The following is a 144,179-nucleotide window of genomic DNA, read 5'->3' as shown; positions in this document are numbered from 1 at the left end:
AAGCAATGCAACTGAGTGTTTCACCCTTGCTCCAGCCTATCACCATTGAGGAGTAGTTCTGACTCTTTGTTCAGCCGATACGATCGTATCAGATATCTCGCTGCTTAGTGGGTGTATGGGCGCCATTGAGCCCGGAACCGTGCCCCCTCACAGCAGGAAATCAGGGGATCCCCCATCTTCACCATGACGATAATGAGACTATTAAGGAGAAACGAGCCCCACCAGGGTGACCATATTGTGAACACTTGTTCTCGAGTCGTCGAGGATTGGAGTGTGAGAAATTGATCCGCTGTGCCGTGCTCAGACGGCCAAGCGCGGGCACAGAACCAAGATTCTTACAGACGCAGAACAGTCTTCTGATGGCATTGAAGGAATTTCATCAAATCTTTCATGCGCATTGAAAAATGTACATTGCACCACGGACTTTGAACTGCTGGTTATTCCATTAGATACGACCGGCCTGTGCTCGAACCTGGCTGCGCCTCTGCGTCCGCCCGCTGGTTTATCTTATCTGGCGCCGCCCGTTCTTGGGGGCCGGGTGCTGTGGCGACACTTCCTCTCCTCTGCCCCGCGTCTGGCGTCTTCCTCTCGCTCCCACCCCTCACCTCTTCCCTCTACCCGCCGTTGGAACGGGGGAGAGAGCGCGGGGAGAGGGTATACCGCCCGTCAGTGTGCGCGGGCATGGCGCTCGGGCTCACCGTCTTATCATTGTACCGGGGCGGCTATCGTCGTATGGCCCACTTGTCACCGTTCGCAAATAGCCACCTCACGCTGTGACGCGTGGCGCGTGTATTTGCCCACCACCGACTCATACACGTGTGTTTGGTGTGTGCGTTTGATACGGCAACGGGTGACGGAGTTTGTGGGTCCTGTGTGGTGGGAGGACACAGGAGGTGACGGTTCGTCAGCCTTGAGCCTCGCCTGCCCCGCCCGTGTCCGCGCCCGTGTCCGTCCGAGCCCGCCCGGCCCCGTCCGCTCGTTCGCCTGGTGTGACCGAGTTGATTCATTGTTGACATTTGTGCAGTGACGTCGACTTTGGGGGCCTGCCGAGCGCACAGCTGACGTCCCGTGCAGTTGGCGGTGCTCCCTGCCCGGACCGAATCAGCCCCCTCCCCCTCCCCGCTCGCCGAGCGCGCGAGTGACCCTCGCCCGCTCCCCACTCGCCGCCGAGCCAGCGACCCCTCCCCTGCTCCCCGCTTCAGCCACGCTGCCCCTCTGTGAGTCAGAGTAACTCGAATGGGGCATGAGGCAATATCCTAGAAAGGACTAGGGATGTCACGGGATATTCAATAATTAGTAACAGGTTATCACCAAAGGAATAGAAGAAAATAGGCAAATGTAGGGGACTGAAGCATTTATTTTTGGTCGCATGTTGTCGGACCAGTCCTGGAAAGGTCGCTTCCTGATTTCTATTCCATCGAATTGAAATTTGAAATCCAATTTGAATTATGCCTCTTCGCTGTCCATTCGTAGCTTCGTCGCGACGACTGGATCCCGAGGCCGAGGGACGGACCTGTCGTATAACGTCGAACACCTGCGTGCCATAAACTTCAGTCCCTTCCCTTCCCTCGGGCAGCTCGGACCAACGTGGGACCTCTGGGGCCCTTCTGGGTCCTTTCTGAGGCCCAGGGAAACGAGCGAGCCTGCCGAGCCCGAATGGGAATCCCGACACCTCGCCGCGCTGCGTGCCGCGCCGGTGCGGTCGGGTCGTCCTCGTGCTATCGCTAGCCGCCCATCCGTCACTATCGTGGCTGTATTTGCAGTCACGGCTGCCTTCCGTCCCCCGCAGTGAATGTGTCAGTGGGTCACCGATGAAATATACCCACTCGGGTACCGCTGTGAAACCCCGGCGGGCTCTTGTTTGGTTTAACAGGACTGTTAAGCGATAACGTTTTTGCGATTGGCGCAGGCGTGTGCCGGTGCCCGCTGACTTTTGCTGAATTGCTCCGCAGTTGGATGCTAGATTGCTGTTTTGCGTTACACCACTTATGTCAGCGGGCTGTGTTACACGAGGTCAGCGTGAATTCGCGTCTCTCGAGACAAACTCAACAGCTATCGCTAATGAAATTGGACCAGATACCAATAACAGTCGTGGTCTGTCATGTAACCAATCAATAGACCGGGCACGGACCGTGCTTGACACGCGCAAATCGATACAATCTCTGAGCCTACTGCTACTCTATTATATCGTGGGGACAGTGAGGAACGACTCACCCGACCTTTGACCCCACGTTTTGTCCCTTCCCTCTCTGGCCCACCGCGCCGTTCCCTCGACTGTGACCTGTGGACGCGCCGGTCCGCCCCCAATTTTCGACCGTCGGGCGGCCCGCCCCGTGCGGCTGGACAGTCGCGCAGGGCGGGGGCGGCTCACTTCCCATCCGGTCGTTGAGATCACCGGAAGTGACTGCCGGGCCGGGCCGGGCGGGGTGGGGCGGGGAGGGGCGGGGAGGGACGGCGTGCGGTCACCGTAAGCCGGCCCCGCCCCGTGACGGCCCGTAGCGCCGTGACTCGTGACGCTCGCTGGTGGCGGCAGCGCCCACTTCCGGCCCGATTTCGGAACCGAGAGGACCGGCCGGGTCGGCGGCGCAGGACCGGAATAGTTTCAGCAGGAGAGTGGTGAAACAGCGGCAGGCAGGCCCTGCCCGGGCCGCACCCCAGGGAGGCTAGTTCGTTGAGCCCACTGCCGTGAAACTCGGTTACCAAACGAGCGGGGATTCAGAGCAGCGGACGGGTGCAAATTACATTAGGGATTCTCAGAACATTGGAAGCTCGCGTGCGAGCCTGAGGCTGTATCTACCTATCGACGTGTTTCAATTTGAGACGGTGTAGCATTTGAGACCGTGGCTTTGTTGATCATTTTATAATTAAGGTATACGAGAAGATTGAACCATCGGTGCCTTGGGTTGGATCGACAACCTTTAAACAGCGCACCATTAACTCGACTCACCCAAGGCTATAGCTAGGACTCACCGCTGTGAACTGAACCGACAAATCACCTGATTGATGCGCTTCTGCTGAGGTGAGGCCCGGAGCGCTGGAGCCCCCCCCCCCTCCTCAGCTCCCAGGAAATGTCTGCTCACCCCAGCCGGCCGGGCGCTCGCGGCTGTGCCCAGCCAGCTCGTATGCTCCCTGCGGCTTGCCAAACCGTAAATGACGCCATGGGCGGATCTAGAAGGGGCAATAGGTCGTATGCTGACTCAAGATTTCTCAAGCTGGTTTAGAAATGCTAGAGATGCGGTGGAACTCTGTGGACTCGCAATTTTCTCAGGAGATCGTCAATATTCGGCTGGTTTAAAAAAAAAATCTTCCCTTATAGGAACCATCTCCAGCAAGGCCCGAATAGCTCGTCGGACAACCTTTATTATTTCTGAACGCTTTGATGTTTACTCCATGCCCCACCTCAATGTTTTCCTGACTCCGCCTCTGCGTGTTATCCCGATCAAGTTTCGTCGCCACGTCGGTCGGTCATATCGGCGGTCGGATCATCGCGCCGGAATTTGGAGCTCCGCCGGCGTCAATATTCATGTGGCTGTAACGTGGCCCGACTCTGACGTGGCATTGTGACGCTGTGACGTCGAGTATGACGCAGTGACGCATTGATGTCTGGTTGTGACTTTGGACCGGACATAGAAGTTGAAATGCGCCGAGAGCACGTCCCGCTTCGGCTGTGTGGTTGGCGGTGTCTGGTCACGTACGACCGTTTACGTACCAGTTATTCAGTCGTTCTCTTTCATCTCAATCAGTCCTATCCACAGCCCTTAAATGTTTCTTTGTTAACTCCGGTCAATTGTTACTCAAAACTTGATCACTCCCTAATTATCATTTATTCCTGAGACACGTCTCGGACGGTAACTCGGTTCGCAACTCAGTCTATCGATTCGGACCACAATGCAATCAGCAGTCAGTCTATTACGGTCAGTCCTTTTCAATTATCAGTCAGTCCCATCAGTCTGCTCTCAGTCCCACAGTCGTCCCTCCGGCAGTTCTCCCCACCCAGAAACGATCAATGTTCTGCAGAGTGCGGAGCCTGAGCTGGAGAGGGAGAGAGGGAGGGAGGTGGCGGCGACTCTATTCGCGGTGCCCCTTCCCCTCTCCCCCTGTGACTGTCACACCCGACTGCGGTCGGTCTGACAGATGACAGCTGACAGCTGACAGCTGACAGCTGACAGATGAATCAGCGGTGGCCAGGGGTGCAGCCAGAACTCTGGCGACAGGGGTGAGAGACGTTTGCGATGCCCCCCCCCACCCAGCAAAGTGGGCCCCCTCAAGCCAAGTGGGTCCCTTACCAACAGTGAAAACAGTTGCTGTTTTGCCGAATATTCTCGGAAAATCCCAAAGCCATTTGAATAATAAATTAATATAGAATTATCATTTTAAACGTTGTTAACACTGTGACCTGTGGTCAGGTCATATTTGTTACCTTACCATCATGAGACAAATAGGGGAAAGTACAAATACCTCCTGCTTTGAACAAACGCGTCAAAACCACTTTGCAGAAACACGACCTTTCTGCCCATATGTGATGAACAGGGTGCAGTTGCTGGTGAGTGGTCACTCAAAAGGTCATGCTAGGTCAAAAAGGTCACCATCCGTTTTTCGGTCGTAACCTTTGAGGGAAACATGGTAGAGCGTTGAAATGTGTTCAGATCATCAATGCCGATTGAATGATATGCAGCATGACCTTTTCCATTCAGGGTATGACCCAGACCTGAGGTCAAATTTTGAAGCTGAGCTTTTCTGGTGAAATCATAGCTTATCCGATGCATCTCGACGAGAGAAACGATGGTGGCAAAATAAATGTCATATAAATAGTTTTGACACTAGTATGGTGTGCAGAAGCGCTAGCGTCGTAGTTTTGGTAAAGGCCCGGACGGCTCGCGACGTAGTGCTCGTTAAATGACGCAGCTCCACCCGCGTGACTGCCGAGGGCTCGGAGGGGCGGTGACCGAGTCTGGTAGACGCCGAGCCAGCTCACAGGAGTGGAGTCCGTAAATTTAACGTTGCCTATTCTGTTTGTGCTTCTTTTAAAATTTTACATCATGGTGGTGGCTTTACAGTAAGTTTGAATAACGTGGGACAAAGAAGGAATCACACGGGAGGACTCGATATCACAGATACCAAATTTGTTGCTTTTTTGGCACAATTATTTCGACAAAATCCGTCTATTTGGTGGTGCTGCCCTCGTGGCCAAACAGTTAACATGACGTCAAATCTAATGGCATGAAGGGCCCAGGGCCCTTCATGGGACCTTCAGAGGCATTGGGATACGGCTACACTACTGCCAGGAGCCTCTGACTGTGGGTACTGTTGCACTTTTATCATGCCTCACCAAAGGTTTATCGAACTCGATGTACTACGCGAATGCATTGCCGCAATTAGTGACCTCTCCTTTGTTTTACCGACAGGCCCGAGCGCCTCACCATGGGGCGCAAGAAGCCGGCGGCGGCGCCGGCCTCCTCTCCCAAGGCGGCGACCAGCTCGAAAATTAAAGCGTCATCACCTCGAGCCGCTCTGAAACGCTCCCCAGTCAACAAACTGCTCTCCTCGTGGTCGACCGAGACGAGTCCTCGCTCCAGAAAGAGCGCTGCCTCGTCCTCCCCATCACCCACAAAAGTTGGCGGCGCTCGCGCGTCGGGCTCTGCGGCGGCCGGTCCGTCCAGAGTCGTCCCGTCGGCGCCTCTCATCTCTCCACCGGTGAACCGCTGCGAGGGAACCATGGACACAGCGCGGCTGCTGCTCTCTATGAAGGAGAACGCGTCGGCGGCGCTGTGGCCTCCGGAACCAGTCAGCACTGCCGTTGGGGATGGGGCCCACCTGTCCAGCGACAACTACCGACCGGGTTTGAGTGAGCTGGTGCCGCAGCGGAGGGGTATCTCACCCCCGCGTGGTGGCGGTCTCCTGCTCGACCTGGACCGCCAGTCGGTGGACAGTAGTGCGGCCGATAGTGTTGTGGACACCGAGCTGAGCATGACAGACCTGCTGCGAGCGCCGGCCGCGCCGCGTGCCAACAAACCGCCCACCAAACGACACGCGTGCACCATCTGTGATAAGGTGATGGGCTCTCGCAGTGACCTGGTGAAACACGTGCGTATTCACACTGGAGAGAAGCCGTACAGCTGTAGCTACTGCCCGGCGCGGTTCACTCAGCTAGGCAGTCTGAGGGCACACGAGACACGACACACGGGCGTCAAACCGTTCAAATGTGACATCTGCTCGCGTGCGTTCAGCATCAAGGAGCGTCTCAAGGTACACATGCGTATCCACACTGGCGAAAAACCGTTCCACTGCGACCTCTGCGACAAGTCGTTTGCGAGAGGAAGTCAGCTCATCCAGCACAAGCGCACTCACACAGGGGTGAAGCCCTACAGTTGCTCCTACTGCAACATGAAGTTCGCTTTTGCCACCAACCTCAAGCTGCATGAGAAGAAACACTCTGGCATCAAAGACTTTGAGTGTCCCCGCTGCTACAAGGGCTTCGTGCGTCAGGATGCCTTACGCAAACACATCCAGTCCTACCACGAGAACGAGAGACCGATGCGCTGTCCCATCTGCGACAAAAGCTTCAAGGGCCACCTGGGCACGCACCTGCGGGTACACACACAGGAGAAACCCTACTCGTGCACCGTGTGTGAGGCGGCGTTTGCACAAAACTCGCAGCTGACAGTGCACATGCGTGTGCACACCGGGATCAAGCCGTATGCGTGTCAGGTGAGTAAGCTGTTAGGACAAGGGAAGGGAAAGGCTTGACCGTTAGGCTCTTATGGTACAGAATGTATATATCGTGTGGCTGATAACGTCGTCGGTCGTATTCCTGGGTTCAGTAACGTTTCGAGTTATGTATGCGCTTTAGCTATTTTGCCTCGCTTAAATGTTTGGGGCGTGACCAAATGCTAACACGGTTCCACTTCCATTAATATTTTGTGCTGCTCTGGCGAATTCCTGGACTGGCCACCTTAACTTACTTAGCATCATTCCACGCTGTAACCATGTATAAACACGTATCGACAACTTATCGACTCATACCGTCTACATATTCCTACCCCGCCCGTTCACAGGTGTGCCCCCAGAAGTTCGCTCACTCCACGGCGCTGAAGGTCCACCTGCGGCAGCACACGGGCGAAAAGCCCTACCGGTGTCCGCTGTGTAACCACTTCTTCAACCAGCTACCCCACCTGAAGAAACACCTGCGCAGCATCCACAAACGCGAGGACCCCTACATGTGCGGCGCGTGTCGACAGTTCTTCAAGGTCAGTGGGGCTGGGAGAGCGGGGCTGAGGGGACAAAAGAATGTGGAAAGGGAGCCGTTAGCTGGGGAATGTGTTTTTCATGTGAGAAAAGAGAGATTAGCTGTGTGGCGTCTGATTTCTTGACTCGCACGTTTATTGCCTACGACATATGTTTTCTTGTCGATATTTCTTAGTTGCGTACAACCACCGTAACGAGACTCATATGCTCGCTCATTCTTAGCTGAACTTTAAATATTGTCACATTCGATCCACTGGGACCTTATCATTTCTAGGAACAAGACCACCGACGTGGCCCATCTTGGTGCACCCTTTCGTCTCTCCCCTAACCGAGCTGACTACCTCACGCCAGCGTTCCCTCGGGCCTCACCCATTCCACCGACCACACTATGACCCGACCTGACCGCCATCCTGGCTCCGCTCCAAGCACGTAACAATCTGACCTTTTCTACCAACTTGATCATGATTCGACCTAGCCCGACCTCACCCTGTCCCGTCCATGGACTCGACATGATCTAGCCACTAAACCCACTCGATATCACTCGGCCCGACCCCACCAAACCTAGCCGGTCTTGAACGGACTCAATCTCGACTTGACCTAACCAGACCTGACCTACCCACTCGTGACCTGACCATGCCTGACCGTGACCTGACCATGCCTGACCGTGACCTTTTCCCGTCTTTCCCCAGACCAAAGCCGAGCGGGAGCGGCACGTGGAGTCGGACCACCCTCAGTACCCGGCTCACGGCGGCGGCGGACCCGAGTTCGGCAAGGTGGACACCTACCGCACCGAGATCCTGGAGCCGGAGACCATGCCCGAGATCATCACGCGCGGCGGCATGGCCGTCTCTAAGCTGCGCGGCTACCTGGCGATCCTGATGAAGAAGATCAGCACTAGCGCCAGGCTGCTCAAGTTTGGGTTCGGCCGGCGGCTCATAGATGACGTGAGTGTCGTAAGGTGGTGGTGGTTTCCTGAGAGGGCTTTATGTGTGATTTAGCTTGATTATGGTTTGATGAAATAAATAGTATGTAAGGTGTTCAGTGATGATGAAGTGGAATCCACACATTTTTATCACTATTAGAAGGTGTTTTTTTATAGCGTGCCTGTCTATTCATTCGCTCGGGATGCCTTCTAGCCTTAGCCACAATTTTAAAATCTCGCTCATTATAACGACGACTTGAGGTCACATCTGTGATTTCAAGCCATTTTAAATATTTCCGTCGTTGTTCTTTTGATTATGGTTCCCCTCTCGCTCTCTTTTTGCTTTCCTCTTACAATTCCGAGGCACAGAACCACCAATTTTACACCGCCGTCCGTGTTCCACACAGGTTCTCAAGGACTCACTTGAGACTGGCGGGAAAACGCCGTTCAGAGAAGGCGGGAACGAGGTGGAGATTTTGCGCGCCAACGTTCAGCTGCTGCTCGACTGGACGATTCCTCGCGACTACATGGAACAGTACCGCAAGGAGCGCAAAACCGTGGAGGAGATCCTGGAGGAGCTAGCATCGTAGGTGGCGCTGGAGAAGCATCACAGGGGCTCTGGGGGGTTCGGGCTCTGAATGGGTCGAGGGAGGAAAAGGAGGGCCATGATTCATGGGGAGCTTCTGGGAGGGTTATACTTGGTCACTACGATAAGGTGGGGATGAGTAGTACGTCTCATGGGAGTAGGCGTGGGTCTCGGGGGAGGGGGTTTGGGGGTTGGCCGAAGGGGGTTGGCGGACATTTGACACCCGGGACCGTGGGGACCACCCGCCGCGGCTGGTCTGGTCTGTGGGACCTGGTCCCACGGGGACCGGACCGGCCCGTGGTGCGTCTGGTTATCCTCAAACCGTTAAGCAGGGGGTATGGAGCTGAAATACACACGATGGGGGGACAGGCACCAGTACACGGGGCACCGCTCCTGGCAGAACAATCAGTACCAATCTGTGCACGAGCTTCTGCGGCCGGCTACCAAGGGGGGGGGGGAGGGGAGTAGCCGGCCGCTGTCACCTTGTAGTCACCGTCTAGTCGAGAACGACAGGCATTAGTGCGAGATCTCGTTGTCTTTGTATAGCTGCTGCCCGACCGCGGGTCAGGAAGGAGTAGGTACCTACCGCGACCCAGGACGGGTTTCAGTGTTAATGTCGAGCTGTTGTGGCCATGACAGTACGTTTGTCGTACGCTCAGGACGATATCCCACCGATTGTGTGCTTGTATATTGCGCTGATAACAGCGTGCATGTGTGATCGTTTTTGTGTGACGGTAACTACAGACATCGCTCGGTTTATCATTGGGCATTTCAAAGACCGCATTTGTAGGGCATTTTTTAGGCTGATACTGTAAGCCAACCAGTGTAGACACCATGGCCTGATCAGTGACACATTTTTCAAGGTTTTAAGGTATTTTCTTGTCGCCCCTAAAGACAGGTCAGTCACATTTTGAGCTTGTACACATTCTGGTCAGTTCAGTTGGTCGTTTTTAGCATGCTCGATATAGACTGTGACTAGCGCCGGTAAGTTGTATATACGCGTGCATGTGGCCGGGTGCGTGTGTGTATGCGTGGTTGGTGTGGAGTGCAGATCTAGTCCCGACTTGTGCCGCCGGCACGGCCGCCGCTAGCCCAGCCGCGGCCAACAAAGTCCAAGGGCGACTGAGTTCTGCGCTAGTCACTCGTGTACAGAAGCTGCCCTCTGGCGGATAATAGGTGCTGCCACCTACCGAAAGTTGGATGACAGCGTGGCAGGGACGCGCACGGCGATGGTCCCGACTTCTCGCAACACAAACATATCAATGCTCGTTTTCGTGAAACTTTTCAGCGAATAAGTGCACTTTGTCATTGAAGCTATTCCTTATGGCCTTTGTAGTATAATGTGACTTTGATCAAGTACGTCACATTTGACCTGTTCAGTCTTTTATTGCCTTCTCCTTCTTCACCAAAATGTTTGCCCGGGACCATTGCACCGTCGCGTTTCATAGCCTCCCAGTGTAATTGTATGCGTTGTGTCATGAGGTGTTACCGTGCCCAAACGGCCATGTTTGGATGAGTGCCCAGGATCCAGTCAATAGCGTAAGGATAGCCCAGCCTCGGGCCATCGGTTGATGAAAACCGGTGGTTTCGTTCGCTAATTTAGAAGTGTGCGTTTAACTTGGGTAGCCCAGCTCATCTTTGTACTTTTGTTTGCGCATTACAATCAATGTAGTGTTCTTGGGGTATTTTAGAAGCACTGTTTTTGCTTGTCTACGCGGAAATCAACGTTGTAGCTGTATCAAGGGATAATTTTGTCGTGCCATTGTTGATGCCATGTGTGTGTACTGTGTATATAGGTGCATGGACGGGATTGGGGACATTGGCCAGTAGGATGCGTGTGCTAATCCAGTCAGGTGATCACAGTTACCGGTCACGTGACCCAAGGCTGAGCGTCAGCTGGTGGCAGGCCGACTGTCGACCACCGGTCACGTGACCTTTTATGCACTCGTGAAGCTTCATAGCTTCGCGAGCTTGTGTTTACTTGCCGATTGAATCGTGTTTCCCGTGAGTTTAATCTAGCCGTGCCAGTACTGATGGTGTGAAATTGCCGCTGCAGCGCGCATCTCCACCAACTTTGTTACCTAGATCAGGGGATCTTGTGGTGAAGTTTGATTTTAGCTATGAGATGCGAGTGTGTTCCGTGCGCTGGTTTCTTGTAGCTTGTGACATATATGATGCATATGCTGTATTCTGCTCCATGCTGCATGTACGTGTTGATATTCTGTGTGTATTGGATTGTCCAGCACAGCAGCTAGTAGGTAGTGCCGTCCCTCGCCAAGGCGTTCGCGTCTGGACGGCTCCGCCGCTGCCTAATGCCTATCTCACGTCATTGTGCCTATACCGTAGCCGGTGACTATCGCTGTGTGACTCGTGGCGCCCCGCGTGGTCAGCCGTTCCACAATACGTGCCGTATTTACGTGGCACGAGCTGGTCCGATCACTAACAAGGGTGCCACTTCAGTCACAGCTCAAACTATGCCAGGCTATGTAGGGTGTATTGTCTGAATATGTGTTGTCCAGTGTCGGCACACTCACTGCACTGCAAAGCATCGAACGTACTGCCTCTAAATAGCTGCATGTCGCTCAGCACAGGCACCAATGCACCGTTCTTTCAATACAGAGTTGAGACGTTTGTGTGTGTTTGTGTTGTTGTGTTGTTTGATGCCGTTGTTGCAGGCTGCTGGAAACACGGTGCAGTGGAAGTGCTCGTTAGGAGAGAAGTTTTCTTTATCCTAGAAACTCTCACTGACTGTAACTGACATGTTTTTACCAGTCACGACTCATGTTATTATACAGCGTGGCAGAGTGGCCTCACCTGAAGCGAACCACCTAGCTCTGCAGCGACAATACCTTACATTCGAAGTGCGCCATATTTGCTGCCGATTGCTGTGAGAGGAGGGACAAGCTGACCTCCCTGTTTATTTTCATTATGCAGTGGCAGTTAAACTACCCCAATACTCAATAACTAGTGTGCTTGGCATTGGTAAAGACACCCGACGCCGACGCTGACATTCCAGAGCTCCAAAGACCTGAACCGTTTTCAATAAGAGGGAGCGACTATGGGCGACCTCTCAGGTCACGTCCTTTCTGTACACAGGGCAGCTGGGCGACCGTCAGCGTTGGACCGCCGCCGCCGGCTGAGATGAGGCCTGCGCGTACACAAAGCTGCGTGTGCAGTGTGTACGCTGTGGAGCTCGTAGCCGCCCTATCTGTGTGGACAGTGATGACTAGCAGCACCACGGCACTGATAGTTACCACTAATTTGGCGCCCATATGGGGCCGTAGCTGCGCCGCCGGAGGGCATAGGTCACCGCACACGAGACAGGGGCCAAATCCGGGCCCGCGAAAAAACAGCGGCCCCGCCCCTATTGTGTCCTGTAAAAGGTCACAGCCAGAGCTTTATTAATTAGTGGTTAGGTGGAGTATTTTCAGTACAACGGAGATAAGGACAGCGAAGTGTATGCTGCGTGCAATGGCCTCGCCTCTGATTAATGTGCATAAGCAATGCATTGATGCATCGGAACACTGCAGAAAATGTCCCAAGATCGTCACTTTTGGTTTATCTTTAAAATCAACCACTCTAGCACTCGACCTCTTTCTTGCTAGTTTGTATTACTCTTATGTGAAAATGCGGGTACCTACCTACCCAATTTTTTCCCTGTCCAAGAACCATATGCTCCTTCAGCTATTTCGGCTAGTTTTCATTTTCTGATTATCCGTATCGTAGAACTAAATCAATCGGAAGGTGCACACATTACTTCTAGAATCTTACCTCCTTATTCAGCTCTACTTAGGAAGTCATAATTTTATCGCCGTCTGTCGGCGTTGACGTTCTGCCTTTCTGTCTGCGTGGGAGGCTTCCACTGCGTCTGTTGCTCCTCAGACCCTGACCCAGATGGATCTGTGCCTGAGGGAGCGTGCGGCCTTGGCCCCGTGGCGACGGATGGCGTGTCAATAGCAGATGGCTCCGAGATGCTACCCTTTCCGGCGTCTTGTGTGGATGGTGTGTGTACACAAGACACCACCTGGGATAGCAGGGCGCAGCGCGGCGGCCAGTGATGTTCGATGGACACCGGGGCGAGTGGCTTGGACCAGATTCCCAAGAATAAGGAATAATGGAGTAATTGCTGATGTGGATGGGGAAGTGATACCTATTCGCCAAATAAACGAACACTTATTGAAACTAATGCGGTAGGCTCACCATAGTGAAAAACTGTCGTGATATAGTGCGTTTCTGTATAATTTCTAAAGATATTTTCTTCAAGAGTAAGATATTTGGGGGATTAATCATATTTGCTTAAAAGAATTCCGTTCGGAAGCTGTCTAAAGAAGTATCTAAATGGTGAGGCAAACCGTTCATGTAAGGTAGCGAAACACTGGCCACGGAACAAATTAGGCAAGACCAGGCGCGTAACCACCACTGGGGACACTGGGGACCGGTCCCCAGTAGCTTTTGGGTTACTGGGGACCGTCCCCAGTAAAACTGACGACCTCAATTTGCTTAAATAGCGACATATTGTCTCTAAATCGACGTGAAAAGATGTAGTCAACGTAAGACAAAACTATGGATGTTTTGTTTAACCAGCACCCGGGTGGGCCTCTCAGCCAACTTCGCCATGGTGGGGGGGGGGGGGGGCTTTTTGGCCACACCAGGTTATATCGGAAAGTAAGCAAGCTAGAAAGACGAAGTGAAAAGCAACAGATAGCTCGCTACAGTATCTTCCAGAATTACCTACATCATTTTTTTATCAGGTCATAGCTGAGGTCACTACAGGTCACCAACTGTAAAATTTTCACGAAATTTTGTTCCAAATTTTGACAACTTTTCACAAATCGGCGCATAAGTAAGGAACCAATAGAGTTGCAATGCTGCGGGAAAGCGCATTCGATAGCGCTTTCAAAAGCATTTCTGAGTAATGCTCGCAGACTTGACCTAAGGTCAACGTTTTAGCTTCCAGGCTGGCGTTTTTGCGGAAAAGGTTTTTGCATCATAGCTTTGGACTTAAAACTTGTATGACGCTGATTTTACCGGCATCGCGTTTGTCTCGTCGAGACGTGTCGAATGAACTGTAAGTTGACCTGAATTTTTTTTTGAAAAAAAAATTGACCCCTGGTCAGGGAAAAGGTCATGTTGCATGCCATTTGATTGGTATTGTTAAGCTGAACACATTCATGCTGTTTTCAGCGCTCTAGCATGTTTCTACCTAAAGTTGTGGTAAAAAACTGTTGGAGATGTTTCATGACCTAAGATGAGCTGAGGGGCATAGAGGGGTCACAGGTGCAATTTTCCGGTTCAGTGTGTCATGTTTACCTGTGTCACGGTTTTTGAATGTGTTTTCGGCCAAAAGAAAAGTATTTCAATTTCCTCCCAATGACCTATAATGAAGGGGTCGTAAAATTGACCTGACATTAGGTCACCGATGTGAAAACTTTGAGATAGGTATACGAATTTTTCATACTGATCCTCACGTAAAAGCTCGAGTTTCAAACTTCTGGGATGTAAACTATAGGAATGACAAAGTCACAAAGTTTTTAGAGGCATGGTTACTTTACTTGCCCTGCCCTGGTGACCTGACCTTAGGTGACTTGGGGTCAAAATTTTCACACACGATGCGAAATTGATATATCATAAGCTATACCAAGTTTCACGGCGGTGTGCGCCGCGGTTTTCCTTACATGCGCAAAAAAAGTTGGCAGGTGTGGCCAAAAACGCCCCCACCCTCTTCCCCCTTCACACACACACACACGCATTCCGGCGAAGGCTGATCCTGAAATATCATATTTGGTATTCGCGGCCCTCCATGTGGTCCCCAGTAACTTCAGATTCGTGGTTACGCGCCTGGGCAAGACTTTGTTTTAGTTGCGGTGGTAGGTAAACATTTGAAATCGACACTTAATTAATGTACTTTACTTTTTAAATTGCTGCTTTTGTCACTTTCAAATACATGGATAAGACTTGGCATTTCTGTATTTCTTTGACTCCTCGAGCGAAACAGTATTGGTAGGCACTGCCAGTGCGCGCTTGAAACGATATGAGAACTGTTTTAGCCAGACCTGGGGGAACTGCGCGGGTCACACAGTGTCCAATAAGCAGACAGACTTAGCGGCCTCATTTTGGATTATACACGAAATAATCTTTATACTAGAACCGTCTGCAGCGTCTAACCCGCCAGCTTTTGACAGCCGGCGCGGCGCGCGGCCGGGCGGCGAAGCCTGCTTCCCGACTCGTCCATAGATGTCGCTGGTGGTAAACGCCTGAAGTTATGCTGTGCCGCAGTACAGCGCGCAGCTTACGGCGATGGGGCGTTCAATGGCAGTTGGTAAAAATTGCAGCGGTGGCCCTTATGGTGATAAACAATGAGCAGAGGTGACGTTTAGTTGACATTCCTTTGCACTGTCTGTCTTTTTCTTTCTTTGCAACATGCGCTGCCAGCTGTCTGGCCATTAGATCACTGAAACTCCAAATCAATCACCTATCCGTGCTTCTATCCTCAGGATACTGAAATCCTTCTCCTCCACACCGCCACCCCCTTCCGGGCTGGACAGGCAACTTTATCTCATGCGGGCTGTTCCCTTGGAGCGGCACCGCTGCTCCTGAGGGAGCGCACCCCGTAGCCGGGTGCAGTGAGTGCCTTGGGGCTGGGTGGCCTGTCTTCGGACGGGCTCAGCCCCGGCGACTCACTAGGATGCCTGCCCAGACCAATGTCTCCCCCTAATTCCTATCATCCTTCCGGCTCTGCAATGGTCTTGTCGACCGAAAGGGCCTAACCCAACAAAACAAAAACAAACAAAAACAAATCCAAATCAATTATGAAACCTTATTTGGACGATGACCTGGAGAGCTTCGGCGGATGCGATATGCTTCAGCGTCTAGCAACCAGTATTGGAGCTAGCCTTACCTCATTGTTTGATATGAAATGGAGCGAAGGAGCATGTAGTCACACCTTACATCATAACATGATGCGTAATATTTTAGCTCTATAGATGTAATCGAATTTCAATCAAAATTGTATTGGTATTGACTAACGGTGATCTCCCAGCATGCTGATTTAGGCATTTTGACTGCATTTTGATAACCACGCAACAATTAAGGGTTTCAAATGTTCAATAATGGCTGTGAAGATCTATAGATTCACTGTGAACTGGAATGCAGAAGCGTCAGATAATTTTCAAACATCAGTATGCAACAATGCGGTAGCATAACCATTTCCTTTAATGATGCATTGTATGACGCAATATACAGTTCATGATTTGCAATATCATTTTTATTTTAAGCCAAAATAACTTGCTTCTCGCAAACATGCTATCTTTGAGCTATTACATGCTATGTAAATGTTACGGGTCATATGCTAACTTGGGCAGTATGCAAACTGCCCGGGCAGTATGCATACTACCCAACAGCCCGGGCAGTATGCATACCACCCACCTTTCTTCTCACGGGCAAGATGTTTACTCGGGCAGTATGTTGACTACACTTCGTGAGGCTTGTTAATGCAATAACTCGCGTATATATGTGAATGACAAACGTTTTAACCTTCCGGGTGGTGGGGGGGGGGGGGCATTTTTTGTCCCCCCTTAGTTTTTTTTTTTATATATTTCCAGAATTCCGCTGCGCCGATTGCCACCAAACTTTCAGTACCCTCCCGGGATCGTAGCTATTACACATTGTGACCAAAAATTTTCCAAAGGCTATGATAGGTTGGCCACTAATGACGTCGGAGTGACGTCATTTCTGCCATTCTCGACCCAAAAAAGGTTTCGCGGGAAGAGCTGTCAGGCCTACAGCTTTATAGATACAGAAAATGTTTAATAATAGGTATAAAAGGTGTCCAATTAGAGGGCTACAAAACTGCTATTTCGGACTTTTTAAATTTTTAGATTTTGACCCCCCCCCCCATCAAAAAAGTAATTCTTTGAATATAATAGGCAAAACAATCCAAAAAGTTTTTTTTTGAATTTCGAAGAAAACGAAACATATGTGATAGTCCCTACTGCCTTCTATCCACATACCAAATTTGAGATTGATTCCTCTTTTTTGGCAAAGTTATAGCGAAAAAAGAACTGTTCAAAATTGATGACGTCAAATTTTGTCGTCGTCGCTTCATTTTACTCAGTTCACGCTTCACAATGACAATGACTTGTTGGCCACTGGTTATTCAATAATGGATTTGGGAACAAGTAATTTCAACACTTTATTCCAATCCTCATTCCATCCTACGATCGAGCAATCACGTTTGAAGACAAAAATTCTTCTCGGTCGATCTATTGTCATCTATGTAGAGAGCCATTTATATTCTTAATGTGGACATGGATTACACAACTTTAAGTCGGAAAGCGGGCAGTATGCAAACTGCCCAAGCTTTTGGGCGGTATGCATACTGCCCAAGGGGTCGGGTAGTATGCATACTACCCGGGCGGTATGCATACTGCCCGGGCTGTTGGGTAGTATACATACTGCCCGGGTAGTTTGCATACTGCCCAAGTTAGCATATGACCCGTAACATAAATATATTTATATGTCCCGCCCCTCACTTATACTGTCTAGACTAGACGCCTTATAGGTACTGTCGCTGACAGCAAACTGCCACTATCGTCGTTTCGTTTACATCTACAACACATATCCCACCGATAGCGTGACAGCATGTCGGAGAAGCATTGCGAGCATCGTGACGAATCGTGACGAGGTATACCTCAGCCATTGTGGAGTAGGGACATTTTTGGGTCAATTTTCCAAATTTTAGGTGGGGGTGGATTTCCCCATTATTTGGTCCATTCTGATTTCATCTGTGACAAAAATAACGAAATCAAACAATTTTTAGGGGTCGCGAATTCAAAATGAAAAGTTCAATTTTAGCGGAAAATCGACTAACTTAACCCTAGAACGCCTAGGGGGGGGGGGGTTGTATCAACCCCCCCCCTGAGATTTTTTCGAAGTGCACGCTAAACGGCTTGTCGTAGCGGGCTGAAATTTTCAATACCCTCTGGGGCAACCTTTGCGCATCTTTTGCCGAAAAAAATTGATCGGGTCATGTCAGGTCACGGAGTTATGACGTCATAAGAGGTACAGCCTCCGGCCGACAGTTACCAAACGTGTGCGCCGAATCCCTAGGTTTTCTGCCGGTGATACCCACATTGTTTGATGGATCATGATGAAACTTCCCATGCATGTTGGGGCAAGCATTGGCTATCGTGTGGTGCAAGAAAATTGACCGGGTCAGGTCAGATCACGGAGTTATGACGTCATAAGAGGTACAGCCTCCGGCCGGATTTTCACGAAGTGTGTACCGAGTCCCGAGGTTTTCTGCTGATGCTATCCACATTCCACATTGCAGTGGATATCCACATATCTTTTCTGAGTCGTTACCTACAGTATTTATAGCGGAGCAGTGGTCAACAGCCGACGAATCGGGACAAACACCGGAGGGTGATGTGACACCATATCACTCATCAGCAATAGGCCTCTTACTTTTATAGGGTAAATACACCAAAAACACCATATATGATGCAGAATTGAGTGGGGAATACGTTGTTGAAGGTTTGAAGTTAATATCTCTCACCGTTTTGCCGCAATCGTTGCGCAAAGTTGAAAAAGTTTGATTTTTTCGGAAAATTTGACCTTTGACCGGTCATAAGTAGGTCAAATGTTGACCTAGGACCAAAAAATATACCACCAATCGCGAGATCTCGTTGAGAGCAATCCGTTGTTTTTTTCCGCTAAGCTCTACGACCTTCCGTTTCGAAACGCCAGGGGGGGTCGTAACAACCCCCCCGGGGCCCGATTTCACCAAGTGAATATATTCCATTACGGCGGCGTACATATTCACTTTTGGCATATTATGACATATTCAGTTTCACCAAACTCCGTACAGGGATACTTATTCAAGACAAAGACAAAGTATGACTGCATAAGTCCGTCGTTTTTTGGCATACTATTACATTTGAGGTACCTCTGGTACGCCGATCTGCTTTTTCAACAGCTGTTTGCCGAGTTTGCTGGCATTGAAAGTATGCTACTTTTTGTGGCATACTTTGAGAAACAGCTTGGCATATATCAATTTTTTTGCATGATAATGTTACAAATTTAATGACTTCGTCGATACAACGTATGATAAAAACATGCCACTGGCTACGCAAAAAGTTTTAGAGGTCATAATGGTTATTTCTTGCTGGATATATAGGGTATCATGTGTCAGGGCTCATATTGAAATTAAACCCCAGAACAGCTATTTTTATAAGGCTTATCTCATCGTGGGATCACTGCGATTAAAATCACCCCATCATGCAGAAACACAACAGGGAATTCCTTTTTTCATTCGCATTCCCGATTACATTGAGTTTTCCACTTAAAAAAGAACGACAGTTCACAATGTATTTTGATAACACAAAAGTCCAAAAGCGTTTCAAATCTTTCTCACCGTGATTATTACACCGTGCTCTTTATACAGCGTTTTACCGAAGAGGAAGTAAATAGCTGGTGAGGGCGAGAGGAAGAACTGAAGTCCAGTCCAGCCAGCAACGCCTTGATTGACATGCCCAGCATGTTGCATCACAAGTCACAACGCATTCGTTTACATTCGTTTTCATCGCCCACTTTTACTATTTCTTTGCAGTACCCATATGCTGTCCAATGTCCATATTTCTCTTGTGTTGTGGCCAAATGATTCAATTTATCACCGGCTTCCCGCTTCCGTTCAGGTTCAGTCTGCCGAATGATTCCGAAATATTCTCCATATTTGAAGTCGTCGGTAGCCCCTTCGATTATTTAAAACTTAATTCAATTAATATTTCAGATAACTTGTCGGCTAGTCTGCCGTGCTCCTTGCTATCATCAGTGATCGGTAGTTAGATAGGTGCCTCAGGTAATGCCATTTCTTGTTCGGCTTTATTTATATTTGCTCTGAACCACCCCAGAATTGCGTAGAAGATGTGAACAAATATTTAATGTGAGCAATATTTAATGAGAAGTAACTTGGAAGAAAAAATAATATAAATTCAAAATCCAATAAAACCCACACACGCCAGTAACTTGAACTGTGCTGCGCGGCTTGCTGCCGATTGTTTACATTTTTGGCTTTGGAATGTCATCCTCCAAGCAAAAATCAAGAGCATTATTAGCGATATTTGTGTAGGTACTTCCTCTTGTATGATCAGCAAATTTAATTCTTATTAGCGTAGCTAGAATTTTTTTTTCATAATATTGCATATCTAAGCATTTAAGCTCGTCGACTTTAAATGCGGGAAAATATAGTGACTGCATGTCCCCGACAAGATGTATGCATGCGTGCCGATGGCTCTCAAAGTACGTAAAGCGGGCGTAGTGAATATATTCCTGTGGTGAAACAGAATAGTATTATCGTCGTACTTTGTGGGTGTACTTTTCCAAAGTACACCAAGAATATATTCACTTGGTGAAATCGGGCCCTGGTCGTGCGAGGGTTAACCACTGAACTCTAATATATACTGGAAGGAGCATTGGTGACTTGTTTTTGTCTATCGATTTCCGCCATGTTGTGTATACCAGAAATATAAATTGCATGTACGGTAGCAGAGGTGCAGTTTAGTGAGAGCTGATTATTTGAATTGGACAAATTAATTCGTATATAATGTAAGATAAAAACACCAAAACCACCCAACGTTTCGTGTTATTCACTTTTTCAAGGGTGATATGACACATTTTACCTACAGAGTCAAGTACGTTTTTTCGGTTTCGTTCGAATATAGCGCGGGCACTTTTTCACAAATTTCCTCTGCCTTGCATGACATATTGATACATACGTACACACTAGAGTTCTGCACGGCTGCAATTTTCCACAGCCTAGCCGTCCCGCAGCCGTGGCTCCACAGCCACAGCCGCCCACAGCCGTGGCAAACTGTGGGCAGCCAGCCGTCAGCCGGCCGTTGATACTTTCAATAAAATGCAACCAAATAGTATATAATATTAAGTTGTTTTTAGTTGAAACATATAGCAAAAAGCACATTGCAATGGGCTATAGATTCTCAAGCTCATGAAGCATCATAGGTTAAGTGGTTGTGTATCTGGCTTTAGGCCGAAGGCCTGAAGCCTGATGCGCAACGCATGCCTACACAAGCCCTTGCAAGGGGTTAAGAAAGATGGGTAGGTAGATACCTACATCAACAGAAAACATAAACAACGAACCAGAATAGAAGCACTAGCAGTGTAGAAATCAAATGCCAAATCCTGAAGCATGGTTGTGGGACAGAACAGACCCTGGTGCTTTTCATTATCAATGTTAGGTATGGAAAATGAAACTGAAGTTGATGGACTGTCAAACAGTGATTGTCTAGTCAAAACTCTTGCTTCTTTCTTACCTTGCATATTTTCTGGGGTGTGATATGCCAGGCTTAGCGCAGCCTTCTGAGCAAGTCTAAAACTAATTTGATATGCAAGGCATCAAAACACTAGTGAGCATCCAAGAAAGAAAAACATTCATCTATTTTGATTTTTCCAAATAATGATCTTCGCTCAAATCCCCAAGGACGTGCGAGCCACAATTGCCTTTCAATCAAAAATTTTACTTGAGTTTTTAATGACGTCAATAGCAAAGAAGTGGCAATAAATTGTTTTTTGTCACTATAAACAGCCATAAAAATTACAATTATTAAATACTAATGCTATATAGTTAAAAATTGCTCTCAAACAACGGTTAGGTATCAAATTTTAACATTTTCAGAAGAAGACGTCATTTTATTAGTAAAGTCAACAGCTCGCGTAAGAAATATTGTGTTCAGGGTTTTCACCGTCATGTGAATTACGTGTTCAAGGTTTTCACCATCATGTGAATTAGCCGTAAGTAAGGTTCATGCTCACTTATAATCTAATTCCATTGGCTCCGTTGATCAGCATTTTCTGTTAGCGGTCACTAACACACCAGTTAGAACATAAAGCGCCAGTTTTATATTATGTAATTGGACTTGCCGAAAATCCAGAAATGCTTATAAGAGTTATTTTAGATAATATTTTATGAAGCCTTTACCTGCCTTTACCGAGGCGTGATTTCTTTTTCTATTACCTGAAAGAATTATTGAACGCTCGTCTTCAATAGCTGTAAGGTGCTTTCCTAATGACCAGGTGAGATTGATTTGAGAGGGATGTGACAATGCAGCATGTTGCATTTTCTGAAACTGTCAAGCTCTTGATGATGAAGGAACAATTGGTACCTATAATTAGTATTCTGTACCAGAGTGCAAACTCCCCCACAGCAAATGGTAAAACCATTACAGGTTTTCAAAGGCTTCACCACTTTCAATGTTGCTGGGCATCCTTTGCATGATTTTTACAGGCTAGACTGCTTATTAGAATGTAAGATTAAGGATTTAAAATTTTATATTTTAGCACTTAAGATTGAGCTGGAAATATCACAGCCGTGGCCACAGCCGTAGCCGTGTTCTTGGAGATATTTGCAGCCGCCCCGGCCCACAGCCGTGGGGCTGCAGCCAGCCGCGGCTGCAGCCGGCCGGTGCAGACCTCTAGTACACACATACTACAAATTAACGTCTTTCCTAGCCAACAGAGCAGACACCGAAGCTAGTCTAAAGAATCCACTCGAGGTGTTCAAAACATCACCTTTCGCAATAAACGCCGCTTCTATAATTCTCCGTTGGGTTTTAGAAAAGTTTTGATCCACATGTGTAGCCCGCGTCCAATCAGGTAAATGCCCTTCTTTCTCAGCGTGAATAACAAATGCATTAGAAAGTCTGTGATTGCGTAAATCCCCCCTGTGTTCACGGACCCGTGTTTTGAGACCCCTACCAGTTTCCCCATAGTACACCCGCGGGCACCCACCACATGGAATTTTGTAAACTACGCTGTCTCTGTTGCGAGACTGTTTCCTTTTTTTACGCGCCATTAACCCACCTATCTTCTGCCCCCCTACAGAGACTATGCGCAGCGCAGGACCTATCAGTTTCTGAACCGTTTCATTCAGGGGAGAATGCGGAGCTATTACCATTGGTTTGGTTTCTGCCACAGGCTGATCAGCTACGGCTGAGGGCTGGTTATCTGAGGTGACAGATCGGGACCATATCTTCTTTGCCTTGTCTCTCAGAGATAAAAGCATGATTAACCCGCGCCGGGCCGGTGCTCTGAGATTCCGCGCCGGGCCGCGGGGGGGTGTTTGAACACCCCCCCCCCATCTAGCTCGGCTCCTGGGCCACGTAGCGACACGCGGTAAGCGGCAATCGAAAGAACGTCAAAAATAAGGACGAAAACACTTCGGTCATTTTTTGGGTCAGGTCAAAGGTCAGGTCACCAGAGATCACCAAAGGTAAAATGTTGACTATTTCAACATTTTGGAAACTGCCAACGGCTATCTCGGGAACCGATAGAGCTACAGCGCCGCAAAAAAGCGCATTCGATAGCCCTTTTACAGAACTTTATGAATAATGTTCTCAGATTTGACCTTAGGTCAACGGTTTAGCCTCCAGAGGGCAAAAACTCCAAAAAATAGCCGTTTTTTACGAAAAACGTTTTTTCGGCAATAACTTTTGACTCAAAAGAGCTATGACATTACTTTTGCCAGCATCGTGTTCTTCTCGTCGAGACGCGTCGAATGAACTATAATTTGACCTTGAAAGGTCAACTTGAAAATTTGACCTCAGGTCAAGGTCATGACCTGACCGGAAAAGGTCATGTTGCATATCAGTCGATCCGCAACGTCGAGCCGAACACATCTAAGGCGTTTTCAGCGCTCTAGCACGCCTCTATCAGAAGTTATCATCGAAAAACTGTTAGATTCTGTTCGTGACCTGAGATGACCTCGGGGACATAACGAGGGGTCACAATTGCCATTTTCTGGTTCAGTGTGTCTATTTTACCAACATCTCGATGTTTGAGAGTGTCTAGAATAGCGTTCGTGCAAAACAGACGCTTTTCAATTTTCTCCCATTGACTTATAATGGGGAGGCCGCAAAATTGACCTGACCTTAGGTCACCGATATCAAAATTCCGAGATATACATTTTATAGATAGTGTTACTCTAATCAATCGCTGAAAGTTTTAAGGCAATCGTTCAGTCGGTGTAGCTATGACGAGCATTCTTATTTTTTCTGAGGTGAGGTCACTTGGCGTGACCTGGTGACCTGACCTAAGGTGACCTGGGTCTGAAATTTTCACAACATGTGCGGAAAAGATGCACAAACAGGTGTGCCAAAAACGGCGGCGCTCCGCGCCGCCGTTTTTGAGATAGCTGCGAAAAACCGCAAGGGGGGGTGTTCAAACACCCCCCCCCCGGCCCGGCGCGGGTTAAAGGAAATTTAAGTTTCATGAACGTTTGAACCACATAATCGATCTCGTCACGTAAAAATAGTGATAGGATAGGTATTACGTCACGTAATAGGTTTTGGTGTTTTTATCTTACATTATATAGTTATATACGAATTAGTGAGAGGTACACTACTCAAAAGTGCTGCTGCTTCATGCTTGCAGTTTGATTGCAGTGATCAACTTTTCAAGACTTTAGTATACACAACATGGCGGAAATCGTTAGACATTCTGGCCCATATACGGCCAAGGCGAGTGCCTCCCCCTGGGGTTAACACTATATTGTTTTAGGACAACGTTACCATGGCAACAAGTTGGGGTCGATTTCCCCATTATTATGTGCTCTGTTCTGATTCTATAGCAGTGACAGAAATAACGATGTCTGACCACTTTAAGGGGTCGCGAGCTTGCACTGAAAGCTTCAATTTTAGTGGAAAAATGACTTCGTTTGAACGACTATGAATATACAAAGCAAATGTGTTGCATTAATATTGACGAGTGCTGGACAATGTGCAACATTGTTTGAGTTGTATATTCGACGTCTGAAGTAAAAGGGAGCGCCAAAAATTATCATTTTGGTCGATAAACAGCATCTGCTCATTTATATTCGCTGTGGCTTAGATCGTAATTATAACACAGGACCGGAACTCTTTAACCCGCGCACCGACGGGGGGGGGCGGATATCCGCCCCCCCCTGAGGTTTTTCGCGAATAGCGGGAAAACCGCGGCGCGTAGCGCCGCGAAATTTGGTATGACTATTCCCTTATCAATTTTACACATGGTGTGCAAATTTGAACCTCCTACCTTTCAAGGTCAGGTCACCAGGTCACTTTGAATGACCCAACCTCAAGTTACTTTTTTGCAACTTTGTCACCGTGCCAGAGCTACAGTAGATGTCGGAGGCCTTTGAAAGTCGCAGGATGTTATTAGGTCATTAGTAGCTACAATTTGTATATCTCGGAATTTTGATATCGGTGACCTAAGGTCAGGTCAATTTCGCGACCTCCCCATTATAAGTCAATGGGGGAAAAATCAACTCCCTGTTTTTACCACTAAAACGGGTCGGAATGGCCCCATATACCATACATGACTTCATATACGATCAACCTTCACTACCTTGAGGTCTGTTTTGCTGTTGGGCAGCTGTGAGGTCACGTGACGTCATCAAAGGTCACCAAAGGTTTTTGGCCAATAACTCCGTACAGGAACAAGATACAGACGCGTGGATGGTCTCATTGTGTTCAGCTCGTCAAGACGCATCGAATGATATACATGATGACCTCGAGGTCACGTGACCTGAGGTCAACCTTTGACCTTGACCTTTCGAGGTCAACATATATATCATTCGATGCGGATTGACGAGAGGATCACGATGATGCCCTTAGTTTGTTCCTATCTTGACTAATTCGAAAGTTATTCGAGAAAAACTCTCTCCATATTTAGCGCCGCCATTTTGACTTTTTCGACCCCTGTGACGTCATCTTTGACCTGACCTGAAAATGACCTTAGTAAAAATTGTAGATCTTGACCGTGCGTATCCGATGCCGTTTACCGCTTGTCGCTATCTTGCTTCGTTCTCGAGATCTCAGGGGGGGGCGGTCATCCGCCCCCCCCCGTCGGTACTAAGTTGGCGCAGACCCCCGTCGGTGCGCGGGTTAAAAGACTGGCAATGTGACCCGAGGGCTGAAATCGGTGATCAAAGCTATCTCATTGGGTATGCCTAGTTTTCAATGAGTCGTCTCATTTTTCAAAGGAAGTGACTGATCCCTAGGACATGAGCAATGACCTATCGATCCACCCTAGGGGCATTAAAAACCGTTACGGTACTTGACGATGCAACTCACATGCCATATTCTTACGGTAATAGGGGATGAAGTAGATAAAGAAGTAGCTAATCACCTTCGTATATTCAATCATAACCAAATAAGACAGCACTACACTATGCCGGTATGCATGGCCTTTGTCAATTCGCCAGCCCATCTCCCCGAGTCCCGGAGTTGGAGACCGCCGAGGGAGGGGCGCAAGCTTTACCTACACCACTGTCAGGTTTATACTGTCTGAACGTTACTTTGCCTCCCCCCTCCCACACACACACACATACACACAGCATGCGATTGTGTATGCTAATGGATAGGAAGGTGGCCAAGAACATGACAGGAGAGGAACAGCGGAACTTTATCCTCACCCCATAATGGAAGAAATATGTTCGCAATCCTGCTGATGACAGACAGCACTGGCAGCTGACAAACGCGTGCGCAACTGCCCGTGACACAAGTTACTGGGGATGTGCCACTCCAATCAGCTGGTGACTTGAGATGGGTGCAGATATCATGTCATGGAACTACAGCGCCTGGAGGTGGCCGCTGCGAGCAGTATCTTTGCAAGATAACGGACCTTACATTCTCAGGCCCATTCTTAAAGAGACCCTCCAACCTTAACATTAGATTTGAGTTGAGATAGCCAAAATTGGGTCCCTGGCTCACAATTACCGGTTTCGGCACTCACAACATCGAGAAATGCCTTAAATCGGAAATATTGAATTTCAAAATTGCAGCATTTTGATTCAAAGGGGCTAATGCATAGGAATACCCCTCTGAATGTGTGACGTCAGCGCAGATATCTAACGATTTTTAAATGTTTGACTAAAACGTTTTGTAGCACGCGGTGGTATATGCTGCTTTGCGCGCAACAAGTGCCGCACTTTCAGCTACCAAACTATTGCTTCCAAATAAAGTCGCTAGGAACAGCGGAGATCCCAAAAAGTAAACAAAAGTAAAAGTCTAATATCTTGAAAAGCGGTGAATATTTTTCGGTGAAATTTGGTAGATATTCGTTTTCGCTCTTTCTGAACCGAGCGACATCACTTTCATGCCAATTCATAAACTTTTTTGAAGTTGGGAGGGTCCCTTTAACCCTCAGATGGTGATTAAATTAACTCGGCAAATGTCAGTGCCTAAATCTGAACATTAAGTAGCTGCCAAAGTGCAAAAAACTCAGCCAACTCCGAGACAGAATCGTTTACTGACATTGTCCGGGGCCCCAGGCAGGACACGGTGGGCCAGGAATAATTACCTTAGGTGTCGGGCCTGGTTCTTCTTGTTCTCAGCCTCTGCACTGCACACTCCTTTATATGATGCGTCCTGGTGCCACTATACGTCCCTGCATGCTGGAAATCTTCAGCTAGTTCTTAGATTCAGACGCCAATTACATGCGATCACAAGTGATCTGTGCGAAAAGCTATGAAAGATATTCGTCTGTCTGCTGCACATATCAGCGCATGGCTAGTCACTCGTTGTCGTAAATGAACTCATAAATTATCTACAGTTGTATCGGAAACTCCTACCATATAGCATATTTTTATATATTTTTCTGTAACATTTTATAAGCATTAGAATATTTTTTTTTTCGCAAGATATCGTTTGACATGTGGGCTCAGCTAGTTCAGCAGCCAGACCACTTCTCACAGGCGCCCACCAAACGGTCGCTCACGTCTATTTAACCTCGTCAGAGCAGAGCGTGGGAATGCGGTCACGGTCACAACTCAAGACGTCGATGGTGTCCACGGAAGGCACACCGTGTGTGTAGGACGTCGAGAGAAGAGGAAACCCTGCGAGAAACACCAACAACTAAATCAAGCCATTGTAAAGACACGCCCACAATATATGTTCTTTAGCCCTCGCCCTGGCAGGGGGGGTCGATGCGACCCCCCCTTAGGTTTTTCGAAGTTAGCGTAAAAACGGCGGCGCGCAGCGCCGCCAAATTTGGCACAGCTTATGGGGCAACCTTTTTACATATGACCTGAAAATTTCAGGTCCGGGTGACCTTGGGTCAGGTCACCAGGTCAGAAAAACCGGTACAAGGTCATGGTCAAATTTCAATTTTCTTTTTGCACCTGTCCAGCTCACAGTTTTGGACTGATTTCCTTCAAACTTTCAGGATGTGCTAAGTTCACCGAGTTGTATAACATATATTTCGTTTTTTTGAGGTCACTGACCTGAGGTCAGTTAGAGGTCATTACGTCGTAATGTTAAGCCTATGGGAAAATACTAAATTCGGAAAATACTGGAGATATCCGCTTCGTTCTATCACTTTTGTGCTTTGAAACCACAGTGCTTAACAGCAGGTCACTTGGTGCTTCTTTGTTTGGTGTACTTATCCATGGGTCAGGTCAAATGAGGTCAACTGAGGTCAAATGACGTTTTTGCCAATAACTTGGCAAATAATGACGCTAGAGCTTAAAAAATGGTATCATTGTGTTCCTGGTGATCAGCCGAATCGAATGATATGCAACATGATGCAATTTGGGTAACTTGAACTTAATTCATTAATTTAAGTTTACTTAAAATTTAAGAAAAACTTTAAGTACACTTAAGCAAGCTGAAAAGTATATCATTCGACGCGCCTTGACGTGCTAAGTTCACTGGTGCTTTTCTTTTTCTCTATCTTAATTAGATCAATAGTTATAAGCGAAAAACTTTTAACCTGTTTTTAGCGAAATTTTTACATTTATAGGTACCTACCCCCAAAACCCCCCTAAATATTGACCTAGAGCAACCAAATTTGCACAGGGGTGAGAACTCCAGGGGGCCCACCTACCTACCAAATTTGGTGTTTCTAGGTGCCATAGGAGCCAATCGCGAGGGGGGGTCGCATCGACCCCCCTGTATATATTTTTTTTATAAATTTAGTCCGAACCTTTTGAATGGAAGGATTCAAAAGGACAGAGCTCCCGCTAAGCGAAGCTTGTTGCGTTGGCATGTTCTACCCTCCGATCGCGCACTTCCGGTTATATGGCAGAATTTAGAGTCCAAAGTTTAACCCTCGCACGACCAGGCCATTTCTCATAACGCGAACGACCAGGGGGGGGGGTTGTTACGACCCCCCCCTGACGTTTCGAAACGGAAGGTCGTAGAGCTTAGCGAAAAAAAACAACGGATTGCTCTCAACGAGATCTCGCGATTGGTGGTATATTTTTTGGTCCTAGGTCAACATTTGACCTACTTATGACCGGTCAAATGTCAAATTTTCCGAAAAAATCAAACTTTTTCAACTTTCCGCGGCGATTGCGGCAAAACGGTGGGAGATATCGACTTGAAACCTTCACTATCGTGTTCTTTGATCAATTCTCTATCGTTTGGTATGTATTTCGTTTCCCTAGCTCTAAAAATGGCGCGTTGGGAGCGCCGGAAGTCGGCAAGGTCACAGTCGGCGGCAGAAATTCGAAAAATCAAAATTTAAATTTTTGAAATCTGATTGTATTTTTGGATTTGGGAGGTCCATTTGCTCCCTATAGAAGCTAATATTGCTGCATATTCCCATTGAGGTGACAAGAATTAGCAAAATAGTGGTTCGGGCGCTTTTCAAAAATAGTACCGGACGCTGTTCCTCTTGTGACGTCATAGCTCCGTGACCTGACCTGACCCGGTCAAGTTTCTTGCACCACACGATAGCCAATGCTTGCCCCAACATGCATGGGAAGTTTCATCATGATCCATCAAACAATGTGGGTATCACCGGCAGAAAACCTAGGGATTCGGCGCACACGTTTGGTAACTGTCGGCCGGAGGCTGTACCTCTTATGACGTCATAACTCCGTGACCTGACATGACCCGATCAATTTTTTTTGGCAAAAGATGCGCAAAGGTTGCCCCAGAGGGTATTGAAAATTTCAGCCCGCTACGACAAGCTGATTAGCGTGCATTTCGAAAAAACATCAGGGGGGGTGATACAACCCCCCCCCCCCTAGGTGTTCTAGGGTTAACGTGCGCACGTAGCCGCGCACGGCCGCACTGTAGGCCGGCAGCCCGAAAAAGCGCTAGAAATTCCCCCAAACTGACTGTCCGCAATATGAACAAAATAGGTATCATTTAATCCCAAATTGATCGAAGAATACGATTCCGATGCCATTTTTGCCCTAAGGTCGAAATTGAGGTGGTCAGTTGTCACCAAACACAAGACTATTTAGACTCGCTAGTGGCCACCACATTTGCCGATTTTAATGCTAATCTTTAGTTGATATTTATTAGTTGACCAGTTGTCGTTTTGAACGTAATTTTCTGTCAGACTGGTTCAGGGCACTGTTGTTCACTGTACCAACAACATTCTTACATATTGCATCGCTTTTCTGCAACATAAGCTAGCTTTTTGCAAGCAGCTGCAAGACCTAAATAAAAATCATATCTAAATTTTTAAATAGACTTTTAAAAAAACGTTATTTCGAGCAGCTAAAAATAAACATCTTACACTAGCCGCTGATTACTCATCTTTCGTTCCATATAGGTACTTTGCTGCTTTTCCCTGCTACTTTTCGAGATATGCGCCAGTAAACCACATGATGTAGGGGCAATTGTCACCTCGCCGCTCTACTGAATGCCCGGCGCTCTTTATAGCGCTGGAAGTTGTGAAAAACTAAGGCTTATAATCTTAATAAAATATATGTCCCTGAGCTCAGAATTGATCAACGCACACAATGCTGTCAAAATTTTTGGGCCAAACTAAAAAATTCAGTCATTATTAACCCCCAAACACAAGTTAGTGATAATCAACAACAACTTGCTCTTAAGTTAGACTTTTTGAGAAATGTTATTTCGAGCCGCTAAAAATGACCGTGCCATACAAACCACTAATCATCTTTCTGTCATGCCCTACTCGCAATTTTTGCTAATGCCTGCTACTCTTCGAGGTCACGTGACATCACCATTAAAAGTAAATGGGGAGATAAGGAAACTGTTGTTTTTGCGCATGGAATGATCTCAAACTATCTCAAGCACACGGAATCGTGATTTCATGCACTCCTTGAAAGATCCGATGCTTTACTTTTGCATTTTTGACCTTCCGTGACGTCATTTATGACGTCACTACGGTCATAGGAGTTTCTTGTCAATAACTCATGATCAAATTGAGCCAGCGACTCGGGAAAGCCACCAATGGACTCGGGAAGACCTCCCAAATCGAATGATATGCAACATGACCTCTTTCGACCAACTTCGTGACCTGGGGATGCTGACCTGACCTTGACCTGAGGTCAACACCTTAAGTTGACCTGACCCGAACAAAAAGTATACCATTCGACGCGCCTGAGCCAGGCAAACACGATGGTGCCAAAATCGCTGCTCTGCGACCATTTTATGCGAAATTATTTACCAAAAACCAAACCCTACCTTGGGCTTTTTGACCTCACCTCAGAGGTTACCGGTTGACATGGGACCTTGAAATCGGGTATCAATCGTTCCGTCTTGAAACGGCGCACACGCTTGTTTTTTCCGCGAGGCTCTAGCTCCATTAGTGGTGAAACGGCGAAAAGGGGTCGTACCAACCCTCCCCCCTCGGCCGGCCGAGGGGGTGGGGGGGGGGGGGGTCCGACAACAGGTCCGGCGAGGGTTAAGCAGCCCCACTTCGTTTTTAGCATGTTTGCTTGTCGCTGAGATCAACAACTCAATCACAAATAATTTCTAGCACTTTTCCGGGCCCCCGGCCCAGTGTGGGCCGGTCCCCTCACTGACTTCGACTGGCTACGGCCTGCCACCAACCGCAACCATAGGTCTGCCTGGAGGCTCATAAACGTCAAGCGCCCGTCGCGCTTCGAACCCGGACTGTTGTAATCGGAAACGCATGCTCTCACCACGCGGAGTCCAACGCTCTACCGACTGAGCTACGGGACTGGCATACAGTTCACATATAGGTACAGGGTGATTTTTTTTTGCTTGTTAAAAGTAATGAGGTCTAGTGGCATTAATATACAAATATGTATATATTGCTAAATTATATACTAGGATGACGAGCATTCTGAGACATTTTAGTTCACGCAGACAGGATGTGGAGGAACGTCCATCGTGTATTTTACTTGTGCTTGAACTTACCCCCTCTCTCACCGACACGAATCAGCCCATCTGAACACGTGTTAACCAGAGCCAAGGACTCCTAGACTCATAAGGCGGACTGAAAAGGCTCCTATCGCCCATTTTCAGCTCTGCCAGAGATTTCCATTGTTTCCTTGTTATATCAGTGGCGTCCCAAAACCAGTTGTCTATGGAGGGCAGGTCGGAGATTTCGATACTGGCGGTCCTGTTGGTGTCTGATTCGCTGCTTTTCTTTATCCCTGGAGACGGCTTCTTCAGAGGACTGCCTATATAGTAGGTACGCTTGATGGACCGTTTGAAGGTCATCTATGATTATAAGCTTCTTCGTGCAACATTTAACGTCTTTCTGAGGTATCTACTCGGCGATCATCATGTTTCGAACTGCCTCAATACTCTAAAACCACCCATCTGTGTTGTTCCTCACTGAACGACGGTGGACAGTGCTTGGTGGAGCATTTTCAGGCTCCCATGGGGTCAAGGCCGTCGGTTAAAGTGACCATCCCACCCTAACATTAGTTTTGAGTTGAGATAGCCCAATTGGTGGTCATGGCCTGAAAATACCGGTTTGGGCACTCACAACATCGAAAAATGCTTTAAAGGGACTATCCCACCTTTAACATGGGGTTTGAGTTGAGATAGCCAAGTTTGCGGCGAGGTTCAGAAACCACTATCTATCTAGGTTGCAACCCCCGCGGCCTCTTGGTGTTGAAGAAATTCGTTACCTTCATTTGAAAATGGGCCTTGTACAAGGCCCTATCTTCAACATGGAGCGACCGTTAGTGTGACGTCACCTCGTTTAGTCATTCTGATTTAAATGGGTTTGTTCGTTGAAAAATCGCTTAAAACTTGGTCTGAACTTTGTTGTGGTGCCTACAGAGTAAAAAGAATCAGCTTTATGACAGTAATGTGGCCTGGGGAAGGAGGTAATTTTGGGCTGTGACGTCACATATTTGAAAGTTTGTGTTTGGAATATGGGAAGCCTAAGATGTTACCCTCGCATGTGTAGGGGGGGGGGTCGGATGGACCCCCCATGGTTTTTCGCGAATAACTCGCGTAAAAAGCGGCCGATCGCGACGAAACTTTCAGTACCCTCGCATTGATCAATTTTACACCTACCCTGAAAATTTCATGACCCTGACCCAAATGACCTTTGACCTGTGACCTCTTTTCCGAGACCATGTTTGGCCGGAATCGCGATTTCGCGTATGTCGACTCGCACTAGCCGCGTGTTTGCAAGCTTTTCGTGGTTTCAAACGTTCCAACATGTGATTTGATGTTACTGCCGTGTGTGTCAAGGTCACCTGAAGGTCAGGTCAGGTCATTGACCTTTGGTGACCTCGGGTGACCTCGGGTCACTTTTTCGAGTTGTACATGTTTCTAGGCTAGTTTTTGGAGCTGAATTCGAATTTAGCAACCATTTGAACATTTACGAAGTAGTTTTGGTGACTTCGTAACATGTTACGAAGCTGTCAGAGGCGGTTGACACGTACTACGAATACCCGTCACGACGCCTACTGGTTGACCTGACCTGACCTGACCCGACCTGGTCTAAATGCTTCAAGACATCATCTGTGATCAAAACTAACACGATATTCGTGATCAGCACCCCGAAAAACCCCTTAGCAGCCACACTTTACGACTTTCTAACAGGTCCCGATTTTCCCGACTTTGGGTCATTGACCTGACCTGGAAGGTCAATCAATGACCTAGGACCTTAAAATTGGGTATCATCGGCTTCCTCTCGTCACGGGCAACACGCTCGTTTTTTCCGCTAAGCTCTAGCTCGATCAGGGACCAAACGGCAAGGGGGGGGGGTCCAACCGACCCCCCCCCCCACACACACATTAGAAGCTGGCAAACGCCGCACACATGCGAGGGTTAATGAAAAATAAATGCCAGAACCGTGTTCCTGGTCATCCAATCTATAAAGTCGGGCACAATTTAACTGGTTTTAACAACATTTTAGAAGGTGGGATAGTCCCTTTAATTCGGAGATATGGAATTTCATTGCAGTTTTCGGATTCAGGGGCTAATGCATTGGAATGCCCCCTTAGAATTTGTGACGTCAGCGGAGATCTAATGATTTTTTAATCTTAGACTAAAACCATCGTTAACAGTTAACACGTGGTGGTATACCACAGGGGAGCAATGCCGCTTCAACCCTATTGGCCGTAGTGTCTAACGGTGGCGGCCATATTGCGCAGACCAAGAACCGGCCGCCGCCTGTGTTGAGGAATAGGGAATTCGGGACCTTGATTTACGTTTGCGGCCGCCATATCCGTTACGTTCAAGGTACGTAGATACGAAAACCGGCATCTTACGCAGAATTGAGTGGGGAACACGATCGTATCTTCAGAATTCCTCAAATTCACTCGCCGGACCTACATTTGCCCCGGCCGAGGGGGTTGATTGAACCCACCTCGCTAATGCGCCGCTAATTAAACTAGAATTAAGCGGTTAAGTGGTCATATGCGGCAAAGTAAAATGCAGAGTGACTGGTAGGAACCCGCTGTAAGGGTCTCAGGTCAACCGGTGACCTCTGAGGTCAGGTCAAGTGATCAAAGGCATGGGTTCAGTTTTTGGTAAATAACGTCGCCAAAAATAGCCGTAGAGCCGTGATTTTGGCATCATCGTGTTCAGCTAGCTCAGGCGCATCGAGTGATATACTTTTTGTTCGGGTCAGGTCAACTTAGGGTGTTGACCTCAGGTCAAGATCAGGTCAGCACCCCCAGGTCACGAAGCTGGTCGAAAGAGGTCATGTCGCATATCATTCGATTCGGCAGGTCTTCCTGAGTCCATTGGTGGCTTTCCCGACTCGCTAGCTCAATTTGATCGGGAGTTATTAAAGAAAAGGCTATGACCCTTGTGACGTCACAGATGACGTCACGCAAGGGCAACAATGCAAATGTGAGGCATTGGACCTTGCAAGGAGTGCATGAAATCACGATTCTATATGCTTGAGATAGTTTCAGATCATTCCCGGCGCCAAAATAGCAATTTCCATATTTCCCCATTGACTTATAAGGGTTTAACGTATAAGTTCCCTGTAGTCGAGGATTTTTTAAGATGTCATCTTGTTCTCCACTCAATTCTGCGTAGGATGCTGGGTTCCGTGTCTACATATCTTGAACGTAACGGATGCAGCGGCCGCAAACGTAAATCGAAGTCCCGAATTTCCTATTCCCCAACACAGGCGGCGGCCGCTTTCTGGTCTGCGCAACATGGCGGCACCGTTGGACACCATCTGGCGGCCGATGCGCATTCCACATTATAGAGTTCAGTGTGGTATACCTACACTGCTTTGCACGCAACGTCTGCCGCACTTCGAGGCTGCCAAATTTTGCTTCGAAATAAGTCGCTAGGAACAGCGGGGATCCCAAAAGTAAACAAAAGCAAAAGCCTAATATTTTGAAAACCAGTGAATATTTTTTTCGGTGAAATTAGGTAGACATTCATTTTTGATCGTTCCGAGCAAAGGGACATCACTTGCATGCCAATTCATTAACTTTTTTGAAGGTGGGAGCAAGACTATAGAACTCCAGGTAAGGACACCAGCCGTTTGACCTTGAACGCCGCCGGCCGGCCGATGACGACATTGGAGGCAAGCCGGCTCGGCGGACACATAAGGCGAATGCATAACGGAGGGGCGTTGGAACGCTGCGGGAGCGGGGGAGATATTTTAATGTGGTTGCATACCACCATTGTAATGTTGATTGATTTACAGACTGCATTCTTTCAAACCTCGATGCATCCTAGGCCTGGATGGTGCGTACTGCGTACATTCGTAGAACGATCACCCCGTCCGACGTCCGTGGTCGAAGCTGTCTATGTATCTAAAGGCACTAAAACGGGTGCAATAACGGCGACCTGATCCCGTCTCTGGCGAATCTAGAGGGGTCGTAAGGACCCAGGCCGAATGTGACCGTCTATTTTTAACCCTATTAGTGGCAGGGGGGGGGGGGTTGTTTTCATCCACCCCTCAGGTTTTTCGGAAATATCTCCGAAACCGCTGAAGCTACGATGCTGAAATTTTCTGACTTTTCCTAAAACTAAATTGGGCACATTCCCTGAAAATTTCAAGTTCATAACTTTACCAGGGGTGGCGCCAGAGCACTGGAAATTGGGGGGTTCTATTCGTGAAGCGAGTCATTTGGGCGAAGATCACGATGCTGATGTATTATAACTGTATGCACCAGTTTTACGAACAGTGAATGAAAGGTATCATGTGATAACATATACAAAGTTATTGTGCATCCTCTTTTGACACGTTTTTGCTATAATAGGTGGATCCAGGCGTCCAAAAAGGGGGGTTATGTTTTACCTCCCAACATAGGTGCCCTGACACCACCTATGCATGACCAATACAATTGTAGTCGTTCTCTCATAAGAAAATTGTAACATAACAAGACCATTACCACCCTTTTTAGAAACAGTACCAACAAAAACCTTATTTACTATACATTTTGTGTACCCCCAATCTCAATGATCTGTATCCGCCTATGATTTTTGAAAATGCATATTTTTAGGATCCATGTGAATTCCTGGTTCATTCTCTATCGATCGGCAAAAGTTGCGTTAAGATTGGTTCAGAAACCTGGCCGTGATAAACAGTCTAAAATGTATCTGCAATTTGCCCGTTTCTACCCCCCTCTACCCCCCTATTGACATTTTTTTTTAGAAATGTAGATCACGTTGAGCGAAATCGAATGCCGTTTGAATTTTGAAAATCGGCCCGTTAGATCTCGAGATATCGGGGGGGGGGGGGGTCGTAAACAGCCCCCCTGCCACTAATAGGGGTAGCCAGGAGCCTGCCACTAATAGGGTTAAGGAAAAGGGGTGGGTGAATTGACAACCGATGGTTTAAGAGACGATGAGAAGGGATCCCGTCGTCGATTGTTGTTTGACAGACAACACATGTTGTACTGGGCGTATAACCATCAGAGGTAATGCCTGAACGTAGGCAAGCATAATTGTTCTGTCATATTGTTTAGGAATATAAAGTCGTAATAGAGATCATGGAGGATATGATCTCTACATTTCGGGAATTCACTAATTACTGCGGCTCATAGGGGCACCGCCGGAGCTGTTGTTTTACCATCGGTCCCAGGCAACTCCACGGAGCTGCAGTACCCGGCGGCTAAAGCGGCCACCTCGTCGACTCGCAGGTCCTGTGGGATTCCGTGATGCTTCAGTGCTTCACCCACAGAAGCACGGGTATAGCAGTAGGATGTGGGGTATGGTGTCTGTCCACCTCTTCATTGTAGGTGCAACGTATATACAGCGCCTGGTCCCGCCGAAGCTCGGTATCGACCGTGACTTATTCACAACTGGCGGATCCAGGAAGCGGTCTTAGACACTGCGGGGGCTTACCCCAAAAAGGTTTCTTCGAATTAATCTAAAAAAAACTGGGATTTCGATTTCTTGCGCACTGCTGTGCAGTGTGATTAACCAACATTTCCTCAGAAAAGTTGTTCAGTTTTCTTTTATTCTCGAAAAGCGATTTCGGGCGCTGCCCCGGTTGTGGGGGAAGACATTTGCCCAAAATGCCTTCCGCTGGATCTGCCAGTGGGGTGCCCCACCCCGAGCTTGACTAAAAACGTCTTCAAACCCCACCAGAAACCGATGGTAAGGTGAATTTAATCTCTGTCTGCCCGCCTAAATATAGGTACTACGCATGGTACGGCACCCGGCCCTGTCGGAGCTCTGTGCCGATCGTGACATTTTCGGCTTTCCCCATCCCAAGCTCGATTAGAAACGCTGTCCTTCCCCACCCGATTGCTGATGTCCATTCAAATTCAATACCTCATCTCTGTCTGCCCGCCCATAACCCATTCATTGCACACCGTTCAGCGCCCGGCCCCGCCAGAAGTATCCTAGCGCGCTGAGCAGTTGTCTCCATGCCGCGTCATCGCGAGGCCCCGCGCGGCCCATAACTGAATACATTGCGCGAATAGCCGTGTCGCCCCCCTGGGTGGGAGGGTCCTTTTAAAAGGGACAAATCATGACACCATACAAAATGTCCCAGGACCCAGATTTATTTATCACGTGCATTGTTTTTTGCACGCGATTATTCGATTTAACCCTCGCCCATGTAGGGGGGGGGGGGTTGGTGCAACCCCCCCTGAGGCTTTTCGGAAATGTTGCAAAAACGGCGGCGCGCAGCGCCGCCAAATTTTGAGTACCTTATGGGGCAAACCTTGCGCATCTTTTGATAAAAAAAATTTGACCGGGTCATGTCAGGTCACGGAGTTATGACGTCACAAAGGGAACAGCCTCCGGCCGGATTTTCACAAACTGAGTGCCAACGCCCGAGGTTTCCTGCCGGTGGTACGGACATCGGTTGATGGATCGTGATGAAACTTCCCATGCATGTTGGGGCAAGCATTGGCTATCATATGGTATAAGAAACTTGACCGGGTCAGGTCAGGTCACGGAGCTATGACGTCACAAGAGGAACAGCGTCCGGTACTATTTTTGAAAAGCGCCCGAACCACTATTTTGCTAATTCTTGTCACCTCAATGGGAATATGCAGCAATATTAGCTTCTATAGGGAGCAAATGGACCTCCCAAATCCAAAAATACAATCAGATTTCAAAAATTTAAATTTTGATTTTTCGAATTTCTGCCGCCGACTGTGACCTTGCCGACTTCCGGCGCTCCCAACACGCCATTTTTAGAGCTAGGGAAACGAAATACATACCAAACGATAGAGAATTGATCAAGGAACACGATAGTGAAGGTTTCAAGTCGATATCTTCCACCGTTTTGCCGCAATCGCCGCGGAAAGTCGAAAAAGTCTATTTTTCCGAAAATTTGACCTTTGACCGGTCAAAAGTAGGTCAAATGTTGACCTAGGACCAAAAAATATACCACCAATCGCGAGATCTCGGCGAGAGCAATCCGTTGGTCTTTTCCGCTAAGCTCTACGACGCTCCGTTTTCAAACGCCAAGGGGGAGGGTCGCACCAACCCCCCCCCCCCCTGCATGGGCGAAGGTGGCAGATCGCCGTTTACGGGCGAGGGTTAAGAACCACCATTGACGTTTACTTTTCAACAGTTAAAAAAATCACCCTGTAGTTCACATTTTACCAATTCTGCCTTTCAGAGTACAGAGGCCGTTGTTCGGTACACATAGTTGTCTATTTCCGTCTTCGACTGGCCGGTGTCATACTTTTCATTGACATTGTCATTTCATTGTCATTGTTCATAGATGTCATAGTTTTCCGTCTTCGACCATTCAATAGTCGGTTGTGCTGCGACAGTCACGTGCACCATAGTCGTTACCTCCGCTATGTGGCTCAGGACGATGCATAAAATTCATGCGTCGTTATGGTACCAAAAAGTCGTGCTCGTTGACCCCGTAGTGGTTTGCCAGGTAGTCGCTGTCTCCGTGGTTTGCCAGGTAGTCGTTGGCTCCGTAGTGGTTTGCCAGGTAGTCGCTGGCTCCGTAGTGGTTTGCCAGGTAGTCGCTGGCTCCGTAGTGGTTTGCCAGGTAGTCGCTGTCTCCGTGGTTTGCCAGGTAGTCGTTGGCTCCGTAGTGGTTTGCACCGTAGTCGCTGGCTCCGTAGTGGTTTGCACCGTAGTCGTTGGCTCCGTAGTGGTTTGCCAGGTAGTCGCTGTCTCCGTGGTTTGCCAGGTAGTCGCTGTCTCCGTGGTTTGCCAGGTAGTCGCTGTCTCCGTGGTTTGCCAGGTAGTCGCTGTCTCCGTGGTTTGCCAGGTAGTCGCTGTCTCCGTGGTTTGCCAGGTAGTCGTTGGCTCCGTAGTGGTTTGCCAGGTAGTCGCTGGCTCCGTAGTAGTTGGCTCCGTGGGCGTTGGCTCCGTAGTCGGCAGCTCTGTAGTCGAAGGCTCCACAGTCGTCACGGGATGCTCGTCCTTCTGACAAATGAAGCGATAGTAGCCGAGGCTGCAGTCGGCCGTCCGCCAGCCACCAGTGCCGCCTTCGTGGATGAGCGCGCACCTCTCACCGTCGCCGTGCGGCTGCAGCGGCTCCCAGTTGTGCCAGTCGTAGACGGATCCGTCCGACCAAACCCACGGCCGACCGGTGTCACTGCGGCGCAGGCCCAGCCAGCCGCTCTGATACTGCAGCACCTGCTCCGTCAGAAACGCGTTCACCTGTACATCGTGCACGGAGACGGGCCTCGAGCCGGGCGCCTGCAGCTCGCACACACTGGCTACAGAGCGCCACTCGAGAGGGAACGACGAGAACCAGTAGCACTGGCCGCGGTACAGCTGCCACTCGGGAGAGGGACAGGCGGCGCCGGCGGCGGCCAGCGCAGCGCACAGAGCCGTCAGACGGGCCAGCAGCGCCATGGTGATGAGGACGGAGCACTGTGGAGAGAGACGTCCACTCGACAGAGTGAGAGAGGGGGCGCTGGATGTAGAAATGTCCGCCCGACTGGCTGTGGTGACAGTGGCCAGTCGCCCTCACAGCGACAGGACGGTCGGCAGCCGTGGGTACAGCCAGCTGGTGGTCTTGTAACGTGGCACTGCAGTTTCTTATCCGCCTGCCGCCATTGGCAGCTGCTGGTGGCGAGTGTCTTGCCCTGGGAACGGGACAGGTGTGGACACAGCGTGTGCGTGAGATGAAGACGTCTTCTTTTGCAGACGGTTCAAATCATGGGCTGGAGCAGGGGCTCTACATTGAAACTGATGAATCATCAGTAGTCATTTCTACGCACCAGCATTGTCCCTCGACGTAGCGGGTCCATGAAAAAGACTCGATAAGACTTTGCCTACAAGCCTAGCCTACAAGCCTACCAGTAATACCAGTAATAAAAGTAATACCAGTAATATAATAGTTTAACCTAATTTGACTTATTTTCTTATCTCTTTTTTCTCTCTTTCCTCTCCCTCTCTCTCTCTCTCTCTCTCTCTCTCTCTCTCTCTCTCTCTCTCTCTCTCTCTCTCTCTCTCTCTCTCTTTCTGTCTCTCTACCTCTTATAGGTACAGTCCACAGCATAAGTAATGTGCGGTTTCAGTCCTGGGTATGTTCTGCTTCTGAAGCTTAGGGATGATTATGCAGACCACAATGAAACTTTGAATGGCTCTAACCTGTATCGTTACCCTTGCAGCTGCATCTTTATCGACGTCTTCTTTTCGATCGCTCCACATTAAAAAATCGGCAGTCAAAGCCATCCGTTCAGATTGGTAAAACCGCACATTACTTTAGCGGTGGGCTGTACATACCTACCTACCAGCAGAATCGAACATTCAAATGTCATTCTGTGATGCCAGGAGCGATCCCCTTGTCTATATGAACAGGTAAGTATACCAGTTCAATAATAGCCAAATACTAATCGACACTCACTTTATCGCACGCAAATTTATCAGCCGTCTGGCGTCTGTGATCGCTTGTCTAATCATGCCCTTTGAGCGCAAATTCTAATACCTACATATATTATCACTTTCGACACTTCATTATTACTTTCAGTACGAGAAAAGTCCCATGTATCGCACAAACATACTTGAACGATGTTCCTCCTGAGAGCACTCAATGTAGGTACCGAAAGTAAAAGGCTCAAAGCATTATCAATCGACCCGCCAACCACAGAGGACATTTTAACCCGCGCACCGACGGGGGGGGGGGCGGAATATCCGCCACCCTGAGGTTTTTCGTAGAATAGCGGGAAAACCGCGGCGCATAGCGCCGAGAAATTTAGTACGACTATTCTCTCATCAATTTTACACATGGTGTGCAAGTTTGAACCTCCTAACTTTTAAGGTCAGGTCACCAGGTCACTTTGAATGACCCAACCTCAAGTCACTTTTTTGCAAATTTGTCACCGTGCCAGAGCTACGGTAGGTGTCAGAGGCCTTTGAAAGTCGCAGGATGTTATATAAGGTCATTAGTAGCTACAATTTGTATATCTCGGAATTTTGACATCGATGACCTAACTTCAGGTCAATTTCTCGACCTCCCCATTAGGTACGAGAGTCAATGGGGGAAAATCAACTCCCTGTTTTTACCAGTAAACGGGTCGGAATGGCCCCATAAACCATACATGACTTCATATACGATCAACCTTACCTACCTTGAGGTCTGTTTTGCTGTTGGACAGCTGTAAGGTCATGTGACGTCATCAAAGGTCACCAAAGTTTTTTTTTTTTCCAATAACTCTGTATAGGAACAAGATACAGCCTCGCGGATGGTCTCATTGTGTTCAGCTCGTCAAGGGACGCATTGAATGATATACATGATGACCTCGAGGTCACGTGACCTGAGGTCAACCTTTGACCTTGACCTTTCGAGGTCAACATATATATCATTCGATGCGGATTGACGAGAGGATCACGATGATGCCCTTAGTTTGTTCCTAGTTTGACTAGTTCGAAAGTTATTTGAGAAAAACTCTCTCCATATCTAGCGCCGCCATTTTGACTTTTTTGACCCCTGTGACGTCATCTTTGACCTGACCTGAAAATGACCTTGTAGAAATTGTAAATCTTGTCCGTGCGTATCCCATGCCGTTTACCGCTTGTCGCTATCTTCTTGCTTCGTTCTCGAGATCTCAGGGGGGGGGGGCGGTCATCCGCCCCCCCCGTCGCGTCGGTTCTATAATAAGTTGGCGCAGACCCCCGTCGGTGCGCGGGCTAACAAATATTTCGAGGAGATGAGCTTGTGGTACATCGATGACCTTCAGAAAAAATAAACCTTTTTTACCTTTAGTTGCCATCTTCGAAACAACTGCTGATATTGTGTACGGTGCCATGTAAGACTCCAATACACCATGTGCCGACCACACCAAGGCCCTGACCACACTGGGCCTCCCGGTGTCTGCTGGAAACTAGCTGCGTTCAGAGAGTCGCGCGCCGATTCGCGCACAGAAGTATGTTATACGCATCACACAAGTACCCACGTGGGATAAAAGTACGAACGCAAACGCTCGTAGGCAAAAGTACATACGTTTAGGCGATAAGTACGCAAGAACAAAAGAACGCACGCGACGCGAGTGTTCGCACGCAAAAGAACGTATAGGCGATTAAAGGTAGTGTGCCACCTTTGAAAGATTTCCCATTTTATTTTTCCTAGGATAAGAAGCTTCTGTTTTTACCTAATATCGCAAAAAAAAAATCAAAAATGGGCCTGGAATAGTGCCTTTTTTGCCTAAAAGTTTTTCGGTTTTTAGATATGTATAACAACTGTAGTGGGCTCACCTGCAAACAGGCGTCGGGCAACAATCGCGAATGCGGCGCACTTGTGACAATAAGCAAAGGTCATTATAGTGTTACGACCATACGACGTACGGGAATGAGTTATCAGCTGTCTAATCGTAGACAACACAATGTCGAGCCTTAAACTGTAAGCCCGTATTGGTATTGTTTCTTTTATTTAACTGTCGAACATTATTTATGGTTTGAAATATGATTTTATGTAAAATAATTGATATGAAAAAGCCGTCTTATAAGTTATGACCCCATTTCACCACACGCAAGTGGCAGAAATGACAATGATCAGCTGACGCATTTTTCTTGGCCGAAGTCAGAGCGCGCGGCCCGACGCACCACGTGTATTTGGAAATTCCGACCTCGACGAGCATCAGAAGCCACCTAACAGGCGTGTTCGAAACCGCAGGAGATGATGATGAACGGGTTTATCGAAACTTGATTGGATGAGCATATCGGTAATAGCGATTTCAGTGTGTGCATTTATTGTTCATAGTGGTGTGAAATGTGGTTGGGGTACGACCGACAACCCGTCGGGGCGAATTTCGCACTGGGGTACTCAAAATTTGAAGAATTTAAGACGTTTCCATGAGTTTTGAAGGTATGGATAAGTTCTAAAAATCCGGTTCTCCTTATCTGGGCCATTAACTCCATACGGTCCAAGAAAGCTGGCACACTACCTTTAAAGTATTTAAGGACAAAATTACCTGTCACTGAAAACAACAGCCTAGGGATAGGCCGACTTGACCTAACCAAACGTAACCAAACCTAACATAACCCAACCTAACCTAACCCAACCAACCATAAACCAACCTAACCCAGCCTAACCTAACGAACCATACTTTTGTCCATACGTGCTTTATAGTTTGATACCTTATGCGTACGGTAGCGTACATAGGCGGCGGAACGGGGAGGGCACCGGGGCACCGTGCCCCCCCTTTGATTTTGGCATTTTAACATTAGCCCTATGGGCGTTGCGTGGAAAGAATGGGACCAAAAGTCGGCAGTGCCCTTCCCCCCCTCTAACCCGCGCCCCGTAGGGGGCCGAAACGGCCCCCCTTGTCCTTTTCCGTCGATATCTCCTAAACGGCTGGAGATATCGCCACCAAACTTTCAGGACCCCTCCGGGCATCAATTGTACACATTGTTACTAAAAAATTTCCAGAGGCTATGATAGGTTGGCCACAAATGACGTCAGAATGACGTCATGTTCTGTCAATTTCGACCGAAAAAAGACCTTCGCGAGAAGACCTGTCAGACCTACAGCTTTGAAGATACCGAAAAATGATCAAGACATAAAAGGTGTAGAATTAACAGGGCTACAAAACTGCTATCTCGGATTGAGTTTTGACCCCCAAAAATCAAAAAAGCATTTTTTTATATATTAGCCAAAGAATCTAGAAAGTTTTTTGAGTTTCGAAAATATCGGAATATGTGTGATAGTACCTACCGTGTTCTATGTACATACCAAATTTCAGATCGATACCTCGTTCTTTGGCCAAGTTATAGCGAAAAAACTGTTAAAAAATGATGACGTTAAATTTTCAAACTCAGTTTTTGGCAATTCTAGACATCTTAGAGCAAAACAAAGACCACCATTAGACTCCCCGTGACGAGCTGCATCGAACTGATACACATTTTATGCAAAAATATCAACTTTGAAATTTGACCTAATTTGACCTGACCTTGACCTGACCTTCACCAAAACGTGACCTAGGCTGGCCCCAAAGGCTGCCTAACCCACATAATCGCATTTGTCATGTAAAATGGACCATATTACATGTATCACACGACACTTTCATATTGTGACCCCGGTGACCTGGTCACCTGACCTCGCTGTGACCTGACCTGGTATCAGTAACCTCAGATAACAAAGTATGTGTTTGACGAACAATGTACCATCGATGGTTTTCAATAAGTTACCAATTTACTCGATTTCACAACACATTTCTTGAAATGCCTGTGAACGGTGAAAATCCGACCTTTGACCTGATCTGCGACGTCATCGGTTTGACCTTGGTCAATGAAATTTGGTTACAAGGTAGTTCCCGGGTGGGGCTATCGAACGCCGTTTAAATTTTGAAAATCGGCCGATAAATTTCCGAGATCTTAGGGGGGGGGGGGCCGAAACGCCCCCCCCCCTTACGGGTGGTAGGGTCCGCCGATAGCCCTACGGGGCGCGGGTTAAATTGAAGGTGTTCCGCCGCTACTGGTAGCGTAGTGCGTAATGTAATTACCTTCGGCCTATGTATTTTTGCTGACGCAATTTCGCCATGCGTACTTTTGCGATAAGTCCAACTTTTGGCTGCAGCCCTCGCTCACCGGACTTGCTGGTATATGCCGGAACCGATTGTTCAAGTTATGCGATAGAACTATGCTTGATTAGTTTATATTTTGGAGAGAACTTTGAAGCTTGCCTTTGTGCAGATCCAATTCGGTTTAGCTCTGGAAAACACCCCCAAGCGAGGACCAAGCTCCGGTTGTGTTTTTTTTTTTATAGAAAAACAATTCTAACGAAAAGTGTTCGTCTATTTCAAACAGCCTACGGTTGTGTTTTGCTGTTTTGTTTTCATTGCATGAATTACTTAACATAAATTGGGCTGGATTGAACTAATTAATAATTATCCATGCGTTGCTTTCGTTGTGATCGGGAGACCGGTGAAAGGTACTTACTCCGTTTTTCTCACCAAAGACAGAAGATACCTCAATTGTCCCACTCAACTGTCGGCTGGCTGCGACTGCTCCCAGCACATACCGAGCGAGGAATGTAGACAGTAGGTGGGTACTAGGCATATCCGAGTACTGGTAGATTTTTCAAAATGAATAACATGAGTACCAACTCACTCTTCTTCGAGGTATTATCCAATATCTACCCTAGGAAAACTTGATTAGGGGAGAGCATGGGGTAAGATGCCCAGGTTGGAAAAGACGCCCCACCCCCTCTAGCAGTGAAACAAAGAATCGAACCTGGAAATTAATGTTCCTAGCGTAGTGATTGGTCGACCCTCTGATGTCAATTGGCACCGAAGGGCCCCTCGGGCCCCAGGGGACCCTAAACCATATAACCATATAACTGATGTCAATTGGCACCGAAGGGCCCCTCGGGCCCCAGGGGACCCTAAACCATATAACGGACACATGTCTCCTCGCCCCTGGCTATGCCATTGAATCCTAGTGATCAGGGGCCCTTTAGGTAATCAGGGGCCTCTCCGGTGACTGCATGGGCTTTTCAATTGATCAGGGGCCCACCAGGTTACCGTGACCAGGGGACCCTCTGAAAATCAGGTGCCGGTTATACCAGGGACTCCTCGGGCAACTAAGGGCCTTCATGTGACTGCAGAGGCCCTTCAGAGAATCAGGTACTCCCCGGGTAAACATGGGCCCCTCAGGTGACCAGGGCTTCTTTAGATGACTGGCCAGGGGCCATCCAGGGTATCAGGGGCCCCTTGGGTAACTAGGGGCCCCTCAGATAACCAGAGGCCCCTCGGGTAACCAGGGGCCCTCGTAACCAGGGGTCTTTTACCAGGAGTCCTTCAGATAACCAGGGGTCCCTCAGGTAACCAGGGGCCCTTCAGGTAAACAGGGTCCCGTGACCAGGGGCCCTCAGGTAACCAGGGCCCCTCAGATACCTAACCAGGGACCCCTCAGGTGACCAGGGGCCCCTCGGGTAGCCAGGGGAATGGGGATCCCTTAGACAACCAGGAACCTCTCAGACAACCAGGGGCCCCTCAGATAGCCAGGGGCCCCTCAGGTAACTAGGGGCTCGTCAGATAACCAGGGGCTCCTCAGGTGACCAGGGAGACCCTCAGGTAACCAGGGGCTCTCAAGTAGTTAGGGGTGCTCTGTGCAGTGACGTACCCAAGGGGGGGGGGCCCGGGGGCCAAGGCCCCCCCCCCTGAGCGCCGAAGGCGCTCAGGGGGCCCCTCAGGCCCCAGGATATTTTTTAAACACTGGATAAAACGTCTTTTACTCGGAAGAAAAATTGATATTAAAGTTTCATTTATGTGCCCTGGGTACCCGAGGGGCCCCTGCAGTCATCCAAGGGCCCCCAGTTTCCTGGCCCCCTGGTCGCCTAGGGGGCCTCTGGTAGCCGGGGGCCTGGTCTCATGGGGGCCCCTGATAGCCTGTGGCCCCTAGTCGCCTAGGGGGCCCTGGTCGCATGGGGGGCCTCTGGTCGCATGAGGCCCCTGATCGACTGGGGGCCCCTAGTTGCCTAGGGGGCCCTGATAGCCGGGGGCCTGGTCGTATGGGCCCCTGATAGTCTGTGGCCCCTAGTCGCCTAGGGGGCCCTAGTCGCATGGGGGGCCTCTGGTTGCATGATATTGAGGCCCCTGATCGCCTGGGGGTACCTAGTCGCCCAGGGGGCCCCTGGTAGCCGGGGGCCTGGTCGCATGGGGCCCCTGGTTGCCTGGGGCCCCCGGTCGCCCCTAGTCACCTGGGGGACCCTGGTCGCCTTGGGCCCCTGGTAGCCTGGGATCCCCTGGTCGTCTGGGGCCCCTGATCGCCTGAGGGCCGCTGGTCACCTAGAGGGCCCCTGGTCGCCTGGGGGCCCCTGGTAGCCGGGGGCCTGGTCGCATGGGGCCCCCTGGTCGCCTGGGGGCCCCTGATCGCTTTGGGGACCTGATCGCATTGGCCCTTGGTCGCCTGGAGGGCCCTGGTCGCCTGGGACAGTGGGGCTCCTAGTCATCTGGAGGACCTGGTCGCCTGGGAACCCCTGGTCGACTGGGGGCCCCTGGTCGCCTGAAAGTACGCTTATCACCTGATTGATCCCAAATCATCTGAGCGCACCGAGCGCCCACGCACTGGGGAAGCGTCTCCCGTCCCCTCCCGTCCCGTCCGAGAGGGCCGCGCCGCCGGCGGGGCCGCCCCGGGCGGCGGCGCGGCTATTCGGAGGACCGTCTCGCCGCTGTCCGGCGCTAGCCCGTTAACGAACATATAACAACGTTATCTTCCGTTAACTATAGCGCCGCACAGACATTGCTCGAACGTTACATTGGCTGATGATCGGCCGGCCGTCCCTCTCACGTTATGTCCATTCCTCCATTCCTTGAGGCGCTCGCTCATAAAATGCCGTGCGTTTCATGCACACTCCTCAAGCAAAAATATTTCTACTTTCCAATTTTCCACATTTTCTCAAGGCTTAGACCGTTACAGAGACCAGGTAGTCTTTCTGCTCTGCACTCGACATTTTTAGAGCTAGAAGGCTGATTTTTCGTATAGCTGCTCCTCTATTCTTTCTTGATGTCCACTGAAAATTTCAAGTTTCTGTGATTTTTTTTGTTTCGGAGATATGACCTTGTTTTTCAGGTCATGTCATGACCCAAATGGCCAATTCTCAACATCTTGCGTTTGCCATGGGCCTTGTGGGCTTTTGATACCCTGATTTCGGCCTTTTTTGCCAGTCTTACCTCCCACCTATCATGGAACATGTTGTTTGACGATGTACAGGGGTCAAGGTCAGGGTCAAGGTCAACCCAGGTCATATAAGATAATTGCATTTTAGGCAAGCTGAATTTACTTTTTGTGAAGTTTTTTGACTGCATTTTTGGTAAAAGCTTCTCAGATCATGATTTCATGTAATATGGACCCAAAAACAATCGGTGCACACATCAGTAGGGGAAGTTGGGGCAATGCCGGAGTTGGGGCAAAGCCGAAATTCGAGATATTTCTAAAACCGTACGACATGGATGCCACGTCTCAGTGATGCTCTGAAGCTTAAGTGACTACAATTATCGCATGTTTGTTACGAGTCGTCATTTGGAATACTTCGGCTGTGAGGGCGCCAAAAGCGTTTTCAAGGTACGTTTCACTTGTACTACATGCGCCTTTGAAGCTGCATTTCTTACTCATTATGCTACCGTTTGTCTGGCCAATTCGGTCAAGTAATCTTCAGCATGTCTTTGCATAAGTGTGCTGCCTATTTGAAATTTATACAGCACGTTTAAAAGTTATGGGCCTGCAAATGAAAGTATGGCTGGCTGGGGTAATGCCGAAAACGTGCAATTACGCACGTTAAAGCACGCTACGTGGACTTTACTGCTGTAGAATAGCAACGCGTATTTTTAGTCAAACAAATTACACTTTCAGCCGGCACAACGGCCTGTTACCTATAAGGAATGATTTACCTGGCATTTTCTTATTAATCACACAATTATAACTTCCACTGTGCACCAAGCGTCCTCAAGCTCTTAAAACGCGTGTCAGCTTTGATGAATTTTGGATAAAGTTTGAGATAAATTGGCAAAACATCAATGTCGGCATTCCTCGTAGATCATTTATCCCATTTTCGGCTTTCCCCGCAGTCCGGGGCAACGCCGAAAAAGTCAGTTCTTTGATATTTTTAGTTTTTGCGCTTAACGGTATGCGAATTCATCAAATGCGCCTGGTATGTTTGAAAGACAAAAGACTGGCCTCTCGAATGACGCCAACAAGAATAGCTTATGTTGTCTACCTTGCGTGCTACGGGCGTCAGAAAAAAAGTATTCGGCGTTCCCCAACTTCCCCTATACACACAGACACACACAGACATACAAACACATATAATTGACCTTGACCTAACTTGACCTGAAATGACCTCAGCAGCAAAATTCTGGTCGGGTAGTGTAACAAAGAGGTTCTAGCTGGCTTGGCACCAGAAAACAGCATCGTCATCGGTATTTGATAAGCAGCGCACTTGATATCCAACGGTGACCCAAAACAGCAACATTTTTTAGTTTGACCTGACCTGGAAGGTCAATGACTGACCTGAGGAGGTAAAACTGGGTATCATTGGATTCGTCTCTTCCCAAAGAATCTTTTTGGTCTTTACCGCTAAGCTCTATCTCCAACAGGAACCAAATGGCGCGGGGGGTGGCAACCACCCCCCCCCCCCCATGTGCGTTCTAGGATGGGAAAATGGCATGTGCAGGGAGACCCAGAACGCTTTCGTTACGCTGGTCCCCTGAGTCATCCTTGGACCTCAGAAGTCAGGAGCCCCCGTGGCCCCCCTTGGGTACGTCACAGCACTCAAGTGACCCAAAGGGCCCACTTGCATGTCTGATCCCAAAGGGGGAGGTCATGGCCTCTTGGCCTCCCCCCTGGATACGCCAAAATCCAAATCACTATTTGACCCTCTCAGTCATAATGGAAATTAACATGAGATTCATGTCACCACTCACCAGCATCAAAGCATAGGATGCAATGCCATATATAAAATTACTCAGATCACTTTGATTGCCGTCTGTTATGCTTTTGCGTGTTCAGTGCAAACTGCAAAAAGATGCAAACTTTGCAGTGAATTAATAGCGTCAAACAATACTGATAGCAGTAAATTAAGGAAGTTCCTGACCATAAGCATACATAAATTGCGCAGATGATACGTTTGCAAAATGCACGAAATTTGAAATTTTGATTTTTGTTTGACCGCTTCGGTATCACTGGACATAGGTGGGTAATGTTTGTAATTTCTGCTTGATTTTTTTTTTGCAACTTTAGTGCTTGTGATGATCTTATCCATTGCAAATGCTGTTTTTAAGCATTATATAAAATGTTAGGTACCTACAGGTCAAGGTTACATTGATGCACACTTTAACCCAATTTAATATTTATATTGATATAAGCCTTAGGTACCTACCTGACCTCACTTGACCTTACCTTACCTTAGCCACCTATCTCCTGACACCTGACCTGAGACTAAAACGGCTGATCATGTTTCTCTCCCTACTTTTAAATTGCCTTGTTATAACTTATAAGTGTCACACCACTTTGACCTCACAACCGCATGGCATCATCAAAACTATAGAACAACCACATTTAATTCAACATTCTAGGGAAATAACACAAGTCTGGTATTTTTTAATAAATATTGGGTATTAGTTGATATATTAGGTCTGAATGCCAAACTGATTATGAAAAGCACACTATACAGTATTTTTGACCTGATTAAATATCTGATAGTTACCTATTCATTCTGGGACAAAGTATCAAAACACCTGTGAAATATTTACTGTTACAGCAAAGTGTTACCACACTCCACACACATGAGGCGAAGCAGTAGGTACAATGCCGATGGCAATGTCTTAAGAGAGATTACAGGCAATGGTAGGTCAAATATTTTTAGGTTAAGTGGTAATGTGTCAGTCACCAAATCTTAAGCCAACTTAGCAATATCATACAAAACAACAAGTACCTACCTTAAGCAACCAATAAATTAGATAATGCCATCATGCCGTCACTCCTGCTCCTCCCTGATTCCCTCTCTAACCTAAGGCAGGGCTATCTCTACAGGGGCCTTTCTTCTTGAACCATGGTGTCACAACTGTATATAAACAATTTACCAAGAACAAAAAAAATCACCATATTGAAAATGAATTCATATCTTCATCCATGGTCCATCCCCCAGGTCAATTAGTTCAGTGATTCTCAAAGTTAGCAGCCCTTCCTCAATCTTCAGTCAAGCTTGATGGATCCACCTCCCTGATGTGCGGTACTTTCAAAAGCCCGTGACTGATTGTGCAAGACTTTGTTGGTGTTATACACTTGACTGAGTAGTTGTGCTAAGCATACCAAATTAGGAATCAAATGAACTATAAAGCCAAAGCAAGGCTGCCTTTTGAGCAGTTAATCATGAATTAAGTGAATTACTAAGCCAAAGGAAGGCTGCCTTTTTGACAGTTGTGTGTGTGTTGTGTCATCTTTTTGCTGCAACCTCATCCTGAAATGCTAGTGCCACTTTCACTCTGGCTTGCTTAATGACTAATACTACTTAGTGATAGAAGGCAATGGGAATATCTTCATTTTAAAATTGCTCTGATTGTGCGTCATGCTGCATCATGTAATAGAAGGCAATGGGAATATCCTCATGTTAAGATTGTTCTGATTTTGCATCATGCCTTTATTTTTATTTTTTATTTATTTTATTTATATATGCCTTTATTTATTGGGTGATGAGGTGATAGTAGCAAAAGTAGATGAATGTTTTATAAGATTTGAGTTGTATGAAGGGACGAACACAAGAAAGATGCATGACCCGCCACTTGTATGAACCTGGCTTAATAGCAGATTAATCCTAGAAGTCACTTGCTTCACACAGTCAATCTGTACTCTGGAGCAGGGGCGTCGCCGACGGGGGGGTCGGGGGGGGGGGTCGTGACCCCCCCCACTCTTGAAAACTGGGGGTGTCGACCCCCCCACTTTTTGTGATGCTGAGTATGCTTTTTTAGCTTTTATGTCAGTGAAGCAGGCGTCAGCAACACCAACAAATACATCAGATTCAGAATCGCTTCAAGAGCTCCCTAAAGCCAATTAGCCAATTACCTAAAGTTCAATTAGCTGTGGGCGGGGAACACCAGCACAACAATATTTTTAAGTAGCCACCATTCTAGTACCTTTTTATCCCTAAAAGGATTGGACGCGCGAAAACTGCCCCGAGCGTTCGTCTGATCGTTTAAAAAAAAATGGTCGCAGTCGATTCGTCGGATCAGTACCTAACTACAAAACTACAAACTAGCCTCAGCCCCATGGCTATCGTCACAACTAGCTGTACAGTGCACATGTAGGGGAAAGGGAGTCAGATGAAACCGTCTCGGGCTTTCGCAAAGAAGTCGCGCAAAAGGAGCCGATTGCAACGAAACTTCCGGTGCGCTCGTGTTAATCACCTACTTAAAAATAAATCGATATCCCTGATTCAAATAAAGAAGACCTTGGTTCACTTTTTCATAGCATGCTTTTAATTTAGGTATAGGATAGTTTTTGGAGCTGATTTTGAACCTAGCGCCCATCTGAACATTTGAAGTAGTTGTGTTGCTTATACATATGTATAACATGTTAGGAAGCAATCGGTGGTGGTCACTGCCCACTGGTCATCCACTATTAGGTACTGGTCGATCTGACCTGACCTGACCTGATCTACCCCAAATGCATGCATGGGTGGAGCTTTTCCAGGAAAGTTGGTGGGGCAAAAAGTTGTCAAACCTACAATGTCCGATTGTTAAGTTAGATAAAATTCAACAATGAATCAATTCTTTTCATTACAGAGATAATATTTTGCATTACACAGACATTTCAAAGCTCCTCAATGCGAAAAACATAGGTTTGTTAAGCAGTAAAGTCCTGCAAATGGGCTTAAGTTGGTGGGGCAAAACGCTTATTGGTGGGGCAAAATGTCAAGTTGGTGGGGCAGGCGCCCCACCAAGTGAATAGGAAGCTCCACCCTTGAATGCATGGAGTCATCATCTTCGTTCAAAACTAGATAACATTCGTAATCAGAACCTCGAAAAACCATCACAACTTACATTCGCAAAGTTCTAGCAGGTCCCGAGTTTCCCTACGTATTGGCGATGACCTGAGTCCTGAGATGACCCGAAACCTTGTAAATGGGTATCATCGGCTTTCTCTCGTCACGGGCAGCATGCTCTTTTTTTCCGCAAACCTCTAGATCGATCAGGGGTCGAAAGCATACATCAGCGTTACTTTAGTATACGTTATACGTTAGCGACTGGGAGCCCACCAATAGAAGGGCTACAGTGAAGCAGAAAACATATTTGATAGCTCTTTCAACGCTCTTTCGCTAGCTTCGGGTCAGATTTCATCTCAGGTCTATGTTTTGCCCATAGAAGGCAAACAGCTAACTGGACAGATTCTGCCGAAACATTTGCTTTGCAATAACTTTAGATTCCGTGAGTTTGTATGGTATTTACATATGTTGTCTTGTCACCACTATGTTTATCTCTTTGAGACGCGTCACATGAGTTAAAATTTGACCATTCAGAATTAACGTTAAAGCGACCTCAGGTCAACGTTATGTCCTGATCGAAAAAGGACCTCCTGCTGCATATGAATGGATCCGTGTTGTTGAGCTGAACAGTGAACACCTTCCAGGTGCTGTCATCGCTCTACCGCGTCTTCGTCAAAAGTTGTAGAAAAAAAAAATGCTGGTGGCCATCGATGGACATTTCCACTAATGACCTTTCGAGTCATCACTCGCCATAAGTTGCACCCTGTCCCTGGCAATGATGAGCTGATTTGTCATGGCTCCAAAGATATTTTGCGTTTCTGACGAACTTTTTCAAAGCAGGAGGCATTCGTGCTTTTTATAATTTCTCATTATATTCTAATGATGAGGTCACGTATTTGACCTGCCTCCAGATCATAGATGTAAATCCTCAGAATCATGAATTGCTGACACGTATAACCCCATTCATTAGGTATACAGTGTACCAAATTTCGAAGTTATGGGAGAAAAGCTACAAGAATGGCGAGAGGGGAAAGTTTGTGAGGTATACCGTATAACTGAACTTGACATGGCGACCTGACCTTAAGTGACCAGTGATAATTTTTACGCAAGTGATGTAGGTAGGTAGGTATACCTACCTAATAGGTTATACCAAATTTCGCGGCGCTGCTTGCCGCTTTGTTACACGCGCACACATGCACATACGCACGCACAAAACTGGGAAGTGTGGCAAAAAAACACCCCTATCCATCGGGTGAAGACTAGAAACCGGACCCCCCCACTCAAAAATCCGTGGCGACGCCCCTGCTCTGGAGGTACTTAGTAGGTATAGCAATGACTGACATGGTGTAGCGAAGTATCACCTCTGTGTTCACGATATCTATTTCTATCTTGCAGAGACAGGGAATCATGCCTCGCCGCGACAGCTCACACGCAAGAAAGAGGAAGGCGGATGAGCTGGATGACGATCCGGAGACCCAGGCTGAGCTGATGTTCGGGCCGGCAGGGACGGAGCTGCCTGTCCTCTCTGAAATCACCTATAACGTGAGTGACGGGCCCTCTGTACCCTGGACCAGTCGTCCGCAGACTCGAGCAAGGTGTGGTTGTGTACGTGTAAGAAGCAGAGGAGCAGGCCAGTGCAGTGTGCTGAGCGTCATGGATAGAGAGCCTTTTAATCGCAGCAATATCTATCTACTTTTTATTTTAGACCAATGACTCAAAGCGCTTTGTCTTTGTCGCCAGGTGAAACAGAATCTCACAAACATGACTGAGGTGCTGTCGCTGAACGGCGCGCAGATCAAGCTGAACGTCAAGCTGTCGGGCAACGACATCATCTCCGGCCTCAAAGTAAGTCTCATTAGTCAGCAGTCGCAGCGGTTGCACTGTGTGTTGATTCTTTTGCCCTGAGGCAACCTCTCCCGAGGGGACATGCCTTCCCCTATGTTGACCTCCCTTCTCACCTCCTCCAGCAATGGGCTCACACTTGCTTTAGATGACGTTCTCTGAATAGAAGGTCATCTTGACATCTTTTAAGATGACTATTCTCTCCATGAAATAATTTTGTCCCTTCCGCCTCTTATGAGGGTAACCTTTGTTTCATCGTCTGGGGGTTGACAGTTTTCAACGGTCACTCTCTTTTCACCTCAGCTGACCGCCTGTCAACTTGGTTCCATCATTTACCTTTATCATAGCACCAGCTAGCCTAGCCTTTCTGTCAGCCATACCTTGACTTCCAGAAATAAGGCACTTTAAGTTTAATGTGGATACCTACTTTCATCCAATCATTGTGGTGTTGGCAAATGATGTCAATAGTTCAGTGTTACTGCGCTTTGTGAGAGTGAAAAAATTTTCAATCTGTCATCGCTAGACCGAGTGTGTAAAAGTGTCAGCAATGAAAATTATCAGTCTTCACAAATATCATCTCCGAGCGTCACCTACATCAATGGGCTGTCCCATACAGTGATATCTAAAGAAGCCGTTATGTTCTCTCGCCGTCAGACGTTATACCGGTCGGGGGTCGTGCCAAAGCCATACCCCAAGCACATCCAAAAGATGGCCTCCCTCGGCAAGTCGGAGGTCAAGGTCAAGGTCAACTGTTCGCCAGATGTGCCTTCAACGGCTTCCAGTAACGACTAGGGTACAGGTGGGGATGGGAGGGAGGGATGTGGGAGGAACTAAAGGGTGTTGTTCTCAAGTGTTTTGATTATGTTTGTATATAAATACATGTGTCTAGTAGATGCAAACATTTGACGGAATGGTACTATAGAATGTGTGGAATGAATGAAAAGGAGCTGGGCAGAAGATGCTCGGTTTGGTGACATAGTGGTTTGCGTGGAAAGTCTGTGCGTTTCGCATTGTAGATGCATTGGTCATTCATCATATTCAGAAACTTATTGACATTTTTGATGTCTCATTGGCATGAGTGTCGTTTATATTGGCTTGGTGGGGCCGAGCCCCATCGAGCCCTATCAATAATTGCGGCATTAACTATAATATTAGCCTTATGGCGTTGCACGGCAAGAATGGCTTTGATATACCGAAACTAGTTATTTGATCCTGCCAATGATTTTCAGCATTTGTCATCCGTGCTCAGTGGCTTGACAATGACCTTAAAATAGACGTCCCACAAGTCTTCACTTTCTTACCTAGGCTTCCAGGATGATTGCATAGCATCGTTTTAGCTCCATTCCAGTATTGATAGCAAATCGAGTCCCATGAAAAAGGACAACAGCGCGCTACGGTGTGAGTGCATATTGTATGGGAGGCACAATATGCGTGGTATGCGTGCTATGAGCTTGTGTTATGGAAACATTATAGGAACATGCGTGAGAGCAGCATGCGAGTACATCTATTCACTACATGCAATATTTTATTTAGGTTATGCTCAAAACGTTCTAAAGAAAATGTGTCAGGTCAATTTCGGTGCAGCTGAAGATGCCAAGAGAGATAATATTTGAATCCCGGCGAGACCGATTTATTGGAACACGACAGTTTTACTATCTACTATGGACGTCAAACCACTTGAGACCCCACTTTTTTGCGATAATTTTTAAATGCGTCAACTCTCGTTGACAATATTCTGGCAATGTGTGTTTCAGAACCTGCCGAAACTTTTATTACTAAGGTATTTTGACACCAAACGATTATTAAAGGTACTTCTCATTCACTCGTAATGTTAAATTTCACGGAACGAATCTGCTGTTTGGGTAGAGGCTACGCTCTCATGGGGCGGAGCCACGTAATGACGTCAGCGCTAAGCTCCGCCCTACCCCTCCGGCGCTCCTTGCCCGGCGACCGGTCACTCGCGTCTCTCGCTCCATTCAGGCTTGATGGTGGGCGGTAGCTGGTAGCGGTAGCGGGCGCTGGTAGATGGCATTTAGAGCAGATGGCGCTGGTGGCGGGGCTCGAGTGTGGCCGAGCGCAAGCCTCTGCCCGGGCCTGAATTGACCTTAACATTACGAGTGAATGAGAAGTACCTTCCATAATCATTTGGCGTCAAAATACCTTAGTAATAAAAGTTTCGGCAGGTTCGGAAACATACATTGCCAGAATATTGTCCACGAAAGTTGACGCATTTAAAAATTATCGCAAAAAAGTGGGGTCTCAAGGGGTTTGACGTTCATAGTAGTTGATTCCAGCAACCTCTGCTAAAACAATGCCTGTAACTGAGTTCACGCCGTTTTCATATAATCCTGCATGTATTAACATTGAGGCATGCGTTCCGGCCTCGGTTGTATGCCATTACCTCCCATCTACCCATGGAGAAGTCGTTGGTCATTGCACACCTCCCCTATGTTTGACCACTGCCGCTCTAATATCGCGGCGTTGCGTCAGGAGCCCTCCAAGACTGTTTGATCTTCGCTTGCCTAACCGCCGCTCGGATTTCAATATTGCTCGTCTCAAACTCGCCGCACCAGTATATGATATCTCGCAGAGCAAGATAGCTGTGAGGGGTCCATGCGGCGCGTTTTCATCCTCGATTTTTTTTCTTGGTTTAGTGATTCGCTCGACTCTGCAGCCCACAGTGTGCAATGTGCACATCAAAGGCGAGCGAACCGCGCGGATCGCAGTATTTGCAGAACGTCGACGTTTTTCGCTTGAATTGTGCCCCGACCAATAGCGAGAACCTGAATGACATGTTTGAAGCTATGATTCAGGCGACTTCGTTCGCTTTGGGCTATTGAAGTGTTATTACGTATGAATATATAATTCAGCGTAGTGATTCTGCAAATGAAATTCAACGAACGGTCGGAAACACAAACAAATTTTAGCCTGGTCATAGGATTAGGAATGGAATGTTGGTGCGCATTAACATGACAAAGCTGCGCAATAGATAGGCAGTGGGCTTAACTGGTGAATCAAATGGTACCACGGCCTTTAAACGCAGCCCATGTGTGTAGTGGTTTACTGCTTTGAGTGATCACAATAGGCTGGTCACGTGGCTGATATCTGTATCACCCTATCTGTGTGTATCTGGGGATTGTAGGTGCATTGAACGGGAATGTTTGAACGGATGTGATGAGTGTTTCACATCGATGATTGTGGTTTATGTTCCCTGTTGTCGGAGACATTGACCTACTTTTGTGGGTGCCGCTAACACCTGCTATAAAATTATTCATTTTTTCTTTTAATTCACACGGACATTTTTTTCGGATTTGGTCAAGCTGTTTGACTCGCGCCGAGACGATAGATCACATGTTCTAGCGGATGGTGACTGAAATATTTCTCTGTGTCATTTCTTTAGCCATATGCAGTGACAAGCGGATTAAAAAATATCCGTAAAAATCGATGCCATATCACTTTGGCCATTTATGAGTCAGGTGACCAGAACTCAGTCATGATGGTGATTTTTATTGTTTTGGATTCTTTTCGGCAAAGGCTCTCGGTGTCTTGCTCGTGATCAGAGTAATTAACATCATAGGAGAAAGCTTGTGGTGACCAAGTGGTGACTGTTGCCGGTGCGGAGCTGTTGCAGTTTATGTGCACTGCAGGTGATTTGTCGTCAAGTTTAACCGGTTTAGCCGATAATACCATGCAGAAATGTCGACTGTCGCCTGGCATTCACGGGGCCGTCTCTCGCTTCAATTGCTAAGACAGTGTCGTTGACATGATACAAAACGTGTCGTTTATTGCTGGTCCCACTCGCAAAATACTCTGCAACGCACAGCTATTGCAGAAGTCCAGACGGATACCCTTGAATCATTTCGCAGATTATCTGTCACAAACAGTGGTTAGAAGCCATTTAAATTCCTAGGCTAAAATTCAACTGCCGGTGGGACAAAAGAGGGAGTGCTTGAGACCGATTGCAAAACGAATGAACAAACGAGAGACGTACGTGCTTTCGTGATACAGTGAAATGGGCTTTGTGCAACGCGGTGAAACGGAGGTTGAGATGGAGGCATAGACAAGTTTGGGGGCTCTCGAGGCCCCCAACTTATTAGACTTTCCTGTTTTGCTATGCTACTGTTCGCTACATTCAAATTGTCTTCTCCCAACAACACGGTTCCATGTAGAGCAATCAGCGATCCATGCTACCAAGTCCCGTTTTATTTAGCTAAACCCGACGTTTCTTATTAGCTGTCAACACCCGGCTCCTTACGACGTCCTTGCGTAACGTCTGCAGCCTGTCGCAACACCATCTCGACATTGAAATCGTTATGATGCCTGCGTTCCCAATGACCCCAGCCGGCGCTGCGCCGCCTACGGACGGGGCTGGGTCGGCGGCAATGCCTGGGTCGCCACTCGCCTCAACCGCGCATCGCCCCAGATAGCCGATGCGCGCCGCTGTGGCTCGGTGATTGAGGCACGCAATCTTATCCGGGATCAGCGCCGGTGTTGACACTGTCAGCGGACGGCGACGGGCGGTGTCTGCTCATCTGCCCGCCGGCCGGCCGCCGCGCAGAGCGGACCTGCCCGGCGTGTACCTTAACCCGCGAGTTGCTGGGGGGGACGTTAAACGCCCCCACTTTTTTCGCCGGGCCATAGCATAAAAACGGCGCGCCGCAGGCGCGCCGAATTTTGGGTACCTGTAGGGAATTGATTGAAGTTTATTGTGACAAAGTTTCAAAAAAATCGGTCCGAAAATTTTTGAGATACCGAGGTTTTAGTGACGTCATGATTTCTGAGTTTTCGACCAAAAACGGCATATGTTCAAAAAATCATATAAAATCACAGAATAGACATACAGACATGCCGTAAACGCCATTAGACTGCCAATACCATGATCAATCAAATGGCTATCTTCGATTATTGATTATCGTTCCGCATTTTCCAAAATCTTGAACTGAATCTTGGCAATTTTTCGTGACTACTTCACGACCATGATACATGAATTTCTTAAATTGAACTTTTTGAGTCAAACACGTACACACTACACATATGATAAAATGAATGTCACCATCGTGTTCTACGCCCCAAATTACATATAAATCATGTGTCACAGGCTGCGAACATCAGTTTTGATTTTCGGGGATATGTATATACCTACCCGGTTGACCTGACCTTGACCCTGACCTATGCTAAACTGACCCCTATATGGAGCTGACACTCTTGTAGGCCTTATAAGATGGATTGTTCACCGTTTTGACAGAGTTTATGGCGAGAGGCGCCCATTGCGAAGTCCTGAAGTCCATGCTACTGAAAGCCCGATTTCAGGTGTTTGACCTGACCTTGACCCGACCTGTGACCTCAAAATTCAACTTTAAAGTACTCATCTTGGACCCCTGCGCTCCCGCGGCCTCCCCCGGTCGATCCTGCCCAGCTCAGTGTCCATGGTCCAAGCTGTCCGGCGTCCTGCTGCTCTACCGTCCTGCCGTCCTTTCTGTCCGTGCCCTGCCTGGTTCTGTTCTCCTTGCCCACACCCTGCCGCCGTCTCCTGTCTCTGGGCTGATGAAATGGAGCAGACACATGCAGACAGTGGGTCATCCAAGTTCGGGCGTTACCGGAGAACCGTAAGCCCCCGGTCAGTGAGTGGAGGCCTGTGTGGAGTCTTGCGTCAGTAGAATGAATGAGTGGCGTGCACTGAGCTGAGACTGCAAGGCACTAGTTGTCCACCGTTTCTCTCGAAGGTACCGGCAGAGTTTACAATGACTCCGTAGTGGACGCGCCCTTGCACCCCAATTAACCCAACGAAACGTGCCGGACAAGCGAGTTCATCATTCATTGCCTCGGCTATGAACCATGCATTGCGTACACTTACCAGACAGCCATCCATTCGGAGACTCGATCTTCAATTTTAATGCTGGAAGGTAGCATCTCTCTTTGCTTTTATTTTTTTTTTCAATTTCTTCTTCACTTTGATCCTGACTGAACATTGAAGGAAAGCTGGCTAACCTGGTTTTTTCGTTTTGAATGAGAGTGTCCCGCATATCTTAATATCGCTTTTTATTCCATTGAGCGAAGGAACAGTGCGATGGACGATGGGCTGTCAATAGGTCCGACAAGGTTCTCGGATGTTTGCTAGGCGGCGCGGGAACGGTACCAAATCACTAGCTTGGTGTAGATTGGGACTTCCCAAGCGTTTACGGGTCGACTATGGCAGCAATTTACCTGACCAAACTGCTGATGACTAATTGGAATATCCGGACGGACTCGGGAAACAAATGGGGAATCCTGCTCGTATCCGTACCTGGGAAAGCCACAGAATTTCCATAGCTGTCCCAATTGTAGGACAGTTATTGGGCCGGGCAGTGATGAGGACAAATACTGGGTCTTTTATTTCGGACAGTATGATCATTGACCATTGGCATTAGACCAATTTCTAGCTACAATAATGGAAACTGGACTCTGCAAGCCTGCTGCTACAACGAGCTCTGTACAAGCGTGGCGCAATTTTCACACATCATCGCTGTTAACGGTTGGATGGCACAGCGGCCCCATAAACCGCATTCGCCGCGCAGTGGCTACAAGTTTAGCACGTCCACACACTGCTCACTGCATCCGGTATTGCAGCGATCGATGGAGATCGCAACTGCAGTTGCAGTGAAGTGGGGGTCACAGGTCCTCAAGAATGTAGTGGGTAGGTACACAGTACAACTACACACTATCCGAACATTTGAGACCTCTGTTCTGCATAGCGAGGGGCGAGACCTGCTTTGTGCCTAAAATTGTTATACCTATGCCTTCTTTTTCCCAAAAAGTATACACCTTTAAGGCAATGCACCTGCACAGTTCGATGAGAACGGTTCTATTCCTTAGGGCCTATTCGACGAAACGAGGGACGAAAAAAATTATAGGTAGCGGCTGCATACACATTATGAATTAATAAATGCTGTTTGTTGCCAACATTTTCAACCACATTTTAATTTTTCCTTTCGATAATGCCCGATTTTATTATAGCTTCGTTCCGGGACCACGCGGTCGATGATTTCACCGTTCGTGTCGGAACCCTTCTTCTGCTGTCCCTCCACCTCAGCCGCCTGTCTCAGCTCACTGCCTGCCAGGCGTCCCAGGTAGCTATACCGTGGATTTTCGGCCCGTGCTGCACAACTCCACCACAGTTTCTATTTTATTCTCAATTGTCTCGGCACCTAGTGTCGGAAGCGTTCGCGAGCTTCTCCGTAACTCGGTTCAGCCGCAATGGAGCTGTCTGCAGACGTGGCGGCGCCATCGGGGTCAAGGAACTGAGCTTTGTGGTGCCGCTGTTGCTAGGCTCTGTTACCAACTCCTCCCCCCCCCAACCCACTCGACCGTCGTCGTTACTAACGTCCATGTGCGGTTTATGGTTCAAAGGCACATTTTGGTGGTGTTGTGTGACTGGTGTTGCAGAGTTTTGATTTACATTTTCATTTAGTCCCTTATTTTATTGGGTCTCAAATGTCATTCAACTGTATTTTCAACGCAATGTTACGAGTACAAACGGCTATTGTACAGTCAACTTATTACATTTTATCAACAGGTAGTCACCTATAGGCCTACCTACTACAAATAGACAAGACCTAAAAGGCACAAACAGTGCTGAGATACCTAAGCAGCTCAGACAAGTCTCATTTTTGGCTATGCAACCGTATTCTTATCCTGCTAATCGACTGCTGATCAGTACCGATGTAGATGCGTTCAAAGTTCATAATGAAACAGTTGAAACTTGATACACATGCCTACCGTTACTCGAAATTCACGAAACAATGAAATCTAAAAAGTGTTAGGTAAAAAAACTGCCAACAGACTGCAAATGCCAAAAAGATATCGTTCTTGCGTCTAAGCAGCAAAAGCATGAATCATTTGGCAAAAAAGGCATTCAAAGCTGATTGGTAGGTATTATCGCTATCAAATCCTAGTTCGAGGATATCGTTGATATAAGAGTTGCTGTGAGCCGCGCCATGGATGATCTCATCCATGACCGTACTGAAATAATGCGCAACCCTCGCTTGACGAAACTCTTCTACAGCACCTTGTTGACCTCGTCCGCGGTTCGATAACTCTTAATAAGATAGTTTGCTGATGAAATGTACGTAGGGTCAAGAGCTCCTTAGATTATGCGTGCTTCGAATTGCAGATACGATAGGCATAGCTAAAATCCACTGTGGTCTGTGATAATGATGTGCTTAATCCTACTTCACAAATTTCAGTAAGATAGTCCACTTCTATTTCACTTACATATGAACTGAGATTAGATATCTATGTAACTATATATAGGTTTTTATTGTCAACAAGACACTTCATTCTTGCTTCCGTTTTTACGTTGCAAGCCGTCCGAATAAAATCAAAACAGAACAACTACTACATATGTAACATATTTGGCGACTCCGTCGTCGCGCTCAGCAAGATTTCGATTCAGTCTTCTTGTAGATTCCTCAAGATAGACCGCTGCCTTTCAGAAGGACATTGACCGCTGTTTCTCGAACGTCGTCCTGGTCTGCGTTCCCACTCCAATGTCGCTGAGGGCATCCGGCCTCTCCGACATTTCTATGGCGATGTTATCGTAGCAGAACTGATGCTGCATCTTGCAGCCGTCCTCCGCGTTGTAGCGTCTTCCTTCCAGCAGCGCCACGCGCCACCACGTGACATCCTCTAGAGGACGGCGAGCGGCTGTCAGGGAGATAGGATGCTCGAGGGGTAGGAAGCGCCTCCACTGGGCAAGTCTGGGGCGTCTGGTAGCCGGACACTCCTCCCCGCAGCTCTGTAGAGAGGAGGTTTCGGTCTGCGCGTTCGGCTGGTCCTTGCGTGGCCCGATGGGGCGTGTCACGCCAGTGAGGATGTGAGGAGGCTGGTGCGACCTCCCGGCACCGACGGCCGTTCTGTTGGTCAGTGAGCCGTGCCGGCGCCGGTTCAGCTCGGCAGCGCTCCCCGTGACCTGCGTCAGTCCCTCTCCACTGACGGTGAGGGTGCTTCGCCGAGGCTGATTCTGGGCCACCGACAGCCGCAGGAACCTTGCCAGCGGCGGGCACACCTCCATCAGAAAGATGACGTACGCCCGCCGGTAGACCCGGTTGCTGAGCACGTAGATGACGTTGTTGCAGCAGTACTGCATCCAGTACACGCAGTAGAGGATGAGACTGAGGTAGCCGTATTCGTTGTCAGGGTCAGAGACGCTGAGGACCGTCAGCGGAAACACGCACACGCAGTACGTCAGGAACACGACGAAAATCATGCGCGACGTCTTGTCTTCGCGCATCTTCAGCAGTGCCTGCACATAGCCCATGTTGTTGCTGGAAGGGATACATAAATGTTGGTTTAGTACTGAGCCAAATCATTGGCTCATGTAGCGACAAGAAGCCCCAAAGCCCGAAGCGGTTATTTGATAGTTCAGCCATGGCGGAGGATAAATTACACCGAACTGAAATCACATCAGTTACCATATAGTCTCTGCTCTGACGTAAGTAGGGTAAACATGTCGACCAGCGACACAAAATTATTTACCCAAGCCAAACTGGCTGCGATGGGGCTGCCGAACTTATTCTCAGCCCTTGGCTATATCTGCAAGTTTGTCAAAGAAAGAAGAGTGGCCTGGAAGAAGCAAGTGAGCTTGAAAGATGTCGACACAAGTGGTTGTAAAGTTTCGTGTGCGATGATGGTTTGTGAATCTCCTTGAAATGCTCGCACATACCTCATTCCTGCGTGAATGTCAGAAAACATCCTTAAATCACACCTTTTCATGTATTTACGTAACGAAATACTGTACTTGCGAAACATGCAGACTGAGCGACATACATAATGAGACAACAACGACGGACATTTTGTGCATTGCAAGATGACTGTCGATCATGGTTTATAGGCATCGAAGTTCCAAAGCACTTCGGTCTTATGCGATCAGCCGCAAAGTCAGCAATATTGTGATCAGTATAGAGAGAGCAAATATCGGCGGCATTTATCGGCATTATCGGCATTTACGCCTTATCGGCGTAAGTGTATGTAACTGCATTATATGTACCTTGAGCTAGCCCACTGTTTCGTTTTATGTATTACATCGTTAAACAAGTGAGGATATGAGAGAATGTGTGACGTTTTAATCAGTTAGTTGAATCATATTGCAACAGTGTTAACTGTTGATAAAGCTATTCAAACCCTGATATATTACATACGGAATTGTCCAGGGTTCCCAAATGACAGAAGTACATGGTACTTACATGTGGAATCGTCCAGAGCCCCAGAATGAGAGGTGTGCAGTAGGCCTTGGACGGAGGAAGGTTATTACCTGAAAGGACAGGGAATCAAAGCTGGGTCGCTGTCTCCAACTAAATTACGCATTTGCGCGTTCCGCTAAAGACAAGAACTCAAAGACATTTGCTGGATGGTTTTCATCACCGAAGGCTTATCCTACCTAAGCCTAACAACACTTTGATCGACAAAATGGATATAAAACAGTGCTGCATTGGCCTCTGAACATCATCAGCAGCATTATGCATAAGTACGTACATAGTACACATTGCACGAAGTCAATCCGCATGGATGAATACACACATGGTGTGCTGCACGCAGTAACAGAAACACACACGACGAATAAACGACAAAACTGGCCAGTGCCCGAGACTGTAGAGGACCGCATCTAAAACAGTGAATTTTTACAGTTGGCACATGCGACAGTGCGCAGATTAGTCATGGCAACGACTAACGAGCCCTTCGTATGATAAGCTTTGCTATTTTACTGGCCACATTTCAATGCCACGCTTTTCCCTCCCCTTCTCCCCCTAAAAAGAAACATGTTGCACCTTCTCCAATATCTTAATAACCTTGTGTTTATAAAAGCGTGCTTCTATCACTTGTAGGTATCGCTTCAATGAACGCGGATACACGTTCATTGAAGTCTCGTCTCGTGTCGTCTCGTCTCATCTCGTCTCGACTCTCTCCCTCTCTCTCTCTCCCTCCCTCTCTCTCTCTCTCTCTCTCTCTCTCTCTCTCTCTCTCTCTCTCTCTCTCTCTCTCTCTCTCTCTCTCATTTACCTTCTCGTAACACAATGCACATCCTATCGTCAATTGCGGGTTTGCTTGATTTGTAACACAGAGAGCTTCAAACGCTAATCAGCATCATTTAGCACGTAAAAATACGTGTATGTGCGCTCGATAATGACGCAAGTGAAATACCCACGGACAATTATAATAAAACGGCCTCACCATTGTGCGCTGAGTATACCTGCCTTCAGTCCCACTACCAGCCTTAAACACAGCGCAGCATATCCTTATCCACATACAACCTGACCGGGTGCTTGTTTTTCTCCCTGACGTTCTTTAACTGGCTCGATGATGCATCCGAACCTGATAATTACGGCACGTTTTCTGCGCTCTTCAGTAATTGAGGACCTACAATTATGGCACAGACGCCCGCGTCTGCGAAACAAAGCACTTTACAAACACTTAACGATATCACTGGAATGCTTACACCCGTGTAGACAGCAGAAAGAGTATCACGACAGCTTCAGAACGACATGGACCGTTTCCGACTGAACAGGCTCCTCTTGTCGAGATGCGGCCGCCGCTCGCTGGCCGAGGCCAGTCTCCTGGATACGGTAGCAGCGATGGTGTCACAGTAGTACCAGAGCCAGGTGGAGTCGTCGAGGGCCCACCAGGCGGGCAGCGGACCGGTCGGCTTCTCCAGCGGCAGACTGCGCCGGCGGCCGGCCAGCCGCCTGCGGAGCCGGACAGTCAGCGGGGGCCGCTGCTCGGACTCGAACGTGACCTCGTCCTCACAGCAGCGCTCCAGCGACACGGAACGTCGCGGAGGGGGCGGCCGGGTCTTGCGCGGGCCGACGCGTCGTGCCACGCCCCCCTCCATGCGGCAGCTGCTCTCACTACCCGGGGACTCGCTGCTGGCGGTGGGCGGGCTGCTTGGAGAGCTCAGCGGCCCGTCCCGACTCACCGAGTCGCCACTGACCGCCGTCTGGCTGACCACGGAGTCGGCGTGTCGGAGTCGACGTGCCGCCTCCAGCACACTGTGTGTCGACTGCGACCGGAACCCGGCGATCGTGGTCACGGTGCTCTGGCGCGCCGCCTGCCACGGCGCAGGCTGGTGCAGGAACCTCTTCAGCGGCGGACACACCTCCGTCAGGAAGATGATGTAGGCCTGCCGGTAGACGCTGTTGCTCATGACGTAGATGACGTTGTTGCAGCAGTACTGGAGCCAGTAGACGCAGTAGAAGACGAGACTCAAGTAGGGGTAACAGTTCTCAGGATCGGCCACGTTCATGACGGTGATGGGCAGCACGCACACGCAGTAGGTGATGAACACGACGAAGATCATGCGGGACGTCTTGTCCTCGCGCGTCTTCACCAGAGCCTGCACGTAATCCATACTATGGCTGCAAGAAGAGCACATAAGCGTTATCTCCTGCGCTCAAAGTACCATACCATACCAAAGCACCATACAGTTTTCCGGTCCTCCGCTGCATTCAAAAGCAATGCTGTTCTTTTTGCAATGCTGCATATGTAATAATTAAGGGGATTTGTTCCCTCATGTTCCCTTTTCTAATATCATAGATAACATGAATCTGGATTGGACACGAACTCAGCTAATGCAGAATGGGGCCGAAATTTCCATATTCCAATCCAGATTCATGTTATCTATGCCAATATCAAAGAAAATAAGATTGGTATAGAGCATGGTTGGGCCATTCTCTGTAACATTGCTGTCGTCTGGTTTCTTTGACGAGATTTTACACCATTACCCATGTTTGATTTAGAAAACAAGTTAGAACGCTGACTGGTTTAAAAAAAACGCCTTATTTCATTGTCGCCTTGAATAGTTCATAAGAAATTAGGTATAGGTAATAGGTATCCATGAAAAAGAAGTTCACGCCGTGAAGTTAACCGGTTGAAGCTGACTCACCGCTTTGTTTTTAACGTTGGATGTATGTATCCTTTATTTACTACCTTTTTGAAAATTCATTCAATCATTCGATTATCTACAACAATGCAACCATTCAAAGCTATACTATAAGAGTATGAATAGGCTGTTTTCTATACAACTCAAATCAGAAGACTATGTGGAATACAAAATATGCACTCTGATTATCTGATTAAATTCAATCCGCTCAATTCTTAGGTTACAGTGTCCTACATCCAACAACTGTATTTTTACTCTTCGAACTCCTATCAACATGAAATCAAAATGCATGGATGAAATGACGGAGCATCAACTAGTATGTAACAATCTACATCGCATAATAATTATCGTATTTTTGCAGCTTTTAGGAAAAAAATGGCTGACAAACAAATTCAACTAATGTCAATGTTCTTGGGTCGTTCTAGTCTCGCAAATCTTTGGCCAAAGTAGCATCAATTATTCTGCTTAAAGCAAAGTGTAGGCATAGATATGTACATATGACTTTTAACCCTCGCCCCGTGGGGGGCAATTTGCCCCCTCCCCCCTGTGGTTTTTCCTGAATAGGAAGAAAACGGGGGCGCGCAGCGCCACCAAATGTTGGTACCTTCCCGGGCATCAATTTTACACCTTCACACAAAATTGCAAGTCTTAGGTCACCTCAGGTCAGGAGTTATTGAGGTCAAACTGAGGTCATGCTCGAGCAAAAATGAGCACAAACATAAAATCTTGAAACGCTCACAAAAGCTACAGTTAACAAGCAATTTCAAAGGTCTTTATATGGTCATGTAGAGAAATTACGGCGCTACAAAGCTGCTATCTCTGATTTTCAAAATTTTGGGATTTTGACCCCCAAAAATTAGAAAAGTTGTTTGTTTTTTAGAAAACACAAACAAATCCCAAGTTTTTTGAATTTAGAAAAAAACGGATTTTGTTATAGTCCCTCCGCTCTTCTATCCACATACCAAATTTTAGATCGATACCTACCTTCTTTTTTGGCCAAGTTATAGCGAAAAAAAAACTGTTCAAAATTGATGACGTCAAATATTTGAACTCAATTTTTTTTAAAAAAGCAATCCTAGACCACGTATCGCAAAACAAAGACCACCATTAAACTCCCCGTGACGAGCTGCATCGAATGGATACCCATTTTATGCAAAATACCAGCTTTGAAATTTGACCTAATTTGGCCTGACCTTGACCTGACCTTCACCAGAACATAATTTAAACTGGCCCCAAAGGCTGCCTGACCCACATAATGGCATTTGGCATGTAAAATGGACCATAAAACATGCATCACATGCTATTTTCTTATTGTGACCCTCAGTGACCTGACCTCTGTGACCTGACCTGGTATCAGTGACCTCAAATAGCATAATATGTGTTTGAACACTGAACTCTATAATGTGGAATGCGCATCGGCCGCCAGATGGTGTCCAACGGTGCCGCCATGTTGCGCAGACCAAGAAGCGGCCGCCGCCTGTGTTGAGGAATAGGGAATTCGGGACCTTGATTTACGTTTGCGGCCGCTGCATCCGTTACGTTCAAGCTATGTAGACACGGAACCCGGCATCTTACGCAGAATTGAGTGGAGAACAAGGTGACATCTTTAAAAATCCTCAGATGCAAGAAACTTTTACGTTAAACCCTTAGAAGTCTATGGGGAAAAATGGAAATTGCTATTTTAGCGCCGGGAATGATCTGAAACTATATCAAGCATATAGAATCATGATTTCATGCACTCCTTGCAAGGTTCTATGCCTCATATTTGCATTGTTGCCCTTGCGTGACGTCATTTGTGACGTCACAAAGGTCACAATTTTTCTTCAATAACTCCCGATCAAATTGAGCTAGAGAGTCGGGAAAGCCACCAATGGACTCAGGAAGACCTGCCGCATCGAATGATATGCGACATGACCTCTTTCGACCAACTTCGTGACCTGGAGGTGCTGACCTGACCTTGACCTGAGGTCAACACCCTCAGTTGACCTGACCCGAACAAAAAGTATATCACTCGATGCGCCTGAGCTAGCTGAACACGATGATGCCAAAATCGCGGCTCTACGGCCATTTTTGGCGAAGTTATTTACCAAAAACCGAACCCGTGCCTTAGATCACTTGACCTGACCTCAGAGGTCACCGGTTGACCTGAGACCTTTACAGCGGGTTCCTACCAGTCACTCTGCATTATACTTTGCCGCATACGACCACTTAACCGCTTAATTCTAGCTTACTTAGCGGCGCATTAGCGGGGTGGGTTCAATCAACCCCCTCGGCCGGGGCAAATGTAGGTCCGGCGAGTGAATTTGAGGAATTCTGAAGATACGATCGTGTTCCCCACTCAATTCTGCGTAAGATGCCGGGTTCCGTATCTTCGTAACTTGAACGTAACGGATGCGGCGGCCGCAAACGTAAATCGAGGTCCCGAATTCCCTATTCCTCAACACAGGCGGCGGCCGCTTCCTGGTCTGCGCAATATGGCCGCCACCGTTAGACACTACGGCCAATAGGGTTGAAGCAGCAGTGCTCCCCTGTGTGTTTGACAAACAATTCCCCACCGATGGTTTTCAATGAAATGCATTTTACCCGATTTTACAACACATTTCTTGAGTTGAAATGCCTGTAAACTGTGCAAATTCGACATTTGACCTGACTTGTTACGTCATCGGTTTGACCGAGGTCGATGAAATTGGGTCAAAAGATGGTTCCCCGTTGGGGCTATCCAACACCGTCTGCTGCTTGTCGCTATGTTGCGTGGTTCTTGAGATCTTGGGGGGGGGGGCATTTTGCCCCCCCCCCCAACAGGGCGCGTTGCTCGGCAGACCCCAACGGGGCGCGGTTTACCTAAATCACCTCAAAAGGCCTGCTTTGCTATGGTGGTCGCAAAATCAATACAAAATATGATGTATTCCTTTTGAAAACATTATAGGTGTAGGGTTTGGATAAATTGTTATACCTAGGTATCCCAATTGACGTGTTTTTAGTTATCGTCCATTCTGATGTGAAACAAGGATACTGAATAGGGCACACTCACCAACAATTTTTGAAAGCAAAGAGGCACCAGATTAAGTATAAATGGTAGTTAGAAGCATGAGAACACATACCGCTCAAAAAGTTGCATCTCACAATGAATAGAGACAAAGAAACCAGACTATGGACAGCTTAGGAAGATTCGGAAGGGAAACGACTAAATAGACAGCATTGCTTCGAAGATGTCCCCGAGCTCAGATTTGATAGGTCACAAGAATTCAAATCACGATCCCATGATAAATTTCACATCAGTACCTACACAGTATGCACTAACTAGATCAAACCTTATCGCATGATGAATTGGCAAGCGTATTATACCTCCTACATTTTACACAAGAAGTTAAGAGATGACTGGTTTCAGGCCATCTTTCTAACGATATAATAAATATACATTATTCATAGTCAAAGAACGACAAGCACGCAAATCACTAGCATGACTATCTATTTCCTTGTGAAATAAATAGTCATAGATAGTCATTCGACAAGCATTTAACAAACTTACTTTTTCATGAGGATGCTGCGGCCGGACTGTTTGACCTTGATGAAGATCAGTGAGTAGCTGACGACGATGATGACACAGGGGATGGACCAGGAGATGAGGAACCAGTTGGAGCGGGGCTGCGTGTCGGGAGTCGTGTTCAGAAAGTCGCACTTGTGGGTCTCGTCACTCCAGCCATATTTGCCGTACACCTGCCGAAAAAAGGGAATAACGCTCTTGTAAATGCTTCGACATGGGGGATGCTATAGCCTACCAATAGTCATGCATGTATCTGGACGGTGAAATTCCACTACAATTAGCTTATCAGCTCCCTGAAGGCCGATAAAGACATGCACTGTCAGATACGTGCTCGATCATATCATTTTTCTTTATATAGTGCAGAATTCACCTGAAGTCAACGTTTCTTAGATTTTACAAAATTAATAATATGATGTATATAACTCCTTGCTTGAAAAAATAAAGGATTGATGAGCATACAAATGATGTCCACTAACACTTCACGACGCGACTACCCCACTGCGAGTAAGTATAGCTGTAGCTCCGCGAGTTGCATAATGCATGGAGTGATGACAAATACAAACATGTTCTGTGTATCCGATATGCACCCTATATGGTCCAGTCTGAAGGGAAATGAAACAGTAATGGGCATTGACATTTGCTGCCAGTGGTGCTCAATACGTAATGCCAGCGTCATTGAGCTAAGTGAGAGTCGATCTGATGCATCCCCTAGTGACGTCACACGGCATGCAATATGACGCTGCTTATGTTGTTAACCTGTACCGATCCATGCTAACATCATCTGATCCCCACCCACGCCTGGCTGATGCTGGGTGAAAGGTCAGGTCATCCAGCCGGCGGCACACCCACGCCGGCTGGGAGGTGAGTACCGACTAGTGATGTCAATTACGGAAAATCGGAGTACCGATACCAGTCCAAATACCAACAAAACCCGTGGGGAAATACCTAAACCTAACCAACTTGGGAAAATGAGGGAAGTACCAACTTTTTACCGATTTCCTAGCCACTTTTACATTAGTTAGGGTTCATGGTACCTACCAACAAAATACTAAACACATTAGGATTGAAATACCAAATACCAAGTTGGTGTCGGTTTGGTATCGGCATACCAAAAAGTTGGTATCCGATTGACAACTCTAGTACCGATGCCCCGGTGTGGGGAGAGGGGCGGGGGACAGGGCTGCACCGACCGGAACCGTTTCTTATGATAATGAGACACGGCACTCCACAGCCACGCCATCGCCCGAGGGAGGGGGAGCGGTGTACTGCCGTCGCAGAGTGAATGGGGGTTGTATTGATGATGTACAAATGTGACAGATGATGGGTGGCTTTTAGAGCTGGAAGGCAATATAGGCATTTAGCTGTAACATCATAATGTGTGATGGCTAGCTTGACACAGCGGTAATATGGAGGCAGATAGAGTCGCAGGCCGCTTCTTTAACACGTTGAACTTGCGAAGGACGGTGAGAAACGGGACATATAAACAAAGCTTTGATCTACAATTTTGGGAGAACGTGATTTCAAAGTGGTTCAATCATTTTGGGAAAGCGCAATGTTAGGAATTTCCATACCTTTCTCGTTCAACATGTCAGCAAAAAGAAATGACATGCATTCAAGACAAACTTAAACTACCTTCAGTTCGAACTCAACACGAAATTTGGACGCTCCTTAGAAAATTCTTACAACCCATGGTCGTTCTTTAACAGTGTGAAGCCAGCCACACTGCAGCCAGGAGGGAGCAAACTGCGAAGCTTGCATGACGCACAGTTGCACCACAGTGTGCAATCATCGGCTCCTCTGTGATATCCTGTCAGTGGTGTTTGCCATCCTTGTGATAGGGCGAGCCACCTATCACAGCGTGGGTCCCGCGCACACACAATCCACCGCGTAATATCCGAGCGGGCAGGATTCAGCTAATCAGCCCCCGTTGTGTCAATAGTACGCATGGCTCAGACTGGCACGCCACAGACACTATCTGTCGTGCGGGATTAACCAAATGCTGGGGATGCCCGCGTCAGTGTGTGAGCGGGAGGGATAACAAGGGTCCGGCAGGGGCTGGACGGGTCTGAGTCATGGTCTGTAACTAACGGGGGCTGTTTTAGCGTCAGTTGCTGCTCGCTGCTCAGGTGTTGCACAATGTTATGCTAATTCGGGTATGTTAATACCCGAATTATAGTTATCGGTTACTCGTAAAAACATGTTAACCCTCGCCCTGGCAGGGGGGTCGATGCGACCCCCACCCTAAGGTTTTTCGAAGATAGCGTAAAAACGGCGGCGCGCAGCGCCGCCAACTTTGGCGCAGCCTATGGGGCAACCTATTTACATATGACCTGAAATATTCAGGTCCGGGTGACCTTGGGTCAGGTCACCAGGTTAGAAAAACCGGTACAAGGTCATGGTCAAATTTAAATTTTCTTTTTGCACCTGTCCAACTCACAGTTTTGGACTGATTTCCTTCAAACTTTCAGGATGTGCTAAGTTCACCGAGTTGTATAACATATAGTTCGGGTTTTTTTTGAGGTCACTGGCCTGAGGTCAGGTAGAGGTCATTACGTCGTAATGTTAAGCCTATGGGAAAATACTAAATTCGGAAAATACTGGAGATATCCGCTTCGTTCTATCACTTTTGTGCTTTGAAACCACAGTACTTAACAGCAGGTCACTTGGTGCTTCTTTGTTTGGTGTACTTATCCATGGGTCAGGCCAAATGAGGTCAACTGAGGTCAAATGACGTTTTTGCCAATAACTTGGCACATACACTGGCGGATCCAGACTTGCGTTTTGGGGGGGGCCAACTCGTGCAAGGAGCCAAACCTAGGGTACCCCCAAATCCTGTTTTCTCATCGGATTTAGGCCACTTACAGGGTGTTTCACAATTACCGTTACAAGAGTTCCCACTCAATTTTGGTGCACTTAGAGGTGGTTTTTCTGAAAACACTATACACCATTGGAAAGAGCACATAATTCTGGTCCTGGTTAATTGCATTTTGAATGCCCTTTGGACAGATAATGGGTGTAGCAGATGAAAGACTGATCCAAATGAGGTCCTAGTCTGCGATTATCTCGAATATCAGGATTAGAGCCTGTGTGATAAGCTTGTTGCTCGCGGACCTGTTTGAAGACGGCTGTACATGGCTGCGTGATGTAGTCAACAGGCATCTATTACGCACCTCCTGTATGAATTTCAAGTCTTCAACGCAGAGGCTTCAATGGCAATGACTTCATTTCCTACCTCGTGCCTGGCAGAAGATCCCGACGCGGTTGTGCGTGCCGCAGTATGTGACTTCAGGAGACGGTTGGCTGCCGCTGTGAAGGCTGGAGGCGGCCACTTCGAGTAGGACTTAAGGATGTTGGTCTCTGTTGTTTTGGGTGCATATGGTGCAATTTTGGCGGAAATAAAGTCATTATGCCCAGAGATATTGAGCTTTGATCTTGTAACGTTAATTGTGAAACACCCTGTATTTTTCGTCACAGCCCTGAAACGATATTTTTTTTAAACTAAAAAAAAATAGAGAGAGAAATGGTAGCCCACTCAACCCGTGCCTTAATATTACTTTGAAAACACTTCAAATTGCTTTTGTCGAACACCGCTCCGGGTCGGTGCTTGGCGCAGCCTTCGCGGGCTGGGAGGTGTCGGTTGAACCTCTCTGCCGTTCGGCCCCTGATCAAGCTAGAGCTCGCGGAAAAAACGAGTGTGTTGCCTGTCAGTGACGAGAGGAAGCCGATGATACCCGATTTTAAGGTCCTTGGTCATTGGTTGACCTTCCAGGGCGGTGTTTCACGGTCGCGCTGCCAGCCGCTGCCAGCGCATTCCGCGAGCTAAGGTCAACCTTCGGTAGTGTTGTAGGTATAGGCTAGTTGATGTCTCCATGGAAACCAAAAGTGCCAACAGCGCTGGCAGCGTGCCGTGAAACACCGCCCAGGTCAGGTCACAGACCCAAAAGACGGGAAAATCAGGGCCTGTCAGAACCTCCTAGAGTAAGGCTGTAATATATTTTTTTGTGCTGATCACGAATTTCATGTTAGTTTGGATCATAGATGATGTCTTCATGCCTTTAGGCCATGTTGGGGCAGGCCAGGTCAGGTCAACCAGGTCAACCAGTACTTATGGGCGTCCGTGTAGCAGGTGTCCGACTACCACTGGCAGCTACGTAACATGATACGAAGGCATCAAAACTACTTCGTAAATGTTCAAATGGTTGCTAAATGCTAAATTCAAAATCAGCTAAACGAAACTATCCTAGAAACATGTTAAACTCGGAAAAGTGCACCGAGGTCATCAAAGGTCAATGACCTGACTTGACCCTAAGGTGACATTGACACCTACCACAATGGTTGGGACCAACATCATTTCACATGTTTGAGCGTTTTAAACCACGAAAAGACTGTAAACGAGCGGATAATGTGAGCCGACATACGCGGAATCGCGATTCCGGCCAAACATGGCCTCCAACATGGCCAAACATATGGTGCGTTCGGAGAGGCACATTCCACGTGGAATCCGTGGAATACTCCATGCGCGCGGAACATTCCCGGAGATTGGCCGTTCAGAGAGATACGCCTCCGAACGCGGCACGGGGAATATTCCAGGGGACGGTGAATATTCAATGCTCTCCGAACGCACGGATAGTCTCGAGAAATAGGCCACAGGTCAAAGGTCACTTGGGTCAGGGTCATGAAATTTTCATACTTTGTCAACATGAGGGTGCTAAAGTTTCGTCGCGATCGGATTCATGATAACTTACACGATAACTTCACGCGTCGATCGAGAGGTAAAGTATGCAATAAGAACTTCTTGGGTGAAGACGAGACCAACACTCAAGCTCACATATTTTTAATGATACGGTAGTTTCTACCTACTACGCTACTTTCTCACATTCATATTTCTTAAGTGTTTTTGGGGGCCAAAATACATGTTGCCCCCTTTCAGGCTTGGTGGCATGACCCCGTGGCCCCCCTGGATCCGCTAGGCCGAAACTAACTAGGCCGTTTTCAAATGGTCTGATATTTCAGGTCATGGTTTGCAAACGGCCGGTGTTTTCAGGCTGTTTCATATGCCCTGACTGGGCCAGGCCGTTTGCAAACGGACAATTTTCATACGGCCTGTAACATATATTCATATTTCACCATCTGTCGCAGCATCAAATGCTGATGTGGTGCACTCAAAAGCCGGAATTGGTCCTTGGATGCCGTAAGGACCCTTTTAAGAAATAAGTGACCCGACTGACCCCTTAGAGATTGGCCTGAGCTCTGACCGAAATAAGTCTTTTACCGTTTCACGGGAAGGGACAAAAAGGTCCCTGATATGCTTCTTGTACAATTACCAAACAAAACAAGCTTTTCAACGCCAACTCAGTGAGTGTTCCTAAAAAAATTATTGCGCATATTCCGTGAATGAAAAATTGCCGGGTCATGTCAGGTCAGGCTGCCAGAGCAAGTTTGTTAACTTGACAGTTCAATCGATATGTATGCAATAAGACCTTCTCGGGTGACGACAAGACATGACGACACTTTATGAAGGAAGCTAGTAAACCCGGTGGTTTCTCCATAGGCACGGGAACCGGGGCAGTGGGGACAGCTTGCCCACCCCCCAACAATGGGGCCGTGGGGGCGGTGCCCCCACAACTTTCAGACGGAATACCCCATTTTTTGCAAATGTTTTCTTTTTTTGTTGAAAAAAGCCAAGGGATGAAAAATAAGTGGCCTAAAACCACCGGTGAGAAAACTATATTTGGGGAGACCCTAGGTTGATCTCTATTATGGTGTGCCCCCCCCCCCAATCTGAAAGTAGTTCCCGCACCCCTGAGTTTCTCTACGCTATTGAATCACGCCGGTGATTCTAACTTTTAGGTATCTACTACGCAACCTTCTCACATTAATTTTTCTTCAAGCGTTTTGGGAGGGGGGCCAAAAGATATGTTGGCCCCCCTTTCAGGCTTTTGGGGGCCATGGCCCCGGTGGCCCCCTCCCTGAATCCACCAGTGGGGGGCGGTGCCACCACAACTTTCAGACGGAATACCGCCCTTTTTGCAAATGTTTTCTTTTTTTGTTGAAAAAGCCAAGAGATGAAAAATAAGTGGCCTAAAACCGGTGAGAAACTAGATTTGGGGGGACCCTAGGTTGATCTCTATTATGGTGTGCCCCCCCCCCCCAGTCTGAAAGTAGTTCCCGCACCCCTGACTTTCTCTACGCTATTGAATCACGCTGCTGATTCTAGTAGGTATCTACTACGCAACCATCTCACATTAATTTTTCTTCAAGCGTTTTGGGGGGGGGCCAAAAGATATGTTGGCCCCCCCCCTTTCAGGCTTTTGGGGGGGGCCATGGCCCCGGTGGCCCCCCCCTGGATCCGCCAGTGGGCACATAATGACGCTAGAGCTTAAAAATGGAGTCATTGTGTTCCTTGTGATCAGCCGAATCGAATGATATGCGATATGATGCAATTTGGTTAACTTGAACTTAATTAATTATTTAAATTTTACTTAAAATTTAAGAAAAACTTTAAGTACACTTAACCCTCGCCCGTATTGGTGTTTTTCCAGCCGCGAACGTATAAGGGGGGGGGGGGGGTCCGTTGGACCCCATGCCGTTTAGCACCTGATCGAGCTAGAGCTTCGCGGAAAAAACGAGCGTGTTGCCCGTGACGAGAGGAAGCCGATGATACCTCATTTTAAGGTCCTAGGTCATTGGTTGACCTTGCAGGTCAGGTCAATGACCCAAAAGTCGGGAAAATCGGAACCTGTTAGAACGTCGTAAAGTGTGGCTGCTATGGGGTTTTTCGGGGCGCTGATCACGAATATCATGTTAGTTTTGATCACAGATGATGTCTTTATGCATTTAGTCCAGGTCGGGTCAGGTCAGGTCAGGTCAACCAGTAGGTTCCTAGTAGGTGTCAACCGCCTCTGACAGCTTCGTAACATGTTACGAAGGCACCAAAACTGCTTTGTAAATGTTCAAATGGTTGCTAAATTCGAATTCAGCTCCAAAAACTGGCCTAGCAACATGTAAAACTCGAAAAAGTGAACCGAGGTCACCCGAGGTCACCAAAGGTCAATGACCTGACCTGACCTTCAGGTGACCTTGAAACCCACCCTAATGCATGGGGGCAACATCATATCACATGTTTGAACGCTTGAAACCACGAAAAGACTGCAAACGCGCGGCTAATGCGAGCCGACATACGCCGAATCGCGATTCCGGCCAAACATGGCCTCGAAAAGTAGGTCACAGGTCAAAGGTCATTGGGGTCAGGGTCATGAAATTTTCAGGGTAGGTGTAAAATTGATTAACGCGAGGGTACTGAGAGTTTCGGCGCGATCGGCCGCTTTTTACGCGAGTTATTCGCGAAAAAACATGGGGGGGTCCGTTCGACCCCCCCCTATACGGGCGAGCGCTAAGCAGGCTCAGCGTGCTAGAGAATAGGCATATTTGCGGAGCTTTAATATAATTGCTGAATGATATTCTTGGCCGAGTAGCTTACCCCGAAAATTGATAGTCCTTGTGTCAAAAAGCCGTAGAGCCAGATGAGCACAATGATGAGATAGCTTTTCCAGCCTCCAAAGATGCGGCCCTTCCACTTGAAGCTGAGCAGACACACGCATCTGCAACGAGAGAGATAGTCGTGTCAGCTCGTTGGACCCATTTTCTTCAGTAGAAACCTGGTGCATGCTAACAGAGCTATTTTGCGGGATATGTTATGCATTGCACATGCATAAAAAAGCTTCTCAGATTTCCTTATTTAAACTCAAATGCGAATGAACGGACGGATATCGGACATTATCGGATATCGATGCAATATGGTAAATCTCATTATGCCTGTACCATCAGATGTATACCGTGTAAATGCCATCAGATTCAGTCATAAATCGACCAAGTGTTTCGTGTTCTTTCAGCAGGAAACACTGTATAGTGTATATTATATATCGAGCACACGACATTTTGCGCAGATCAACGTGCTTACTCGTACTTTGCAGATTTGTTGCACAGAGATCTGCTAGAAATACTTTTTTCTATCGGCTATTTCCTCATTTCCCCAACCAGGAAACACCACCCCGATCTCCGCATCCCTTTGACCTTGATCTATATGACTTGCCGCTTTATCAGCTTGTTTATCTTTCGACAGCGGCCTGCATTCTTGGATGAACGCAATAAACGATGAATCCTGAGCACATATGGTGAAAATCTGGCATCAACACCGCATAAAGGAACACTGGGACGCTTTTTGGAGAGGCACGTGCACTTTCAGCCGTGTCGGCGTACTGCACAGATTGTTGTTTGTTCTGTGACCTGCGAATGCTGCGTTTGAAGGTTGGCCATCCAAACGTATGGTGAGCGGCGCCTTTGTCGACGAGCAGCCGGCGCCTGTGTGAGCTGTTTGTTGAAAACGGCGGCCCGGCGGCGAGTGATGAGGCTCCTTAGTGAAGAAAATGCGGGCTAAAAATGAATGCGCGCGCGATCAATAGGACCCAAGTCACACAAGACAGGGTAAAGACAAATTGACAAGGTTTTAGTCGAATAATAGCTGAGATAATATGAAATGTCCACAATGAACTGGGTACCTTCAGCAAATAATCCCCTATTGGATCAAACATTTCAAAGAAAGAAAAGTTTTATTTTCGGGTATCTCCCTATTCCCAAAAGAAAGCCACATTAAATAAAGGAAAGGGTGTCAAATCATCATGACACAAATTGTTGGAGAATTAGTATTTACCTAATTACCGTGTGTGTAAAAGGCAGTGGCTAATACATACCTAACACATTCTATTTAACTAGGCTCTATACAAATTCAAGGTGAACCCACTTTATGCAAGTAGCCCACATAAAGACATTTCATCGAATAAATCCAGGAATACGCAATAAAATCTCATGATATATCATGCAGTTCATTACCATCTAGCACAATGCTTCTGCTGAGCCTGCAGGCCTTTTAAAGGCACCAAATGTGCGCATCAAAACTAACTTTATCCGAGAGCCAGCCATGAGGCATTTCACCTAGGCGCATGAATTCCACGAACCATAAATTCACGCAGAATAAGTAGGGTGCGGCTGGCGTCAGCTGGTGACCCATATTCCCACTCAGAATTGAGGTCACCGTGGCTCGGCTGGCCCAGCCAACGAGATAGAGTTGATAGACGGATCAATTGTCTGCAATAAATACGCCTTCTGTCTACTGTGACCTTCAATGGAATGTCTGTCGGCATGCCTGTCACCACGAAATTGACGGAGGCGGGGCGATAAGCGAGGGAGCAACTTTTAAAAGCGTTTGAAGCCATTCGATCACCCTCGGAGGCCAATGGGAAAGCACAAGACATCACGGGATTGGTGACTTTTTATTATGCATGAGCTAAGTATGCTTATTACATGCCTGTCTCATAGGCTATACTGCTATGCTTCACACTGATTGCTTCTGTTTTTTTTTTTCATTGAAGAGCACTATGAGAACTTCCGATCATATAAAAAAAAAGAATGTTGAACGCAATCATTAGCGTAGGGGTGCTCAACCCGGCGAAATGCTTTCCACATGTCGACAGCAGGGCTGATGCCTTCTCGATGCCTATATGACGTACCCTGTCATTTGGTTGAAGACCAGACAGAGCTGACAACGCGCAGTAAGCTATTAAGGGCTATCAGGCCCATGACTGCGGCCTGAATGCGACCATTACGCTCAGCTCTCAGCTCTGCTCTGCATGCAATATGCGCCATGAAGTAGCTTATCAAAATCAAATGGCTTATGAAATGAATTCCCATACCCCGAGATGATGGTTTCGGTTGCTGTTCATTGTTCATTGCTGTGCTCGCTCTTTTCTTATTTGCTCATTTCTGTTTATGTTACAATGTTCTTCTGAACCCTCGCCGGGCCTGGGCAGGGATGTGAGCGGTGTTCGAAGGAGTATAACAAGTAATGAAGAAATACCTTAGATTATGTTTTAGGTCAGGTCAAAGGTTAGGACACGAGAAGCCATCAAAGGTCGCATTTCACCTACTTCGTCACTTTTGGTCGAAACGGCGTGTAACTCAGGAACGAATATAGATACGGCGCCGCGGAGAAGCACATTTGATAGCCTCTTTAAAGCTCTTGCTGATTAATTGTCTCAGATTTGACCTAAGGTCAACGCTTTAGCCTCCAGACTGCATAAACTGTCAAAATTAACGCTTTGCACAAATGTTTTTCTGCAACTATTTTCGACTCAAAACTTGCACGACATGTGATTTTACCGGCGTCGATTTAACTATGATTTGGTCTTAATTTTTTTTTTAAATTTTAGGTCAAGGTTATGATCTGGGGTCATGCTGCATAGCAGCCGATCCGTATCGTTAAGCTGAACACATCCAAAGTGTTGTCATCGCTCGAGCATGTTTCTGGGGAAGTGTTCGAGCATATCTCTATCACAATGTCAAATTGGTCAAAGCGGATTTCAAAATTGTCAAAGCGGATTATCTATTGGATTCATAGGCGTAGGAACCGGGGGGGCCAGGTGGGCAAGTGCCCACCCACTTTTCGAGGTGGGGGGGCCAACCATGTGTTTTGGCCCACCCACTTTTTACTCGAGGCCCCTCGTTTCGATTTGAGAGGACGTCGTCACCTTCCAGAATAAACAAACTCGGTAAAACAAAGTTCCACGAATCCCCACGCACGGACTCCAAATGGCCGTGATGGATCCAAGGAGGCCCTCTGTTCATACTTGTCAGTCGAAGCCCCTGAGACTGATGGCCTGAGAGGCCCTAGTGGATCTGAGGAGGCCCCAATATTCACACTGGTCTGGGGAGGCCCCTGACACTGGCGGTCTGGGAGGCCCCTCTATCCACACTAGTCAGAGGTCTGAGACTGGTGGTCTGGGAGGCCCCTCCATCCACACTAGTCAGAATAGGCCCCTGACACTGGTGGTCTAGCCGAGGCCTCCTACCCTTACTAGTCAGAGGAGGCCCCTCTATTATCAATAGTCAGAAGAGGCCCCTGAGACTGATGGTCTGGGAGGCCTATCCATCTACACTGTAGTCAGAGGAGGCCCCTGAGACTGATGACCTGAGAGGCCCTTATAATCACACCAGGCAGAAGAGGCCCATGAGACTGATGGACTGAGAGGCCCTTCTATATTCATACTGGCCACAGGAGACTCCCAAAACTTTCGGTCTGGGAGGTCCCTCAATCCGGCACCAGTCACAAGAGTCCCCTGAGACTGATGGCCTGGGAAGCCCTTATATTCACACTAGGCAGAGGAGGCCCCTGAGACTGATGGTATGAGAGGCCCTCATATTCACACCAGTCAGAAGAGGCCCCCGAGGCTAATGGCTGTGAGGCCCTTCTGTTCATATAACTGGCCACTGGAGGCCCCTGAAACCGGTGGTCTGGGAGGGCCCTCTATCCACACATAGTCAGAAGAGGCCCCTGAGACCGATGGTCTGAGAGGCTCTTATATTCATACTGGCCACAAGAGGCCCCTGAGACTGATAGTCAGAGAGGTCCACTCCTAATGAATCTGAGGGGCCCTCTATCCACATTTACACTTTTCTAGGGAGGCCCCCGAGACTGATGGTCTGAGAGGCCCTTTTATTCATACTGTCCACAGGAGCCCCCTAAGATTAATGGTCTGAGAGGCTCTTCTATTTATACTAACCAGAGGAGGCCCCTAGGATTGATGGTCTAACAGACCCTTCTATTTATACTAGCCAGAGGAGGCCCATGAGACTGATGGTCTGAGAGGCCCTTCTATTCAAACTAGGCAGATGAGAGTGTGAATGATGATGTGATAGTGAGAATGATGGTCCGAAGACCCATGCGGCGGCAACTGGCCGTGGTCATATTTCGGCTCGGTAGGGCCCCACAGAGCTCATGAGAGCACCTCAAGGGCTCCTAAGTAGACACGCTTATCCCCATAAGGGTGCCACACCGGCTTCTGAAGGCTCCTTGTAGGCATTTAAGGGCCCTTTCCGGCCTCTAACGGCTCCACCCGCCTGTGATGGCTCCACACCAGTGTTTATGAGCGCCACACAGCGGCGCCTTTGAGGGTCATACTAGTGTCTCTCAGGGCCCTATATCGGTGGCTCTGGGAGCCCCACACCGGCGCCTCTGTGGGCCACCACACCTGTGCATCTCAAGGCTCTATAGGTACATCTGAAGGACCCACACCGACATCTCCGAGGGCCCCACACCAGTATCTCGGAGCTCTGAAGGCCCCACACCGATGACTCTGAGGACTCACCGGCTCCTGAGAGCACCATGTTGATGTCTATCTAACGGCTCCACAAGGCCACTGAAGGCACCACACAAGCTCTCACTGAGCTCTAATGTCCATGTACCGGGCACCGGCCTCTGAGGGATTTAAGCCAGCGCATTCATAGCTCCACACCAGCAATTGTAAGGGCTTCACACTGAAGTATCTGAGGGTTCCACACCGGTGTCTCTAAGGGCCACATACCGGCATCTCTGAGGGCCCCATACCGGTGTCTCCGAGGGTCCACATCTGGCGGGCACCCATCAGCGACTGAAGGTCCCACACAGTCGACTCCGAGAGCCCCCCAGCTGCGTCTGGGAGTACCATGTCGTCTCTAAGAACCACAGCGGCTCCTCCGTACGAAAGATGGGCGTCTGAATGCCAAAGGGGAGCGGTTCTGAGACAGTAGGGCACCTACGTGCAATAGAGGGGCGCCTATGAAGCCCATAGGGGCGCCTCAATGCGAAAGAGGGGCGCCTCTGAGGCCTACATATATGGGCGTCCACATGCAATAGAGGTCTGCAAATCAATTGATCAATGCCATGGGGGTGCATTCATAAGAAACAGGGGCGCCGGCATGGCAAAGAGAGGCGCCTTCAAGTGCCCATAAAAGAGAGACGCCTATGATAAGCGCACATTGTATGCGACAACGGGGCGGCTGTGGGACATATAGGGATGTCTCTGATGACTATACATAGGGCGCTTATATGCCAAAGAGGGCGCATATGAAGCTAATGGGGGCACCTGGGAAACGAGGAAGACATTTGTGTAAGGGTTTTCAGGGGTCATTTGCCGTTTGCGGCAAATAGATTCTATAAAAAAATCGGAGGGGGAATAAGCTTTAAAAATGGTGCGGACTTTCCGCACTGTTCGCTTAAGCGGTTACGCCCCTGGGTACATTTGCCCGATCTCAGAAGCTAGATTTGGAGGTCATACTTGAAAGCAGCCAGCAGGACGAGGCAAAAGTTGGAGGCCCCTGAAAATAGGAGGCCCCCTGGGAAAGGAGGCCCCTTGACAGGGTGGCCCACCCACTTTTCATGACGTTCCTACGCCCGTGATTGGATTGGCTTAGGTCAGGTCAGGTAAGGTCAGATCAGGTCAACAGATTTAAAACGCGTGACATTCGTGACATGGTCCCGGAGGAAAGGAACGTTTTTGGCTGCGACTCAGGTAGACACAGGTCAGGTAGACACAGTTTCGATTTTCGAGCAAGTCACTGGGCTGTAAAATCCTGTTGGCTTACCCTAGACGTGACCAGGTTTTTGTTCCAGAATACACAACGAATGAATTGAATTAAGGCGCCGTAACACCCGACTAAGAGATGCCAAGACGGTGGCAGGACCAGGGTAGATGCTATAGGTCGACTGCCTTCTGAGGCTGGAAGTCGCCTCTACACATGACGTATATCGATATGCGAAAGGATGATTTGTTTCGTGTGCAACAGCAACTTGCATCTCCGCCCGACGACAAATTTTGCATACCTGTTTGACCTTCCAAGGATGCATTGCTTCCATGCAGGTATGCAACATCTGTGTTTTACTTATATCTATGTAGGCATCTGCTTGTATTATAAGCTAAGTACTGTTGATGAAATACTCCTCATCATTCCACCGCAATTAAACTAAACCGTTATGAAGAATAGGAAGTCGCTGGAATGCCGGACACCGGAAGCGAATGTTTCAGAAACTTCCTTAGACGGCAATAGCTACCTCGGATTTATGGCCAGTCGACAGCAGGCATCTGGGACAGGGATGATGCAAGCTCTGAAGCGTGGTAGGTATAGGACACACTCTGAGCATAACCAGGGGAAATTCGAATATAAGGTAGAATGTTCAAATTTCCATCAGCCCCGTTCATGTTTTGATTTATTCACTCTTTTATATTGACGCCATTTATGCAATGTAGCCGTAGGGAGAGGCAGAATATGATGAGAAATCTATGGCTGTATAATTTTCTTATTGATAGAACTCATCCATGATCCACACATTGACACATGCGACGGTTCGTTTCCATTCATTTCTCCACTTCTGCTGTGGCGCTGCGTCAGGGACGGATGAGTATTATGCAGCGGAGTAGACGATGCTCATCAGACGTGCTGAGCGACTGCATCTGGAAGAACCAATATTTACAGAAGCTGACCGCCCGTCCGGTGCCGCCCAACCCCATTAGACTGGCAAACACAAACCAGCGAGCTAGCCGGTAAACCATCGGCATAAACTCGCCGCAAGATAAACTCAGAAGCTGTGGAAGCGGAGGTCAGCACGTTGTGGGTTTGCAAAATCAAACGCCAACCAACTCATGATCAAGTGTGGTAGTCCATAACATAAGGGAGTGATTGTTGACTGGCTAAACCAACAAGGTGGACAGATCCATTGTGCAATGTGCAACAAGCACACCATTCAATCAAATGCGGTTGTAAATCATTATCAATAGGTCAATGCTGTGAGCTAAAAGGTTGGCAAATACTGTCCAAAACGTTCAGCATAGTGATGAGATATGATCTGTGTCAAATTCTGTGCAATGCGCATTGTGCACGCATTCCTAAGCTCAGTCTCCGAGCTCCCAGTTCCCCTTATTTAGCCCGATCAGAGTTGAAAACTCCGTGAAGCAACACCACACCTTTACGACGCCGGCACACCATGGCCATGGGTCGTCTATTCAGCTCAAGCTCTCAGGAGAAGTGTTTGCTCAGCCTCACTTGACTCTTCCATCGACTCAACGTGGAAGTGCGCCGTCTAGACCTCCGCCCCCAGGAGTAAGGATTGCGCTGCAGAGTTTGGCCATTCCAGTCAGGTGGTTTAGGTGTTTACCTGGGGTGTAGTCAGACAGGTAAGGACGTGAAGTGAGCGAATGGCGCAGGGAAAAGCGTAGTGTATCAGAACAGGTGAGAGCTGGGACTTTGGTATTTTGCAAGGGTCACCGTCAGAAGGAGCGTAATACCATGGATGAGATAATAATTATCATCCATGGTGTTATATCATCCATGGTAATACTAAATGCCGAAGGAAGCCTTGACTGTTTGGTGGGGTCACATATCTAAAAAAACGGTGAACATTTTTCGGTGACATTTGGTAGATACCTAGATATACATTTTTGCTCTTTCTGAAGCACGGTACATCACTTTTATGGCAACTTATTAGCTTTTTTGAAGGTGGAAGGACCCTAATTCAGCAATTTGCTGCACTGCATTCCGTTTCAACACGGGAAGAAGCATGCTGCGAAATAAATATGGCGTGTCGCCACTTGTTTCAGTAAGCGCAGAGTGCTCCCGGAAGTCGCACGCTTCCGCTGCCCATTTTCTCGGCAAATGGTCACCCAGCCTCCTCCGTTTCACGTGCTCGGCATCCAATCATCCTCTGTCGTCCCAAACCGTGGGAAGATGGCAATGCGGGAAGCTACAGGAAGACTTTCAGTCTACTGCACTTCATGACTGATAAATGGATAAAAGTTACACGTTGTTGCAGACTAAGCCAATTACCCACAGAGCAGTTTTGCGAAGTCGGCTGACCAGCCAGCATCGTCACCCGCACGTGGAGACACGTGACCTGTCAGATCCGTGGCTGAAGAGGCCCGTTCGCTGGAAATAATGGCCTTCCCGTTTTGCGCTGAGACTGGCGAGAAGCACGGCGGCTTCCACGTGACGACCGGCCGGCCATGTGGTGCTGCCGTTTGCAACACGTGCCCTGCAATCTGCGCCGGACAGACGCTGAATTGCCGCCTTTTGCAAGCGTACACCGCTCGGACCAATGGCCGAATTCTCGGTAATTGGGAACTGCGACATTCCAACTATGTATACGTAGAAATTAGCCGATGTGGTATGTTAGGGCGACAATCTGAATCGTACATAAAAATGTCAGGCGAAGTGTATCGCGATCTATTCATCTCGCTTGCATGAACCTGTGAAGTTATGTAACAAGACATAAACAAGCAACACTAAATCCAAAACCGTGCACTGAATAAGTGAAACATTTATGGCATACGATAATAACTTCGCTGCAACAAAGCTGTCTCGATCTTGCCGGCTGGCTGGGAGCGTTGTTCAGTCTCAATAAATAATAGATAACAAACATGAAACAGAACAAATAAAATGAATTAAAAAGTTATTTCACATAGAAGCAGTTGCACCGTTAAATATACCTTTCGGCTTTCATATCCATGCGTTTGAACTTCCTTATCCGCGACTTCGAGACACTTTTTGTGCGAGTATTGGAATTATCTCGTTTATTGTTGCAATAGTCGGATTGCCGACGGAAAATTCTCAGTCTCTTACGATGCAAGGTTCAGCCGGTGTCACAATGTGATGTGATTAACCCTCGCCCGCACATGGGGGGGGGGGGGTTGCCACCCCACCAGGTAGTCTTCCTGCTCTGCACTCAACATTTTTAGAGCTAGAAAACTGATTTTTCGTATAGCTACTCCTCTATCCTTTCTTGATGTTCACTGAAAATTTCAAGTTTCTGTGATTTTTGGTTTCAGAGATATCACCTTGTTTTTCAGGTCATGTCATGACCCAAATGGCCAATTCTCAACATCTTGCGTTTGCCATGGGCCTTGTGAGCTTTTGACACCTTGATTTCGGCCTTTTTGCCAGTCTTACCTCCCACCTATCATGGAACATGTTGTTCGACGATGTACAGGTGTCAAGGTCAGGGTCAATGTCAACCTAGGTCATCTAAGATAATTGCGTTTTAGGCAAGCTGAATTTAGTTTTTGTGAAATTTTTTGACTGCATTTTTGGTAAAAGATTCTCAGATCATGATTTAATGTAATATACACAGACACATAAACAATCGGTGCAACATCAGTATACACACAGACACACACGTCACACAGACATACAAACACATATAATTGACCTTGACCTAACTTGACCTGAAATGACCTTAGCAGCAAAAATCTGGTCGGGTGGTGTGACAAAGAGGTTCTAGCTGGCTTGGCACCAGAAAACAGCATCGTCATCGGTATATGATAAGCAGCGCACTTGATATCCAACGGTGACACAAAACAGCAACATTTTTTAGTTTGACCTGACCTGGAAGGTCAATGACTGACCTGAGAAGGTAAAACTGGGTATCATTGGATTCGTCTCTTCCCAAAAAATCTTTTTGGTCTTTACCGCGAAGCTCTATCTCCAACAGGAACGAAATGGCGCGGGGGGGGTGGCAACCCCCCCCCCCCCATGTGCGTTCTAGGATGGGAAAATGGCATGTGCGGGCGAGGGTTAAGCTTTCTGTGGATAAACAACTATGTGTCGGAAGTTTCAGCCTTCGGGTCACTGGGAACGTAAGATATCAGAATGCGTTCTTGCAGCGATTTGCACCAGTGCAAGTGCTAGGTACCTTAGTTCGAATTCAGCAGCTGTACCTATATCTTGATGGTGTTCGTATAAATACGCATTGTGAGAATCATTATTGAGAAAATTAGGGCGAATAAAGCTCACAAGTAGGCTTATCTCTCTAGTCATTATCAATGGAGTGCATGAGCTGGAGGCAAAGAACAACAACGGACAGTCTTAACTTATAGCACAGTGTTGTCAATGGCCGCGTCCCGTTGAAGACATGACTCCTGCATTCCTCTCCGGCCGTGATTGGCTCAATACGGGACAGACGGCTCAACATGCACGTCACGCCAGATATCACATCAGGTCAACACACGTCAGTCACAGCGGACTGACCTTGAGAGACATTTATGACGTCACTGGCTCCCGACAGCTGATTGTTTTGAAGCGAACCTTCAACCCAGGTGACTCGTCCTCCCCTAAATAGCTGACGGGCCAGGTGGTTTAACGGTTCAGCGGCTCCCATGTTAACATTGACACTGGATATCTCAGCGGGCGATAGCGAGCTGGTTTGCTGTATCAACCCTTCCCCGGCTGCCCAGTAGGTCAAAGGTCACTAAAAGTGTCCCAGGGCCACGGATGACAGGAATTTTCTGAAACGAGGATCAGGGATGATTCCATTCGTTCCTCACGTGGAACGGACGCACCAGTCTATGACCCAACACATTCTAGCAGGTGGTTTGCGGTTTGTGAAGTCATTTCAATGGTACAAGACAGTCATTTCCTTGCTATAAATACAAATAACAAACTGAAAATGAGGTATAAGAAAAAATTAAATGGAACACTGCACTGCGTTTACATCTATGGTCCAAGTCGAAGAAATTCATCCAGTACAACAACCCGAAAACTATTTTCGTGACAAATGTTTAAAGGTAGTGTGCCAGCTTTCCTGGACCGTATGGAGTTAATGGCCCAGATGAGGAGAACCGGATTTTTAGAACTTATCCATACCTTCAAAACTCATGGAAACGTCTTAAATTCTTCAAATTTTGAGTACCCCAGTGCGAAATTCGCCCCGACGGGTTGTCGGTCGTACCCCAACCACATTTCACACCACTATGAACAATAAATGCACACACTGAAATCGCTATTACCGATATGCTCATCCAATCAAGTTTCGATAAACCCGTTCATCATCATCTCCTGCGGTTTCGAACACGCCTGTTAGGTGGTGCGGTAGACCGCGCCCAAAGCCAGGGCCCCGGTAACGTGAGGTAGCCGAGTCGGGGCAGCGTGCGCTGACCCAAGCCGGGGCCGCGCGTCCTCCCGGTGTCATGTGATAGCCCGGGGCTGCCCGCGGGGATGCGGTAGACCGCGCCCAAAGCTGCGGCCCCGGCTTGGGTCAGCGCACGCTGCCCCGACTCGGCTACCTCACGTTACCGGGGCCCTGGCTTTGGGCGCGGCTTCTGCTCATGCTTTGTGGTGCGGTGGTGGTGCGTCGGGCCGCGCGCTCTGACTTCGGCCAAGAAAAATGCGTCAGCTGATCATTGTCATTTCTGCCACTTGCGTGTGGTGAAATGGGGTCATAACTTAAGAGACGGCTTTTTCATATCAATTATTTTACATAAAATCATATTTCAAACCATAAATAACGTTCGACAGCCAAATAAAAGAAACAATGCCAATACAGGCTTACAGTTTAAGGCTCGACATTGTGTTGTCTACGATTAGACAGCTGATAACTCATTCCCGTACGTCGTAACTCTATAATGACCTTTGCTTATTGTCACATGTGCGCCGCATTCGCGATTGTTGCCGACGCCTGTTTACAAGTCAGCCCACTACAATTGTTATACATATCGAAAAACCGATAAACTTTTAGGCGAAAAAGGCACTATTCCAGGCCCATTTTTGATTTTCTTTGCGATATTAGGTAAAAACAGAAGCTTCTTATCCTAGGAAAAATAAAATGGGAAATCTTTCAAAGGTGGCACACTACCTTTAAATAAGCTCGATACAGCCTCCTGCATACAGCATAGCGTCAGTATACGAATAGTGCAAAATTCCTAGAAGACAGAAGTATCCATCTATACAATAGCCGGCCCGGTAGCACTTCTGTCAGATGGTCGACCGTGTCACTGCCGATCCTGCCGTGTGAGTGTTGTCAGGGAAATATGGCCTATTTGTCGAGCATCAAACAGTGGCAACAGTACGGCAATATGGTGACACGGAGTATGATGAATGGCAATGGCAGAAGCGGCCGCTGCAGTGCACGTGATTCGTCCAGCTGTTGCCAACAAACCCAGCTCCAGGAAGGGCTCGGCCAGGCTCGGCATTGAACCATGCTCCGTCACATTTCATTGATAAAAATTACCTCGGCTGCACAAAGATAAAATAACAACAAACAAAAAGTGTTCCAACTCCTAAATGTTTAGTTCATTCTGCTTTTGAGGACTCGAAATTATAAATGCATCATATCTTGCATCGACTTTTATGAGCTGACTCATAAGCTGTAAAGGCATATATTTACCATTACCATGTAGTTAACCCGATTTCAGAAATGAGGTCACTGCCACCTCTTTCGGATCTGCATCAAAACTCCCCGGGATGCTGCCTTAAAGGGACCCTCCCACCTTCAAAAAAGTTTATGAATTGGCATGAAAGTGATGTCGCTCGGTTCAGAAAGAGCGAAAACGAATATCTACCAAATTTCATCGAAAAATATTCAACGGTTTTCAAGATTTTAGACTTTTACTTTTGTTTACTTTTTTGGGATCTCCGCTGTTTCTAGCGACTTTATTTTAGAAGTGCGGCGTTTGCGGCAGATGTTGCGCGCGAATAGCATATACCACCGCGTGCTACAAAACGTTTTAGTCAAAAATTTAAAAATCGTTAGATATTTGCGCTGACGTCACACATTCAGAGGGGTATTCCTAAGCATTAGCCCCTCTGAATCAAAATGCTGCAATTTTGAAATTCAATATTTCCGATTTAAGGCATTTCTCGATGTTGTGAGTGCCGAAACCGGTAATTGTGAGCTAGGGACCCCATTTTGGCTATCTCAACTCAAATCTAATGTTAAGGTGGGAGGGTCCCTTTAACCCTCGCCCGCACATGGGGGGGGGGGGTGGTTGCCACCCCCCAGGCAGTCTTTCTGCTCTGCACTCCACATTTTTAGAGCTAGAAGGCTGATTTTTCGTATAGCTGCTCGTCTATCCTTTCTTGATGTCCACTGACAATTTCAAGCTTCTGTGATTTTTGGTTTCGGAGATATGACCTTGTTTTTCAGGTCATGTCATGACCCAAATGGCCAATTCTCAACATCTTGCGTTTGCCATGGGCCTTGTGAGCTTTTGACACCCTGATTTCGGCCTTTTTCGCCAGTCTTACCTCCCACCTATCATGGAACATGTTGTTCGACGATGTACAGGGGTCTAGGTCAGGGTCAAGGTCAACCTAGGTCATCTAAGATAACTGCGTTTTAGGCAAGCTGAATTTACTTTTTGTGAAGTTTTTTGACTGCATTTTTGGTAAAAGCTTCTCAGATCATGATTTCATGTGATATGGACCCAAAAACAATCGGTGCACACATCAGTATACACACAGACACACACAGACATACAAACACATATAATTGACCTTGACCTAACTTGACCTGAAATGACCTCAGCAGCAAAATTCTGGTCGGATAGTGTGACAAAGAGGTTCTAGCTGGCTTGGCACCAGAAAACAGCACCGTCATCGGTATTTGATAAGCAGCGCACTTGATATCCAACGGTGACCCAAAACAGCAACATTTTTTAGTTTGACCTGACCTGGAAGGTCAATGACTGACCTGAGAAGGTAAAACTGGGTATCATTGGATTTGTCTCTTCCCAAAGAATCTTTTTGGTCTTTACTGCTAAGCTCTATCTCCAACAGGAACGAAATGGCGCGGGGGGGGTGGCAACCACCCCCCCCCCCTATGTGCGTTCTAGGATGGGAAAATGGCATGTGCGGGCGAGGGTTAATATGTGATCCACTACTTGTTCCTTCTGCAGTAATGCATCGGAACGGTGACACCTTGAGGCGGCTCCAGCTCAGGAACGTCAGAGCCGCACATTATTTCGGCAACTGCTACCGACAGACTGAGATTCATCACACCAGCCAGCTGAGAGAACCAAAAGGCGACCTACATCCCCTCGCTCAGCTGAAGGATTTATAAAGCCCTCAGGTTACGGCCGCGGACAACTTTATAAGGCAAACCACGACGAGTCTTTTGGGATTTCCTGAAATAGCACGAGCTTTTGAATATGATATAACGGGCACTCAGATAGTCACGAAGCTTGACCGCAGTTTTATGATGTGATTTAATGGTGCTATATAATGGGCATATGCACTTCATTTTCTCAGCAACATTTTCTAGGTCGCAAAGCTCGTTTATCTCGGCTTTGACCACCATCAGGCATATCATCTCGCTTTTGGTGTTCGGTTAGTCTTAACCCGCGCCCAGATAGGGTCTGCCGAGCAACGCGGTCTGATGGGGGGGGGGGGGCATTTTGGCCCCCCCTCAGATCTCGAGAACCACGCAACAGAGCGACAAGCGGTAAACGGTGTTGGATAGCCCCAACGGGGAACTACCTTGTGACCCAATTTCATTGACCTCGGTCAAACCGATGACGTCACAGGCCAGGTCAAAGGTCGAATTTTCACCGTCTACAGGCATTTCAAGAAATGCGTTATAAAATCGAGTAAAATGCATTTCATTGAAAATCATCGATGGGGAAATGTTCTTCAAACACATATTTTGCTATTTGAGGTTACTGATACCAGGTCAGGTCACAGAGGTCAGGTCACTGGGGGGTCACAATATGAAAGTGTCCTGTGATACATGTTTTGTGGTCCATTTTACATGACAAATGCGATTATGTGGGTCAGACAGACTTAAGGGCCAGCTTAGGTCACATTTTGGTCAAGGTCAGGTCAAGGTCAGGTCAAGGGCAGGTCAAGGTCAGGTCAAATTAGGTCAAATTTCAAAGTTGATATTTTTGCATAAAATGGGTATCGATTCGATGCAGCTCGTCACGGGGAGTTCAATGGTGGTCTCCGTTTTGCGCTACGATGTCTAGAATTGCTAAAAATTGAGTTCAAAAATTTGACGTCATCAATTTTTAACAGTTTTTTCGCTATAACTTGGCCAAAAAAGAGGTATCGATCTAAAATTTGGTATGTATATCGAAGAGCGCAGGGACTATCACATGTATTCCGGTTTTTCGAAATTCGAAAAATTTTTGGAAATTTTTTGAGTTTTTTCTTAAAAATCATTTTTTTTTATTTTTGGGGGTCAAAATCCCAAAATTTCGAAAATCCGAGATAGCAGTTTTGTAGCGCCGTCTTTTCTCTACACAACCACATAAAGAACTTTAAAATTGCTTGTTAACTGTAGAATTGGTGAGCGTTTCAAGATGTCATGTTTTTTGCTCATTTTTACTCGAACATGACCTCAGTTTGACCTCAATAACTCCTGACCTGAGGTGACCTGTGACTTGAAATTTTGTGTGAAGGTGTCAAATTGATGCCCGGTAAGGTACCCAAAATTTGGCGGCGCTTTCTCGCTATTTAAGAAAAACCACAGGGGGCCAAAATGGCCCCCCATCAGGGCGCGGGTTAACTTTGTGCCGAACATCATCAATGACTTGCAATGACAATGACTGGTCTTTGATGGCCGCTGAGATCAATGACACATCTACAGAGGACTACCTGTTGCAAACACGTCCCAATTTCAACCTCGAGAGCAAAACCAAACGTCGGACACTTGAGTTTTGAGTACATATTTGAAATACCAGACAAGGCATATATGCGCGAAGTCAATGATACCGGGATCACGACATATCCAGCAAACAATATCCACTAAATCCGCTTTGAGTGACGTGACGTCAGAGCCCGGGTGACCGATAGCCTTAGTGCACATCTATATGCACTATCGCATCAGTAGCACCACACTAATGACGTCACTGGGGCGCTTTGAGCGGATGTTTGGCGAGGAGGGACACCACCCGGATCTGTGGATAAGTTGAGGAGCCCGAGACAAAGTGGCTCAGAGCAGAAGAAGCAGCTCGTTGTCGTCCCCCCCTCGGGAGGAGGTTAAAAGTGGTTAGGCTTCTGACTTGTGGTTGAGGACTGGTTTTGGTGACCGGAAGAACAGTCCTATCAAAATGTACTTCATGCAAAGTTTGTGTGCCAAACTCACCAAACTGATGCAAGAAAACATTTGAAACTGAGCTGGCGTGAAACAAATAGTTTTGATTCTATCATATTATGCCGCACTTGACAATGAATACTGTTGAAAACGAGCCAGCCCTCATTTTTGTCACATTTTCCAACTACATTTTTTATACTGCTTTGATCTCTTTTTTGTGGCGTCACTTCATGTCATCACTCCAGCCCAGACAGAAAAAATCTGCTAATGTCAGTACCAAAAAATACAACAAAAAAACATATGCACAGAAATCAGCATACATAGGTAACTAATAGGTATGCTATGCGCAGACGCATCTATAATGATTATTGGCTATGGCCAACAATGAACTGTCTTTTTCAACAATGACATTTTTCGGGAAATGGGCCGCATAAAATGGCTTGTCAATACCGATGTTTTAATGTCCGAGAGGCCTGACGTACAGTCGTAGATTTCATATCAACTGTGCAAACAAGGGTTATAATCAGTGGCTCATCCTTGAAATGACTAGCATATACCAAAGTAAGCATGAGCAATGTAAATTCCCTGAAATCAGTCGGGCCGGTATCTTTAATGGGTGCTTGAGCGTCTCTGTCGAGTTGCATTGCAATGATGTCATAATTATTGTAGGAAGCGAGGATAACAGCAACCAAGCTGATTCTACTCGTAAGCGGTGCGCTGTGGATGACAATAAATGAGATGCATGCAAACTAACCGCCTAATGGGCTGACAGTGATTAACCCTCGCATGTGTGCGGCGTTTGCCAGCTTCTAATGTGTAGGGGGGGGGGGGGGGTCGGTTGGACTTCCCCCCTTGCCGTTTGGCCCCTGATCGAGCTAGAGCTTCGCGAAAAAAACGAGCGTGTTGCCCGTGACGAGAGGAAGCCGATGATACCCAATTTTAAGGTCCTAGGTCATTGGTTGACCTTCCATGTCAGGTCAATGACCCAAAGTCGGGAAAATCGGGACCTGTTATCAAGTCGTAAAGTGTGGCTGCTAAGGGGTTTTTCGGGGTGCTGATCACGAATATCGTGTTAGTTTTGATCACATATGATGTCTTGAAGCATTTAGACCAGGTCGGGTCAGGTCAGGTCAGGTCAACCAGTAGGCGTCGTGACGGGTATTCGTAATACGTGTCAACCGCCTCTGACAGCTTCGTAACATGTTACGAAGTCACCAAAACTACTTCGTAAATGTTCAAATGGTTGCTAAATTCGAATTCAGCTCCAAAAACTAGCCTAGAAACATGTAAAACTCGAAAAAGTGACCCGAGGTCACCCGAGGTCACCAAAGGTCAATGACCTGACCTGACCTTCAGGTGACCTTGACACACACGGGAGTAACATCAAATCACATGTTTGAACGTTTGAAACCACGAAAGGCTTGCAAACACGCGGCTAGTGCGAGCCGACATACGCGAAATCGCGATTCCGGCCAAACATGGTCTCGGAAAAGAGGTCACAGGTCAAAGGTCATTTGGGTCAGGGTCATGAAATTTTCAGGGTAGGTGTAAAATTGATCAATGTGAGGGTACTGAAAGTTTCGTCGCGATCGGCCGCTTTTTACGCGAGTTATTCGCGAAAAACCATGGGGGGGTCCATCCGACCCCCCCCCTACACATGCGAGGGTTAAGATGGACGAGGAAAAGGCACTCTCTCAAGTGTGAGGGTGTATCAGGAAGAAAATCGTAAATCATCTGAGTTTCCCGCCTTCGTCCACAACTTAGATACACCCTGTTTACAAAGTAACCCTCCCAAGCTCATAACTTCTCGTTTGTTTGCAAGAGGAAGATGACAGCGCGAGTAATAGCTGAGAAGCTGCAAAAAATCATCGCAGTATTTCACGCTGAAGCCGAATTGCTGAAGTGCAAGCGCGTCTAGTAAACTGAAATAATCAGACTGTCTTATTAATTTCGATACGGTAATTCATCTCAAGACTGCCTTTGGTGTAAAATAACCACAGAAGCGAAGCTATAAGCTCATACAGTTGCCAGTCGGTAGCTCAAATCTTCTGCAGCACCTGCCTTGCGCGGCAACACTGCAATGGATCGATCGCATGTCGCTCCACGACTCGAACCGTCCCATGGGAGAATTTCACTCAGGACGGTTGCATCCATCCCCTGATTGAGCTCTGAGTCATCAGCGCAGCCATGATCGAGCCTTTCGACATCCCTTCCTGTCGACATCACCCCAATGACGTCATGAGCTGTCGGATTAAGGGGATTTAATCGATAACCTCACAGAGAGGCACTGATGAGAACGGCATTCAGGCCGCGCGTGCTAGACAAGAGTGGACTTATTCAGCTCACAAGAGTCCACTCATCTTATCGTCGTGAGGTCAAACGAATAAGCATGCTCATAAGACAACACAAATATGAAAAGCTTCTTAGTCTCACAAGTAAGTGTTATGACGCGGAAAGGGATGACCGGTGTCTAAACACTCGAGCCGCTCAGCGTCGGGAGTTTTCCGCGCGGCGCGGAGTCCGCAGGTCCGCTGGTCGTCTCAGGGCCGATCCCGCGTTCCTCCCGCCGGGCGGAGTCGTCTGCCGGCGGCATGACTCGGCGGAATGACTCGACTTCCTGTGGAGCGGAATTCGGCGCTGGTGTTTGCTCCCGAGGAGCTAGGTTTGGACGGGGTAGTCCCGCGGGAGCGCTGCCACTCTGGCTGCGGCCTCCGCCCCTGGGATTGGGCGCACTCGAGGACAAGTAGAGTCTCCGGCTGCGTACACCCGGGGGGTTCACTTTGTCGGTGATCACGTCATTGAGACTCAGGTGGGGAGATGGGGAGGGGGAGAGGGGGACGCTGGTCGGAGGCTTTTGGGGATCCTCGGGGAGGTGATTCATCCGATCAAAGGACCAAGTGGTCACCGAGGACCACTTCCGACTGATAACGAATGGACGAAAGAGAGCTGGATCGGGGAGATGTGAAGATATCAGAAATCGTTGGCCTTGCTCGGAGATGATGGGATAAGTTTAACCACTTTAATATGCTCCAAATCCAGAGTGTTACTATTAGCACTGAGCTTAAAAATGGAGGCAGAAAAACCTTCGATAAAAAAGTGATAATGTACATAATAGTTTTCTTGCAACGCTGTACGTCAAGTTCTTGAATATGTTTCTTTTCTTACAAAAGGTTGATTTTTAAGTTGGAAAATAACAGCATAATTATACTTTCATTACTGCTATCGTTTTTTCTTGTTGCGGGAAACATACCTAATACATTGTAAATGCTTCGTAGTAGTAGACTGGAAGTGGATCTATATATCTGTTAGGAAGTGTCACGCTCAAAATACGCAGGCAATTTTTCTCCTCCGTGTCCATTAGACTTATGTAGATGCCAATATCTCGAACCAATAAGGTTTAACTGAACAAAGGAAGGACAATGGCGCACTAGTGCCGATGGTCGTGACCCCATTCGGGAGGCTACGCCATCTGAAGGGTGGCCGAATTGGGGAAGATTAAACCATGCATCGAGGTCAGTCAATATGATGCGAAGTCAACACGAGTGGTCGTTAAATACGCTCAATATTCATTTATGCAAAATGGTGACGCGTAATGGGATCCAGGAATCATCACGCTTACGTAAACTCTCTTCAGCAAGGTTTGCTCGTCTGCCAAGGTTCTCCTAAATATTCTGTCGGTGCCAGAGGGGTTTGAATCGTTAGTAAAACAGTCATGCAAATTGCTTGCTTGAATTTTTAAAATAAGATTAAAATTGCAAAATTAGCAAAATTATTTTCAACGATTTCTAAAACATCTGCAAGACGTGTCTAAAATTTATGACAAGCTCAACTTCATTTTAACCGATGACAGGCAGCCCAGAAATTTTCCTTTTCTTTATAATGTGAACTAGTTGTAAAGTATAAATTGTTTAGGTACGCTTAGAAGCAGTGGTATCTCTTACCACCTAATTTTTATTCAATCTATTCCATTCCATTTATGACCACAGACGCCGATATCTATACGGATAGCTACCAGAAGTTTGGTGAACTTTACCGATAACAGAACCAACCACGCGGTGAACTCAGCTAGAAAATGCGCAATTGAAACACCAATCAATAGTAAGATCTGAGCGATAGCTTGAGTGGCAGCAAAATCTAAGCCTGGGACATAAGAAGCGATGACACTAATAATCCTGCCCATCAGTTCATATGAAGCCTATCCAAATAAACTCAACTGTAATCGGCTCGACCGAAATTCAAGGGGCAATATCAATTTAACCCTTCCACTTCAAAGTGAGCACACATTCTCAACTATTTTGAAACCTGTCAGCGTTTCGGACGAACGACGAAAGCTCTGTAGGATTGAGCTCACTCCCTTTGGCGACATTGCAAACACCATCCGCAGCTCATTTTGTGGTGCACCTCCCGAGAGTATAGACGGAGAACGACAAACAGAGGGACGGACTAGGAATGGAGAGCAAACAGATCGCGGAGAGAGAGAGAGAGAAAGAGAGAGAGAGAGAGAGAGAGAGAGAGAGAGAGAGAGAGAGAGAGAGAGAGAGAGGAAGAGAGAGAGAGAGAGAGAGATAGAGAGAGAGAGAGAGAGAGAGAGAGAGAGAGAGAGAGAGAGAGAGAGAGAGAGAGAGAGAGAGAGAGAGAGAGAGAGAGAGAGAGAGAGAGAGAGAGAGAGAGAGAGAGAGAGAGAGAGAGAGAGAGAGAGAGAGAGAGAGAGAGAGAGAGAGAGAGAGAGAGAGAGGCTGATTGCGCTGGCGGATGAGAAAATGTTCCGTCGTCAGTGCGTGGAGACGAGGACGGACGACTTTCAGCCATGCTGTCCTCCAGTCTCTTTCTTCCGATGCCGGCTCCGTTTTATCAGTCTCCGGACAAGGAGGGTGGGTCGATTGTGCTCACGTGTCGACGGCTAGGTGCTCTGTTTAGGATGGTAAGCGTCTCGAAAAAGTTATAGAGCCGAGCTCTTTCGAAGAGATCCTCACTGTATTGCACTGTTTATTTACGTTTTCTTTCAAGCTGCAAATGCTGAGATAATTAGGTGATAAATATCCCTACATAGACATTACATGCAAGAAAATCTTAAACAAGCAAACAGAGCACTGAAGAGCAAATTTAACTCACAAAAAGTAATCAAAGCGTTGCATGTAACATTTATTACAATGCCGGATTTGACCCATTAAAAGCACAGTGGTCAGTGGAAGAGCGAATAGATGCCTTTCCTTATATCGCGTCTTTTAAAAAAAGTGTCAATCGATTCCTGTTCATTTGAATAGTCCGTTCAATGACGCCTGGATTGCCTACCCTGAGAATCATCACGAGGTATGCAGGGGAGGGGTACTTACATCTTATGTACATTGAACTTGAGACCTCAGATGCATCTACACAAGCAATAAGCATAAAAATTCAACAATTCAAGTAAGTTCCATAAACATTAAAAACATATCATCTTAGTTCTTTATTTCTTCCCTAGACAAACATAAACCTACCTCCACTCATAGACCACTATATACCGACCACTATATAGACCACTATCGAGGTATATATGTGGTCTATGCTCCACTTCATTGCGGGACGTCGGTCTTTTCTTATCAAGTCCTATTAGGAACTTCTCCGATAACGTTTAATTAAACCAACTTGGTTCACATGACCGGGAAAGTCAGGTTCATTCACTGACGTCGCATGGCTTGCAGGGTGACCACAGGTTCTGACCACAGACAATCTCCGCTAGAAGCAAACAGCGGGAAACTAAGCGGCTCGAAGTTCGGACCAGGCTCGCTACCATTAGTGCCATTGATTGGCTTGCTGGCCAAGTGCACTTCTGAACACACTTCTACCTAATGCAATGCGACATTTGTGCCACATGCGACATTTTATCGTGGTAGGGAATGAAACACAAAGTTACAAAGTTTGAAGGCGATTCACCGAAAAAAGGATAGCAGGTGTTCAAACAGACACAAAAGTTTAGCTTAATTGACACCTTTGCATTCACAAAGGAGCTTTCAAAACAAAATTAGTTTACCAATATTGCATCCAGCTGAAACATCTTTTGTAAATTACTCAACCATATATGCTGCAAAGTTTAACCCTCGCCCGCACATGCCATTTTCCCATCCTAGAACGCACATGGGGGGGGGGGGGGGGGTTGCCACCCCCCCGTGCCATTTCGTTCCTGTTGGAGATAGAGCTTAGCGGTAAAGACCAAAAAGATTCTTTGGGAAGAGACGAATCCAATGATACCCAGTTTTACCTTCTCAGGTCAGTCATTGACCTTCCAGGTCAGGTCAAACTAAAAAATATTGCTGTTTTGGGTCACCGTTGGATATCAAGTGCGCTGCTTATCATATACCAATGACGATGCCGTTTTCTGGTGCCAAGCCAGCTAGAACCTCTTTGTCACACTACCCGACCAGGTTTTTGCTGCTGAGGTCATTTCAGGTCAAGTTAGGTCAAGGTCAATTATATATATGTGTTTGTATGTCTGTGTGTGTCTGTGTGTATACTGATGTGTGCACCGATTGTTTATGTGTCCATATTACATGAAATCATGATCTGATAATCATGAGCTTTTACCAAAAATGCAGTCAAAAAAATTCACAAAAAGTAAATTCCGCTTGCCTAAAACGCAATTATCTTAGATGACCTAGGTTGACCTTGACCTTGACCTTGACATCTGTACATCGTCGAACAACATGTTCCATGATAGGTGGGAGGTAAGACTGGTAAAAAAGGCCGAAATCAAGGTGTCAAAAGCTCACAAGACCCATAGCCAACGCAAGATGTTGAGAATTGGCCATTTGGGTCATGACATGACCTGAGAAACAAGGTCATATCTCCGAAACCAAAAACCACAGAAACTTGAAATTTTCAGGGGACATCAAGAAAGGATAGAGGAGCAGCTATACGAAAAATCAGCCTTCTAGCTCTAAAAATGTTGAGTGCAGAGAAGAAAGACTACCTGGGGGGGGTGGTGGTGGCAACCACCCCCCCCCCCCCCATGTGCGGGCGAGGGTTAATGTCTTCCATAAAATCACTGTCATTTAAACATGTTCAATTCTACACATATTTGGTAACGCATTTGGCTTCCAGTCGAACTTTGCCAGAATGTAAACTTTAGTCGCTACTGCCACGGGAAGTTAGCCATGCGTACCTACCGCGCTTGTTTGATGTCACCAACAAACTTCCGTCAGAAGTCGATGAATTGCTAAACTCCCTCTGCACCCGTGCACCAATATTTCATATTTCATTCACAGGTTTCAGCTGAGACCGGAACTCTTTGATGGCAGGAAATAACAAACAGGTGATCAAACACTGCGGTAGAGCCGATCAAACTACAAAATAAACGTTTCACGTCACTACCGTGTGGCTGACACTGGGGCGACGGGGGCGACCACGTCGTGTCGCCACTCGTCAGTGGCACCGGCCAACAAATGAGTCGAGCCACATCAAACCTGACCGTGTGTCGATGGCTTCCATTTGGACCCTGATGTCATCAGTCCCAGGAAACAGCATCACCGTCGAGCCAGGATTATCACTTCGCTCTGGGTCGGGACCGGCTGGGTCGGGTCAGACCGCACGGGGGGGGGGGAGGTTGCGGCGGGGGTCGAGAGGAGAGGAGAGGGGGCTCGGTCTCAACTGTCGCCAAGACATGGCAGGACGACCTGCTCGGTTGCAGTGCCTGTACGATGCACGGTTGCCAAGACACACAGATGTCGTCACGGCTGCTACACGCCGGAGATCGAGACGCTAATGATCTGTGAGGTCGCGGAACCCGCACACTGCACAGTCAGTGGAGCCTGGCTGAAACCAGCCAGGGGCAGCGCAAGATGCTGCTGACCTTCATATAAAATTGGTAAGGCTGTTCATCGTGCCAACTGTTTTACAGACGACCACAACGAAAGAAGACAATAGCAAACCATACAGCTAACATGCGACCAAATCGCTTATGTGTCCAAGCAATTGCTGGCTGACTTATGCATAGGTACCTACTTATTCCCGGAAATGCGGGCTAGATTCATTTAAAATGAAGATATGACCTTTGAAACTTTAATTTCATGGTATTTACCTATAACCTAATGATGCAGGGGTCTCTTTGCATTGGATTAGGAAGAGGGCTAGTTGCGTTTTAGAGCAGCCTGCTTCCAAGATTGCTAGCCAACGTATAAATACATGGATATATGATTACCGGTACGTCGCGCCCACATAGGACATAGCACATGCCTACTCCATAGCATTAGAAGCATGTCTTTATAGCATGCTATAAAACGATATGTCTCCCAGACGCTAAGGCTAAGACCGTAAGTCCGGCTCAAAATTCACTTTCAGGCTAAAACTTGGACTATCTTAACCTAACTAAGCTCAAGGTGCAAAGGGTAAGTACAGAAGCCAAAATGAGTGTCATTTACGATAGCATGCAGTACAAGGCAAAGCTCTCGCAGGGTTTTCGACACAAGGTTGTCACTGTCACAAGGCTCTCAACACAAGGCTTTCATCTCACCTGTTGAACGCTATTCCTGCCAGTGACATCCAGTCGGCAGCAGCGTTGGTATACCGCAGTAGCCCGGCAGCCTGGCAGCCGGCCGTCGAGTTCATCCACACCTCCGGGCTCGTGTACTGCGAGTAGTAGAGCGGCAGGTTGACCAGGCAGTAGAGCAGGTCGGCCACGGCCAGGTTCAGGATGAACACGGTGGCCGTGCTGAAGCGCAGCCGCTTGACCTCTAGCGGCGCGCGGCAGCAGCGGCTGGCGTACGGCACGGCGCACAGCGTCAGAAGGTTGCCGGCGCCGCCGAGCACGGCTACCGTGCAGCAGACCACCCTAACCATATCGGTCGCCCAATGTTTGAGGTCTTCTTCAGTGGCGCAGGCACTGTTTGCTGTGGCGTTTTGAAGTCGGACGAGCGCGCCTAAAGGCGGAGAAAGATCGAATGGCTCTGCCAGCATGGTGTGGGCTTGTGGGTTACTGAGGCAGTCCCATGACCAGTCAAAGGTCAATGAATCACTTTTCGATCATCCACAAGTCACTGAGTCACGTCGGTCCTAACCGGTCACCTGTCAGCGGGTCACTTCCTGACCTCTTACAGGTCACTGGGTCACTCCCTGACCTCTTACTGGTCACTGGGTCACTCCCTGACCTCTTGCAGGTCACTGGGTCACTCCCTGACCTCTTACAGGTCACTGGGTCGCTCCCTGACCGGTCACCAGTCAGCAGCAGTCACTGGGATTGACTCGACAATCCGTTCAGACTAGGTGCGACACTCTTCCGGTCTGTGATTCACCTGTGACCTCTGCGCTGCCTCAGGTCACACTCCTCGTGCCACAGGTCAGTCAGCCAGCGTGTCCGCCGCTCTCCGCTGTCGGTCCGACTGTCCCCACTCGCGGCTCTGGGCGGCAGCTGGCCACGAGCCCGGCGCTGGGGAGCGGCCGTCGGCCCGCACGACTGCCACGAGGAGCCGGCCTCTACTGAGTCGCCGACGGGCCGCGCACCGCCGCCGCCGCCGCCGCCGCCGCCAACGACATTACAGTACCTGCGCCGTGCGCCCCACGGCTACGGGAGCTGGGCAGCTGTCCGAAACCCGTCTTGATGCTGCTAGGAAACACACACGCAGGATACACATTACACAGCCACACACGCACACACGATATCATGTTTGCACGGAGGCACGTTTGCAAGGGCGCACCTCGCACGCGACAGCCGCGCTAGATCCACTGAAGGAACAGACAGCAGCTCTGACAAAAAATATGTAGGAGTAATGAATGATAGGGGAGAGTGGGGAAAGATGCCCAGGGTTTTGCTATGTCATATATTATTCGAAAATGACGATGTGAAAGCAAAAACTTGGAGTTTCAACGGAAGCCGACATTATTTTTCTCCAAAAATATGACACTTTCGTGCTTGAAATATTATAACTTTTTTTGCTATTAAGCATTTTCCTGAAGAAGTGAAAGGCGGCATCTTACCCCACAGGGTGGGAAAGACGCCCCCTGACGTTGGGAAAGATGCCCCCTGCACTATAAGTGACATAAATTGGCACGTAAATCGCCTGAACGAATCAGTAGTCCCTTCGAGCCTGCAGTAGACACCAAACGTCATCATAAGGGCCATCAAAAGTAGTCGTAAGGGGCTTCAGAGGTCATCGTTAGGGCCATCATAGTCCAGCGCAACCAAACAAGCCTCCGTGGTGGCGTTCGGAGACCACTGTGGGGCTCTTATAGGTCTTCATGATGCTTGAGGGCCCTCGAGCCCATCGTGGGGACCTCCGATGCCAGCGCGGCCCGTGGGGCCAACGTGGGAGCCCTCAAAGGATGTCGTGAGGGGCCCTGGAGCCAATAATGGGGCCCACAGAGCCGCCGTCGTGAGGGCTCTCAGAGTCAGATGCCGCCCAAAAAGTCGCTATGTGGGCCTAGAGACCGGCATGGGGAGCACCCGACCGTACTGGACTCTCAATAGTCCCAGATCGGCTTTTGTCTACATCACAAGTATGTAATAAATGATTTGACGGGCTGTTTGAAGGACAGCCTACGGATTTAGGGGGGCGTCTTTCCCCATCAGGACAGGGGGCATCTTACCCCAAGGTACCGAAGTAACATTAAATCAGTACAATTTGTTAGCCATAAAACTACACCCTGAAACAAACTGTTTGGGACACAGTACACGCATGCTAATGTATCACGACTATAGCAAGGGACGCAAAAATTATTTACCTTCTTTGATATTTACAATGTTCTGACACCAAAATATTTTTTGAAAGCAGCAAATAAAAAACATGCAATCATCAGCCAGCCGTTGCCCAACTGAGCTTCGCAATTTTTTGTGCAGTTAACAAGGCAGGTTTCCGCTTTACGCTAAGAACATTAATTTCCAGGTCCGATTCTTTGTTCCGCCGCTAGAGGGGGTGGGGCGTCTTTCCCACCCTGGGCATCTTACCCCACTCTCCCCTACTGTAGGTATACATTTCATGACATTGTTGTTATAGAGGCATCAGTCGTGACTGTACGATAGGTAAAACATCCAGTGACGAGGATTCGTCCATCTTACTCTGCTTCTGGGTCCGTGGGCATTATATGCATTATTGTAATGCATGTGAGAGCCCTTCGAAAAACATCGGCAGCCGACGATTTTTCTGTTGGTAAAACCAGGGCTGCGGAGTCGGAGTGCGAGTCGGAATCGAAGTCTGTCGAAATCGACAGTTTTGCCCGGAGTCGGAGTCAGAGTTGCAAATCTTACCGACTCCAACTCCGAGGTTGCAGACAATAATGCATAGCTCAAAGTCATGCCCTACTTCTGTTCGGTTGAAAATATTACGCTCTTTGATCTTTGCAAACCAGATTTTGTCGAAGCTAGGGCAATGCTTCTGTATTGAACGAGCATTTTCAGCAATAAAGCAGAAGGCAACGGCTGCAACAGAGCCTGCTTGTAGTTCAGCATGTTATTAAAAAAATGTATTTGCAATATAAGGTCTGGGAACACGCAAATAATTGTTTCAGTCATGATAAAAATACCTCCGACATTAATTTAACTATCATCAAATACAATTTTGAGTAAATATCCTGAGTCGGAGCTGGAGTCGGAGTCGGAGTCGGAGACGATTAATAAAGCTGAGCCGGAGTTGGAGTCAGCAAAAAATCCGTCGACTCTGCAGCCCTGGGTAAAACTGACCTCAGGTGAAAAATGTCACCAAAGGTCAGCAAGGGACAACTATTTCCAATTTTGGCACCCTTGACAAATTTGTTCATTTACTACCACGAAGCAGAACTGACTGCTGCCCTTTTTTACAATGCATTCCTTAGTCACATTTAACCTTCCAGGCGGGGGGGGGGGCATTTTTTTGCCCCCCCCCCCTTAGTTTTTTTATATCTCGAGAACCGCTGCGCCGATCGTCACCAAACTTTCAGTACCCTCCCGGGAGTAGCTAGCGCACATGGTGACCAAATTTTTTTCCAAAGGCTATGATAGGTTGGCCGCTAATGACGTCAGAGTGACGTCAATTCTGCCATTTTCGACCCAAAAAAAGGTTTCGCGGGAAGAGCTGTCAGGCCTACAGCTTTAGAGATACAGAAAAAAACGTTTCATATATAAAAGGTGTGGAATTAAGACGACTACAAAACTGCTATTTCGGTTTTTTCGATTTTTTTGGATTTTGACCCCCAAAAATCAAAAATAGATTTTTTGAATATAATAGCGAAAAATCCAAGTCTTTTGAATTTCGAAGAAAACCGTAATATATGTGATAGTCCCTACCGCCTTCTATCTACATACCAAATTTGAGATCGATACCTCTTTTTTGGCCAAGTTATAGCGAAAAAACTGTTCAAAATTGATGACGTCAAATTTTCAAACTCAATTTGTAGCAATTCTAGAACTCGTAGCGCAAAACAAAGACCACCATTAGACTCCCCGTGACGAGCTGCATCGAATCAATACCCATTTGATTCAAAAATATCAACTTTGAAATTTGACCCTTTTGACTTGACCTTGACCTGACCTCCACCAGAAAGTGACCTAAACCGTACCTGATGGTCTTATAACCAACACCATTGAGTTGGAAATGAAAAACTGGCCATAAAACATGCATCGCACAACCTTAGTAAAGTTGGGTTCATGTGGTGACCCTTGGTGACCTTTGGTGACCTGACCTGTGACCTGACCTGGTATGACCAGTGACCTCTAATAGCAACTGTACTAGACAACTGACGCCCTATCGCTGATTTTCGACAAAATACGTTTTTACAGCGCTTTCCCTAGAAGCCTCGTGAACGGTGAAACATTTTATCTTTGACCTGACCTGTGAAGTCATCGGTGACCCCGAGGTCAATGAAATTTGGTTTCCCTAAACAAATTTGACAGGGCTATCGAAGCCGTTTGAATTTTCCGGATCTGTCCAGTAGTTTCGGAGATACGGGGGGGGGGGGGGGAATCCGCGCGGAAGGTGGCCGGGAGGCCCACCGCCTGCCGGGTTAACATACTATGGGGATAACGATTTCCAAATGAGCGTTTTTGCAACGTCTTCTGCTCAGTTACTTCAATGGTAATTACACACGTGTCCAGTAGCAGCAGTGGGTTCAGTGGTGTCACGAGGCCGTCTGTTCATGGGGACGAGACCCTCTGTCCAGTGTCCAGTAAGTTCGATGGCGATAAGATCCTCCGTCCAATGTTTCCATTGATAATGAGGTACACTGTCCAATGATTTCATTGGTGATGAGACCTTCTGTCTAACTCTGAAGTGTCCATTTGGTCTACATTAACCCGCGCCCCGTTGGGCTCTGCCGAGCAACGCGCCCCGTTGGGGGGGGGGGACATTTTGCCCCCCCCCCCCCTAAGATCTCGAGAACCACGCAACCTAGCGACAAGCAGCAAACGGTGTTGGATAGCTCTATCAGGAAACTACCTTGTGACCCAATTTTGTTGACCTAGGTCAAACCGATGACGTCACAGGTCAGGTCAAAGGTCGAATTTTCACCGTTTACAGGCATTTCAAGAAATGCGTTGTAAAATCGAGTAAAATGCATTTCATTGGAAATCATCGATGGGGAAATGTTCTTCAAACACATATTTTGCTATTTGAGGTCACTGATACCAGGTCAGGTCACAGCGAGGTCAGGTCACTGGGGGGTCACAATATGAAAGTGTCGTGTGATACATGTTTTATGGTCCATTTTGCATGACAAATGCGATTATGTGGGTCAGGCAGACTTTTGGGCCGGCTTAGGTCACGTTTTGGTCAAGGTCAGGTCAAGGTCATGTCAAGGTCAGGTCAAGGTCAGGTCAAGGTTAGGTCAAATTAGGTCAAATTTCAAAGTTGATATTTTTGCATAAAATGGGTATTGATTCGATGCAGCTCGTCACGGGGAGTTCAATGGTGGTCTTTGTTTTGCCATGCGTGGTCCAGAATCGAGTTAAAAAATTGAGTTCAAATATTTGACGTCATCATTTTTGAACAGTTTTTTTTTCGCTATAACTTGGCCAAAAAAAAAGAGATATCGATTGAACTTTGGTATGTACCTATATAGAAGAGCACAGGGACTATCATATATATTCCGTTTTTTTCGAAATTCGGAATTGTTTTTGGATTTTTTTTTTAGTTAAAATCAATTTTTTGAATTTTTGGGCGTCAAAAAAAAACAAAATTTTGAAAATCCGAGATAGCAGTTTTGTAGCGCCGCTTTCTGTCTGCTAGACCATATAAAGAACTTTGAAATTGCTTGGTAACTATAAATTTGGTGAGCGTTTCAAGATTGCATGTTTTTTGCTCATTTTTGCTCGAGCATGACCTCAGTTTGACCTCAATAACTCCTGACCTAAGGTGACCTAAGACTTGAAATTCGGTGTGAAGATGTCAAATTGATGCCCGGGAAGGTACTGAAAATTTGGCGGCGCTGCGCGCCGCCGTTATCTTCCTATTCAGGAAAAACCACAGGGGGAGGGGGCAAATTGCCCCCCCCCCCCAACGGGGCGAGGGTGATGAGATACTCTGATTCCATTGGTGATGACTGATGAGACACTCTGTTGATGTTGTATCAGTCCACTTGAGTCTGGCGATGATGCACTCCGTCGAGTGAGTGATAATTGGGTCTAGTGACGAGGCCGATATTCAATGAGCTCACTGCAGTATCTGGTGACGGCGGCTGTCTGTTCATCGAGCCCAACAGGTGATGACTCATTTCGCACCTCATACGCTCATTGTTCACTGTTCACTCACTGTTCAGTAGTGAGCTTTAGGCACTTCTCGCAGCAGGCAGCGCCCCCTAGTCAGCTGATCCAACACCGGTAGCGTCGTCTGGTGAAAAGACCAGACACTGCACCAGGGACTGTATTCACCATTCACGTCGACCTCGTAAGTTGATTTTCTTTCGCAAATATAATTTGGTATTCAAGTCGACACTTCTTAAATTTTTATCAACGGAGTTCACGTGTTTTAACCCTCGCCGGCACAGGCCATTTTGCGTCCTTCGACGGCACAAGGGGAGGAGGGGGGGGGGGGGGGGGGGTACGACCCCCTTCGCGTTTGGCCACTGATCGAGCTAGAGCTTCGCGAAAAAAAAAAACGAGCGTGTTGCCCGTCACGAGAGGAAGCCGATGATACCCAATTTTAAGGTCCTAGGTCATCGGGTGACCTTCCAGGTCAGGTCAATGACCCGAAAACCGGGAAAATCGGGACCTGTTAGAAAGTCGTAGAGTGTGGCTGCTATGTGGTTTTCCGGGGTGCTGATCACGAATATCGTGTTAGTTTTGATCAGAGATGATGTCTTTAAGCATTTAGACCAGGTCTGGTCAGGTCAGGTCAGGTCAACCGGTATGGGTTGTGACGGGTATTCTTAATACGTGTCAACCGCCTCTGACAGCTTCGTAACATGTTACGAAGGCACCAAAACTACTTCGTAAATGTTCAAACGGTTGCTAAATTCGAATTCAGCTCCAACAACTAGCCTAGTAACATGTAAAACTCGAAAAAGTGAACCGAGGTCACCCGAGGTCACCAAAGGTCAATGACCTGACCTGACCTTCAGGTGACCTTGACACCCACCCTTATGTATGGGAGCAACATCAAATCACATGTTTGAACGTTTGAAACCACGAAAAGCTTGCAAACGCGCGGCTAATGCGAGCCGACATACGCCGAATGGCGATTCCGGCCAAACATGGTCTCGGAAAAGAGGTCACAGGTCAAAGGTCATTTGGGTGATGGTCATGAAATTTTCAGGGTAGGTGTAAAATTAATCAATGCGAGGGCACTGAAAGTTTCGTTGCGATCGGCCGCTTTTTACGCGAGTTATTCCGAAAAACCTTAGGGGAGGAGTTGCATTACCCCCCCTGTGCCGGCGAGGGCTAAAAAAAAAACATTGAGAAGTAGATCATGCGTAAGAAAATTCTTACGAAAATGACTGACGTGAATGCGGCCCCAGGGCTCTGTTTTACCGTATGACACTACTGAGCGCTGCCGATTTTGGCGCTCGGTTTTTATGGAACTGTAAGCAACCAATGGCAATCCTGCCTACATTTCTATGGAAACCGAGCACCAATACCTGGCATCGTCGGGCAGCGTTAAACAGGGCATCGTGAGTGCATCCAGTGCATCTGATCAGGCAGTTTGGTTCCGATCCCCGGCGTCCTCTGGTGACAAAATGCAATCGGTGGCGCCCTCTGCCTGGCTAGGTAGGGCTGCACAATGCACAATGCACAATGCACATTGCACGAGAAAGGCTCGGAGAAGGAGTAAGAAACAATAGACTATCGTCAATTCACAGACTAAATGTGAGAAAATATTCAAGTGTATTGAATATGCTCACCTTCCGAGTCCATAAATAGATCTAGCTTTCGTCTTGAGAGAGAGAGAGAGAGGAGAGAGAGAGAGGAGAGAGAGAGAGAGAGAGAGAGAGGAAGAGAGCTAGAGAGCAAAAGAAAGAGCGATGAAGAGAGAGAGAGAGAAAGAGAGAGAGAGAGAAAGAGAGAGAGAGAAAGAGAGAGCGAGATAGAGAGAGAGAGAGAGAGAGAGAGAGAGAGGGAGAAAGATATAGAGAGAGCGAGAGAGGGAGAGAGTGAAAGAGATAAGAGAGAGAGAGAGAGAGAGAGAGAGAGAGAGAGAGAGAGAGAGAGAGAGAGAGAGAGAGAGAGAGAGAGAGAGAGGAAGAGAGAGAGAGAGAGGGAGAGAGGGAAAGAGAGAGAGTGAGGGAGAGAGAGGATAGAGAAGAAGAGAGGAGAGTTAAAAGGTTTTTTTTTCATGTTATTCAAACATCTCCTAACATTCGCCCGGGTAGGGGTGGAGGTGGTGGTGGGGTGGGGATTGTGGCTATGGTGGGAAAGCATAACGACCATGGCGGGGTTGACTGAGACACTTAACACGTTTCCATGGGCAGTCGGTTAACCCGCGCGGGGCTGGGGTCCCCAGCCGAACGCGCGGGGCTGGGGGGGGGGGGGGGGTAAATTTTACCCCCCCCTGTTATCTCCCGAACTAATGGTCCGATATGGAAAATTCAAACGCCAATCGAAAGCTCTCATCACGAACTACTAAAAACATGTACTTAATTTAAAGTTTGAGGTCAAGGTCAAGGTCAGGTCAAGGGTACAAATTGCAAGTTTCTACAGTATCGGCCTTGCACCGTAGTTGCCGAAGGATGGAGTCATGGACTGAGACTGATCGCCCAAAACGTGTTCTTAGGCTACCAAGACAATATTAATTGCATACAATATCATTCAGAGGTCAAGGTCAAGGTCAGGTCAGGTCAGGTCAGGTCACCAAAAAACAAAATATAGAAAAGGGCATGTGCGACACATGTTTTATGGGTCATTTTACTCATAGAATTCAATAGGCACACTCAATAAGTGATATGGACCACCTCTGGATGAATTTCAGGTCGAGGTCAGGTCAAGGTCAGGTCAAGTGAGGTCAAATTTTGAAGTTGGTTGTTAAGGCCTAAAAGGTGTCTATCTGATGCAGTTTTTCACGGCGAATCGAATGGTGCTATTTTTGTTTCCGTACGAGGTCTAGAACTTCCAAAAAAGTCATTTTTCAAAAATTTTGTGTGTCGTGACGTCATAAAATTTTGAATAACTCACACATTTTTGAACCGATTCTTCTAAAATTTGGTATGTAGGTGCACATAGACCACTTCTCTGACATATATTCCGGTTTTTTCGATAGACTCAAAATTTTGGATTTTATAATAATTTTCCCAAAAAAATCAGTTTTTTGAAAAAATTTAGGCCAAAATCCAAAATTTTCAAAAAACCGAGATAGCCATTTGATAGACAAAGTAAAATTACGTATAACCTTTTTTGTTACGTCTTGATTCCTTTAAAAATGAAGATGTTAGCGGCGTTTGAACTTTTGCCGTTTTTGAGGCGAAAATGGCGAACATGACGTCACTAAAACGTCAATTTCTCAAAAATTTTCCGACGGATTTCGCTCACATTTTCAGGGAAGGTGTCAAATTGATGTAAAAAAAGGTACTGAAAGTTTGGCGGCGCTGCGCGCCGCCGTTTTTGAGATATCGCAAAAATTCGCGAGGGGGGGTAAAATTTACCCCCCCAGCCCCGCGCGGGTTAAAGGTGCAAAAAGGCGCTATAGAAAAATACGATTTGTAAAAATCATTATTTGAAACTCATCCAGAAAACGTCTCGCCCTCATTGGTACCATATTCATATTCCAATGGCGGGCAATGGTCACAATGTAGGCCTCTGAGTTGTTGCTGACTTTGGGCATTTGTGGACCTTTTACACATGATCCACGAAAACCATTATGCCCCCGATCTAGCGTCTATTCGTCAGGTGTCACATTCCGCTAGAGGCTATAGCGATACACGCATTACGACGCTTCCCATCCCTCGCGAAATGTTGTTTTTCCACCATCCCAGCCTGAGTACATTTGGAGTGGTGCACGCTGGAGAAGTCCAGTCGATTGGGAAAATGTTTCCGACCGAGTGATTCTGATAAATGCTCGGCTCAGCGTTCACTTTGGGTCCACCTCTGGGCGAGGCATGCCGCTCGCTCACTCGAAGGCGCCTCCGCTCCAGCAATTTCGGTGCAATTCATTCTTGCGAGTGGACTCGGGAAACAGTCGAAACAGTGGATCGCTCAACAATTGAATTTCGCCTCACTGGAGCAGCTTTGGTACGGCAAGAAAATAAGATCAATTGCGCGCACGCTAATTGCTGCAACATTAAAAACACGATACAGTTTGCAAGAGCCAGATTCTGATCGCAATATCGGTGAGCAGACTTATATCCGGAAGGAACCTGTGTTACTACAGATATTGCTGACGACAGTCACTCTCAATTATAGATATTTTTTTACCGTTAACCAAATTCCCTGCTTTGTTCAGCTTCTTCGCAGTAACGTTGTGCGGACGTAATTGCGAAGTTCGTTCGCATTCATCGCACGCAATGGCCCGTTAGTGATTCTATTGAACAATCTTTTTACCACCTTGCAAAATACGATCGCTTTCCGTGAAATCATTTTCTCTATAGCTACTCAACGGACTGGCTTTGGTGAGCATGTTCGGATTGCGTACAACAGAATAACTCTTGTAAGCACTCGCGGAACATTATGCTATAAAAGTAGATACTACTCTGTATATCTTACCATTCCGAAGGGTCTATCACTTTCATTTCTCATTTCATATTTCGCAATGCCTTGATCTGGCTTTACGATATCACATCGCTAACAACAACAAACATCTGCCTGAAAACCAAATGCGCTATCTATCTACATATTCGGATGCATCGACATTCGAGAGACAGCGTGACTGTCTTTCACCTACTGCATACCGACCACAGTCGGTGGTATCGGTAATTGGTAATTTGCAGGCTGCGAGCGATGGCTGTCATCCAGCTGGCGATGCGACGGCGGCGGCGGCGGCGGTGCGCGGTCCGTCGGCGACTCAGTAGTGGCTGGCTCCTCGTGGCAGTCGTGCGGGCCGGCGGCCGCTCCCCAGCGCCGGGCTCGTGGCCAGCTGCCGCCCAGAGCCGCGAGTGGGGACAGTCGGACCGACAGCGGAGAGCGGCGGACACGCTGGCTGACTGACCTGTGACACGAGAGGTGTGACATGAGGCAGCGCAGAGGTCACAGGTGGCTTACAGACCTGTAGTTGTGACTGGTGACCGTTTATAGAGTGACTCAGTGACCTGAGACCTGTCAGGGCGTGACCCGGCGACTTTTGAGTGGTCGCGGGACGACTAAGTGACCTGAGGCTTGTCGTTGAGCAACCCAGTGACCTGTGACCGGTCGGGAAAGTGTCCACGAACCTGCGCACCACGAACCATGCTGGCTGAGTCAATCAACCCCTCCCCGCTCATCAGCGCGCTCGCCCGACTTCACAACACCACGGCGGAGCTAGCTCTCGACGACAATGACGACGGTGTGGACGCATGGGCGCGCGACATGGTCAAGGTCGTATGCTGTACTGTGGCCGTTCTCGGCGCCATCGGCAACCTTCTGACGCTGTGCGCCGTGCCGTACGCCAGCCGCTGCTGCCGCGCGCCGCTAGAGGTCAAGCGGCTGCGCTTCAGCACGGCCACCGTGTTCATCCTGAACCTGGCCGTGGCCGACCTGCTCTACTGCCTGGTCAACCTGCCGCTCTACTACTTGCAGTACTCGAGCCCGGAGGTGTGGATGAATTCGACGGTGATGTGCCAAGCCGCTGCGATCGTCCGTCACACGAACGCAGCTGCGGATTGGATGTCACTGGCAGGAATAGCGTTCAACAGGTGAGAGCGGAGCGGATAGTTCGGCCGGGATGGGGCTGAGCTGTTGCGTTGCTAACACTTTCTATAGTGGTGCTTGGATGTGCTTCAATGCTGGAGTGGTATTTATATACTGGAGCCTGAGGGATGGTTATCATTTTGCGTTTTGTCTTGCACTTACAAATTTGAACGATCTTATAATGCATATTTTATCGTTGATAGACATGACTGTTCAGTTGGTGAATGTTGATTTCGCTTCATTCTGCATTCTGACTGCTTTATTCATTACCAACGTTCTCTGTAAACTAGATCATGTTACGAAGTTTCACAACAGAAAGGACTCAGAAACAGACAAGAGTACCTGCAGCAGATCTGTTTTAACCAAACCGGCATCTGCTATGCATGAGGTCTCCTAGATTGATGATCCTGTGAGAAAAACAAACAGCTTTTGTGGGAGACAACACTATATATTAACACATGGTTTCCCGTGTGTAAATGGTTTTAACGCACGACGTGGATGGATTGGAGCACGAGTGTGTTAATGCACGAGTGAAACGAGTGCATTAACGCACAAGTGCTCCATTCCATCCACGAGTGCGTTAAAACCATTTATGCACGGAAACCATGTGTTAAACTAATTAATACATGCTTAACGGTGCGAATTAAAATTGAAATTAAACTTGGTCCATGACACTGAAAGGGCCTTTCATGGGAATTCTTACAATAAAGTCAATGACCCTTCCGAAAAACTTCAGTCGAGAAATTCATCACTGCACGCGCGTGCACCAATTTAAATTGGTGCACGGCTACCTTCGAATTAACGCACGGTTAATCTCCAGTGAACGCACCGTAAAGTATGTATTAATATGGATTGTTTGCACATTACATATATGCGAAATGTTGTTTGTCTTGTGTGTTCCTTATTCCAGAGCCTCATCCGTTTCAGCATGCTCCACTGTTCACCGGACGGTGAAAAAAAAACTGGATGTAGGTACATGTTTTGATGCAAACATAATAACGTACTTTTCTAGATATTTGATCAACATTTGGTGGAAACTAGCAAAAGATTGCGCACTTAGCCTGCTCTTTCTTAACATTATCTATCATATAACTGCCTAATCCTTTCGTTACCAACTAATTTATGGCGGAGCTGTCAGTGGGAATCGCTTTGGGATTTCATTTTGACCGGTATCAGCTTTGGTAACACGACACCCTGCCATGATGTTAGATTTCCCGCTTGGCAAGGCACACAACCATATCACCGCTCACTAGCCCCAAACCAAACATGACCCCGCACTGCCCCCTCCCATCCCCCCACACACACCTAATGCTATCGACGTGTTATTATGGATACTCATCTGCGTAGATGAAACCGGAGCTATTGTATCACTACATTATCACCAAATCAAAGCGGTTGATCAAATCTATGAAACATGGCAGATGGCAGTTGACATGTCTAAAACAGACGCTGGCATCCCCTCAGCATAACGTTGGCTCTCCGCTCCCTATTGCCACACGGGCCCGCCTGCAGATCAGACGATACTGACCCGCCGCACACCAGGCCACTGCGGTACAGTCTACCCTCCAGGTAAACTGCCGCACGCCACACATGGGGACGGGGAGGCGAATAGCGATTGGCGAGACGCGGTCTGGTGAGAGCTCGCAAGGAGGGCGTTCAAAGCCAACAGTTTCTGATATGGCTTTGCATTCTGAGAGGAACTTGGTTAGCTAAAGAAGTGTTTTTTTTTTTCAGTTTTGAAGAAGCAGAGGTCATGGGAGTCATAAAGAATGTTTTCAGGAACACACGTCCATTTTTTGGTTATTCTGCTCGTCTGTGTTAGTTATTATTTGACGCTACATTAACAAAAATGCAATGACAACGCTTAACCCTCGCACGACCAGGCCATTTCTCATAACACGAACGACCAGGGGGGGGGGGGTGTTACGACCCCCCCCTGGCGTTTCGAAACGGAAGGTCGTAGAGCTTAGCGGAAAAAACCAACGGATTGCTCTCAACGAGATCTCGCGATTGGTGGTATATTTTTTGGTCCTAGGTCAACATTTGACCTACTTATGACCGGTCAAAGGTCAAATTTTCCGAAAAATCAAACTTTTTCAACTTTCCGCGGCGATTGCGGCAAAACGGTGGGAGATATCGACTTGAAACCTTCACTATCGTGTTCCTTGATCAATTCTCTATCGTTTGGTATGTATTTCGTTTCCCTAGCTCTAAAAATGGCGCGTTGGGAGCGCCGGAAGTCGGCAAGGTCACAGTCGGCGGCAGAAATTCGAAAAATCAAAATTTAAATTTTTGAAATCTGATTGTATTTTTGGATTTGGGAGGTCCATTTGCTCCCTATAGAAGCTAATATTGCTGCATATTCCCATTGAGGTGACAAGAATTAGCAAAATAGTGGTTCGGGCGCTTTTCAAAAATAGTACCGGACGCTGTTCCTCTTGTGACGTCATAGCTCCGTGACCTGACCTGACCCGGTCAATTTTCTTGCACCACACGATAGCCAATGCTTGCCCCAACATGCATGGGAAGTTTCATCATGATCCATCAAACAATGTGGGTAGCACCGGCAGAAAACCTAGGGATTCGGCGCACACGTTTGGTAACTGTCGGCCGGAGGCTGTGCCTCTTATGACGTCATAACTCCGTGACCTGACATGACCCGATCAATTTTTTTTTTTCGGCAAAAGATGCGCAAAGGTTGCCCCAGAGGGTATTGAAAATTTCAGCCCGCTACGACAAGCCGTTTAGCGTGCACTTCGAAAAAACCTCAGGGGGGGGGGGTTGATACAACCCCCCCTAGGCGTTCTAGGGTTAATGTTCATGAATCCAGCCAGGACTCAAACCAATATGATCCTTGAGAACGGGAAAGTATGTACAATACATCGCTTTACTTGCAACTTCAACAACTTGGAGTCCGCACAGGTTTATTTTTAGACACCTGCACAGTGCGATGCACACAGGGATCTTTAACCTGTCAGGTCACGTCCGAAGCAAATAGCACAACCACCTGACCGGAATCGCCAAATCGGTTAAGCACCACTAAAGTCGGCTCCTTAACTGAACTGGAAGTCGGCCAGGAAAGTAAGAGAAGGTCAGCGTGTTCTCTTTCATAATCTCTCCCTCTTCTCTCTCTCTCTCGCTCTCTCTCTCTCTCTCTCTCTCTCTCTCTCTCTCTCTCTCTCTCTCTCTCTCTCTCTCTCTCACTCTCTCTCTCTCTCTCTCCCTCTCTCTCTCTCTCTCTCTCTCTCTTCCTTTCTCGCTCTCGCTCTATGATCTCTCTCACTTTCCTTTTCTTTTCTTTTTTCTCTTACTCGTTTACTGTTTCTCTCCACGCTATCCCTCTTTTCTCTGTTATCGTCTCTCTCTTTTTCCTTATCCCATTTTCTTTTTCTCTCTCTCCCTCACATTTCTCTCCCTCTCTCTCTCCGTCTCTCAATCCTCTGCTCACAAACCTCTTGGAACATAAACCATCGACCTTAGCACCCCGTCTCGGGCAAAATCAAATGCTTCCTCCTTCCCCTCATGCAAACCAACCCAAATATGATAACACATTGACACTTTTACTGAGCGTGAGCAATCGTGCAATGACTAAAATATTCGTTCATAGCTCAACACGACGGACACTGAATTGTAAAAATACTCAAAACTGGTATTCGCCTGAGAGAGTGGAATGCTGATGGAGTAGGCTGGTTCGCTTCTATTCCGGGCATCATATTGCATGCAATAACCGTGCATCGCATAATGTAATGGGTCACTTTATTTATACATTTCACTGCACTGATGACTGTATTCGCATATTTGTAGACTGAAGGCACTTTCAAACAGGTATATTCAAAATTGACTTAACCCTCGCCCTGGCAGGGGGGCGAAGGCTGATGAGACCCCCCCCCCCCCACCCGAGTTTTTTTGCGATGGGCGCCGTACCATTAGTCGGATCATGCTGAATTTATAGCCTATGGGGCATCCTTTGGGAAAATTTTGGTAAAAAAGCATTCTCGGGTCATGTCAGGTCACTGAGCCATGACGTCATTATAGATACAACCTCCGACCGTTTTTGACAAAATCGTACGTTCCGGTAACTGGACGTGATCTCATCGACAAGAACGAAACAATTCAGTGTGATTTATGTGAGATTTTGACAGGACATGAATCTTTCCATTGTAGATTGACCTTTCCAAGATCACCCTAGGTCAATGACCTCGCATGTTCACACGATGACCTTTGTGATATGAGCTGTGTTTAGCGGGGTTTCTTGAGGTCCTGAATCGGGATGTGTGGTTCAATTTTCACCTAATTGCCTTCAAAACTGTTCCTTGACCTTTTCAAGGTCAATCCAGGTCAATTAGGACCATCCTCACCGACGGCGGGTGTGACCTCCCACGTTCCCAGGGACTAAACGTCACTGAAAATTGAAATGCGGTCAACTATACCTCATTTTGATGCTAATTCGTTGAGAAAAATGGTCGTGGAAATTTCATGTCGCTATCGTTCATAGAATCGCCAATATTGGCTAAGGAACTTGGAAAATTATAGCTTTTCCCCGAAATTTGACCTTTGACCTGCCATAACTGGATCAAATATTGGCTTCTAGGGTCAACATATTTACGACCAATCGCGAGTACTCGTTGAGAGCAAATCAAATGGTGTTTGTTGCGAAGCGCTGCGACGCTTAGTTTTGAAACGCCGGGGGGGGGGGGGGTCGCATCTACATACCCCCTGCGAGGCCGCGTTATAAAAAAATGCCCTGCCAGGGCGAGGGTGAAAATGGGGCTAGGAGAAAAATGCAATGTTTTGAATAGCTCCATCAATATTCTAACATTTTCAAACAGGTCACACCGTATTTCTTAAAGCCCAGAATCATTGAAAATGACATCACAACATTGTTTTGCATCGTGTGCTGGTCACATTTGCTAAACCTTTTCCTTCTTCGACATTGCAGATGTGTTTGCCTACTCGACTTGAAATGGAAAGACCGGCTTTTTGGCGGCTGGAGAAGCTATGTCATAATCATGTTCATCTGGCTCTATGGATATCTAGCACAGGTGAGACTAACCCCCACTGGTGGTGAGTTAAACGTCGTTTCCTGGCCCCTTCACATTCCTATATTTGGTTGCACAGTGTTCAGCTCACGGTCTCGTAATCTGCCGGCTAGTGTTAACTCTGGCGGAATGGCTCTGATTAAGGTCACCTCTGGCCTTTTGGCCTTCTGGCCGCCGCAGATTTATGCCCGTTCGCTTCCCAGCGCACCAAAACGAACCCGATGACCTTTGTTGCGTCACCGCCGTAGCTCGTAGCAGAAGTTGTTCATCGTCTGGGGTGGTAGCTGATATTAAACGAGATTTTCGAGACACTAACTGGACGGATAAAAGATGCTACCATTTTGTCCAACTGTAGTACTGCTAGGTTTATTTTAGTGGGTCACTTGGGTATACTTATGCTGGGCTGAATGCTGCGACATGATTTCTAATTTGACCTTATCCACGAAGAAGATAGTTGCGGCAATACTGCGTTGTATTTAAGATTTAACTAAGCCTTAAAGGGACCCTCCCACCTTAACATTAGTTTTGAGTTGAGATAGCCAAGTTTGCGGCCAGGCTCAGAAACCATCATTTATCCTGGTCGCAACCCCCGCAGCTTTATGGTGTTCAAGAAATTTCTTCCCTTTACTTGCAGGGTGGGACCAGCGTGGTCCCTATCTCTTAACCATTACGGGAATCTGATGACGTCATCAGGCTTTCGAACGTCCGTTAAATGTTTGACTAAAACGTTTTGTAGCACGCGGTGGTATACGCTGCTTTGCGCGCAACAAATGCCGCACTTTCAAATAAAGTCGCTAGGAACAGCGGAGATCCCAAAAAGTAAACAAAAGTAAAAGTCTAATATCTTGAAAACCGGTGAATATTTTTCGATGAAATTTTGTAGATATTCGTTTTTGCTCTTTCTGAACCGAGCGACATCACTTTCATGCCAATTCATTAACTTTTTTGAAGGTGGGAGGGTCCCTTTAATGTACGCAGATTGTAGCCTATTCTTGTACAGCTCTGTTTCTGGTTAATTTAATGAAAGAAAGCAGCAACACACTAATTAAGGTCAAGCGTCATGCTCTGCGTTGGAAGATGATAGCCACCTACAGTGCACAATCCGCTATTTTATTGTGTTACAAAATTGCTCAAAGTTCACTTTAAAGTACATCATATCCATCCAGATCACCTAATTACGTGGATGCTGTATTTTATCTTAACTATAGACTAATTGTACTGGGGAAACTTGATTGGGCATGAAACCGAAGAACAGTCGCAATCATCAGCACACCTCTTTGCATGCATTGAGGTTGACTGATGACCACCTTTCCTTTCACAGCTGTATGGTGAGTGCGGCTGGAACCCGGTCACCCACAAGTGTGACTTTTTCGACACCCCTTCTTGGGCCCAGCCGCGCACTGTGTGGTTCCTCGTCACCTGGACGACACCCTGTGTCATCATCGTCATCAGCTACGTCCTCATCTTCGTCAAGGTCAAACAGTCCGGCAGGAACATCATTACGAGAGGGTGAGGGCAGCTGTAGGGGGATAGAGGTGTTTTGTGGAAACATCTGCGGGCTTCTGGAGCGCAATGTTCTCTGCGGGTGTGTGTATGATTCAAAATTAAATCAATCTGAATTACATGCAGGGGACGTGATATATGTTTACATGGTTGTAAACCTGGTGGCTAGCTCATAAAAGTCAAGACCATGCCAACACAATGCAAACTTAGTTGAAGATACATAAGCAAGTGTATCGTGGCTGTATGGTGATTTAGGGGTAGGATAGGAAAGGTAAAAGGTATGTCTTGTTCCGACGATTCTGACCTCTACCGTCCGGCCAAGCTAAATAAGATTGACCTAAAAGGCAGCCAGTGTCAATGACCAAATAAACTTCATGACCAAATGCATATCAAGCACCAAAGCCACTTCGTCTTGAAACAGCGTCATTCCACATGCCGATAGCTCTCGCGCGTCATAAAGATCAGCGCAAGATTACGTTTTAATACTCTCTTGTCTTTCATTTCAGAGACGGCATGACCTACGTTCTAGCTCACGTGAAGACGCGCGAGGATAAGACGTCCCGCATGATCTTCGTCGTGTTCCTGGCCTACTGCGTGTGTGTGCTGCCTATCACCGTGGTAAACATCGCCGACCCGCACGACAAACACACTAACCTCACCGTCATCTTCTACTGCGTCTACTGGCTCCAGTACTGCTGCAACAACGTCATCTACGTGCTCAGCAACCGGGTCTACCGGCAGGCGTACTGCATCTTCCTGACGGAGGTGTGCCCTCCTCTGCGCCGGCTGCTCGGACGGCCGACCCGCCGGCTGCCCCGCTCCAGCACAGTGACCACAATCAGCGGGGGGTCACTGATGGCCAACGGCCTCGACCGTCGCCTGCGACACACCGACTCGGTTGCCAGCCAGAGGATCGTCGGGGCCGATATTCTCATCAACGGCGGGCCCGCTTCCTCACCAAACAAGCCTCGGGCCGCCGCCGGCGACTCTCCGGGAATTGTGGTGGGCTGCGCGCGGCACCGACCGGCGCCCTCCGGGCCCAGGGGTCAGAGGCGGCTGGCCGGCCGCCGGCGCAGTCTGCCGCTGGAGAAGCCGACCGGTCCGCTGCCCGCCTGGTGGGCCCTCGACGACTCCACCTGGCTCTGGTACTACTGTGACACCATCGCTGCGACCGTATCCAGGAGACTGGCCTCGGCCAGCGAGCGGGCGCAGGGGAGCGTTCGGTGGACCGCACAGAGGAGAAGGGCGATGTCCATCTAACGTGCAATCTGCTACCATGTGTGCGAGCTGCAATTGGGAATAGAGGGAAGGGCGGGGATTGGGTGGAGTAATGCTTGCCTCATTCTGAACATAGATGTTGTGAAAGTGCATTATATACGTATATGGGTAATCCGCAGACATTGAGAAAGTCCAAAAACAAGCCGTGGAAAAATTCATGCCTAAACTTCACATCCACAATCTACAAAGTTATTGACCAAAATGGCGGAAATAATTGCATCTCCTTTTTGCCATTTTTGTCCGTGACAGCTTCACCGATACCAAATTTGTATATTGCATGCCTTTGAAATCAGTTGTATATGCCCATGTACTGCCTACTTGCTACCCTCTTATGTTTGGAACAAAATCATGTGCCTGAATGCGAAACCTCAAAATGAAGGGACCGCGAGGTACCTACTGGTCTATTATATTGCAGATAATTGCAACGAGGCATGTCGTACAAGGATCTAGTATCAGAAGCAACGCTGTAGTTGCAAAATCGTACGTTTTTCATAAAACTGACGAAAAATGTATAGTACGCCAAGTTTGTAGGCAATGAGGCATTTGCCATAGTTCTTAGACCAGGCCAGTCGGTTAGTAGGTATATAATTCGAAGTTATACAGAGAGATAACATCGCTCTGGCCAAGTCACTTTGCCCTGTTAATGGCAATGTGTTCACGGAAACAGTTACAAATGATTGTTTACTATTCAGTGTTGATCTGTGTAGGTGTAGTAAAGTGACGTCACAACAATGAAGCGTCATTGTTGTATGTATGTACCTCTGCAGTGTACAATACATTTGTTAGTTAAACAGGGATGGACAATGTGATGATGATTGAGTGCCAAACTTCTGCCATATTTGTGTGGCTTTTAACCATTCTAAGTGATATCTCATCCATGGTGCTACTATACTCTGTTCCGTTTCAAGTTTGCAGTCGAAGTGCCCTGCTGAAAGCAGTGCGTGATTTCTGTATATACAGCTCTTACATTTTAAGACGAAAATTATTGAGCGGAGGAGCGATCTGCCGAAGAAACTCCGACTGCAAACTTGATATGGAACAGACGCCGTTTTCACGACAGCCATCTGATACACTTTTGGTGCAGGTTAAGTGCAGATTTGGTCAAATTAGATTCATTGTGCTTCTTAGAGTTGGCAGCATGGGTTGCACAGACGATTAGGCATAGACCTCATTTTTCCAATCATAATAATAATAATTATTATTATTATTAATATCAATTAAAGATTATTTTCAATTAAGATACTTTAAAGAACCCATGATGTAAAGATATTTGTTGTAAAAGAGATTTGGTGCAGATTTGGTCAAATTAGGTGCATTCGCCAGATATCCCGTCGTGAAAACGGCTAACGTTACTTGAAAAAGTACAACGCGTAATGGAATGCATGTTCGTTATGTAAAAGTGGTATGTATTCTCGTCATACGTCAATAAAGGTTAAGCATCCTTACTGTTCTATTTATGAGTGCTTTTGTAACGTTTATATGACCAACAGTAGGATGTAAGTGATTTCTTTATTATTGATTTTTGCAGTCTCGATATGCAATTTAATTCCAACGTTGCTGTTTATCATAGAAGAACTAGTCACACAACAAAAATCATCATAGACAAGCCTAAATAACATAACAAGAATCTAATAATAAGAATGTAATAATAGGCAATAAGAATCTGGTTTATGCATTTTAGTTCAAACACGAAAATGAAGTAGAACTTTGGAAGCTAAAAATATGGATCAAGAATTTCGAAAGAGAGAGAGAGAGAGAGAGAGAGAGAGAGAGAGAGAGAGAGAGAGAGAGAGAGAGAGAGAGAGAGAGAGAGAGAGAGGGGGGGGGGAGGGAGAGGAGGGAGGGAGGGAGGGAGGGGGACGGAGGGGAGAGAGAGAGAGAGAGAGAGAGAGAGAGAGAGAGAGAGAGAGAGAGGGAGGGAGGGGGAGAGGGAGAGAGTCCCTCGCCTCTCCAGTCTTGCCATCCTGGTGCCACCGCCGGCGGCCGGCGGCAGCTGACGCTGTCAACACCGTTCCGGGAGTCTTTAGTAATGAGATTGCGCGCTGCAATCACTGGAGCCACCCGTGTGGACAGCCTCCCCCCATACACACGCACACGCAATAACCCCCCCCCCCCCAGCTCCGCGCATACACTGTGGAGGGGTCTGGCGCAACGAACAGGACTGTTTATCCAGAGCCGAGGTCGGCACTGTTATCATCCGAGGACACCGTGATAAATTTAAGGGAAGCGGATAGCTTTCCAGCTCGCTTGGTAGGCATCCTTTGACGTAAAGCAGTCATCAACATGTTTCGTTGGTGTCGGTTCGTATAATAAAAAGATAGAGATAGAAAATAACGTCATCACTGATCTGGTTACCATTTTACTGTTCTACAAAGTTGAAGCCTTTAGAGTTAAATATCAATGCATTATACATGAACACTGGATACCAACTGTGTAAAGCAATAACTCATTATTTTTTTAATGAGCATTTTATCATCGTTTATTCCAATTGGCTTCTCCAGGTGCTATCAATCGTAGCAAAGCTGCTTCACATTGATCAGAGTTCTGCGATATTTTCATGAATGGAGTGCGTGCGTCGTGCAATCAGCAACACTGCTATCCTAATCTGACATTTTCAAACATCCTGCTCTATTTCCAGCGCCGTGCTTTATTTCTGTAGGCCATATATCAGTCACCTGTCGCGACGCTACGAGGTAATCCGCCGGGCGCCGGGAACAGAGGGAATCTCCCGGCGTACCAGGAGCCACAGATGGTCCACTGCAGTCAAACACGGGACTTGTTCGGCTGAGCGGAGACTGAGCTGCGCTCTTATTTAGAATTCAGTGGCATCTTGCCACAGTATGGTAATGACTATCTATGCAGAAGTGTTTCGGAGGTGTGGCTCAGAGTGGGAAACCCCGTTCGTCACCGGAGCATGTCGTCACACCAGTGGACCCTGAACTACGAATATCGGACACATCTGTATACGAGACGCAGGTCGCACGCCTCGCGGCCCTGGCTGAATACACATGGAGTTTTTGCAGAACGTGGTGTGCCGCATGAGCATGGAATCAGGAATGAACCGCTTTTAGTCTAGCCAAGGATGTGTCACGTTCTTTGGTGCAATCTCGGTGCATCCATGCATGCGTAATGACGCATTTCCATGAGGATGGTCACTTGGCAGCCATGTAGCCTTTTAACCCTCGCCGGCCGAGGGGGGGGGGGCGGGTGCCGCCCCCCCCCCATAGGGGTTTTTCGCGATAGCTCCGAACACGCTGGCGATAGAGAGCTGAAACTTGGCATACCTGACCTTTGATCCAAGCCGGATCTTTTGGCACCAACCGCATTTTTGGGTCAGGTCAGGTCACTGACCTATGACGTCATAAGTGAACCTCTGCACGGTCTTCAGATGTCGCAACTTCGCAACGCCCTCACTGCCAGAGGAGATGTCACAGGGAAATGAAACTTGCAGGATCTAGTATCCATTATGAGTCCCACAACTTGTATATCTCAGATTTTTCCTAAAGGTCATATGAGGTCAGGTCATTTTCGTGACCTCACCATTATAAGTCAATGGGGAAAAATTCAAACTGCTATTCTGGCGCCGGGAACGATCTCCAACTATCTCAAGCACACAGAATCGTGATTTGATGCACTCCTTGCAAGGTTAGATGCGTCACTTTTGCAATGTTGACCTTGCGTGACGTCATTTATGACGTCATCAAGGTCAAATTAGTTTTTCGTCAATAACTCTTGATCAAATTGAGCTAGCGAGTCGGGAAAGGCACCAATGGACTCCGGAAGGCCTGCCGAATCGAATGATATGCGACATGACCTTTTTCGACCAGCTTCGTGACCTGGGGGTGCTGACCTGACCTTGACCTGAGGTCAACACCCCAAGTTGACCTGATCCGGACAAAAAGTATATCATTCGACGCGCCTGAGCGAGGGGAACACGATGCTGCCAAATTCGGCGCTCTGCGGCCGTTTTTTGCGAAGTTATTCACCAAAAACTGAACCGTACCCTGGGGCACTTGACCTGACCTCAGAGGTCACCGGTTGACCTAGGACCTTAAAATCGGGTACCAATCTCTGCGTCTCGTAACGGCGCACACGCTCGTTTTTTTCCGCGACGCGCTAGCTCCACCAGGGGCGAAACGGCGAGGGGGGGGGGGTCGTACCCGCCCCCCCCCCTTCGGCCGGCGCGTATGTAGAAAACCAATAGGTCCGGCGAGGGTTAACCCGCGCCCCACGGGGGGGGGGGCTATTCATAGCCCCCCTCCCGTTTTTCTGCAATAACTTCCAAACCGCTTGACGTATCGACGCCAAACTTTCAGTACCTTCGGCTGCATCAATTTAACACCTTGGGTCAAAATATGAACTTCGTAGCTGGGGCATTCCACGATAGCTCGTACCACTTTTTTCCAATTTGACACCCTCATCTCTCGGATTTTAACGATAATTGGTCTAAGGGGTAGTCAGGGGCTCTGAATCCTCCTGTAACAATTTCAGGCTTATCAGATGATTGGTTTTTGAGTTATAGCGTATAACATGTTTTGGATCTTGCGTTGCAGCCCCAAGTTTGGCGGGCTCTAACTCTAAGACGGATAATTCAAATGTCAAATGCTATACGGCATTGAACTTGCATTGAAACAAAGAATTATATGCATTTTTAAAATTTTGAAATATTTACTATTTTTGATATATAACACCTAGAGTTTCCTTTCATTTGCATTTTTATGCCTTTGGGACCAAATTTTTTTGAAATTTTATTTACTTAAAAACATTTTTGGATCATTTTTAAGTAGTATGCAAAAAATTAGGAAGGTGTTCTTTCTATAAATGTACTTATTTTGCGTCACCGTAATGGTCTCAAATTGTGATTTCGGAAGAGAGCCTACAAATGGTGTGGTAAAGCTGCCTAGTCACATCACTGGTTACTGAAAGTTCAACTGAAGTCATTTTTGCCTCACTTTTGCATTGTTGACCTTGCGTGACGTCATTCGTACGTCACTAGGGTCATAAGAGTTTTTCGTCAATAACTCTCGATCAAATTGAGCTAGAGAGACGGGAAAGGTAGCTACTACGCGGCGTGGAGTACGCTCGTGCGTAACTGGGCGGGGCAAAGGGTCACCGGTACAGGGGCGAAAATGGTTGCCCTCCCGCTCGCCGAGCGACCAACCACTAAATCACTCGAGAGCTGTACGTACACATTAACCTTGAGTTCGATATCTGGAAAATCATGGATAATTATCCGGCATCACCAACAATTATTTGGTATTGTAGGGACCATCGATGCAATGTCACATTTTTAGATTTGCTCTTGCTTCAGTATAATGGCTCTTTTATTCGTTGTCATGTCCGTTTTGCACGTTGTCACCCTAAAACACCGAATGAGCCCGGTAATCCCGGAAAATTATTCCTGATTATCAGGCAGTAGAGGCGGAACAACTTCAATTTAGGGGGGGGGGGGCATTGCCGACTTTTGGTCCCATTCTTTCCATGCAACGCCCATAGGGCTTATATTAAAATGCCCTAATCAAAGGGGGGCACGGTGCCCCGGTGCCCTCCCGCTCCCCGTTCTGCCGCCTTTGCTATCGATGCCGAATGCACGCTTTGGGTGCGTTAATTTCGGAGGCGGCTACTCTCAGCGTTGGTGTCTGAGCACTACTACTCTGATTCGCTGCCATGTCAGTAGATGTCACCAGGGTAGAGCGTTTTTTTTATTACCTACCTTCTCCCCCACCTTATTTTATGATTCTTACGATAACGATGTTTGTTCACTGCCCTAAGTGCCATAACCGCCAGAAGGGGAGGGGGGGGGGAGGGTCGTACGGCTGTCCGCGTTATGAAAAAGGCCCTGGCCTGGCGAGGGTTATTTTCTTATATATGTACAGGGTGCGCAAAAAAGTTCTGGCAGATTTCTGTGTTTCGACAAACGCATGTAATCGCAGCGAATATTATCAACACTAGCACCAAATACCCACTGGTTTGCAACATTAAAGGAACTGTCCCACCTTTGCATTAGTTCTGAGTTGAGATAGCCAAGTTGGCGGCCAGGTTCAGAAACCACTATATATCCTGGTCGCAATATCCTCAGTTTCGTGGTGTTAAAGAAATTCGTTCCCTTCATTTGAAAAGTGGGCCTTAGAGCAGGCCCTATCTCTTAACTATTAACGGCCATTTGATGACGTCATCAGCCGTTTCACGCTTTCAACCTGTTTTACGAATAAGTTGAAATCGGCGTATATTTATAAATATATTATATTAGTAAGTAAACATTAGTTAGTAAATATATTTGCTGCCAAATTTCCCCCCACATTGACATGAAGTAAATCCTTCATTACGTCACAGATCCGATCCAAATGACGTCACGAAGAAATATAAAAGTCGCAATATCTCAAAAAGTATACGATGAAAACGCGTAAAAACTTGCAGAATTCATCACAATATCCTGAGTAACATTTCCGAATCCTAAACGGGTCTTTTTTGAAAGTGGGATAGTCCCTTTAAACCGAATACTTTCATTTCCCTCATCATCTCATGCTCGACATAACCCTCCTCAGAGGCGATGACCTTCTGCAAACGGAGGCGGAAAGACTCGCATGTCTTGATGATGTTGGCGGGGTCCTTTGTCTCCCACGTCTTCACGATATGCGCCTTCAGGGCCTCCAGATTGGGATAAGACACTCCCTAGCCTGGTCTTGTGGACGCAATACGCTCTAGATGCTTTAGTTGACGGGGTTCAGGTCGGGTGACTGAGGGGATAATATCTCCTTAAAACGCCTGCACAGCCGTTATGTTGAGGCCCCTGTTCGTCATAGCCTCGGCGAGGAAGGCGTCTCGCCGCCCGAAGCCGGTGGGCGCCAGCACGTCGCCCTGCGCCAGATAGGCCGACATGTAGCCGTAGGTGCCGTGCGTCACCACAGTGTGGTTACACTGGGCCAGCAGCGCCATGTCGCGGCCGGCCGAGCCGTCACCGCTGGAGCCGGCGATCACAATGTCGGGCCCTCGCAGCCGCTGCTGCACCCAGGCCAGGTTGTCGCTGCAGACGACGAAGACGGGCCGTCGGTAGCGGCTCCGGCAGAGCTGCAGTGCCCGCATCAGGTAAGCCTCACCCACCAGCGTGCCGTCGTACATGAGATGCACCTGTTTGGCGTAGTCGGTGCGCCGCACGTGGACGCCGATGAACGTGCAGCCGGGCGGGCGGCGACACTGGACGTCCGTGTGAAGCCGGAGCCGGCGCTGCGCCTCGTCCCGGACCTCCGGCCGGAGACGCAGCTGCTCCAGCAGCTCCGTACGGTGCTGATCAAAGTGCTTCATGTCGCACGGGTTGTTGAGCAGCAGCAGGGGGCGATGTGGCGGTCCGCCGCCGGCCTTCACGTACTGGAAGTAAGACACCTGCCAGAATGCCGCGCTGCTCCAGGGGTGCAGGATCGGGTCGTACCACGGCACCTGATGCCGTTCCAGGCAGCGTGCGGGCAGCGTGGGCAACTGGAGGCCGGTGAATAGCGACCCGAGCGAACGCTCCATCTCGGGGAGGATCCAGGCGGGTCGGGCAGCTGCCGAGTCACGCTGTAGCGCCCACAGCGAGCAGTACTGGCACAGTTTGTTTCCCAGCCGACCACCGGCGTTGATGGTGACAAAACGACCCTGGGGACAGCCGGGCTCTGGCGGGCGGCTGTGGTCCGGCACTGTGGACGTCCACAAGACCAGGCAGACTCCCAACATGGTCAGGCAGACCACGGTGTAGCGAATATGTCGCCAAGTAGGCCACATGACAGCGGCACCATTTACGTTCTTAGCTGTCCTTTATGTCTTATCTAGCATACCTGGGGAAGACGAAACCAGACACTGCGAATGTAACACTGGCCACCACTCTTGTCACTGCTCACTACCCACTATCACTTTTCAGTCCCAGTCCCAGTTCAGTCCCAGCGCTGCGCGCGTGCGGAAGCGCGGGCGGCTCTCCTCACCCCACTCCCCGCACCTGAGTGACTGTGCAATTGAAAGTGAGCCAGCAGCGGCAGTGTGACGGAGTGATAGTGCCGATTGCAAGTGGACTTTGATACCGATACCACGACAAGATACTGCCTATCCGACCAGCTGTCGACGCTGTCAGATTCACCTTAACGCTCGCCCTGGCAGGGCATTTTTCATAACACGGCCTGGCAGGGGGGGGGGGGGTCGATGCGACCCCCCTCGCGATTGGCTCCTATGGCACCTAGAAACACCAAATTTGATAAGTAGGTGGGCCCCCTTGAGTTCTCGCCCCTGTGCAAATTTGGTTGCTCTAGGTCAATATTTAGGGTTTTTTGGGGTATAAATGTAAACATTTCGCCAAGAACAGGTCAAAAGGTTTTCGCTTATAACTTTTGATCTAATTAAGATAGAGCAAAAAGACAAGCACCAGTGAACTCAGCACGTCAAGGCGCGTCGAATGATGTACTTTTTAGCTTGCTTAAGTGTACTTAAAGTTTTTTTTTCTTAAATTTTAAGTAAACTTTAATTAATTAATTAGGTTTAAGTTAACCAAATTGCATCATAACGCATATCATTCGATTCGGCTGATCACCAGGAACACAATGATACCATTTTTAAGCTCTAGCGTCATTATGTGCCAAGTTATTGGCAAAAACGTCATTTGACCTCAGTTGACCTCATATGACCTGACCCATGGATAAGTACACCAAACAAAAAAGCACCAAGTGACCTGCTGCTAAGTACTGTGGTTTCAAAGCACAAAAGTGATAGAACAAAGCAGATATCTCCAGTATTTTCCGAATTTAGTATTTTCCCATAGACTTAACATTACGACGTAATGACCTCTAACTGACCTCAGGTCAGTGACCTCAAAAAAACGAACTATATGTTATACAACTCGGTGAACTTAGCACACCCTGAAACTTTGAAGGAAATCAATCCAAAACTGTGAGTTGGACAGGTGAAAAAAGAAAATTGAAATTTGACCATAACCTTGTACCGGTTTTTCTGACCTGGTGACCTGACCCATGGTCACTTGGACCTGAAATTTTCAGGGCATATGTAAAAAGGTTGCCCCATAGGCTGTGCCAAATTTGGCGGTGCTGCGCGCCGCCGTCTTTACGCTATCTTCGAAAAACCATAGGGGGGTCGCATCGACCCCCCTGCCAGGGCGAGGGTTAACCCGCGCCCCGTAGGGCTACCGGCGGACCCTACCACCCGTAGGGGGGGGGGCGTTTCGCCCCCCCCCCTAAGATCTCGGAAAGTTACCGGCCGATTTTCAAAATTCAAACGGCGTTCGATAGCCCCACCCGGGAACTACCTTGTGACCAAATTTCATTGACCTAGGTCAAACCGATGACGTCACAGGTCAGGTCAAAGGTCAGATTTTCACCGTTCACAGGCAATTCAAGAAATGTGCTGTGAAAGCGAGTAAATTGGTAATTTATTGAAAACCATCGATGGTACATTGTTCGTCAAACACATACTTTGCTATCTGAGGTCACTGATACCAGGTCAGGTCACAGCGAGGTCAGGTCACCGGGGGTCACAATATGAATGTGTCGTGTGATACATGTTTTATGGTCCATTTTACATGACAAATGCGATTATGTGGGTTAGGCAGCCTTTGGGGCCAGCCTAGGTCGCGTTTTTGTGAAGGTCAGGTCAAGGTCAGGTCAAATTAGGTCAAATTTCAAAGTTGATATTTTTGCATAAAATGGGTATTAATTCGATGCAGCTCGTCACGGGGAGTCTACTGGTGGTCTTCGTTTTGCTCTACGAGTTCTAGAATTGCCAAAAATTGAGTTTGAAAATTTGACGTCATCATTTTTGAACAGTTTTTTTCGCTATAACTTGGCCAAAAAACGAGGTATCGATCTGAAGTTTGGTATGTAGATAGAAGACGGTAGGCACTATCACATGTATTCCGGTTTTTTCGAAACTCAAAAAACTTTTTGGATTTTTTGGCGAATATATCCAAAAAATGCTTTTTTGATTTTTGGGGGTCAAAACTCAAAAATTTCAAAAATTCGAGATAGCAGTTTTGTAGCCCTGTCAATTCTACACCTTTTATGTCCTGATCATTTTTCTGTATCTTCAAAGCTGTAGTCCTGACAGGTCTTCTCGCGAAGGTCTTTTTTCGGTCGAAAATGACAGAACATGACGTCACTCTGACGTCATTTGTGGCCAACCTATCATAGCCTCTGGAAAAATTTTTGGTCACCATGTGTAAAATTGATGCCCGGAGGGGTCCTGAAAGTTTGGTGGCGATATCTTCAGCCGTTGAGGAGATATCGACCGAAAAGGACAGGGGGGGCCGTTTCGGCCCCCCCCCTACGGGGCGCGGGTTAACCCTCGCCCTGGCAGGGCATTTTTCATAACACGGCCTGGCAGGGGGGGGGGTTGATGCGACCCCCCTCGCGATTGGCTACTATGGCACCTAGAAACACCAAATTTGGTAGGTAGGTGGGCCCCCTGGAGTTCTCGCCCCTGTGCAAATTTGGTTGCTCTAGGTCAACATTTAGGGGGGTTTGGGGGGGTAAAAATTTCGCTTAAAACAGGTCAAAAGTTTTTCGCTTACAACTTTTGATCTAATTAAGATAGAGAAAAAGGAAAAGCACCAGTGAACTCAGCACGTCAAGGCGCTTCGAATGATATACTTTTTTCTTGCCTAAGTGTACGTAAAGTTTTTTCTTAATTTTTAAGTAAATTTGAATTAATTAATTAAGTTCATGTTAACCAAATTGCATCATATCGCATATCATTCGATTCGGCTGATCACCAGGAACACAATGATACCATTTTTAAGCTGTAGCGTCATTTGGTGCCAAGTTATTGGCAAAAACGTCATTTGACCTCAGTTGACCTCATTTGACCTGACCCATGGATAAGTACACCAAACAAAGAAGCACCAAGTGACCTGTTGTTAATTACTATGGTTTCAAAGCACAAAAGTGATGGAACAAAGCGTATATCTCCAGTATTTTCCGAATTTAGTATTTTTCCATAGGCTTAACACTACGACGTAATGACCTCTAACTGACCTCAGGTCAGTGACCTCAAAAAACTCGAACTATATGTTATACAACTCGGTGAACTTAGCACATCCTGAAAGTTTGAAGGAAATCAGTCCAAAACTGTGAGTTGGACAGGTGCAAAAAGAAAATTGAAATTTGACCATGACCTTGTACCGGTTTTTCTGACCTGGTGACCTGACCCAAGGTCACCCGGACTTAAAATTTTCAGGCCAGATGTAAACAGGTTGCCCCATAGGCTGTGCCAAATTTGGCGGCGCTGCGCGCCGCCGTTTTTACGATATCTTCGAAAAACCTTAGGGGGGTCGCATCGACCCCCCTACCAGGGCGAGGGTTAATCCGAGCTGTGATTAAGTACCCTTCCGTCCGTCTGCCATAAAGTCCGAAAATATTCGTGCAATAATCTACTTACACCTGTTATAGACGATTTTGAGGTTGGCTCACCCTGCTCCTCACCCATGCCGAGCACGCTGCCACCTGAGCGGAGACCATCACAAATCCCCTAGACACATCTCAAAACTTTCCTTCCCCATCCTGCTTTTTGGTTCCGGTCTGACTCTTTGTTTGCGCGCAGTTTGACGTTCAAGTTTAGTTTCTGCACTGGCCAGCAGATCTCTGTGTCACTGATGTCCGGGCTGGGTCAGGGCGGCGAGGGAGAGCGGTGACGGTCAGGGGGCAGCCTGGTCGGGGCATTGAGAGCGCGAGGGCTGTAGCTCGTTGCCATCGTAGCTAAGCGGGATCAGAGAGCGCGACGTGAACATGGCGAGGAGCACAGTGTGAACGGGTGAGTGTTGGCCGTTTCTCCGAGCGCAGCTGGAGTTCCAGCATATTGTTCGAGGGCGTAATTGTCGGTAAGAGTCGAACTGATATAATTTAAATTAATGATCAATGTTTCGCTCGTTTAGGATCAGTTTGCTCCACCGCATATAAGTTTGAGCCAGACCGATTTAACTATATAATTACAAGATATTTAGAAGCGATATTTTACCGAGATGTCTGTCTTCGGTGCCATTGTGCTAGCCGCATGTTGTGTTGTTTCGCACAGGGGCGGATCCAGGAATTTTCGGGAGGGGGGGGGGGGCGGCAAGTCGAAATAGGGGCGACCTGGCAATCCGGGGGCGCTCCATACAAAGGGGGCGCCAAACCGTCAAAATCGGGAGCTAAAAGCCCGCGCCGTGCTAGGGGGCGTTATCGCGCTCCCTCTCAGGTTTTTCGCAAATATCTGAAAGACGGCTGCGCGCAGCGCCGCCATTTTCAGCTTACCTTATCATGCATCTTTTTTGCACATGTTGTAAAAATGTCTGACGCGGGTGATGGAAGGTCAGGTCACCAGGTTATGCCAAGTGACCTAGCCTAGCCTAAGAAAAAGTTCAAATGCTTACCATTGCTATTTGCTATACCGACTGAACGATTGCTTTGAACCTTTCAGCGATTGATGAAAGCAACACTACTCATGAAATGTATATCTCGGAATTTCGATATATGTGACCTAAGGTCAGGTCAGTTGTGCGACGTCTCCATTAGGTAGGTAGGTATAATTAAGTCTTTGGGAGAAAACTGAAAGGCATCTCTTTTGGACGAGCGCCATTTTAGACAATATCAAGCATTGGGATACCTACATATAAAATTAACACACTGAATAAGAACATTGCACCTAGTGTGACCATTCATTATGTCCCAGAGGTCATCCCATGTCATGGAAGGTCCGCAGCAGTTTTTTTTTATAACTTTTGATAGATTCAAGCTAGAGCGATAAAAACACCTCAGCTGTGTTCAGCTCGACGATACGCATCGACTGCTATGCAGTATGACCTTTCCCGGTCAGATCATGACCTTGACCTGAGGTCAAATTCTCAAAATTACCTTTCATAAGGTCAACCTTTAGTTTGGTCGACGTGTCTCGACGACAGAAACGCAATGCTGGCAAACGTAATGTCGAGACTCTCTTGAGTCAAAAGTTAGTGCAGGAAAACATTGTTCGTAAAAAGGCTATTGTTAGAGTCTTTTGCCCTCTGAAGGCTAAACCGCTGACCTGAGGTCAAATCTGAGCGCAGCTTGCAGAAACACTTTTAAAAGGGCTATCGAATGCGCTTTTCTGCGGCGCTATAGCTCTATTGGTTTCCGAGTTATGTGCCGCTGCTTCGAAAACGAAAAATTGTTGAAACAGGCAACATTTTAACCTTTGATGACCTCTGGTGACCTGACATTCGACCTGACCTAAAAAATGACCGTTTTGTTTTCGTCCTGTTTTTTGACGATCTTTCGAATGCCGCTTATCGCGTGTCACTACGCGGCCCAGGAGCCGAGTTAGACGAGGGAGTGTGCCCCCCCTCCCTCCCCAGCAGGACACGGATAACTCAGACCACCAGCACGGCACGGGTTAAAAGTCGTAGATGGGCACCGCTACCCTAGCCAAAGATATTAGCAAAAAGGTGGCCTCAATTTACTGGTGCAGTCCTTCTCCCGGTGATGCCCCCTCCTTGTTCTGGAAGCGTCTCACTTATGCTGGTATGCCTCACTTCCCGGGGGCGCCCAACCTCTGCTTGGATCGCCTAATCCATTATGGAGAGACCCACTTTGCTTAACCCTATTAGTGGCAGGCTCCTGGCTACCCCATATTAGTGGCAGGGGGGGGGGGCTGTTTACGACCCCCCCTTGATATCTCGAGATCTAACCGGCCGATTTTCAAAATTCAAACGGCATTCGATTTGGCTCAACGAAATCTACATTTCTAAAAAAAAAAAATTAAAAAATGTCAATAGGGGGGTAGAGGGGGGTAAGAACGGGCAAATTGCAGATACATTTTAGACTGTTTATCACGGCCAGGTTTCTGAACCAATCTTAACGCAACTTTTGCCGATCGATAGAGAATGAACCAGGAATTCACATGGATCCTAAAAATATGCATTTTCAAAAATCATAGGCGGATACAGATCATTGAGATTGGGGGTACACAAAAAGTATAGTAAATAAGGTTTTTGTTGGTACTGTTTCTAAAAAGGGTGGCAATGGTCTTGTTATGTTACAATTTTCTTATGAGAGAACGACTAAAATTGTATTGGTCATGCATAGGCGGTGTCAGGGCACCTATGTTGGGAGGTAAACAATAACCCCCCTTTTTGGACGCCTGGATCCGCCTATTATAGCAAAAACGTGTCAAAAGAGGATGCACAATAACTTTGTATATGTTATCACATGATACCTTTCATTCACTGTTCGTAAAACTGGTGCAGCATCGTGATCTTCGCCCAAATGACTCGCTTCACGAATAGGACCCCCAATTCCCAGTGCTCTGGAGCCGCCCCTGGTAAAGTTATGAACTTGAAATTTTCAGGGAATGTGCCCAATTTAGTTTTAGGAAAAGTCAGAAAATTTCAGCATCGTAGCTTCAGCGGTTTCGGAGATATTCCCGAAAAACCTGAGGGGTGGATAAAAACAACCCCCCCTGCCACTAATAGGGTTAAGTCGCCTCATTTCTTCCTTCTAAGAACGACCAATTTGCTGTAGGCGGCCCACTTATCTGGGACGCCCATCTTCTGCTAGAAGTGCCCCTCTTCTTCCTGATGCGTCCCACTTCTGCTACGAGTGCACCTTTTCTGTAGGGCGCCCCTTTGCTGCTGAGGAGTCTTTTTTCTTCTGTGAATAGAGCGGCCCCTTCCTGTTGGGCGACCCAAAATTCTGCTGGAGGCGCCCCACTTCTGCCCAACTTTTGGTGGGGTGCCCCTCTCTTGCAGGGGGCACTTCTCTTTTGCTGGAGACGCCACTCTTGTGGGGGCGCCCTTCCACTGCGGGGAACGTCTCTCTTCTGCCAGAGGCACCCCTTTTCTTCTTATGGGGCTCCTGTTTTTTTTTTTCTGGGGCGAGGCGACCCTGTGCTGCTCAGAACGGGGCACACCTCTCCTTTTACTGGGGCACCGCCCCTCTGCTGGGGTTGCCCTTCCGCTGTCTCATGGGCGCCCCTCTTGGTAGAATATACTCCTTTTCTTTTTGTAATGGGGCGCCCCTCTTCTACCGGGGGCGCCCAGGGGTGAAAAATTGTATCGTTTTGTCGTTGTCGACGACAACCGAGAATATGGCGACCACGCGCAGCGCCTGAACTGATTAACTCCTTCCGCTTAGTGCGGTTAGAACTTAGAAGCGCACAATCCATCCGCCTCTGCCCACGCAACCCAATCACCTCTGGCTCTGCACACGCAAACCATTCTCCGTCCCTCCCCTCACATTGACTCGCAGTTCTCGAGTCTGTTACCTCCCGTACGCGGCGGCGGCATCCCAATGGAAAATTTCGTGGTAGCTACAGACATATTCCAACTCCCCGTAGCTATTTAGTATATACTAGCCGTTTTCACGACGGAACTATCGCAGAGGAACTTATTTGATACCTGAAAAGTACCTACTCTTTGAGGCCTTAACATCCCTCAAACTGAAATATTTTATGTTCAAAATAATTTCAGAAGTTTAAATCCGGGCATTCTTTGCCCTCAAATCACTTATTTATTTACAAACACAGCAATTTTCGGTTCTAGTAGCCCACCTTTCGACTATGAGGTATTAAATCAGCGTGGCAACTTGCTCCCTCTTTGCTCCCTCGGGTATCTAATTCCGGAATTCTTAAAAACAAGGAAAGTATATATCGAGTTCTCTTTCATACCTATTCAGTTATGTTTTAATGGTGATTAAAATATGGCAAATTTTTTAATTACATTTCATATAAGAAAACACGCAAAACAATGAAACAAAAATAACTACGGCAGATAATTACCTTCAGGTATCTAATTCCGACCAATCAGCACCTCAGTAGGATATGACGTCATACAAGAATGGTGGTGAAGGCCGTTTGCAGTCCCGGCCGGTAGGTCACGTGACCGCCGGGCGCCTCGGGTCACGCGGCGGTCGGGAGTCGGACGCGGGGCGTGGTCGCGGGCGGACGCGCGGCGATAGGCGTTATCACAAGTGTATTCGCGGCCATTGGGGCGACGTAAGAAAAGAAGAAAACAACTGGCCCCAAGAACTTTAAATTATCAGTTAGCATGCACCTTTTCCTTGATATGTTGAGAATTTACCATATAATTGTTAGAGAAAATTGCATTTAACCCTCGCCGGCCGAGGGGGGGGGGGCGGGTGCCGCCCCCCATAGGGTTTTTTTCGCGATAGCTCCGAACACGCTGGCGATAGAGAGCTGAAACTTTGCATACCTGACCTTTGATCCAAGCCGGATCTTTTGACACCAACCGCATTTTTGGGTCAGGTCAGGTCACTGACCTATGACGTCATAAGTGAACCTCTGCACGGTCTTCAGATGTCGCAACTTCGCAACGCCCTCACTGCCAGAGGAGATGTCACAGGGAAATGAAACTTGCAGGATCTAGTATCCATTATGAGTCCCACAACTTGTATATCTCGGATTTTTCCTAAAGGTCATATGAGGTCAGGTCATTTTCGTGACCTCACCATTATAAGTCAATGGGGAAAAATGAAAACTGCTATTCTGGCGCCGGGAACGATCTCCAACTATCTCAAGCACACAGAATCGTGATTTGATGCACTCCTTGCAAGGTTAGATGCGTCACTGTTGCAATGTTGACCTTGCGTGACGTCATTTATGACGTCATCAAGGTCAAATTAGTTTTTCGTCAATAACTCTTGATCAAATTGAGCTAGCGAGTCGGGAAAGGCACCAATGGACTCAGGAAGGCCTGCCGAATCGAATGATATGCGACATGACCTCTTTCGACCAACTTCGTGACCTGGGGGTGCTGACCTGACCTTGACCTGAGGTCAACACCCCAAGTTGACCTGACCCGGACAAAAAGTATATCATTCGACGCGCCTGAGCGAGGCGAACACGATGCTGCCAAAATCGGCGCTCTGCGGCCGTTTTTTGCGAAGTTATTCACCAAAAACTGAACCGTACCCTGGGGCACTTGACCTGACCTCAGAGGTCACCGGTTGACCTAGGACCTTAAAATCGGGTACCAATCTCTGCGTCTCGTAACGGCGCACACGCTCGTTTTTTCCGCGACGCGCTAGCTCCACCAGGGGCGAAACGGCGAGGGGGGGGGGTCGTACCCGCCCCCCCCCCTCGGCCGGCGCGTATGTAGAAAACTAATAGGTCCGGCGAGGGTTAAAATTTTCCATTTATGCTTTTTTCATCGTTTGCACAGTATGTTCTTTTACTAAGCTAGAAACACTAATTATAAATAGTTCCCGCATAATCAAGAACAATAGGAAAGGCTTGAAGTGAATACAATAATCTAAACGGTTTTGTAATCCATGTGAAGACACTTCTAAAATTGCCTGTAGAAATATTAAAGGCAAAAGTTCAACTTTTTCACAAGACGGATGGCTATAAACCTATTCAACGTGTGACAACTCAGCCGGTCCCATTTCGTCGCCTACAGCCCAGCTTTTCCTAGTGACCGATAGAGGCGCTGCTATCGATGTCCGCCCGTGCCGCCTAACGGGGCATCATGCTTTGCTTTGCTTGCTTTGTCAAGTCAACTTCATATAACTTACTATCGCATTCGTGTGAAAGCCAAACACTGCTCAGTGCCCTTAGAAATTGAGTTTTGGAAAGCTCAAGTCCCTATAGCTCCTCAGGTCGGCAACAGTTGAAGCCTCATCTGAACCCATGTGAAAAAACGAGGGTAAGGAACCTTGTGTTGCTTTTTCTTTTACCGTCATAATTATCTCAAACCATCACAATTTTGAGTTGCCAGTTGCCACATTGTCTGCTTCACTACATTCGTGTAAAACTTGGGTGAAGGCTGGTGGCTCAAAGAAAGGTGAAGATATTGATATTTCTTTAAGTGCCTAATCCGTGAAATATCCCGGCTTTACAAATCTACACTTTTCATTTTCTCCACGATACATTTTTTAAAACTGTTTAAATTTAATCTACATTTGTTAAAATCGGGGCTTTGGTTTTGTGTAAACTAGATCATAAAGTTTGCTATAGTTTTGTGTAACCTGATGGCTGAAGAAAATAGTAATTTTGCTAAAATGATGTGCGGAAATTTGTTGCTTTCCAAATCAAATTACTCATACCTATATTTCATTCAAAATTAGGAGGCATTATTACTGTTTTTCTTGTAACATGAACTGAGTTTGGGTACGGTGCTCCGGAAACGTTGTGGAACTTTAAGCTAGCTAGAGCAGTTTCCATAAAAATTGTTTAGATAGTTGACATGGCTTGTTGAATACTCTTTTGCTGTTTCTAAAAAAGTGAAAAAATATTTTCCTGCATTAAGCACACAAGGCATGTTATTCTCATAAGCTATCGAATGTGTGTGTGTTTTTTAAGCTGTTTTTTTAAGCTTTTAAGCTGTAACTTCAGTTACTTCACTTTAGAACATATTGCCCAGAATGCGTCACTGATCATGAGCTGGTATATCATATCATATGTAGCAAATACATAAATGAGAATAGTGTGTCATGAATTTTTGTGCATGCTTCTGGATCATCTGTAATTACATCAAAGGCTCGGCTCAAGAGTGTCCTGCCGACCAGCTTATGCCCAACCCTTTCTATCCGCAGAACGTCGCCTGCGACTCCCGCACGCCGTTTGCCCCGGCCGTCCGTACTGGTCTTCGCGCTGCGAGCCGCGCTGGAGTTCGCGGCGGCGTCGTGGAGCTCCCATCGGGACGGCGTGTGATGCCCGCGTCGAGCTTATAAGCCGTGAGCTTCGATTGGCGGCTCACGCGGTCACCAGCTGTATGTACAGCCTCGGCCCCGACGACCCCGCTAATGGCCGAGACCGGCATACCCCCGGCATGGGTCCGCTGTCCGGCGCAGCGCTGGCCGCCCGCATGCTACTTTTGGCTGTATCGCTGCCCAGCGGGAGCGCGCTCCACGCTGCGGAAGAGGTACACGTTGCCACCCGACTGAGGACCGCAACCGGATGGTGACACGTCGGCCTCTGCGCCCTGGCCGGGGCAGGCGTGACCGACGTCACAGTGGAGGAATGCCCAAACAAGACCAGCCCACCGTCGGAGCAGCATGGAAATATCATGTTCTGCCTGGACGTCGGACCCGGCGGCCGCAGTGCACCTGCACACGTGCGGAGAGGGGCGCTGGAGGCTACTCTGGAGCTTCTGCCATTCCGCGGCGCGACTGCTGGCAAAACGGCGGCGATTGAGGCGGTTGGGAACAGCTGCAGCAATGGTGATGGCGGTGATGGCGACATGGCGGTTTGGGACTTCATCTCAGCGCGGCCGCCGCCCAGGCGCCGCTGCGCCCGGCTGCTCAGCCACCTACCGGATGGCGGGTGGCCCTTACGGCCCTCACGCCCGTTCGGTCTGCGGCCACGTTGTGGGGTGGCGGTCGCGGGGTTAGCGGCGTTGGACTTCGTCCTTTATCCAGACTGCACCGTACCATCTGAACGGATGGATCTGCCAAGAAAGATGACATCCAAGGCGGCTATGAGGCGATCACAAAGCTTCACCAAGAGCTTCTCCTTCATGGAGCCGGCCGGCCGTTAAGTCGCAACACCGGCTGCCGAGTGCCAACAGCTGCGTGCGCTGGCGCCGACGCGTTGTGGGCCGCGCTGCTGACGCCCAAGCTGCGATATCAACCATCTATGAATAAGTGGCAGCGGTGGCGGCTTGTCAGTTGTTAACGTGCCTTAACAGACGTTGCGAATAGCCCGCGTTGGAATCGCATGGTTGGCAACACAACGCAAGTAAAAATGGGCTTCCTTGATGAACCTACTTTTTAAGCATTGTAGCCTTTGTAATTTTGGATGTTTTGCTGTAGATATTATTTTCTACATATATACTATATAGGCACTCACGTGCTTTAAATCGCGCAATGCAATTGAACCATGGTAAAGACAATGATAAATGAACTGAGAGCTGACATGCCCCATGCTTTGTGTGTGTATGTGTGTGTATTTTTTTGTTTTGTTTTTTGGCGAGTCGATAAAAGTGGTTTTGGACACTGGATGAGTTTTTAGGGGTGTGGTGAGGGGGCATGTAATTCCACAGACCTTCTGTCAGATTCACTAATGCAGTAGATCTGTGCGGTGTTTAGTTATCGGAGCATTCTTTGAAAGTCGTGAATAGGGCCACCGAGTACCTAAAGCCGTGATATTCCCCCACAAAAACTTCTTTTAAATAACCGGGGATAGGTACATGAGCAGAGTAAATGCTATTACGAACGCCTATCACAATGCTGAGCGAATAGGAAAATCCATAGATGGAGAATTGTGCCGCGTTACGGGTGCTCGGGCGCAGCCAATCCACCGTTACCCCAGCGGTGACCTTGACCCGCATCGTCTGTCTCGGCTCCAAAGCCAAACCGGCGTGGAATTGGGAGCGTTCGAGCACTCATGGTCCAGCGCAATTCTTCACCTAAATCCATTCCTGATACACATTTGCTTGCTCATAGTCATGTAACCCCGGTAAATTCACCCAACTTTCATATTGGTCGCTCCATAGACAGATGGCCACAGAGATCAACTTAAAAGGCCATTGTTGCATTCATTTAGTGGAGATCATTAAAGAGCCGTGACAGGCCACAAGTCGCGTGACATCATACGTGTAACGACCAATGACGTCGGCCTGCAAAACCCAATGGAAGCGGCTAGCAGCGTGCAATAAAACAGGGCGCTGCTTTCTAAATGTCTGTCGTGCGCCATAAATGAATATATTCTTTGTAGCCTGGCAACTCAGTATCTTTTTTTAACTATTGTACTAGTATTTAATAATTTCATAATTTTATAATTGTGATTACGCTTTATGTTGATATTAGTGATAAATCCTTAGATAAAGTAAATCGATGTGATATTTAATAGAAAAATAGCAAACTAACGCACCATTCATTCGAAAGCTGGGGAACCTACTAAAAAGAACTACTAAAATTCCTGAGGAACCAAAGGATCAAATGGGGATTAAATAGATGCCTGCTATTCCGTCGTGAAAACGGCCACTGCGTCGTTCGACCATCGTTC

At 47.6% G+C, this 144,179-nt stretch overlaps 6 protein-coding genes across 9 annotated transcripts in view; 3 read left to right on the top strand and 3 right to left on the bottom strand.

Moving 5' to 3' along the window:
- Window positions 1–11,384, top strand: part of LOC122370517 (zinc finger protein 135-like) — a 22,775-nt gene extending 11,391 nt beyond the window's left edge. For 2 of the 3 annotated variants that reach the window (XM_043346180.1, XM_043346181.1), the window contains exons 2-5: window positions 5,406–6,708; window positions 7,056–7,247; window positions 7,935–8,189; window positions 8,575–11,384. In XM_043346180.1, coding sequence (XP_043202115.1) covers window positions 5,422–6,708; window positions 7,056–7,247; window positions 7,935–8,189; window positions 8,575–8,757 — 1,917 coding nt within the window. In that variant the 5' untranslated portion in view covers window positions 5,406–5,421 and the 3' untranslated portion in view covers window positions 8,758–11,384. Of the gene's footprint in view, window positions 1–4,947; window positions 5,057–5,405; window positions 6,709–7,055; window positions 7,248–7,934; window positions 8,190–8,574 lie in introns of those variants that run through there. The other variant, XM_043346177.1, reaches the window with a different exon arrangement.
- A 27,625-nt stretch (window positions 11,385–39,009) lies between these two features.
- On the bottom strand, window positions 39,010–51,724 carry LOC122370513 (salivary glue protein Sgs-3-like). Its single transcript, XM_043346171.1, has 2 exons — window positions 51,226–51,724; window positions 39,010–40,434 (listed from the first exon to the last, which is right to left on the bottom strand). The coding sequence occupies exon 2, from the start codon at window positions 40,199–40,201 to the stop codon at window positions 39,209–39,211; it is 993 nt and encodes a 330-aa protein (XP_043202106.1). The 5' UTR covers window positions 40,202–40,434; window positions 51,226–51,724; the 3' UTR covers window positions 39,010–39,208.
- On the top strand, window positions 50,455–56,002 carry LOC122370514. 2 transcript variants are annotated; one of them, XM_043346172.1, is made up of 5 exons: window positions 50,457–50,479; window positions 53,536–53,539; window positions 54,660–54,809; window positions 55,008–55,112; window positions 55,764–56,002. In XM_043346172.1, exons 3-5 carry the CDS (start codon window positions 54,675–54,677, stop codon window positions 55,899–55,901), a joined length of 378 nt encoding a protein of 125 aa, XP_043202107.1. In that variant the 5' UTR covers window positions 50,457–50,479; window positions 53,536–53,539; window positions 54,660–54,674; the 3' UTR covers window positions 55,902–56,002. The 2 variants fall into 2 exon arrangements, with proteins under 2 accessions (XP_043202108.1, XP_043202107.1); XM_043346173.1 differs by lacking the exon at window positions 53,536–53,539 and having other exon boundaries at window positions 50,455–50,478; window positions 54,663–54,809.
- Window positions 56,003–66,035: 10,033 nt separating this feature from the next.
- Window positions 66,036–104,736, bottom strand: LOC122370523 (G-protein coupled receptor moody-like). Its single transcript, XM_043346187.1, has 4 exons — window positions 103,717–104,736; window positions 79,044–79,164; window positions 71,549–71,736; window positions 66,036–67,495 (listed from the first exon to the last, which is right to left on the bottom strand). The coding sequence occupies exons 1-4, from the start codon at window positions 104,157–104,159 to the stop codon at window positions 66,616–66,618; spliced, it is 1,632 nt and encodes a 543-aa protein (XP_043202122.1). The 5' UTR covers window positions 104,160–104,736; the 3' UTR covers window positions 66,036–66,615.
- Window positions 104,737–114,594: 9,858 nt separating this feature from the next.
- On the top strand, window positions 114,595–124,096 carry LOC122370521 (melatonin receptor type 1A-like). The gene is made up of 4 exons (XM_043346185.1): window positions 114,595–115,418; window positions 120,353–120,455; window positions 121,774–121,961; window positions 122,462–124,096. Exons 1-4 carry the CDS (start codon window positions 114,973–114,975, stop codon window positions 123,213–123,215), a joined length of 1,491 nt encoding a protein of 496 aa, XP_043202120.1. The 5' UTR covers window positions 114,595–114,972; the 3' UTR covers window positions 123,216–124,096.
- A 5,364-nt stretch (window positions 124,097–129,460) lies between these two features.
- Window positions 129,461–131,208, bottom strand: LOC122370520 (galactoside alpha-(1,2)-fucosyltransferase 2-like). The gene has a single exon (XM_043346184.1). It carries the CDS (start codon window positions 130,989–130,991, stop codon window positions 129,990–129,992), a length of 1,002 nt encoding a protein of 333 aa, XP_043202119.1. The 5' UTR covers window positions 130,992–131,208; the 3' UTR covers window positions 129,461–129,989.
- Window positions 131,209–144,179: the final 12,971 nt, after the last annotated feature.

This window comes from Amphibalanus amphitrite, unplaced genomic scaffold (assembly GCF_019059575.1).
Source record: "Amphibalanus amphitrite isolate SeventyFive unplaced genomic scaffold, NRLGWU_Aamphi_draft 001140F_arrow, whole genome shotgun sequence".
Classification (NCBI taxonomy): Eukaryota; Metazoa; Arthropoda; class Thecostraca; order Balanomorpha; family Balanidae; genus Amphibalanus; species Amphibalanus amphitrite.
The sequence above is the reverse complement of the archived record's forward strand: the minus strand, read 5'-3'. Positions and strand labels throughout refer to the sequence as shown.

What these genes read in the sequence shown, in the direction of transcription:
- LOC122370513 (XM_043346171.1), bottom strand. Translation starts at nt 40,201, where the DNA reads ATGGCGCTGCTGGCCCGTCTGACGGCTCTGTGCGCTGCGCTGGCCGCC.
- LOC122370523 (XM_043346187.1), bottom strand. Translation starts at nt 104,159, where the DNA reads ATGCTGGCAGAGCCATTCGATCTTTCTCCGCCTTTAGGCGCGCTCGTC. An exon ending in AAGGACTATCAATTTTCGGG is followed by an intron (nt 71,737 to 79,043) that starts GTAAGCTACTCG and finishes TTTTTTCGGCAG; the next exon opens with GTGTACGGCAAATATGGCTG. An exon ending in CGCAGCATCCTCATGAAAAA is followed by an intron (nt 67,496 to 71,548) that starts GTAAGTTTGTTA and finishes CTCTTCTTGCAG; the next exon opens with CCATAGTATGGATTACGTGC.
- LOC122370514 (XM_043346173.1), top strand. Translation starts at nt 54,675, where the DNA reads ATGCCTCGCCGCGACAGCTCACACGCAAGAAAGAGGAAGGCGGATGAG. An exon ending in TCTCTGAAATCACCTATAAC is followed by an intron (nt 54,810 to 55,007) that starts GTGAGTGACGGG and finishes CTTTGTCGCCAG; the next exon opens with GTGAAACAGAATCTCACAAA. An exon ending in ACATCATCTCCGGCCTCAAA is followed by an intron (nt 55,113 to 55,763) that starts GTAAGTCTCATT and finishes TCTCGCCGTCAG; the next exon opens with ACGTTATACCGGTCGGGGGT.
- LOC122370520 (XM_043346184.1), bottom strand. Translation starts at nt 130,991, where the DNA reads ATGTGGCCTACTTGGCGACATATTCGCTACACCGTGGTCTGCCTGACC.
- LOC122370521 (XM_043346185.1), top strand. Translation starts at nt 114,973, where the DNA reads ATGCTGGCTGAGTCAATCAACCCCTCCCCGCTCATCAGCGCGCTCGCC. An exon ending in GCAGGAATAGCGTTCAACAG is followed by an intron (nt 115,419 to 120,352) that starts GTGAGAGCGGAG and finishes TCGACATTGCAG; the next exon opens with ATGTGTTTGCCTACTCGACT. An exon ending in TCTATGGATATCTAGCACAG is followed by an intron (nt 120,456 to 121,773) that starts GTGAGACTAACC and finishes TTCCTTTCACAG; the next exon opens with CTGTATGGTGAGTGCGGCTG.